This window comes from Vespula vulgaris, chromosome 20 (genome assembly GCF_905475345.1).
Source record: "Vespula vulgaris chromosome 20, iyVesVulg1.1, whole genome shotgun sequence".
Classification (NCBI taxonomy): Eukaryota; Metazoa; Arthropoda; class Insecta; order Hymenoptera; family Vespidae; genus Vespula; species Vespula vulgaris.
This window is the reverse complement of record NC_066605.1, coordinates 3,978,181-4,122,359: the sequence shown is the minus strand read 5'-3', so window position 1 is coordinate 4,122,359 and position 144,179 is coordinate 3,978,181. Positions and strand designations below refer to the sequence as shown.

The following is a 144,179-nucleotide window of genomic DNA, read 5'->3' as shown; positions in this document are numbered from 1 at the left end:
GACGCAACCCAGACGCAACCCAGACGCAACCCAGACGCAACCCAGACGCAACCCAGACGCAACCCAGACGCAACCCAGACGCAACCCAGACGCAACCCAGACGCAACCCAGACGCAACCCAGACGCAACCCAGACGCAACCCAGACGCAACCCAGACGCAACCCAGACGCAACCCAGACGCAACCCAGACGCAACCCAGACGCAACCCAGACGCAACCCAGACGCAACCCAGACGCAACCCAGACGCAACCCAGACGCAACCCAGACGCAACCCAGACGCAACCCAGACGCAACCCAGACGCAACCCAGACGCAACCCAGACGCAACCCAGACGCAACCCAGACGCAACCCAGACGCAACCCAGACGCAACCCAGACGCAACCCAGACGCAACCCAGACGCAACCCAGACGCAACCCAGACGCAACCCAGACGCAACCCAGACGCAACCCAGACGCAACCCAGACGCAACCCAGACGCAACCCAGACGCAACCCAGACGCAACCCAGACGCAACCCAGACGCAACCCAGACGCAACCCAGACGCAACCCAGACGCAACCCAGACGCAACCCAGACGCAACCCAGACGCAACCCAGACGCAACCCAGACGCAACCCAGACGCAACCCAGACGCAACCCAGACGCAACCCAGACGCAACCCAGACGCAACCCAGACGCAACCCAGACGCAACCCAGACGCAACCCAGACGCAACCCAGACGCAACCCAGACGCAACCCAGACGCAACCCAGACGCAACCCAGACGCAACCCAGACGCAACCCAGACGCAACCCAGACGCAACCCAGACGCAACCCAGACGCAACCCAGACGCAACCCAGACGCAACCCAGACGCAACCCAGACGCAACCCAGACGCAACCCAGACGCAACCCAGACGCAACCCAGACGCAACCCAGACGCAACCCAGACGCAACCCAGACGCAACCCAGACGCAACCCAGACGCAACCCAGACGCAACCCAGACGCAACCCAGACGCAACCCAGACGCAACCCAGACGCAACCCAGACGCAACCCAGACGCAACCCAGACGCAACCCAGACGCAACCCAGACGCAACCCAGACGCAACCCAGACGCAACCCAGACGCAACCCAGACGCAACCCAGACGCAACCCAGACGCAACCCAGACGCAACCCAGACGCAACCCAGACGCAACCCAGACGCAACCCAGACGCAACCCAGACGCAACCCAGACGCAACCCAGACGCAACCCAGACGCAACCCAGACGCAACCCAGACGCAACCCAGACGCAACCCAGACGCAACCCAGACGCAACCCAGACGCAACCCAGACGCAACCCAGACGCAACCCAGACGCAACCCAGCCGCAACCCAGACGCAACCCAGACGCAACCCAGACGCAACCCAGACGCAACCCAGACGCAACCCAGACGCAACCCAGACGCAACCCAGACGCAACCCAGACGCAACCCAGACGCAACCCAGACGCAACCCAGACGCAACCCAGACGCAACCCAGACGCAACCCAGACGCAACCCAGACGCAACCCAGACGCAACCCAGACGCAACCCAGACGCAACCCAGACGCAACCCAGACGCAACCCAGACGCAACCCAGACGCAACCCAGACGCAACCCAGACGCAACCCAGACGCAACCCAGACGCAACCCAGACGCAACCCAGACGCAACCCAGACGCAACCCAGACGCAACCCAGACGCAACCCAGACGCAACCCAGACGCAACCCAGACGCAACCCAGACGCAACCCAGACGCAACCCAGACGCAACCCAGACGCAACCCAGACGCAACCCAGACGCAACCCAGACGCAACCCAGACGCAACCCAGACGCAACCCAGACGCAACCCAGACGCAACCCAGACGCAACCCAGACGCAACCCAGACGCAACCCAGACGCAACCCAGACGCAACCCAGACGCAACCCAGACGCAACCCAGACGCAACCCAGACGCAACCCAGACGCAACCCAGACGCAACCCAGACGCAACCCAGACGCAACCCAGACGCAACCCAGACGCAACCCAGACGCAACCCAGACGCAACCCAGACGCAACCCAGACGCAACCCAGACGCAACCCAGACGCAACCCAGACGCAACCCAGACGCAACCCAGACGCAACCCAGACGCAACCCAGACGCAACCCAGACGCAACCCAGACGCAACCCAGACGCAACCCAGACGCAACCCAGACGCAACCCAGACGCAACCCAGACGCAACCCAGACGCAACCCAGACGCAACCCAGACGCAACCCAGACGCAACCCAGACGCAACCCAGACGCAACCCAGACGCAACCCAGACGCAACCCAGACGCAACCCAGACGCAACCCAGACGCAACCCAGACGCAACCCAGACGCAACCCAGACGCAACCCAGACGCAACCCAGACGCAACCCAGACGCAACCCAGACGCAACCCAGACGCAACCCAGACGCAACCCAGACGCAACCCAGACGCAACCCAGACGCAACCCAGACGCAACCCAGACGCAACCCAGACGCAACCCAGACGCAACCCAGACGCAACCCAGACGCAACCCAGACGCAACCCAGACGCAACCCAGACGCAACCCAGACGCAACCCAGACGCAACCCAGACGCAACCCAGACGCAACCCAGACGCAACCCAGACGCAACCCAGACGCAACCCAGACGCAACCCAGACGCAACCCAGACGCAACCCAGACGCAACCCAGACGCAACCCAGACGCAACCCAGACGCAACCCAGACGCAACCCAGACGCAACCCAGACGCAACCCAGACGCAACCCAGACGCAACCCAGACGCAACCCAGACGCAACCCAGACGCAACCCAGACGCAACCCAGACGCAACCCAGACGCAACCCAGACGCAACCCAGACGCAACCCAGACGCAACCCAGACGCAACCCAGACGCAACCCAGACGCAACCCAGACGCAACCCAGACGCAACCCAGACGCAACCCAGACGCAACCCAGACGCAACCCAGACGCAACCCAGACGCAACCCAGACGCAACCCAGACGCAACCCAGACGCAACCCAGACGCAACCCAGACGCAACCCAGACGCAACCCAGACGCAACCCAGACGCAACCCAGACGCAACCCAGACGCAACCCAGACGCAACCCAGACGCAACCCAGACGCAACCCAGACGCAACCCAGACGCAACCCAGACGCAACCCAGACGCAACCCAGACGCAACCCAGACGCAACCCAGACGCAACCCAGACGCAACCCAGACGCAACCCAGACGCAACCCAGACGCAACCCAGACGCAACCCAGACGCAACCCAGACGCAACCCAGACGCAACCCAGACGCAACCCAGACGCAACCCAGACGCAACCCAGACGCAACCCAGACGCAACCCAGACGCAACCCAGACGCAACCCAGACGCAACCCAGACGCAACCCAGACGCAACCCAGACGCAACCCAGACGCAACCCAGACGCAACCCAGACGCAACCCAGACGCAACCCAGACGCAACCCAGACGCAACCCAGACGCAACCCAGACGCAACCCAGACGCAACCCAGACGCAACCCAGACGCAACCCAGACGCAACCCAGACGCAACCCAGACGCAACCCAGACGCAACCCAGACGCAACCCAGACGCAACCCAGACGCAACCCAGACGCAACCCAGACGCAACCCAGACGCAACCCAGACGCAACCCAGACGCAACCCAGACGCAACCCAGACGCAACCCAGACGCAACCCAGACGCAACCCAGACGCAACCCAGACGCAACCCAGACGCAACCCAGACGCAACCCAGACGCAACCCAGACGCAACCCAGACGCAACCCAGACGCAACCCAGACGCAACCCAGACGCAACCCAGACGCAACCCAGACGCAACCCAGACGCAACCCAGACGCAACCCAGACGCAACCCAGACGCAACCCAGACGCAACCCAGACGCAACCCAGACGCAACCCAGACGCAACCCAGACGCAACCCAGACGCAACCCAGACGCAACCCAGACGCAACCCAGACGCAACCCAGACGCAACCCAGACGCAACCCAGACGCAACCCAGACGCAACCCAGACGCAACCCAGACGCAACCCAGACGCAACCCAGACGCAACCCAGACGCAACCCAGACGCAACCCAGACGCAACCCAGACGCAACCCAGACGCAACCCAGACGCAACCCAGACGCAACCCAGACGCAACCCAGACGCAACCCAGACGCAACCCAGACGCAACCCAGACGCAACCCAGACGCAACCCAGACGCAACCCAGACGCAACCCAGACGCAACCCAGACGCAACCCAGACGCAACCCAGACGCAACCCAGACGCAACCCAGACGCAACCCAGACGCAACCCAGACGCAACCCAGACGCAACCCAGACGCAACCCAGACGCAACCCAGACGCAACCCAGACGCAACCCAGACGCAACCCAGACGCAACCCAGACGCAACCCAGACGCAACCCAGACGCAACCCAGACGCAACCCAGACGCAACCCAGACGCAACCCAGACGCAACCCAGACGCAACCCAGACGCAACCCAGACGCAACCCAGACGCAACCCAGACGCAACCCAGACGCAACCCAGACGCAACCCAGACGCAACCCAGACGCAACCCAGACGCAACCCAGACGCAACCCAGACGCAACCCAGACGCAACCCAGACGCAACCCAGACGCAACCCAGACGCAACCCAGACGCAACCCAGACGCAACCCAGACGCAACCCAGACGCAACCCAGACGCAACCCAGACGCAACCCAGACGCAACCCAGACGCAACCTCGGACACAACCTTCAGACACAACCTCGGACACAACCTCGGACACAACCTTCAGACACAACCTCGGACACAACCTTCAGACACAACCTCGGACACAACCTTCAGACACAACCTCGGACACAACCTCGGACACAACGTCGGACACAACGTCGGACACAACCTCGGACACAACCTTCAGACACAACGTCGGACACAACGTCGGACACAACCTCGGACACAACCTCGGACACAACCTTCAGACACAACCTCGGACACAACCTCGGACACAACCTTCAGACACAACGTCGGACACAACGTCGGACACAACCTCGGACACAACCTCGGACACAACCTTCAGACACAACCTCGGACACAACCTCGGACACAACCTTCAGACACAACGTCGGACACAACCTCGGACACAACCTCGGACACAACGTCGGACACAACCTTCAGACACAACCTCGGACACAACCTTCAGACACAACCTCGGACACAACCTCGGACACAACCTTCAGACACAACCTCGGACACAACCTCGGACACAACCTTCAGACACAACCTCGGACACAACCTTCAGACACAACCTCGGACACAACCTCGGACACAACCTTCAGACACAACCTCGGACACAACCTCGGACACAACCTTCAGACACAACGTCGGACACAACCTCGGACACAACCTCGGACACAACGTCGGACACAACCTTCAGACACAACCTCGGACACAACCTTCAGACACAACCTCGGACACAACCTCGGACACAACCTTCAGACACAACCTCGGACACAACCTCGGACACAACCTTCAGACACAACCTCGGACACAACCTTCAGACACAACCTCGGACACAACCTCGGACACAACCTTCAGACACAACCTCGGACACAACCTCGGACACAACCTTCAGACACAACCTCGGACACAACCTCGGACACAACCTTCAGACACAACCTCGGACACAACCTCGGACACAACCTCGGACACAACCTTCAGACACAACGTCGGACACAACCTCGGACACAACCTTCAGACACAACCTCGGACACAACCTTCAGACACAACCTCGGACACAACCTTCGGACTATACTTTTTCTACAACTTCTACAGAATTTTCTCACAAGTTCTACGTATCTTTCACATAAGTCTCGCACAACTTTTACACACATATTGGACTTCTTTCAAACAACGCTTTCACAAACTCTCATACAGTTCTTACACGTCTCTCTTACAATCTTTCCGCAGCTTATGACGCATAATTTAACATGAAACAGAAGAATGTCTGGTAGAGTACTGATCGCAAATCAGACGTAACGCAAGTGGAATGTCATTGCTTCTCAGTCGCTTCTCTTATACAATAAAGATACAGGCTTGACGTAACCTTTTTCTCTTTAGGCGATTATTCGAAGGTGTCGTATAAATGATCAATCACAAGCATTCCTATTCTGATGTCTACTTATAGGTTCTCCTGTGTTTAATATTATATAATAAGATCAGACAAAGATCATGCAAAAAATTAGACAAATATTATATATTAAAATAAGACAAATATTATACAATAAAAACAGCAAATAATATACAATAAAGTCAGACAAATATTATACAGTAGAATCAGACTAACACTGATTACTCGGAAATTACGGAGTCCTACTACCTGTTTTAGTAACGGGCCGGTAGATGTACTCTACGCACTCATTTTTACGTACACACGCTCACGGGCATATGGCGCTGCCCCTAGGATTATGCAAATATGTTGTCATTTTTCGATTCTACGTAATATTAAGAAAAATAAGCTGGGCAATACAGTTAAACAGGAAATTATGCGTGCTTGCTAGGAGATATGAAATACCTATTAATTACCTAAGAGAGAGGAACATAAGAAAAATAATTACGCCACGTCACTGGATGGTTTCGACACCATGAGTGTGGAATTACGTTGATCCACTGTAAACTACCATAATACGAACTACAAATTTTGCAAAATTTGTTAGGGTACATAGAGACAAGCTTTATAGAAATGCTGATGGTTACTCCGATTTTTCCGTAATAACGCAAACGACCCATGGTCCATGCTGTTTATCAAATAATCACGTTAATATCTAGGAATAGTAAGTTGACGGAATAAGATACCCTGGTGTTGTTTCTATCATCTGTGACGTTACGGACCCGTGACAGAAATTACGGTGTTGTTTTTATCATCTGTGACGTCACAGACCTGTCACAGAAGTTACGGCGATATTTATATCATCTGTGACGTCACAGATCTATTAGAGACGTTACGGCGTTGTTTTTCTATCATCTGTGACGTCACGGACCTTTGACAGAAATTACGGCGTTGTTTCTATCATCTGTGACGTCACGGACCTGTGACAGAAATTACGGCGTTGTTTCGACCATCTGTGACGTTACGGACCCGTGACAGAAATTACGGTGTTGTTTTTATCATCTGTGACGTCACGGACCTGTGACAGAAATTACGGCGTTGTTTCTATCATCTGTGACGTCACGGACCTGTGACAGAAATTACGGCGTTGTTTCGACCATCTGTGACGTCACGAACCTGTGACAGAAATTACGGCGTTGTTTCGACCATCTGTGACGTCACGGACCTGTGACAGAAATTACGGCGTTGTTTCGACCATCTGTGACGTCACGGACCTGTGACAGAAATTACGGTGTTGTTTCTATCTTCTGTGACGTCACGGACCTGTGACAGAAGTTACGGCGTTGTTTCTATCATCTGTGACGTCACAGATCTATTAGAGACGTTACGGCGTTGTTTTTCTATCATCTGTGACGTCACGGACCTGTGACAGAAATTACGGCGTTGTTTCGACCATCTGTGACGTCACGGACCTGTGACAGAAATTACGGCGTTGTTTCGACCATCTGTGACGTAACAGATCTATTAGAGACGTTGCGGCATTGTTTATCTGTCATCTGTGACGTCACGAACCTGTGACAGAAATTACGGTGTTGTTTCTATCATCTGTGACGTCACGGACCTGTGACAGAAATTACGGCGTTGTTTCTATCATCTATGACGTCACGGACCTGTGACAGAAGTTACGGCGTTGTTTCTATCATCTGTGACGTCACAGATCTATTAGAGACGTTACGGCGTTGTTTTTCTATCATCTGTGACGTCACGGACCTGTGACAGTAATTACGGTGTTGTTTCGACCATCTGTGACGTCACGAACCTGTGACAGAAATTACGGCGTTGTTTCGACCATCTGTGACGTCACGGACCTGTGACAGAAATTACGGCGTTGTTTCTATCATCTGTGACGGCACGGACCTGTGACAGAAATTACGGCGTTGTTTCTATCATCTGTGACGTCACAGATCTATTAGAGACGTTACGGCGTTGTTTTTCTATCATCTGTGACGTCACGGACCTGTGACAGAAATTACGGCGTTGTTTCGACCATCTGTGACGTCACGAACCTGTGACAGAAATTACGGCGTTGTTTCGACCATCTGTGACGTCACGGACCTGTGACAGAAATTACAGCGTTGTTTCGACCATCTGTGACGTCACGGACCTGTGACAGAAATTACGGTGCTGTTTCTATCATCTGTGACGTCACGGACCTGTGACAGAAGTTACGGCGTTGTTTCTATCATCTGTGACGTCACAGATCTATTAGAGACGTTACGGCGTTGTTTTTCTATCATCTGTGACGTCACGGACCTGTGACAGTAATTACGGTGTTGTTTCTATCATCTGTGACGTCACGGACCTGTGACAGAAGTTACGGCGTTGTTTCTATCATCTGTGACGTCACGGACCTGTGACAGAAATTACGGCGTTGTTTCGACCATCTGTGACGTCACGGACCTGTGACAGAAATTACGGCGTTGTTTCTATCATCTGTGACGTCACGGATCTGTGACAGAAATTACGGTGTTGTTTCTATCATCTGTGACGTCACGGACCGGTGACAGAAGTTACGGCGTTGTTTCTATCATCTGTGACGTCACGGACCTGTGACAGAAATTACGGCGTTGTTTCGACCATCTGTGACGTCACGGACCTGTGACAGAAATTACGGCGTTGTTTCGACCATCTGTGACGTCACGGACCTGTGACAGAAATTACGGCGTTGTTTCTATCATCTGTGACGTCACGGACCTGTGACAGAAATTACGACGTTGTTTCGACCATCTGTGACGTCACGAACCTGTGACAGAAATTACGGCGTTGTTTCGACCATCTGTGACGTCACGGACCTGTGACAGAAATTACGGTGCTGTTTCTATCATCTGTGACGTCACGGACCTGTGACAGAAATTACGGCGTTGTTTCTATCATCTGTGACGTCACGGAACTGTGACAGAAATTACGGCGTTGTTTCGACCATCTGTGACGTCACGGACCTGTGACAGAACTTACGGCGTTGTTTCTATCATCTGTGACGTCACAGATCTATTAGAGCCGTTACGGCGTTGTTTTTCTATCATCTGTGACGTCACGGACCTGTGACAGAAGTTACGGCGTTGTTTCTATCATCTGTGACGTCACAGATCTATTAGAGCCGTTACGGCGTTGTTTTTCTATCATCTGTGACGTCACGGACCTGTAACAGAAATTACGGTGTTGTTTCTATCATCTGTGACGTCACGGACCTGTGACAGAAGTTACGGCGTTGTTTCTATCATCTGTGACGTCACGGACCTGTGACAGAAATTACGGCGTTGTTTCGACCATCTGTGACGTCACGAACCTGTGACAGAAATTACGGCGTTGTTTCGACCATCTGTGACGTCACGGACCTGTGACAGAAATTACGGCGTTGTTTCGACCATCTGTGACGTCACGGACCTGTGACAGAAATTACGGCGTTGTTTCTATCATCTGTGACGTCACAGATCTATTAGAGACGTTACGGCGTTGTTTTTCTATCAACTGTGACGTCACGGACCTGTGACAGTAATTACGGTGTTGTTTCTATCATCTGTGACGTCACGGACCTGTGACAGAAGTTACGGCGTTGTTTCTATCATCTGTGACGTCACGGACCTGTTACAGAAATTACGCCGTTGTTTCGACCATCTGTGACGTCACGAACCTGTGACAGAAATTACGGCGTTGTTTTTCTATCATCTGTGACGTCACGGACCTGTGACAGAAATTACGGCGTTGTTTCTATCATCTGTGACGTCACGGACCTGTGACAGAAATTACGGCGTTGTTTCTATCATCTGTGACGTCACGGACCTGTGACAGAAATTACGGCGTTGTTTCGACCATCTATGACGTCACAGATCTGTGACAGAAATTACGGCGTTGTTTCGACCATCTGTGACGTCACGGACCTGTGACAGAACTTACGGCGTTGTTTCTATCATCTGTGACGTCACAGATCTATTAGAGCCGTTACGGCGTTGTTTTTCTATCATCTGTGACGTCACGGACCTGTGACAGAAGTTACGGCGTTGTTTCTATCATCTGTGACGTCACAGATCTATTAGAGCCGTTACGGCGTTGTTTTTCTATCATCTGTGACGTCACGGACATGTAACAGAAATTACGGTGTTGTTTCGACCATCTGTGACGTCACGGACCTGTGACAGAAATTACGGCGTTGTTTCTATCATCTGTGACGTCACGGACCTGTGACAGAAATTACGGCGTTGTTTCTATCATCTGTGACGTCACGGACCTGTGACAGAAATTACGGCGTTGTTTCGACCATCTATGACCTCACAGATCTATTAGATACGTTACGGCGTTGTTTTTCTGTCATCTGTGACGTCACGGACCTGTGACAGAAATTACGGCGTTGTTTCTATCATCTGTGACGTCACGGACCTGTGACAGAAATTACGGCGTTGTTTCTATCATCTGTGACGTCACGGACCTGTGACAGAAATTACGGCGTTGTTTCTATCATCTGTGACGTCACAGATCTATTAGAGACGTTACGGCGTTGTTTTTCTATCATCTGTGACGTCACAGATCTATTAGAGACGTTACGGCGTTGTTTTTCTATCATCTGTGACGTCACGGACCTGTGACAGAAATTACGGCGTTGTTTCTATCATCTGTGACGTCACCGATCTATTAGAGACGTTACGGCGTTGTTTTTCTATCATCTGTGACGTCACGGACCTGTGACAGAAGTTACGGCGTTGTTTCTATCATCTGTGACGTCACCGATCTATTAGAGACGTTACGGCGTTGTTTTTCTATCCTCTGTGACGTCACGGACCTGTGACAGAAGTTACGGCGTTGTTTCTATCATCTGTGACGTCACGGACCTGTGACAGAAATTACGGCGTTGTTTCTATCATCTGTGACGTCACGGACCTGTGACAGGAGTTACGGCGTTGCTTTTCTATCATCTGTGACGTCACAGATCCATTAGAGCCGTTACGGCGTTGTTTTTCTATCACCTGTGACGTCATGGACCTGTGACAGAAATTACGGCGTTGTTTCGACCATCTGTGACGTCACGGACCTGTGACAGGAATTTCGGCGTTGTTTCTATCATCTGTGACGTCACGGACCTGTGACAGAACTTACGGCGTTGTTTCTATCATCTGTGACGTCACAGATCTATTAGAGCCGTTACGGCGTTGTTTTTCTATCACCTGTGACGTCACGGACCTGTGACAGAAATTACGGCGTTGTTTCTATCATCTGTGACGTCACGGACCTGTGACAGAAGTTACGGCGTTGTTTCTATCATCTGTGACGTCACGGACGCGTGACAGAAATTACGGCGTTGTTTCGACCATCTGTGACGTCACGGACCTGTTACAGAAATTACGGCGTTGTTTCTATCATCTGTGACGTCACAGATCTATTAGAGCCGTTACGGCGTTGTTTTTCTATCACCTGTGACGTCACGGACCTGTGACAGAAATTACGGCGTTGTTTCTATCATCTGTGACGTCACGGACCTGTGACAGAAGTTACGGCGTTGTTTCTATCATCCGTGACGTCACGGACCTGTGACAGAAATTACGGCGTTGTTTCGACCATCTGTGACGTCACGGACCTGTTACAGAAATTACGGCGTTGTTTCTATCATCTGTGACGTCACGGACCTGTGACAGAAATTACGGCGTAGTTTCTATCATCTGTGACGTCACGGATCTATTAGAGACGTGACGGCGTTGTTTTTCTATCACCTGTGACGTCACGGACCTGTGACAGAAATTACGGCGTTGTTTCTATCATCTGTGACGTCACGGACCTGTGACAGAAATTACGGCGTTGTTTCTATCATCTGTGACGTCCCGGACCTGTGACAGAAATTACGGCGTTGTTTCTATCATCTGTGACGTCACCGATCTATTAGAGACGTTACGGCGTTGTCTTTCTATCATCTGTGACGTCACGGACCTGTGACAGAAATTACGGCGTTGTTTCTATCATCTGTGACGTCACCGATCTATTAGAGACGTTACGGCGTTGTTTTTCTATCATCTGTGACGTCACGGACCTGTGACAGAAGTTACGGCGTTGTTTCTATCATCTGTGACGTCACGGACCTGTGACAGAAATTACGGCGTTGTTTCTATCATCTGTGACGTCACCGATCTATTAGAGACGTTACGGCGTTGTTTTTCTATCATCTGTGACGTCACGGACCTGTGACATAAGTTAGGGCGTTGTTTCTATCATCTGTGACGTCACGGACCTGGGACAGAAATTACGGCGTTGTTTCTATCATCTGTGACGTCACAGATCTATTAGAGACGTTACGGCGTTGTTTTTCTATCATCTGTGACGTCACGAAGCTGTGACAGAAGTTACGGCGTTGTTTCTATCATTTGTGACGTCACGGACCTGTGACAGAAGTTACGGCGTTGTTTCTATCATCTGTGACGTCACGGACCCGTGACAGAAATTACGGCGTTGTTTCGACCATCTGTGACGTCACGGACCTGTTACAGAAATTACGGCGTTGTTTCTATCATCTGTGACGTCACAGATCTATTAGAGACGTTACGGCGTTGTTTTTCTATCATCTGTGACGTCACGAAGCTGTGACAGAAGTTACGGCGTTGTTTCTATCATTTGTGACGTCACGGACCTGTGACAGGAATTACGGCGTTGCTTCGACCATCTGTGACGTCACGGACCTGTGACAGAAATTACGGCGTTGTTTCTATCATCTGTGACGTCACAGATCTATTAGAGCCGTTACGGCGTTGTTTTTCTTTCATCTGTGACGTCACAGATCTCTGAGATACGTTACAGCGTTGTTTCGATCATCTATGACGTCACGGACCTGTGTCAGGAGTTACGGCGTTGTTTTTCTATCATCTGTGACGTCACAGATCTCTGAGAGACGTTACGGCCTTGTTTCTATCATCTGTGACGTCACGAACCTGTGACAGAAGTTACGGCGTTGTTTCTATCATCTGTGACGTCACGGACCTGTGACAGAAATTACGGCGTTGTTTCTATCATCTGTGACGTCACAGATCTATTAGAGACGTTACGGCGTTGTTTTTCTGTCATCTGTGACGTCACGGACCTGTGACAGAAATTACGGCGTTGTTTCTATCATCTGTGACGTCACAGATCTATTAGAGCCGTTACGGCGTTGTTTTTCTATCATCTGTGACGTCACGGACCTGTGACAGAAATTACGGCGTTGTTTCTATCATCTGTGACGTCACGGACCTGTGACAGAAATTACGGCGTTGTTTCTATCATCTGTGACGTCACAGATCTATTAGAGACGTTACGGCGTTGTTTTTCTATCATCTGTGACGTCACAGATCTATTAGAGACGTTACGGCGTTGTTTTTCTATCATCTGTGACGTCACGGACCTGTGACAGAAATTACGGCGTTGTTTCTATCATCTGTGACGTCACCGATCTATTAGAGACGTTACGGCGTTGTTTTTCTATCATCTGTGACGTCACGGACCTGTGACAGAAGTTACGGCGTTGTTTCTATCATCTGTGACGTCACCGATCTATTAGAGACGTTACGGCGTTGTTTTTCTATCATCTGTGACGTCACGGACCTGTGACAGAAGTTACGGCGTTGTTTCTATCATCTGTGACGTCACAGATCTATTAGAGCCGTTACGGCGTTGTTTTTCTATCATCTGTGACGTCACGGACCTGTGACAGAAATTACGGCGTTGTTTCTATCATCTGTGACGTCACGGACCTGTGACAGAAATTACGGCGTTGTTTCTATCATCTGTGACGTCACAGATCTATTAGAGACGTTACGGCGTTGTTTTTCTATCATCTGTGACGTCACAGATCTATTAGAGACGTTACGGCGTTGTTTTTCTATCATCTGTGACGTCACGGACCTGTGACAGAAATTACGGCGTTGTTTCTATCATCTGTGACGTCACCGATCTATTAGAGACGTTACGGCGTTGTTTTTCTATCATCTGTGACGTCACGGACCTGTGACAGAAGTTACGGCGTTGTTTCTATCATCTGTGACGTCACCGATCTATTAGAGACGTTACGGCGTTGTTTTTCTATCATCTGTGACGTCACGGACCTGTGACAGAAGTTACGGCGTTGTTTCTATCATCTGTGACGTCACGGACCTGTGACAGAAATTACGGCGTTGTTTCTATCATCTGTGACGTCACAGAACTGTGACAGAAATTACGGCGTTGTTTCGACCATCTGTGACGTCACGGACCTGTGACAGAAATTACGGCTTTGTTTCTATCATCTGTGACGTCACGGACCTGTGACAGAAATTACGGTGTTGTTTCTATCATCTATGACGTCACGGACCTGTGACAGAAATTACTGCGTTGTTTCTATCATCTGTGACGTCACGGACCTGTGACAGAAATTACGGCGTTGTTTCTATCATCTGTGACGTCACGGACCTGTGACAGAAATTACAGCGTTGTTTATAACATCTGTGACGTCACAGATCTATTAGAGACGTTACGGCGTTGTTTTTCTATCATCTGTGACGTCACGGACCTGTGACAGAAATTACGGCGTTGTTTCGACCATCTGTGACGTCACGGACCTGTGACAGAACTTACGGCGTTGTTTCTATCATCTATGACGTCACGGACCTGTGACAGAAGTTACGGCCTTGTTTCGATCATCTGTGACGTCACGGACCTTTGACAGACTTTACGGCGTTGTTTCCATTATCTGTGACGTCACGGACCTGTGACAGACGTTACGGCGTTGTTTCGATCATCTGTGACGTCACGGACCTGTGACAGACGTTACGGCGTTGTTACGGACGTTACGGCGTTGTTTCCATCATCTGTGACGTCACGGACCTGTGACAGACGTTACGGTGTTGTTATGGACGTCAGGAACTTCAGACGGACATTACGGCGTTGTTACGGTCGTCACGGACGTGTGACAGACGTTACGGCGTTGTTTCCATCATCTGTGACGTCACGGATCTGTGACAGACGTTACGGTGTTGTTATGGATGTCAGGGACTTCAGACGGACATTACGGCGTTGTTACGGTCGTCACGGACGTGTGACAGACGTTACGGCGTTATTTCGATCATCTGTGATGTCACGGAGCTGTGACAGACGTTACGGCGATGTTACGGACGTTACGGATGTTCGACAGACGTTTCGGATGTTCGAGTGAGGTTACGGCACTCTTACGGACGTAAGACAGACGTTATGGATGTTCGAGTGATGTTACGGCACTTTTACGGACGTTAGGTAGTTACGGCGATATTACGGACGTTATGGAAGTTCGAGTGAGGTTAGAGCACTCTTACGGACGTTACAGCGGTTTACTGAAACTATAGCACCTAGAAGAACGGGACCGGACTCATGGGTGAGCTCTCGTTGCGCCCTCTAGGCGGATCTTTTATTGTCCAGATCGGACCAATCATGTACGAGTGAAGTCTACAAACGATCTATATATAGTTTGGAAATTCTTCACTCAACGCCATCTATGAGTCAATGGAAAATCTTTCCAATCAACTACTTGTACGCTAATGCCGTAATGTATAATTGGAATTGAATTATTTCTGGATTTACAAAGAAAAACAGCAAGACTTGCCGCAGCCAAAAGTATATCAACCGCTTTTATAGCTTCGCAAAAGAAAGAATCATCATCCTGGACAATCAAGAACCAATGGATCAGATTTTCTTTCACCAAAACATTTTTGTATGCATTGAAAAAGGTCAGTTTTTATTTCACGTTGCATGACACACATAGCTATAACTTTTATTAATTTCTTTTTATTGTAGAAGTAAAAGTTACTTCTATGAAAGAATTACGAAACTTCTTAATTTCTGTTATCGTATTTTGTTGGAGATAGTTCTTGATCGATAAAAAAAGAGGCTATACGCGAAGCGTGTGACGTACAGTATGAAGAAAAGAATTGTGAAGCTGTGACAGATGAATGTCCAAAAAATAATCTTTTATAGGACCAAATCTTTCTGTAATAATTGGAGCATTTAAACCCGCAAAAATTGTCGGTATGTTTCCATCGTATATATTTCCATTTTAAACTATGCATTAACTTTCAAAAACCAGAAATAGCTACGTTACTTATTAGGTATTCCCAGAGGTTTGAAAAAACTTGTTTCCTCAAAAATGAAGAGTCTACGATACACAGAAGTTATATATTATATTATATAGAAATCCTTGGAATGCGCCACTTCTGAGTCTATTAAAAGTCTTTACAATCAATTACTTACCATACATGGCAGTAGTGTAATATAAATTTGAATGGAATTATTTCAGGACTTAGAAAGGTATCATAATCGGATATATGTGTAATCGTCTTTAATATGAATGGGTTTTTGATATAATTGTACTTTGGACGCCTAATGCTTCCTTATCGAATGCCTCTTTGTCAAGAGCTAACAAAGTTTCTTTTCAATTTAATCTCGATATCGTTCTTTGTTTCATTCAAATTCTCGATTCGTTTACCCTTTCTTTCTCTCTCTTTCTCTCTCTCTCTCTCTCTCTCTGTATATATATATACATATTATATATAATATATATATATATATATATCTGTATATATCTCAATCTGTATCAGAAATAAACTCAGGGTTTATAAAAAAACATTATCATATACATATTCACATACGCCTCAATGCAATTACGACTTACATCTTGCATCGAAAAATGACAATAGTCGACTATAATTAGTGAATTTCTTAATCAGTGGTATTACATCTTACGTTGATACATTTGTGAAGAGTTTTGTTATCTACGGCCAGTTGAAAGGCATTTTAACTATTAACCGAAGTATTGAAATCTTTTATCAAAAGTCTTAACGTTAACGACAAACGAATAAAAGATTGTATTAGAGTTTAATACGATATCTTCCATTGTATCTTCCAATATAATAATGTAAAGTTTATTAACGAGAAGTAGAATCATATATCTAATTAAAAATAAACAACTAATAGATTTCGTTCCATTACACAAATGTATATACATACATTTATGCATACACATTAAAAGTATTGCTAATAAAAAATCAATGGAATTATAGAAAACATTTCATTGTAAATTGATGCCGACAATAACAAATACCCTTCAATAATGTGTAATTTTTTCTTTTTCTATTAAGTATTAATTTCTTTGTTAATCAATTTAAACATTTTTAGTTCATAATGAATTCTATCAATAACAATATCAGATATTTAATTTTGGCTCATTGCAGAAGAAAGGTTGCTCATTACTGTCTACACAATATAATAAACCTCAAGCAATACCCAAGGAAAGACTACTATATACTTTGTGTATGTGTGCGTGGGTGTGTATATTATGTATCTAGTTATGTACATATGTATCTATTTACAAACGTATGTTTATATGGGATCTTCCAACATTCCACCTTGGTGGTTGCCGAAAGACTGATCTCATACGATATTCGACAGAAAGTACATAACATAAGGTGTATTTAGATATTTCACCTTATATAGAAACATATAAACATTGTAATAATTTTTGCTTTGTATATGTCAGCTAGTAAATGGTATAAACATTCTCTTTTTCTTTCAGTGTAATAATATTATATATATATATATATATATATTAAAATTTTTATAATTTAATTAGTTAATTAATCAAAATCAAAAAATAAAAGAAAGCAACAGGAATAGAAAAATACGAGACCTCATCGAAAACTCCGTTTGTTAGAAAACAATGTACTTTCATCTCTCTCTCTCTCTCTCTCTCTCTTCCTCGCTCTGTTTTGCTATTTTTTTCTTAATTTTTCTGTATGCACGTGTACGCGTATGTACGTAATACGTATATGCCTTTTAACAAATGTAATATCGTTTGGTATCGATATATTTTATATATAGAAAGATCGTCGACGATCGAACGTGATGCGTGTACCTGATCGTGACACCCTTATTTCAATATTGTAAATTTAATTTGTCAACGAGGTATAAATTCTATATTCATTTAAATACACATACCTTGATATGTGTATGAATAATGCATATTAATCATAATACGCATTAAATGACACGTTTAAATGAAATCCCACATTAAAATTTACATTGTACTAGATACATATACTACATAAGAACAAGAAAGCAAAATTGAATATACCAAGATACTTTATTCTTCTTCTTCTTCTTCTTCTTCTTCTGCATATTATTGTTGTTGTTATTATTGTTATTATTATCCTTATTGTATTTAGAAATCTATCATAATTGAAGATATTGGGAAATAAAGATGAGATTTCTTTCTTATTCTTCTTATCTGTTTTTTTTTTCTTTTTCTTTTCTTTTATATGAATAGTAAAAAATATAAGGTATCATAATCAGATACATATGTAATCTTCTTTAATTTGAATGGGTTTTTGATATAATTGTACTTTGGACGCCTAATGCTTCCTTATCGAATGCCTTTTTGTCAAGAGCTAACAAAGTTTCTTTTCAATTTAATCTCGATATCGTTCTTTGTTTTATTCAAATTCTCGATTCGTTTACCCTTTCTTTCTCTCTCTCTCTCTCTCTCTCTGTATATATATATACATATTATATATAATATATATATATATATATATCTGTATATATCTCAATCTGTATCAGAAATAAACTCAGGGTTTATAAAAAAACATTATCATATACGTATTCATCTGCGTATCAATGCAAATACGACTTACATCTTGCATCGAAAAATGACAATAGTCGACTATAATTAGTGAATTTCTTAATCAGTGGTATTACATCTTACGTTGATACATTTGTGAAGAGCTTTGTTATCTACGGCCAGTTGAAAGGCATTTTAACTATTAACCGAAGTATTGAAATCTTTTATCAAAAGTCTTAACGTTAACGACAAACGAATAAAAGATTGTATTAGAGTTTAATTCGATATCTTCCATTGTATCTTTCAATATAATAATGTAAAGTTTATTAACGAGAAGTAGAATCATATATCTAATTAAAAATAAACAACTAATAGATTTCGTTCCATTACAAAGATATATATACATACATTTATGCGTACACATTAAAAGTATTGCTAATAAAAAATCAATAGGATTATAGAAAACATTTCATTGTAAATTGATGCCGAAAATAACAAATACCCTTCAATAATGTGTAATTTTTTCTTTTTCTATTAAGTATTAATTTCTTTGTTAATCAATTTAAACATTTTTAGTTCATAATGAATTCTATCAATAACAATATCAGATATTTAATTTTGGCTCATTGCAGAAGAAAGGTTGCTCATTACTGTCTACACAATATAATAAACCTCAAGCAATACCCAAGGAAAGACTACTATATACTTTGTGTATGTGTGCGTGGGTGTGTATATTATGTATCTAGTTATGTACATATGTATCTATTTACAAACGTATGTTTATATGGGATCTTCCAACATTCCACCTTGGTGGTTGCCTAAAGACTGATCTCATACGATATTCGACAGAAAGTAAATAACATAAGGTGTATTTAGATATTTCACCTTATATAGAAACATATAAACATTGTAATAATTTTTGCTTTGTATATGTCAGCTAGTAAATGGTATAAACATTCTCTTTTTCTTTCAGTGTAATAATATTATATATATATATATATATATATATATATATATATATTAAAATTTTTATAATTTAATTAGTTAATTAATCAAAATCAAAAAATAAAAGAAAGCAACAGGAATAGAAAAATACGAGACCTCATCGAAAACTCCGTTTGTTAGAAAACAATGTACTTTCATCTCTCTCTCTCTCTCTCTCTCTCTCTTCCTCGCTCTGTTTTGCTATTTTTTTCTTAATTTTTCTGTATGCACGTGTACGCGTATGTACGTAATACGTATATGCCTTTCAACAAATGTAATATCGTTTGGTATCGATATATTTTATATATAGAAAGATCGTCGACGATCGAACCTGATGCGTGTACCTGATCGTGACACCCTTATTTCAATATTGTAAATTTAATTTGTCAACGAGGTAAAAATTCTATATTCATTTAAATACACATACCTTGATATGTGTATGAATAATGCATATTAATCATAATACGCATTAAATGACACGTTTAAATGAAATCCCACATTAAAATTTACATTGTACTAGATACATATACTACATAAGAACAAGAAAGCAAAATTGAATATACCAAGATACTTTATTCTTCTTCTTCTTCTTCTTCTGCATATTATTGTTGTTGTTATTATTGTTATTATTATCCTTATTGTATTTAGAAATCTATCATAATTGAAGATATTGGGAAATAAAGATGAGATTTCTTTCTTATTCTTCTTATCTGTTTTTTTTTTCTTTTTCTTTTCTTTTATATGAATAATAAGAAATATAAGGTATCATAATCAGATACATATGTAATCTTCTTTAATTTGAATGGGTTTTTGATATAATTGTACTTTGGACGCCTAATGCTTCCTTATCGAATGCCTTTTTGTCAAGAGCTAACAAAGTTTCTTTTCAATTTAATCTCGACATCGTTCTTTGTTTTATTCAAATTCTCGATTCGTTTACCCTTTCTTTCTCTCTCTCTCTCTCTCTCTCTCTCTCTCTCTGTATATATATATACATATTATATATAATATATATATATATATATATATATATATATATATATATCTGTATATATCTCAATCTGTATCAGAAATAAACTCAGGGTTTATAAAAAAACATTATCATATACGTATTCATCTGCGTATCAATGCAAATACGACTTACATCTTGCATCGAAAAATGACAATAGTCGACTATAATTAGTGAATTTCTTAATCAGTGGTATTACATCTTACGTTGATACATTTGTGAAGAGTTTTGTTATCTACGGCCAGTTGAAAGGCATTTTAACTATTAACCGAAGTATTGAAATCTTTTATCAAAAGTCTTAACGTTAACGACAAACGAATAAAAGATTGTATTAGAGTTTAATTCGATATCTTCCATTGTATCTTTCAATATAATAATGTAAAGTTTATTAACGAGAAGTAGAATCATATATCTAATTAAAAATAAACAACTAATAGATTTCGTTCCATTACAAAGATATATATACATACATTTATGCGTACACATTAAAAGTATTGCTAATAAAAAATCAATAGGATTATAGAAAACATTTCATTGTAAATTGATGCCGAAAATAACAAATACCCTTCAATAATGTGTAATTTTTTCTTTTTCTATTAAGTATTAATTTCTTTGTTAATCAATTTAAACATTTTTAGTTCATAATGAATTCTATCAATAACAATATCAGATATTTAATTTTGGCTCATTGCAGAAGAAAGGTTGCTCATTACTGTCTACACAATATAATAAACCTCAAGCAATACCCAAGGAAAGACTACTATATACTTTGTGTATGTGTGCGTGGGTGTGTATATTATGTATCTAGTTATGTACATATGTATCTATTTACAAACGTATGTTTATATGGGATCTTCCAACATTCCACCTTGGTGGTTGCCTAAAGACTGATCTCATACGATATTCGACAGAAAGTAAATAACATAAGGTGTATTTAGATATTTCACCTTATATAGAAACATATAAACATTGTAATAATTTTTGCTTTGTATATGTCAGCTAGTAAATGGTATAAACATTCTCTTTTTCTTTCAGTGTAATAATATTATATATATATATATATATATATATATATATATATATATTAAAATTTTTATAATTTAATTAGTTAATTAATCAAAATCAAAAAATAAAAGAAAGCAACAGGAATAGAAAAATACGAGACCTCATCGAAAACTCCGTTTGTTAGAAAACAATGTACTTTCATCTCTCTCTCTCTCTCTCTCTCTCTCTCTTCCTCGCTCTGTTTTGCTATTTTTTTCTTAATTTTTCTGTATGCACGTGTACGCGTATGTACGTAATACGTATATGCCTTTCAACAAATGTAATATCGTTTGGTATCGATATATTTTATATATAGAAAGATCGTCGACGATCGAACCTGATGCGTGTACCTGATCGTGACACCCTTATTTCAATATTGTAAATTTAATTTGTCAACGAGGTAAAAATTCTATATTCATTTAAATACACATACCTTGATATGTGTATGAATAATGCATATTAATCATAATACGCATTAAATGACACGTTTAAATGAAATCCCACATTAAAATTTACATTGTACTAGATACATATACTACATAAGAACAAGAAAGCAAAATTGAATATACCAAGATACTTTATTCTTCTTCTTCTTCTTCTTCTGCATATTATTGTTGTTGTTATTATTGTTATTATTATCCTTATTGTATTTAGAAATCTATCATAATTGAAGATATTGGGAAATAAAGATGAGATTTCTTTCTTATTCTTCTTATCTGTTTTTTTTTTCTTTTTCTTTTCTTTTATATGAATAATAAGAAATATAAGGTATCATAATCAGATACATATGTAATCTTCTTTAATTTGAATGGGTTTTTGATATAATTGTACTTTGGACGCCTAATGCTTCCTTATCGAATGCCTTTTTGTCAAGAGCTAACAAAGTTTCTTTTCAATTTAATCTCGACATCGTTCTTTGTTTTATTCAAATTCTCGATTCGTTTACCCTTTCTTTCTCTCTCTCTCTCTCTCTCTCTCTCTCTCTCTGTATATATATATACATATTATATATAATATATATATATATATATATATATATATATATATATATATATATATATATCTGTATATATCTCAATCTGTATCAGAAATAAACTCAGGGTTTATAAAAAAACATTATCATATACGTATTCATCTGCGTATCAATGCAAATACGACTTACATCTTGCATCGAAAAATGACAATAGTCGACTATAATTAGTGAATTTCTTAATCAGTGGTATTACATCTTACGTTGATACATTTGTGAAGAGTTTTGTTATCTACGGCCAGTTGAAAGGCATTTTAACTATTAACCGAAGTATTGAAATCTTTTATCAAAAGTCTTAACGTTAACGACAAACGAATAAAAGATTGTATTAGAGTTTAATTCGATATCTTCCATTGTATCTTTCAATATAATAATGTAAAGTTTATTAACGAGAAGTAGAATCATATATCTAATTAAAAATAAACAACTAATAGATTTCGTTCCATTACAAAGATATATATACATACATTTATGCGTACACATTAAAAGTATTGCTAATAAAAAATCAATAGGATTATAGAAAACATTTCATTGTAAATTGATGCCGAAAATAACAAATACCCTTCAATAATGTGTAATTTTTTCTTTTTCTATTAAGTATTAATTTCTTTGTTAATCAATTTAAACATTTTTAGTTCATAATGAATTCTATCAATAACAATATCAGATATTTAATTTTGGCTCATTGCAGAAGAAAGGTTGCTCATTACTGTCTACACAATATAATAAACCTCAAGCAATACCCAAGGAAAGACTACTATATACTTTGTGTATGTGTGCGTGGGTGTGTATATTATGTATCTAGTTATGTACATATGTATCTATTTACAAACGTATGTTTATATGGGATCTTCCAACATTCCACCTTGGTGGTTGCCTAAAGACTGATCTCATACGATATTCGACAGAAAGTAAATAACATAAGGTGTATTTAGATATTTCACCTTATATAGAAACATATAAACATTGTAATAATTTTTGCTTTGTATATGTCAGCTAGTAAATGGTATAAACATTCTCTTTTTCTTTCAGTGTAATAATATTATATATATATATATATATATATATATATATATATATATATATATATATATATATTAAAATTTTTATAATTTAATTAGTTAATTAATCAAAATCAAAAAATAAAAGAAAGCAACAGGAATAGAAAAATACGAGACCTCATCGAAAACTCCGTTTGTTAGAAAACAATGTACTTTCATCTCTCTCTCTCTCTCTCTCTCTCTCTTCCTCGCTCTGTTTTGCTATTTTTTTCTTAATTTTTCTGTATGCACGTGTACGCGTATGTACGTAATACGTATATGCCTTTCAACAAATGTAATATCGTTTGGTATCGATATATTTTATATATAGAAAGATCGTCGACGATCGAACCTGATGCGTGTACCTGATCGTGACACCCTTATTTCAATATTGTAAATTTAATTTGTCAACGAGGTAAAAATTCTATATTCATTTAAATACACATACCTTGATATGTGTATGAATAATGCATATTAATCATAATACGCATTAAATGACACGTTTAAATGAAATCCCACATTAAAATTTACATTGTACTAGATACATATACTACATAAGAACAAGAAAGCAAAATTGAATATACCAAGATACTTTATTCTTCTTCTTCTTCTTCTTCTGCATATTATTGTTGTTGTTATTATTGTTATTATTATCCTTATTGTATTTAGAAATCTATCATAATTGAAGATATTGGGAAATAAAGATGAGATTTCTTTCTTATTCTTCTTATCTGTTTTTTTTTTCTTTTTCTTTTCTTTTATATGAATAATAAGAAATATAAGGTATCATAATCAGATACATATGTAATCTTCTTTAATTTGAATGGGTTTTTGATATAATTGTACTTTGGACGCCTAATGCTTCCTTATCGAATGCCTTTTTGTCAAGAGCTAACAAAGTTTCTTTTCAATTTAATCTCGACATCGTTCTTTGTTTTATTCAAATTCTCGATTCGTTTACCCTTTCTTTCTCTCTCTCTCTCTCTCTCTCTCTCTCTCTCTGTATATATATATACATATTATATATAATATATATATATATATATATATATATATATATATATATATATCTGTATATATCTCAATCTGTATCAGAAATAAACTCAGGGTTTATAAAAAAACATTATCATATACGTATTCATCTGCGTATCAATGCAAATACGACTTACATCTTGCATCGAAAAATGACAATAGTCGACTATAATTAGTGAATTTCTTAATCAGTGGTATTACATCTTACGTTGATACATTTGTGAAGAGTTTTGTTATCTACGGCCAGTTGAAAGGCATTTTAACTATTAACCGAAGTATTGAAATCTTTTATCAAAAGTCTTAACGTTAACGACAAACGAATAAAAGATTGTATTAGAGTTTAATTCGATATCTTCCATTGTATCTTTCAATATAATAATGTAAAGTTTATTAACGAGAAGTAGAATCATATATCTAATTAAAAATAAACAACTAATAGATTTCGTTCCATTACAAAGATATATATACATACATTTATGCGTACACATTAAAAGTATTGCTAATAAAAAATCAATAGGATTATAGAAAACATTTCATTGTAAATTGATGCCGAAAATAACAAATACCCTTCAATAATGTGTAATTTTTTCTTTTTCTATCAAGTATTAATTTCTTTTTAATCAATTTAAACATTTTTAGTTCATAATGTATCAATAACAATATCAGATATTTAATTTTGGCTCATTGCAGAAGAAAGGTTGCTCATTACTGTCTACACAATATAATAAACCTCAAGCAATACCCAAGGAAAGACTACTATATACTTTGTGTATGTGTGCGTGGGTGTGTATATTATGTATCTAGTTATGTACATATGTATCTATTTACAAACGTATGTTTATATGGGATCTTCCAACATTCCACCTTGGTGGTTGCCTAAAGACTGATCTCATACGATATTCGACAGAAAGTAAATAACATAAGGTGTATTTAGATATTTCACCTTATATAGAAACATATAAACATTGTAATAATTTTTGCTTTGTATATGTCAGCTAGTAAATGGTATAAACATTCTCTTTTTCTTTCAGTGTAATAATATTATATATATATATATATATATATATATATATTAAAATTTTTATAATTTAATTAGTTAATTAATCAAAATCAAAAAATAAAAGAAAGCAACAGGAATAGAAAAATACGAGACCTCATCGAAAACTCCGTTTGTTAGAAAACAATGTACTTTCATCTCTCTCTCTCTCTCTCTCTTCCTCGCTCTGTTTTGCTATTTTTTTCTTAATTTTTCTGTATGCACGTGTACGCGTATGTACGTAATACGTATATGCCTTTCAACAAATGTAATATCGTTTGGTATCGATATATTTTATATATAGAAAGATCGTCGACGATCGAACCTGATGCGTGTACCTGATCGTGACACCCTTATTTCAATATTGTAAATTTAATTTGTCAACGAGGTATAAATTCTATATTCATTTAAATACACATACCTTGATATGTGTATGAATAATGCATATTAATCATAATACGCATTAAATGACACGTTTAAATGAAATCCCACATTAAAATTTACATTGTACTAGATACATATACTACATAAGAACAAGAAAGCAAAATTGAATATACCAAGATACTTTATTCTTCTTCTTCTTCTTCTTCTGCATATTATTGTTGTTGTTATTATTGTTATTATTATCCTTATTGTATTTAGAAATCTATCATAATTGAAGATATTGGGAAATAAAGATGAGATTCCTTTCTTATTCTTCTTATCTGTTTTTTTTTTCTTTTTCTTTTCTTTTATATGAATAATAAGAAATATAAGGTATCATAATCAGATACATATGTAATCTTCTTTAATTTGAATGGGTTTTTGATATAATTGTACTTTGGACGCCTAATGCTTCCTTATCGAATGCCTTTTTGTCAAGAGCTAACAAAGTTTCTTTTCAATTTAATCTCGATATCGTTCTTTGTTTCATTCAAATTCTCGATTCGTTTACCCTTTCTTTCTCTCTCTCTCTCCCTCTCTCTCTCTCTCTCTGTATATATATATACATATTATATATAATATATAATACATATATATATCTGTATATATCTGAATCTGTATTAGAAATGAGTAACTCAGGGTTTATAAAAAAACATTATCATATACGTATTCAGGTACGTATCAATGCAATTACAACTTACATTTTGCATCGAAAAATGACAATAGTCGACTCTAATTAGTGAATTTCTTAATCACTGGTATTACATCTTACGTTCATACATTTGTGAAGAGCTTTGTTATCTACGGCCAGTTGAAACGCATTTTAACTATTAACCGAAGTATCGAAATCATTTATCAAAACTCGTAACTTTAACGACAAACGAATAAAAGATTGTATTAGAGTTTATTTCAATATCTTCCAATGTATCTTCCAATATAATAATGTAAAGTTTATTAACGAGAAGTAGAATCATATATCTAATTAAAAATAAACAACTAATAGATTTCGTTCCATTACAAAAATATATATACATACATTTATGCGTACACATTAAAAGTATTGCTAATAAAAAATCAATGGAATTATAGAAAACATTTCATTGTAAATTGATGCCGAAAATAACAAATACCCTTCAATAATGTGTAATTTTTTCTTTTTCTATCAAGCATTAATTCCTTTTTTAATCAATATAAGCATTTTTAGTTCATAATGAATTCTATCAATAACAATATCAGATATTTAATTTTGGCTCATTGCAGAACAAAGGTTGCTCGTTACTGTCTATACAATATAATAAAATCTCAAGCAATACCCAAGAGAAAGACTACTATATACTTTGTGTATGAGTGTGTGGGTGTGTATATTGTGTCTAGTTATGTACATATGTACATATATACATATCTATCTATTTACAAACGTATGTTTAAACGGGATCTTTCAAGTTTCCAACTCGGTGGTTGCCGAAAGACTGATCTCATACGATATTCGACCAAAAGTAAATAAGATAAGGTGTATTTAGATACTTCAGCTTATATAGAAACATATAAACATTGTAATAAGATTTGCTTTGTATACGTCCGCTAGTAAATGCTATAAACATTCTCTTTTTCTTTCAGGGTAATAATATTATATATATATATATATATATATATATATATATATTAAAATTTTTATAATTTAATTAGTTAATTAATCAAAATCAAAAAATAAAAGAAAGCAACAGGAATAGAAAAATACGAGACCTCATCGAAAACTCCGTTTGTTAGGACAGACGTCCTTCCTCGAAAACAATGAACTTTCATCTCTCTCTCTCTCTTTCTCGCTGTATTTTGCTATTTTATTCTTAATTTTTCTGTATGCACGTGTACGCGTATGTACGTAATACGTATATGCATTTTAACAAATGTAATATCGTTTGGTATCGATATATTTTATATATAGAAAGATCGTCGACGATCGATCGTGATGCGTGTACCTGATCGTGACACCCTTATTTCAATATTGTAAATTTAATTTGTCATAGAGGTATAAATTCGATATTCATTTAAATACACATACATTCATATGTGTATGAATAATGCATATTAATCATAATACGCATTAAATGACACGTTTATATGAAATCCCACATTAAAATTTACATTGTACTAGATACATATACTACATAAGAACAAGAAAGCAAAATTGAATATACCAAGATACTTTATTCTTCTTCTTCTTCTTCTTCATATTATTGTTGTTGTTATTATTGTTATTATTATCCTTATTGTTTTTAGAAATCAATCATAATTGAAGATATTGGGAAATAAAGATGAGATTTCTTTCTTATTTTTCTTAACTGTTTTTTTTTCTTTTCCTTTTCTTTTATATGAATAATAAGAAATATAAGGTATCATAATCAGATACATATGTAATCTTCTTTAGTTTGAATGGGTTTTTGATATAATTGTACTTTGGACGGCTAATGCTTCCTTATCGAATGCCTTTTTGTCAAGAGCTAACAAAGTTTCTTTTCAATTTAATCTCGATATCGTTCTTTGTTTTATTCAAATTCTCGATTCCTTTACCCTTTTTCTTTCTCTCTCTCTCTCTTTCTCTCTCTGTATATATATTTATATATATATAATATATAATATATAATATATATAGATATCTGTATATATCTCAATCTGTATAAGAAATGAGTAACTCAGGGTTAATAAAAAAACATTATCATATACGATTCATCTGCCTATCAATGCAAATACGACCCACATCTTGCATCGAAAAATGACAATAGTCGACTATAATCAGTGAATTTCTTAATCAGTGGTATTCCATCTTACGTTGATACAGTTGTGAAGAGCTTTGTTATCTACGGCCAGCTGAAAGGCATTTTAACTAATAACCGAAGTATTGAAATCTTTTATCAAAAGTCTTAACGTTAACGACAAACGAATAAAAGATTGTGTTAGAGTTTAATTCGATATCTTCCATTCTATCTTCCAATATAATAATGTAAAGTTTATTAACGAGAAGTAGAATCATATATCTAATTAAAAATAAACAACTAATAGATTTCGTTCCATTACAAAAATATATATACATACATTTATGCGTACACATTAAAAGTATTGCTAATAAAAAATCAATAGGATTATAGAAAACATTTCATTGTAAATTGATGCCGAAAATAACAAATACCCTTCAATAATGTGTAATTTTTTCTTTTTCTACCAAGTATTAATTTCTTTTTAATCAATTTAAACATTTTTACTTCATAATGTATCAATAACAATATCAGATATTTAATTTTGGCTCATTGCAGAACAAAGGTTGTTCGTTACTGTCCATACAATATAAGAAAATCTCAAGCAATACCCAAGAGAAAGCCTACTATATACTTTGTGTATGTGTGTGTGGGTGTGTATATTATGTATCTAGTTATGTACATATGTACATATATACATATGTATCTATTTACAAATGTATGTTTATATGGGATCTTCCAACATTCCACCTCGGTGGTTGCCGAAAGACTGATCTCATACGATATTCGATAGAAAGTAAATAACATAAGTTGTATTTAGATATTTCAGCTTATATAGAAACATATAAACATTGTAATAAGATTTGCTTTGTATACGTCAGCTAGTAAATGGTATAAACATTCTCTTTTTCTTTCAGTGTGATAATATTATATATATATATATATATATATATATATATATTAAAATTTTTATAATTTAATTAGTCAATTAATCAAAATCAAAAAATAAAAGAAAGCAACAGGAATAGAAAAATACGAGACCTCATCGAAAACTTCGTTCGTTAGGACAGACGTCCTTCCTCGAAAACAATGAACTTTCATCTCTCTCTCTCTCTCTCTCGCTGTATTTTGCTATTTTATTCTTAATTTTTCTGTATGCACGTGTACGCGTATGTACGTAATACGTATATGCATTTTAACAAATGTAATATCGTTTGGTATCGATATATTTTATATATAGAAAGATCGTCGACGATCGAACGTGATGCGTGTACCTGATCGTGACACCCTTATTTCAATATTGTAAATTTAATTTTTCAACGAGGTATAAATTCGATATTCATTTAAATACACATACATTCATATGTGTATGAATAATGCATATTAATCATAATACGCATTAAATGACACGTTTAATTGAAATCCCACATTAAAATTTACATTGTACTAGATACATATACTACATAAGAACAAGAAAGCAAAATTGAATATACCAAGATACTTTATTCTTCTTCTTCTTCTTCTTCTTCATATTTTTGTTGTTATTATTATTGTTATTATTATCCTTATTGTATTTAGAAATCTATCATAATTGAAGATATTGGGAAATAAAGATGAGATTTCTTTCTTATTCTTCTTAACTGTTTTTTTTTTCTTTTTCTTTTCTTTTATATGAATAATAAGAAATATAAGGTAGCATAATCAGATACATATGTAATCTTCTTTAATTTGAATGGGTTTTTGATATAATTGTACTTTGGACGCCTAATGCTTCCTTATCGAATGCCTTTTTGTCAAGAGCTAACAAAGTTTCTTTTCAATTTAATCTCGATATCGTTCTTTGTTTCATTCAAATTCTCGATTCGTTTACCCTTTCTTTCTCTCTCTCTCTCCCTCTCTCTCTCTCTCTCTCTGTATATATATATACATATTATATATAATATATAATACATATATATATCTGTATATATCTGAATCTGTATTAGAAATGAGTAACTCAGGGTTTATAAAAAAACATTATCATATACGTATTCAGGTACGTATCAATGCAATTACAACTTACATTTTGCATCGAAAAATGACAATAGTCGACTCTAATTAGTGAATTTCTTAATCACTGGTATTACATCTTACGTTCATACATTTGTGAAGAGCTTTGTTATCTACGGCCAGTTGAAACGCATTTTAACTATTAACCGAAGTATCGAAATCATTTATCAAAACTCGTAACTTTAACGACAAACAACGAATAAAAGATTGTATTAGAGTTTATTTCAATATCTTCCAATGTATCTTCCAATATAATAATGTAAAGTTTATTAACGAGAAGTAGAATCATATATCTAATTAAAAATAAACAACTAATAGATTTCGTTCCATTACAAAAATATATATACATACATTTATGCGTACACATTAAAAGTATTGCTAATAAAAAATCAATGGAATTATAGAAAACATTTCATTGTAAATTGATGCCGAAAATAACAAATACCCTTCAATAATGTGTAATTTTTTCTTTTTCTATCAAGCATTAATTCCTTTTTTAAACAATATAAGCATTTTTAGTTCATAATGAATTCTATCAATAACAATATCAGATATTTAATTTTGGCTCATTGCAGAACAAAGGTTGCTCGTTACTGTCTATACAATATAATAAAATCTCAAGCAATACCCAAGAGAAAGACTACTATATACTTTGTGTATGAGTGTGTGGGTGTGTATATTGTGTCTAGTTATGTACATATGTACATATATATATATCTATCTATTTACAAACGTATGTTTAAACGGGATCTTTCAAGTTTCCAACTGGGTGGTTGCCGAAAGACTGATATCATACGATATTCGACCAAAAGTAAATAAGATAAGGTGTATTTAGATACTTCAGCTTATATAGAAACATATAAACATTGTAATAAGATTTGCTTTGTATACGTCCGCTAGTAAATGCTATAAACATTCTCTTTTTCTTTCAGGGTAATAATATTATATATATATATATATATATATATATATATATATTAAAATTTTTATAATTTAATTAGTTAATTAATCAAAATCAAAAAATAAAAGAAAGCAACAGGAATAGAAAAATACGAGACCTCATCGAAAACTCCGTTTGTTAGGACAGACGTCCTTCCTCGAAAACAATGAACTTTCATCTCTCTCTCTCTCTTTCTCGCTGTATTTTGCTATTTTATTCTTAATTTTTCTGTATGCACGTGTACGCGTATGTACGTAATACGTATATGCATTTTAACAAATGTAATATCGTTTGGTATCGATATATTTTATATATAGAAAGATCGTCGACGATCGATCGTGATGCGTGTACCTGATCGTGACACCCTTATTTCAATATTGTAAATTTAATTTGTCATAGAGGTATAAATTCGATATTCATTTAAATACACATACATTCATATGTGTATGAATAATGCATATTAATCATAATACGCATTAAATGACACGTTTAAATGAAATCCCACATTAAAATTTACATTGTACTAGATACATATACTACATAAGAACAAGAAAGCAAAATTGAATATACCAAGATACTTTATTCTTCTTCTTCTTCTTCTTCATATTATTGTTGTTGTTATTATTGTTATTATTATCCTTATTGTTTTTAGAAATCAATCATAATTGAAAATATTGGGAAATAAAGATGAGATTTCTTTCTTATTTTTCTTAACTGTTTTTTTTTCTTTTTCTTTTCTTTTATATGAATAATAAGAAATATAAGGTATCATAATCAGATACATATGTAATCTTCTTTAGTTTGAATGGGTTTTTGATATAATTGTACTTTGGACGGCTAATGCTTCCTTATCGAATGCCTTTTTGTCAAGAGCTAACAAAGTTTCTTTTCAATTTAATCTCGATATCGTTCTTTGTTTTATTCAAATTCTCGATTCCTTTACCCTTTTTCTTTCTCTCTCTCTCTCTTTCTCTCTCTGTATATATATTTATATATATATAATATATAATATATAATATATATAGATATCTGTATATATCTCAATCTGTATCAGAAATGAGTAACTCAGGGTTAATAAAAAAACATTATCATATACGTATTCATCTGCCTATCAATGCAAATACGACCCACATCTTGCATCGAAAAATGACAATAGTCGACTATAATCAGTGAATTTCTTAATCAGTGGTATTCCATCTTACGTTGATACAGTTGTGAAGAGCTTTGTTATCTACGGCCAGCTGAAAGGCATTTTAACTAATAACCGAAGTATTGAAATCTTTTATCAAAAGTCTTAACGTTAACGACAAACGAATAAAAGATTGTGTTAGAGTTTAATTCGATATCTTCCATTCTATCTTCCAATATAATAATGTAAAGTTTATTAACGAGAAGTAGAATCATATATCTAATTAAAAATAAACAACTAATAGATTTCGGTCCATTACAAAAATATATATACATACATTTATGCGTACACATTAAAAGTATTGCTAATAAAAAATCAATAGGATTATAGAAAACATTTCATTGTAAATTGATGCCGAAAATAACAAATACCCTTCAATAATGTGTAATTTTTTCTTTTTCTACCAAGTATTAATTTCTTTTTAATCAATTTAAACATTTTTACTTCATAATGTATCAATAACAATATCAGATATTTAATTTTGGCTCATTGCAGAACAAAGGTTGTTCGTTACTGTCCATACAATATAAGAAAATCTCAAGCAATACCCAAGAGAAAGCCTACTATATACTTTGTGTATGTGTGTGTGGGTGTGTATATTATGTATCTAGTTATGTACATATGTACATATATACATATGTATCTATTTACAAATGTATGTTTATATGGGATCCTCCAACATTCCACCTCGGTGGTTGCCGAAAGACTGATCTCATACGATATTCGATAGAAAGTAAATAACATAAGTTGTATTTAGATATTTCAGCTTATATAGAAACATATAAACATTGTAATAAGATTTGCTTTGTATACGTCAGCTAGTAAATGGTATAAACATTCTCTTTTTCTTTCAGTGTGATAATATTATATATATATATATATATATATATATATATATATTAAAATTTTTATAATTTAATTAGTCAATTAATCAAAATCAAAAAATAAAAGAAAGCAACAGGAATAGAAAAATACGAGACCTCATCGAAAACTTCGTTCGTTAGGACAGACGTCCTTCCTCGAAAACAATGAACTTTCATCTCTCTCTCTCTCTTTCTCGCTGTATTTTGCTATTTTATTCTTAATTTTTCTGTATGCACGTGTACGCGTATGTACGTAATACGTATATGCATTTTAACAAATGTAATATCGTTTGGTATCGATATATTTTATATATAGAAAGATCGTCGACGATCGAACGTGATGCGTGTACCTGATCGTGACACCCTTATTTCAATATTGTAAATTTAATTTTTCAACGAGGTATAAATTCGATATTCATTTAAATACACATACATTCATATGTGTATGAATAATGCATATTAATCATAATACGCATTAAATGACACGTTTAATTGAAATCCCACATTAAAATTTACATTGTACTAGATACATATACTACATAAGAACAAGAAAGCAAAATTGAATATACCAAGATACTTTATTCTTCTTCTTCTTCTTCTTCTTCATATTTTTGTTGTTGTTATTATTGTTATTATTATCCTTATTGTATTTAGAAATCTATCATAATTGAAGATATTGGGAAATAAAGATGAGATTCCTTTCTTATTCTTCTTATCTGTTTTTTTTTTCTTTTTCTTTTCTTTTATATGAATAATAAGAAATATAAGGTATCATAATCAGATACATATGTAATCTTCTTTAATTTGAATGGGTTTTTGATATAATTGTACTTTGGACGCCTAATGCTTCCTTATCGAATGCCTTTTTGTCAAGAGCTAACAAAGTTTCTTTTCAATTTAATCTCGATATCGTTCTTTGTTTCATTCAAATTCTCGATTCGTTTACCCTTTCTTTCTCTCTCTCTCTCCCTCTCTCTCTCTCTCTCTCTGTATATATATATACATATTATATATAATATATAATACATATATATATCTGTATATATCTGAATCTGTATTAGAAATGAGTAACTCAGGGTTTATAAAAAAACATTATCATATACGTATTCAGGTACGTATCAATGCAATTACAACTTACATTTTGCATCGAAAAATGACAATAGTCGACTCTAATTAGTGAATTTCTTAATCACTGGTATTACATCTTACGTTCATACATTTGTGAAGAGCTTTGTTATCTACGGCCAGTTGAAACGCATTTTAACTATTAACCGAAGTATCGAAATCATTTATCAAAACTCGTAACTTTAACGACAAACGAATAAAAGATTGTATTAGAGTTTATTTCAATATCTTCCAATGTATCTTCCAATATAATAATGTAAAGTTTATTAACGAGAAGTAGAATCATATATCTAATTAAAAATAAACAACTAATAGATTTCGTTCCATTACAAAAATATATATACATACATTTATGCGTACACATTAAAAGTATTGCTAATAAAAAATCAATGGAATTATAGAAAACATTTCATTGTAAATTGATGCCGAAAATAACAAATACCCTTCAATAATGTGTAATTTTTTCTTTTTCTATCAAGCATTAATTCCTTTTTTAAACAATATAAGCATTTTTAGTTCATAATGAATTCTATCAATAACAATATCAGATATTTAATTTTGGCTCATTGCAGAACAAAGGTTGCTCGTTACTGTCTATACAATATAATAAAATCTCAAGCAATACCCAAGAGAAAGACACTACTATATACTTTGTGTATGAGTGTGTGGGTGTGTATATTGTGTCTAGTTATGTACATATGTACATATATACATATCTATCTATTTACAAACGTATGTTTAAACGGGATCTTTCAAGTTTCCAACTCGGTGGTTGCCGAAAGACTGATATCATACGATATTCGACCAAAAGTAAATAAGATAAGGTGTATTTAGATACTTCAGCTTATATAGAAACATATAAACATTGTAATAAGATTTGCTTTGTATACGTCCGCTAGTAAATGCTATAAACATTCTCTTTTTCTTTCAGGGTAATAATATTATATATATATATATATATATATATATATATATATTAAAATTTTTATAATTTAATTAGTTAAATAATCAAAATCAAAAAATAAAAGAAAGCAACAGGAATAGAAAAATACGAGACCTCATCGAAAACTCCGTTTGTTAGGACAGACGTCCTTCCTCGAAAACAATGAACTTTCATCTCTCTCTCTCTCTTTCTCGCTGTATTTTGCTATTTTATTCTTAATTTTTCTGTATGCACGTGTACGCGTATGTACGTAATACGTATATGCATTTTAACAAATGTAATATCGTTTGGTATCGATATATTTTATATATAGAAAGATCGTCGACGATCGATCGTGATGCGTGTACCTGATCGTGACACCCTTATTTCAATATTGTAAATTTAATTTGTCATAGAGGTATAAATTCGATATTCATTTAAATACACATACATTCATATGTGTATGAATAATGCATATTAATCATAATACGCATTAAATGACACGTTTAAATGAAATCCCACATTAAAATTTACATTGTACTAGATACATATACTACATAAGAACAAGAAAGCAAAATTGAATATACCAAGATACTTTATTCTTCTTCTTCTTCTTCTTCATATTATTGTTGTTGTTATTATTGTTATTATTATCCTTATTGTATTTAGAAATCAATCATAATTGAAGATATTGGGAAATAAAGATGAGATTTCTTTCTTATTTTTCTTAACTGTTTTTTTTTCTTTTCCTTTTCTTTTATATGAATAATAAGAAATATAAGGTATCATAATCAGATACATATGTAATCTTCTTTAGTTTGAATGGGTTTTTGATATAATTGTACTTTGGACGGCTAATGCTTCCTTATCGAATGCCTTTTTGTCAAGAGCTAACAAAGTTTCTTTTCAATTTAATCTCGATATCGTTCTTTGTTTTATTCAAATTCTCGATTCCTTTACCCTTTTTCTTTCTCTCTCTCTCTCTTTCTCTCTCTGTATATATATTTATATATATATAATATATAATATATAATATATATAGATATCTGTATATATCTCAATCTGTATAAGAAATGAGTAACTCAGGGTTAATAAAAAAACATTATCATATACGTATTCATCTGCCTATCAATGCAAATACGACCCACATCTTGCATCGAAAAATGACAATAGTCGACTATAATCAGTGAATTTCTTAATCAGTGGTATTACATCTTACGTTGATACAGTTGTGAAGAGCTTTGTTATCTACGGCCAGCTGAAAGGCATTTTAACTAATAACCGAAGTATTGAAATCTTTTATCAAAAGTCTTAACGTTAACGACAAACGAATAAAAGATTGTGTTAGAGTTTAATTCGATATCTTCCATTCTATCTTCCAATATAATAATGTAAAGTTTATTAACGAGAAGTAGAATCATATATCTAATTAAAAATAAACAACTAATAGATTTCGTTCCATTACAAAAATATATATACATACATTTATGCGTACACATTAAAAGTATTGCTAATAAAAAATCAATAGGATTATAGAAAACATTTCATTGTAAATTGATGCCGAAAATAACAAATACCCTTCAATAATGTGTAATTTTTTCTTTTTCTACCAAGTATTAATTTCTTTTTAATCAATTTAAACATTTTTACTTCATAATGTATCAATAACAATATCAGATATTTAATTTTGGCTCATTGCAGAACAAAGGTTGTTCGTTACTGTCCATACAATATAAGAAAATCTCAAGCAATACCCAAGAGAAAGCCTACTATATACTTTGTGTATGTGTGTGTGGGTGTGTATATTATGTATCTAGTTATGTACATATGTACATATATACATATGTATCTATTTACAAATGTATGTTTATATGGGATCCTCCAACATTCCACCTCGGTGGTTGCCGAAAGACTGATCTCATACGATATTCGATAGAAAGTAAATAACATAAGTTGTATTTAGATATTTCAGCTTATATAGAAACATATAAACATTGTAATAAGATTTGCTTTGTATACGTCAGCTAGTAAATGGTATAAACATTCTCTTTTTCTTTCAGTGTGATAATATTATATATATATATATATATATATATATATATATATTAAAATTTTTATAATTTAATTAGTCAAATAATCAAAATCAAAAAATAAAAGAAAGCAACAGGAATAGAAAAATACGAGACCTCATCGAAAACTTCGTTCGTTAGGACAGACGTCCTTCCTCGAAAACAATGAACTTTCATCTCTCTCTCTCTCTTTCTCGCTGTATTTTGCTATTTTATTCTTAATTTTTCTGTATGCACGTGTACGCGTATGTACGTAATACGTATATGCATTTTAACAAATGTAATATCGTTTGGTATCGATATATTTTATATATAGAAAGATCGTCGACGATCGAACGTGATGCGTGTACCTGATCGTGACACCCTTATTTCAATATTGTAAATTTAATTTTTCAACGAGGTATAAATTCGATATTCATTTAAATACACATACATTCATATGTGTATGAATAATGCATATTAATCATAATACGCATTAAATGACACGTTTAATTGAAATCCCACATTAAAATTTACATTGTACTAGATACATATACTACATAAGAACAAGAAAGCAAAATTGAATATACCAAGATACTTTATTCTTCTTCTTCTTCTTCTTCTTCATATTTTTGTTGTTGTTATTATTGTTATTATTATCCTTATTGTATTTAGAAATCTATCATAATTGAAGATATTGGGAAATAAAGATGAGATTCCTTTCTTATTCTTCTTATCTGTTTTTTTTTTCTTTTTCTTTTCTTTTATATGAATAATAAGAAATATAAGGTATCATAATCAGATACATATGTAATCTTCTTTAATTTGAATGGGTTTTTGATATAATTGTACTTTGGACGCCTAATGCTTCCTTATCGAATGCCTTTTTGTCAAGAGCTAACAAAGTTTCTTTTCAATTTAATCTCGATATCGTTCTTTGTTTCATTCAAATTCTCGATTCGTTTACCCTTTCTTTCTCTCTCTCTCTCCCTCTCTCTCTCTCTCTCTCTGTATATATATATACATATTATATATAATATATAATACATATATATATCTGTATATATCTGAATCTGTATTAGAAATGAGTAACTCAGGGTTTATAAAAAAACATTATCATATACGTATTCAGGTACGTATCAATGCAATTACAACTTACATTTTGCATCGAAAAATGACAATAGTCGACTCTAATTAGTGAATTTCTTAATCACTGGTATTACATCTTACGTTCATACATTTGTGAAGAGCTTTGTTATCTACGGCCAGTTGAAACGCATTTTAACTATTAACCGAAGTATCGAAATCATTTATCAAAACTCGTAACTTTAACGACAAACGAATAAAAGATTGTATTAGAGTTTATTTCAATATCTTCCAATGTATCTTCCAATATAATAATGTAAAGTTTATTAACGAGAAGTAGAATCATATATCTAATTAAAAATAAACAACTAATAGATTTCGTTCCATTACAAAAATATATATACATACATTTATGCGTACACATTAAAAGTATTGCTAATAAAAAATCAATGGAATTATAGAAAACATTTCATTGTAAATTGATGCCGAAAATAACAAATACCCTTCAATAATGTGTAATTTTTTCTTTTTCTATCAAGCATTAATTCCTTTTTTAAACAATATAAGCATTTTTAGTTCATAATGAATTCTATCAATAACAATATCAGATATTTAATTTTGGCTCATTGCAGAACAAAGGTTGCTCGTTACTGTCTATACAATATAATAAAATCTCAAGCAATACCCAAGAGAAAGACTACTATATACTTTGTGTATGAGTGTGTGGGTGTGTATATTGTGTCTAGTATGTACATATGTACATATATACATATCTATCTATTTACAAACGTATGTTTAAACGGGATCTTTCAAGTTTCCAACTCGGTGGTTGCCGAAAGACTGATATCATACGATATTCGACCAAAAGTAAATAAGATAAGGTGTATTTAGATACTTCAGCTTATATAGAAACATATAAACATTGTAATAAGATTTGCTTTGTATACGTCCGCTAGTAAATGCTATAAACATTCTCTTTTTCTTTCAGGGTAATAATATTATATATATATATATATATATATATATATATATATATAAATTTTTATAATTTAATTAGTTAATTAATCAAAATCAAAAAATAAAAGAAAGCAACAGGAATAGAAAAATACGAGACCTCATCGAAAACTCCGTTTGTTAGGACAGACGTCCTTCCTCGAAAACAATGAACTTTCATCTCTCTCTCTCTCTTTCTCGCTGTATTTTGCTATTTTATTCTTAATTTTTCTGTATGCACGTGTACGCGTATGTACGTAATACGTATATGCATTTTAACAAATGTAATATCGTTTGGTATCGATATATTTTATATATAGAAAGATCGTCGACGATCGATCGTGATGCGTGTACCTGATCGTGACACCCTTATTTCAATATTGTAAATTTAATTTGTCATAGAGGTATAAATTCGATATTCATTTAAATACACATACATTCATATGTGTATGAATAATGCATATTAATCATAATACGCATTAAATGACACGTTCAAATGAAATCCCACATTAAAATTTACATTGTACTAGATACATATACTACATAAGAACAAGAAAGCAAAATTGAATATACCAAGATACTTTATTCTTCTTCTTCTTCTTCTTCATATTATTGTTGTTGTTATTATTGTTATTATTATCCTTATTGTATTTAGAAATCAATCATATTTGAAAATATTGGGAAATAAAGATGAGATTTCTTTCTTATTTTTCTTAACTGTTTTTTTTTCTTTTTCTTTTCTTTTATATGAATAATAAGAAATATAAGGTATCATAATCAGATACATATGTAATCTTCTTTAGTTTGAATGGGTTTTTGATATAATTGTACTTTGGACGGCTAATGCTTCCTTATCGAATGCCTTTTTGTCAAGAGCTAACAAAGTTTCTTTTCAATTTAATCTCGATATCGTTCTTTGTTTTATTCAAATTCTCGATTCCTTTACCCTTTTTCTTTCTCTCTCTCTCTCTTTCTCTCTCTGTATATATATTTATATATATATAATATATAATATATAATATATATAGATATCTGTATATATCTCAATCTGTATAAGAAATGAGTAACTCAGGGTTAATAAAAAAACATTATCATATACGTATTCATCTGCCTATCAATGCAAATACGACCCACATCTTGCATCGAAAAATGACAATAGTCGACTATAATCAGTGAATTTCTTAATCAGTGGTATTCCATCTTACGTTGATACAGTTGTGAAGAGCTTTGTTATCTACGGCCAGCTGAAAGGCATTTTAACTAATAACCGAAGTATTGAAATCTTTTATCAAAAGTCTTAACGTTAACGACAAACGAATAAAAGATTGTGTTAGAGTTTAATTCGATATCTTCCATTCTATCTTCCAATATAATAATGTAAAGTTTATTAACGAGAAGTAGAATCATATATCTAATTAAAAATAAACAACTAATAGATTTCGTTCCATTACAAAAATATATATACATACATTTATGCGTACACATTAAAAGTATTGCTAATAAAAAATCAATAGGATTATAGAAAACATTTCATTGTAAATTGATGCCGAAAATAACAAATACCCTTCAATAATGTGTAATTTTTTCTTTTTCTACCAAGTATTAATTTCTTTTTAATCAATTTAAACATTTTTACTTCATAATGTATCAATAACAATATCAGATATTTAATTTTGGCTCATTGCAGAACAAAGGTTGTTCGTTACTGTCCATACAATATAAGAAAATCTCAAGCAATACCCAAGAGAAAGCCTACTATATACTTTGTGTATGTGTGTGTGGGTGTGTATATTATGTATCTAGTTATGTACATATGTACATATATACATATGTATCTATTTACAAATGTATGTTTATATGGGATCCTCCAACATTCCACCTCGGTGGTTGCCGAAAGACTGATCTCATACGATATTCGATAGAAAGTAAATAACATAAGTTGTATTTAGATATTTCAGCTTATATAGAAACATATAAACATTGTAATAAGATTTGCTTTGTATACGTCAGCTAGTAAATGGTATAAACATTCTCTTTTTCTTTCAGTGTGATAATATATATATATATATATATATATATATATATATATATATTAAAATTTTTATAATTTAATTAGTCAATTAATCAAAATCAAAAAATAAAAGAAAGCAACAGGAATAGAAAAATACGAGACCTCATCGAAAACTTCGTTCGTTAGGACAGACGTCCTTCCTCGAAAACAATGAACTTTCATCTCTCTCTCTCTCTTTCTCGCTGTATTTTGCTATTTTATTCTTAATTTTTCTGTATGCACGTGTACGCGTATGTACGTAATACGTATATGCATTTTAACAAATGTAATATCGTTTGGTATCGATATATTTTATATATAGAAAGATCGTCGACGATCGAACGTGATGCGTGTACCTGATCGTGACACCCTTATTTCAATATTGTAAATTTAATTTTTCAACGAGGTATAAATTCGATATTCATTTAAATACACATACATTCATATGTGTATGAATAATGCATATTAATCATAATACGCATTAAATGACACGTTTAATTGAAATCCCACATTAAAATTTACATTGTACTAGATACATATACTACATAAGAACAAGAAAGCAAAATTGAATATACCAAGATACTTTATTCTTCTTCTTCTTCTTCTTCTTCATATTTTTGTTGTTGTTATTATTGTTATTATTATCCTTATTGTATTTAGAAATCTATCATAATTGAAGATATTGGGAAATAAAGATGAGATTTCTTTCTTATTCTTCTTATCTGTTTTTTTTTTCTTTTTCTTTTCTTTTATATGAATAATAAGAAATATAAGGTATCATAATCAGATACATATGTAATCTTCTTTAATTTGAATGGGTTTTTGATATAATTGTACTTTGGACGCCTAATGCTTCCTTATCGAATGCCTTTTTGTCAAGAGCTAACAAAGTTTCTTTTCAATTTAATCTCGATATCGTTCTTTGTTTCATTCAAATTCTCGATTCGTTTACCCTTTCTTTCTCTCTCTCTCTCCCTCTCTCTCTCTCTCTCTCTGTATATATATATACATATTATATATAATATATAATACATATATATATCTGTATATATCTGAATCTGTATTAGAAATGAGTAACTCAGGGTTTATAAAAAAACATTATCATATACGTATTCAGGTACGTATCAATGCAATTACAACTTACATTTTGCATCGAAAAATGACAATAGTCGACTCTAATTAGTGAATTTCTTAATCACTGGTATTACATCTTACGTTCATACATTTGTGAAGAGCTTTGTTATCTACGGCCAGTTGAAACGCATTTTAACTATTAACCGAAGTATCGAAATCATTTATCAAAACTCGTAACTTTAACGACAAACGAATAAAAGATTGTATTAGAGTTTATTTCAATATCTTCCAATGTATCTTCCAATATAATAATGTAAAGTTTATTAACGAGAAGTAGAATCATATATCTAATTAAAAATAAACAACTAATAGATTTCGTTCCATTACAAAAATATATATACATACATTTATGCGTACACATTAAAAGTATTGCTAATAAAAAATCAATGGAATTATAGAAAACATTTCATTGTAAATTGATGCCGAAAATAACAAATACCCTTCAATAATGTGTAATTTTTTCTTTTTCTATCAAGCATTAATTCCTTTTTTAAACAATATAAGCATTTTTAGTTCATTATGAATTCTATCAATAACAATATCAGATATTTAATTTTGGCTCATTGCAGAACAAAGGTTGCTCGTTACTGTCTATACAATATAATAAAATCTCAAGCAATACCCAAGAGAAAGACTACTATATACTTTGTGTATGAGTGTGTGGGTGTGTATATTGTGACTAGTTATGTACATATGTACATATATACATATCTATCTATTTACAAACGTATGTTTATACGGGATCTTTCAAGTTTCCAACTCGGTGGTTGCCGAAAGACTGATATCATACGATATTCGATCAAAAGTAAATAAGATAAGGTGTATTTAGATATTTCAGCTTATATAGAAACATATAACCATTGTAATAAGATTTGCTTTGTATACGTCCGCTAGTAAATGCTATAAACATTCTCTTTTTCTTTCAGTGTGATAATATTATATATATATATATATATATATATATATATATATATATTAAAATTTTTATAATTTAATTAGTTAAATAATCAAAATCAAAAAATAAAAGAAAGCAACAGGAATAGAAAAATACGAGACCTCATCGAAAACTCCGTTTGTTAGGACAGACGTCCTTCCTCGTAAACAATGAACTTTCATCTCTCTCTCTCTCTCTTCCTCGCTCTATTTTGCTATTTTTTTCTTAATTTTTCTGTATGCACGTGTACGCGTATGTACGTAATACGTATATGCCTTTTAACAAATGTAATATCGTTTGGTATCGATATATTTTATATATAGAAAGATCGTCGACGATCGAACGTGATGCGTGTACCTGATCGTGACACCCTTATTTCAATATTGTAAATTTAATTTGTCATAGAGGTATAAATTCTATATTCATTTAAATATACATACATTCATGTGTGTATGAATAATACATATTAATCATAATACGCATTAAATGACACGTTTATATGAAATCCCACATTAAAATTTACATTGTACTAGATACATATACTACATAAGAACAAGAAAGCAAAATTGAATATACCAAGATACTTTATTCTTCTTCTTCTTCTTCTTCATATTATTGTTGTTGTTATTATTGTTATTATTATCCTTATTGTATTTAGAAATCAATCATAATTGAAGATATTGGGAAATAAAGATGAGATTTCTTTCTTATTTTTCTTAACTGTTTTTTTTTCTTTTTCTTTTCTTTTATATGAATAATAAGAAATATAAGGTATCATAATCAGATACATATGTAATCTTCTTTAGTTTGAATGGGTTTTTGATATAATTGTACTTTGGACGGCTAATGCTTCCTTATCGAATGCCTTTTTGTCAAGAGCTAACAAAGTTTCTTTTCAATTTAATCTCGTTATCGTTCTTTGTTTTATTCAAATTCTCGATTCCTTTACCCTTTTTCTTTCTCTCTCTCTCTCTTTCTCTCTCTGTATATATATTTATATATATATAATATATAATATATAATATATATAGATATCTGTATATATCTCAATATGTATAAGAAATGAGTAACTCAGGGTTAATAAAAAAACATTATCATATACGTATTCATCTGCCTATCAATGCAAATACGACCCACATCTTGCATCGAAAAATGACAATAGTCGACTATAATCAGTGAATTTCTTAATCAGTGGTATTACATCTTACGTTGATAGATTTGTGAAGAGCTTTGTTATCTACGGCCAGTTGAAAGGCATTTTAACTAATAACCGAAGTATTGAAATCTTTTATCAAAAGTCTTAACGTTAACGACAAACGAATAAAAGATTGTGTTAGAGTTTAATTCGATATCTTCCATTCTATCTTCCAATATAATAATGTAAAGTTTATTAACGAGAAGTAGAATCATATATCTAATTAAAAATAAACAACTAATAGATTTCGTTCCATTACAAAAATATATATACATACATTTATGCGTACACATTAAAAGTATTGCTAATAAAAAATCAATAGGATTATAGAAAACATTTCATTGTAAATTGATGCCGAAAATAACAAATACCCTTCAATAATGTGTAATTTTTTCTTTTTCTATCAAGTATTAATTTCTTTTTAATCAATTTAAACATTTTTACTTCATAATGTATCAATAACAATATCAGATATTTAATTTTGGCTCATTGCAGAACAAAGGTTGTTCGTTACTGTCCATACAATATAAGAAAATCTCAAGCAATACCCAAGAGAAAGCCTACTATATACTTTGTGTATGTGTGTGTGGGTGTGTATATTATGTATCTAGTTATGTACATATGTACATATATACATATGTATCTATTTACAAATGTATGTTTATATGGGATCCTCCAACATTCCACCTCGGTGGTTGCCGAAAGACTGATCTCATACGATATTCGATAGAAAGTAAATAACATAAGTTGTATTTAGATATTTCAGCTTATATAGAAACATATAAACATTGTAATAAGATTTGCTTTGTATACGTCAGCTAGTAAATGGTATAAACATTCTCTTTTTCTTTCAGTGTGATAATATTATATATATATATATATATATATATATATATATTAAAATTTTTATAATTTAATTAGTCAATTAATCAAAATCAAAAAATAAAAGAAAGCAACAGGAATAGAAAAATACGAGACCTCATCGAAAACTTCGTTCGTTAGGACAGACGTCCTTCCTCGAAAACAATGAACTTTCATCTCTCTCTCTCTCTTTCTCGCTGTATTTTGCTATTTTATTCTTAATTTTTCTGTATGCACGTGTACGCGTATGTACGTAATACGTATATGCATTTTAACAAATGTAATATCGTTTGGTATCGATATATTTTATATATAGAAAGATCGTCGACGATCGAACGTGATGCGTGTACCTGATCGTGACACCCTTATTTCAATATTGTAAATTTAATTTTTCAACGAGGTATAAATTCGATATTCATTTAAATACACATACATTCATATGTGTATGAATAATGCATATTAATCATAATACGCATTAAATGACACGTTTAATTGAAATCCCACATTAAAATTTACATTGTACTAGATACATATACTACATAAGAACAAGAAAGCAAAATTGAATATACCAAGATACTTTATTCTTCTTCTTCTTCTTCTTCTTCATATTTTTGTTGTTGTTATTATTGTTATTATTATCCTTATTGTATTTAGAAATCTATCATAATTGAAGATATTGGGAAATAAAGATGAGATTCCTTTCTTATTCTTCTTATCTGTTTTTTTTTTCTTTTTCTTTTCTTTTATATGAATAATAAGAAATATAAGGTATCATAATCAGATACATATGTAATCTTCTTTAATTTGAATGGGTTTTTGATATAATTGTACTTTGGACGCCTAATGCTTCCTTATCGAATGCCTTTTTGTCAAGAGCTAACAAAGTTTCTTTTCAATTTAATCTCGATATCGTTCTTTGTTTCATTCAAATTCTCGATTCGTTTACCCTTTCTTTCTCTCTCTCTCTCCCTCTCTCTCTCTCTCTCTCTGTATATATATATACATATTATATATAATATATAATACATATATATATCTGTATATATCTGAATCTGTATTAGAAATGAGTAACTCAGGGTTTATAAAAAAACATTATCATATACGTATTCAGGTACGTATCAATGCAATTACAACTTACATTTTGCATCGAAAAATGACAATAGTCGACTCTAATTAGTGAATTTCTTAATCACTGGTATTACATCTTACGTTCATACATTTGTGAAGAGCTTTGTTATCTACGGCCAGTTGAAACGCATTTTAACTATTAACCGAAGTATCGAAATCATTTATCAAAACTCGTAACTTTAACGACAAACGAATAAAAGATTGTATTAGAGTTTATTTCAATATCTTCCAATGTATCTTCCAATATAATAATGTAAAGTTTATTAACGAGAAGTAGAATCATATATCTAATTAAAAATAAACAACTAATAGATTTCGTTCCATTACAAAAATATATATACATACATTTATGCGTACACATTAAAAGTATTGCTAATAAAAAATCAATGGAATTATAGAAAACATTTCATTGTAAATTGATGCCGAAAATAACAAATACCCTTCAATAATGTGTAATTTTTTCTTTTTCTATCAAGCATTAATTCCTTTTTTAAACAATATAAGCATTTTTAGTTCATAATGAATTCTATCAATAACAATATCAGATATTTAATTTTGGCTCATTGCAGAACAAAGGTTGCTCGTTACTGTCTATACAATATAATAAAATCTCAAGCAATACCCAAGAGAAAGACTACTATATACTTTGTGTATGAGTGTGTGGGTGTGTATATTGTGTCTAGTTATGTACATATGTACATATATACATATCTATCTATTTACAAACGTATGTTTAAACGGGATCTTTCAAGTTTCCAACTCGGTGGTTGCCGAAAGACTGATATAATACGATATTCGACCAAAAGTAAATAAGATAAGGTGTATTTAGATACTTCAGCTTATATAGAAACATATAAACATTGTAATAAGATTTGCTTTGTATACGTCCGCTAGTAAATGCTATAAACATTCTCTTTTTCTTTCAGGGTAATAATATTATATATATATATATATATATATATATATATATATATATATATATATTAAATTTTTATAATTTAATTAGTTAATTAATCAAAATCAAAAAATAAAAGAAAGCAACAGGAATAGAAAAATACGAGACCTCATCGAAAACTCCGTTTGTTAGGACAGACGTCCTTCCTCGAAAACAATGAACTTTCATCTCTCTCTCTCTCTTTCTCGCTGTATTTTGCTATTTTATTCTTAATTTTTCTGTATGCACGTGTACGCGTATGTACGTAATACGTATATGCATTTTAACAAATGTAATATCGTTTGGTATCGATATATTTTATATATAGAAAGATCGTCGACGATCGATCGTGATGCGTGTACCTGATCGTGACACCCTTATTTCAATATTGTAAATTTAATTTGTCATAGAGGTATAAATTCGATATTCATTTAAATACACATACATTCATATGTGTATGAATAATGCATATTAATCATAATACGCATAAAATGACACGTTCAAATGAAATCCCACATTAAAATTTACATTGTACTAGATACATATACTACATAAGAACAAGAAAGCAAAATTGAATATACCAAGATACTTTATTCTTCTTCTTCTTCTTCTTCATATTATTGTTGTTGTTATTATTGTTATTATTATCCTTATTGTATTTAGAAATCAATCATATTTGAAAATATTGGGAAATAAAGATGAGATTTCTTTCTTATTTTTCTTAACTGTTTTTTTTTCTTTTCCTTTTCTTTTATATGAATAATAAGAAATATAAGGTATCATAATCAGATACATATGTAATCTTCTTTAGTTTGAATGGGTTTTTGATATAATTGTACTTTGGACGGCTAATGCTTCCTTATCGAATGCCTTTTTGTCAAGAGCTAACAAAGTTTCTTTTCAATTTAATCTCGATATCGTTCTTTGTTTTATTCAAATTCTCGATTCCTTTACCCTTTTTCTTTCTCTCTCTCTCTCTTTCTCTCTCTGTATATATATTTATATATATATAATATATAATATATAATATATATAGATATCTGTATATATCTCAATCTGTATAAGAAATGAGTAACTCAGGGTTAATAAAAAAACATTATCATATACGTATTCATCTGCCTATCAATGCAAATACGACCCACATCTTGCATCGAAAAATGACAATAGTCGACTATAATCAGTGAATTTCTTAATCAGTGGTATTCCATCTTACGTTGATACAGTTGTGAAGAGCTTTGTTATCTACGGCCAGCTGAAAGGCATTTTAACTAATAACCGAAGTATTGAAATCTTTTATCAAAAGTCTTAACGTTAACGACAAACGAATAAAAGATTGTGTTAGAGTTTAATTCGATATCTTCCATTCTATCTTCCAATATAATAATGTAAAGTTTATTAACGAGAAGTAGAATCATATATCTAATTAAAAATAAACAACTAATAGATTTCGGTCCATTCCAAAAATATATATACATACATTTATGCGTACACATTAAAAGTATTGCTAATAAAAAATCAATAGGATTATAGAAAACATTTCATTGTAAATTGATGCCGAAAATAACAAATACCCTTCAATAATGTGTAATTTTTTCTTTTTCTACCAAGTATTAATTTCTTTTTAATCAATTTAAACATTTTTACTTCATAATGTATCAATAACAATATCAGATATTTAATTTTGGCTCATTGCAGAACAAAGGTTGTTCGTTACTGTCCATACAATATAAGAAAATCTCAAGCAATACCCAAGAGAAAGCCTACTATATACTTTGTGTATGTGTGTGTGGGTGTGTATATTATGTATCTAGTTATGTACATATGTACATATATACATATGTATCTATTTACAAATGTATGTTTATATGGGATCTTCCAACATTCCACCTCGGTGGTTGCCGAAAGACTGATCTCATACGATATTCGATAGAAAGTAAATAACATAAGTTGTATTTAGATATTTCAGCTTATATAGAAACATATAAACATTGTAATAAGATTTGCTTTGTATACGTCAGCTAGTAAATGGTATAAACATTCTCTTTTTCTTTCAGTGTGATAATATTATATATATATATATATATATATATATATATATATTAAAATTTTTATAATTTAATTAGTCAATTAATCAAAATCAAAAAATAAAAGAAAGCAACAGGAATAGAAAAATACGAGACCTCATCGAAAACTTCGTTCGTTAGGACAGACGTCCTTCCTCGAAAACAATGAACTTTCATCTCTCTCTCTCTCTTTCTCGCTGTATTTTGCTATTTTATTCTTAATTTTTCTGTATGCACGTGTACGCGTATGTACGTAATACGTATATGCATTTTAACAAATGTAATATCGTTTGGTATCGATATATTTTATATATAGAAAGATCGTCGACGATCGAACGTGATGCGTGTACCTGATCGTGACACCCTTATTTCAATATTGTAAATTTAATTTTTCAACGAGGTATAAATTCGATATTCATTTAAATACACATACATTCATATGTGTATGAATAATGCATATTAATCATAATACGCATTAAATGACACGTTTAATTGAAATCCCACATTAAAATTTACATTGTACTAGATACATATACTACATAAGAACAAGAAAGCAAAATTGAATATACCAAGATACTTTATTCTTCTTCTTCTTCTTCTTCTTCATATTTTTGTTGTTGTTATTATTGTTATTATTATCCTTATTGTATTTAGAAATCTATCATAATTGAAGATATTGGGAAATAAAGATGAGATTCCTTTCTTATTCTTCTTATCTGTTTTTTTTTTCTTTTTCTTTTCTTTTATATGAATAATAAGAAATATAAGGTACCATAATCAGATACATATGTAATCTTCTTTAATTTGAATGGGTTTTTGATATAATTGTACTTTGGACGCCTAATGCTTCCTTATCGAATGCCTTTTTGTCAAGAGCTAACAAAGTTTCTTTTCAATTTAATCTCGATATCGTTCTTTGTTTCATTCAAATTCTCGATTCGTTTACCCTTTCTTTCTCTCTCTCTCTCCCTCTCTCTCTCTCTCTCTGTATATATATATACATATTATATATAATATATAATACATATATATATCTGTATATATCTGAATCTGTATTAGAAATGAGTAACTCAGGGTTTATAAAAAAACATTATCATATACGTATTCAGGTACGTATCAATGCAATTACAACTTACATTTTGCATCGAAAAATGACAATAGTCGACTCTAATTAGTGAATTTCTTAATCACTGGTATTACATCTTACGTTCATACATTTGTGAAGAGCTTTGTTATCTACGGCCAGTTGAAACGCATTTTAACTATTAACCGAAGTATCGAAATCATTTATCAAAACTCGTAACTTTAACGACAAACGAATAAAAGATTGTATTAGAGTTTATTTCAATATCTTCCAATGTATCTTCCAATATAATAATGTAAAGTTTATTAACGAGAAGTAGAATCATATATCTAATTAAAAATAAACAACTAATAGATTTCGTTCCATTACAAAAATATATATACATACATTTATGCGTACACATTAAAAGTATTGCTAATAAAAAATCAATGGAATTATAGAAAACATTTCATTGTAAATTGATGCCGAAAATAACAAATACCCTTCAATAATGTGTAATTTTTTCTTTTTCTATCAAGCATTAATTCCTTTTTTAAACAATATAAGCATTTTTAGTTCATAATGAATTCTATCAATAACAATATCAGATATTTAATTTTGGCTCATTGCAGAACAAAGGTTGCTCGTTACTGTCTATACAATATAATAAAATCTCAAGCAATACCCAAGAGAAAGACTACTATATACTTTGTGTATGAGTGTGTGGGTGTGTATATTGTGTCTAGTTATGTACATATGTACATATATACATATCTATCTATTTACAAACGTATGTTTAAACGGGATCTTTCAAGTTTCCAACTCGGTGGTTGCCGAAAGACTGATATAATACGATATTCGACCAAAAGTAAATAAGATAAGGTGTATTTAGATACTTCAGCTTATATAGAAACATATAAACATTGTAATAAGATTTGCTTTGTATACGTCCGCTAGTAAATGCTATAAACATTCTCTTTTTCTTTCAGTGTGATAATATTATATATATATATATATATATATATATATATATATATATATTAAAATTTTTATAATTTAATTAGTTAAATAATCAAAATCAAAAAATAAAAGAAAGCAACAGGAATAGAAAAATACGAGACCTCATCGAAAACTCCGTTTGTTAGGACAGACGTCCTTCCTCGTAAACAATGAACTTTCATCTCTCTCTCTCTCTCTTCCTCGCTATATTTTGCTATTCTTTTCTTAATTTTTCTGTATGCACGTGTACGCGTATGTACGTAATACGTATATGCCTTTTAACAAATGTAATATCGTTTGGTATCGATATATTTTATATATAGAAAGATCGTCGACGATCGATCGTGATGCGTGTACCTGATCGTGACACCCTTATTTCAATATTGTAAATTTAATTTGTCATAGAGGTATAAATTCTATATTCATTTAAATATACATACATTCATGTGTGTATGAATAATACATATTAATCATAATACGCATTAAATGACACGTTCAAATGAAATCCCACATTAAAATTTACATTGTACTAGATACATATACTACATAAGAACAAGAAAGCAAAATTGAATATACCAAGATACTTTATTCTTCTTCTTCTTCTTCTTCATATTATTGTTGTTGTTATTATTGTTATTATTATCCTTATTGTATTTAGAAATCAATCATAATTGAAGATATTGGGAAATAAAGATGAGATTTCTTTCTTATTTTTCTTAACTGTTTTTTTTTCTTTTTCTTTTCTTTTATATGAATAATAAGAAATATAAGGTATCATAATCAGATACATATGTAATCTTCTTTAGTTTGAATGGGTTTTTGATATAATTGTACTTTGGACGGCTAATGCTTCCTTATCGAATGCCTTTTTGTCAAGAGCTAACAAAGTTTCTTTTCAATTTAATCTCGTTATCGTTCTTTGTTTTATTCAAATTCTCGATTCCTTTACCCTTTTTCTTTCTCTCTCTCTCTCTTTCTCTCTCTGTATATATATTTATATATATATAATATATAATATATAATATATATAGATATCTGTATATATCTCAATATGTATAAGAAATGAGTAACTCAGGGTTAATAAAAAAACATTATCATATACGTATTCATCTGCCTATCAATGCAAATACGACCCACATCTTGCATCGAAAAATGACAATAGTCGACTATAATCAGTGAATTTCTTAATCAGTGGTATTCCATCTTACGTTGATACAGTTGTGAAGAGCTTTGTTATCTACGGCCAGTTGAAAGGCATTTTAACTAATAACCGAAGTATTGAAATCTTTTATCAAAAGTCTTAACGTTAACGACAAACGAATAAAAGATTGTGTTAGAGTTTAATTCGATATCTTCCATTCTATCTTCCAATATAATAATGTAAAGTTTATTAACGAGAAGTAGAATCATATATCTAATTAAAAATAAACAACTAATAGATTTCGTTCCATTACAAAAATATATATACATACATTTATGCGTACACATTAAAAGTATTGCTAATAAAAAATCAATAGGATTATAGAAAACATTTCATTGTAAATTGATGCCGAAAATAACAAATACCCTTCAATAATGTGTAATTTTTTCTTTTTCTACCAAGTATTAATTTCTTTTTAATCAATTTAAACATTTTTACTTCATAATGTATCAATAACAATATCAGATATTTAATTTTGGCTCATTGCAGAACAAAGGTTGTTCGTTACTGTCCATACAATATAAGAAAATCTCAAGCAATACCCAAGAGAAAGACTACTATATACTTTGTGTATGTGTGTGTGGGTGTGTATATTATGTATCTAGTTATGTACATATGTACATATATACATATGTATCTATTTACAAATGTATGTTTATATGGGATCCTCCAACATTCCACCTCGGTGGTTGCCGAAAGACTGATCTCATACGATATTCGATAGAAAGTAAATAACATAAGTTGTATTTAGATATTTCAGCTTATATAGAAACATATAAACATTGTAATAAGATTTGCTTTGTATACGTCAGCTAGTAAATGGTATAAACATTCTCTTTTTCTTTCAGTGTGATATATATATATATATATATATATATATATATATATATATATATATTAAAATTTTTATAATTTAATTAGTCAATTAATCAAAATCAAAAAATAAAAGAAAGCAACAGGAATAGAAAAATACGAGACCTCATCGAAAACTTCGTTCGTTAGGACAGACGTCCTTCCTCGAAAACAATGAACTTTCATCTCTCTCTCTCTCTTTCTCGCTGTATTTTGCTATTTTATTCTTAATTTTTCTGTATGCACGTGTACGCGTATGTACGTAATACGCATATGCATTTTAACAAATGTAATATCGTTTGGTATCGATATATTTTATATATAGAAAGATCGTCGACGATCGAACGTGATGCGTGTACCTGATCATGACACCCTTATTTCAATATTGTAAATTTAATTTTTCAACGAGGTATAAATTCGATATTCATTTAAATACACATACATTCATATGTGTATGAATAATGCATATTAATCATAATACGCATTAAATGACACGTTTAAATGAAATCCCACATTAAAATTTACATTGTACTAGATACATATACTACATAAGAACAAGAAAGCAAAATTGAATATACCAAGATACTTTATTCTTCTTCTTCTTCTTCTTCTTCATATTTTTGTTGTTGTTATTATTGTTATTATTATCCTTATTGTATTTAGAAATCTATCATAATTGAAGATATTGGGAAATAAAGATGAGATTTCTTTCTTATTCTTCATAACTGTTTTTTTTTCTTTTTCTTTTCTTTTATATGAATAATAAGAAGTATAAGGTATCATAATAGGATACCTATGTAATCGTCTTTCATTTGAATAGGTCTTTGATATAATTGTACTTTGGACGGCTAATGCTTCCTTATCGAATGCCTCTTTGTCAAGAGCTAACAAAGTTTCTTTTCAATTTAATCTCGATATCGTTCTTTGTTTCATTCAAATTCTCGATTCGTTTACCCTTTCTTTCTCTCTCTCTCTCCCTCTCTCTCTCTCTCTCTGTATATATATATACATATTATATATAATATATAATACATATATATATCTGTATATATCTGAATCTGTATTAGAAATGAGTAACTCAGGGTTTATAAAAAAACATTATCATATACGTATTCAGGTACGTATCAATGCAATTACAACTTACATTTTGCATCGAAAAATGACAATAGTCGACTCTAATTAGTGAATTTCTTAATCACTGGTATTACATCTTACGTTCATACATTTGTGAAGAGCTTTGTTATCTACGGCCAGTTGAAACGCATTTTAACTATTAACCGAAGTATCGAAATCATTTATCAAAACTCGTAACTTTAACGACAAACGAATAAAAGATTGTATTAGAGTTTATTTCAATATCTTCCAATGTATCTTCCAATATAATAATGTAAAGTTTATTAACGAGAAGTAGAATCATATATCTAATTAAAAATAAACAACTAATAGATTTCGTTCCATTACAAAAATATATATACATACATTTATGCGTACACATTAAAAGTATTGCTAATAAAAAATCAATGGAATTATAGAAAACATTTCATTGTAAATTGATGCCGAAAATAACAAATACCCTTCAATAATGTGTAATTTTTTCTTTTTCTATCAAGCATTAATTCCTTTTTTAAACAATATAAGCATTTTTAGTTCATAATGAATTCTATCAATAACAATATCAGATATTTAATTTTGGCTCATTGCAGAACAAAGGTTGCTCGTTACTGTCTATACAATATAATAAAATCTCAAGCAATACCCAAGAGAAAGACTACTATATACTTTGTGTATGAGTGTGTGGGTGTGTATATTGTGTCTAGTTATGTACATATGTACATATATACATATCTATCTATTTACAAACGTATGTTTAAACGGGATCTTTCAAGTTTCCAACTCGGTGGTTGCCGAAAGACTGATATCATACGATATTCGACCAAAAGTAAATAAGATAAGGTGTATTTAGATACTTCAGCTTATATAGAAACATATAAACATTGTAATAAGATTTGCTTTGTATACGTCCGCTAGTAAATGCTATAAACATTCTCTTTTTCTTTCAGGGTAATAATATTATATATATATATATATATATATATTAAAATTTTTATAATTTAATTAGTTAATTAATCAAAATCAAAAAATAAAAGAAAGCAACAGGAATAGAAAAATACGAGACCTCATCGAAAACTCCGTTTGTTAGGACAGACGTCCTTCCTCGAAAACAATGAACTTTCATCTCTCTCTCTCTCTTTCTCGCTGTATTTTGCTATTTTATTCTTAATTTTTCTGTATGCACGTGTACGCGTATGTACGTAATACGTATATGCATTTTAACAAATGTAATATCGTTTGGTATCGATATATTTTATATATAGAAAGATCGTCGACGATCGAACGTGATGCGTGTACCTGATCGTGACACCCTTATTTCAATATTGTAAATTTAATTTTTCAACGAGGTATAAATTCGATATTCATTTAAATACACATACATTCATATGTGTATGAATAATGCATATTAATCATAATACGCATTAAATGACACGTTTAATTGAAATCCCACATTAAAATTTACATTGTACTAGATACATATACTACATAAGAACAAGAAAGCAAAATTGAATATACCAAGATACTTTATTCTTCTTCTTCTTCTTCTTCTTCATATTTTTGTTGTTGTTATTATTGTTATTATTATCCTTATTGTATTTAGAAATCTATCATAATTGAAGATATTGGGAAATAAAGATGAGATTCCTTTCTTATTCTTCTTATCTGTTTTTTTTTTCTTTTTCTTTTCTTTTATATGAATAATAAGAAATATAAGGTATCATAATCAGATACATATGTAATCTTCTTTAATTTGAATGGGTTTTTGATATAATTGTACTTTGGACGCCTAATGCTTCCTTATCGAATGCCTTTTTGTCAAGAGCTAACAAAGTTTCTTTTCAATTTAATCTCGATATCGTTCTTTGTTTTATTCAAATTCTCGATTCCTTTACCCTTTTTCTTTCTCTCTCTCTCTCTTTCTCTCTCTGTATATATATTTATATATATATAATATATAATATATAATATATATAGATATCTGTATATATCTCAATCTGTATAAGAAATGAGTAACTCAGGGTTAATAAAAAAACATTATCATATACGTATTCATCTGCCTATCAATGCAAATACGACCCACATCTTGCATCGAAAAATGACAATAGTCGACTATAATCAGTGAATTTCTTAATCAGTGGTATTCCATCTTACGTTGATACAGTTGTGAAGAGCTTTGTTATCTACGGCCAGCTGAAAGGCATTTTAACTAATAACCGAAGTATTGAAATCTTTTATCAAAAGTCTTAACGTTAACGACAAACGAATAAAAGATTGTGTTAGAGTTTAATTCGATATCTTCCATTCTATCTTCCAATATAATAATGTAAAGTTTATTAACGAGAAGTAGAATCATATATCTAATTAAAAATAAACAACTAATAGATTTCGTTCCATTACAAAAATATATATACATACATTTATGCGTACACATTAAAAGTATTGCTAATAAAAAATCAATAGGATTATAGAAAACATTTCATTGTAAATTGATGCCGAAAATAACAAATACCCTTCAATAATGTGTAATTTTTTCTTTTTCTACCAAGTATTAATTTCTTTTTAATCAATTTAAACATTTTTACTTCATAATGTATCAATAACAATATCAGATATTTAATTTTGGCTCATTGCAGAACAAAGGTTGTTCGTTACTGTCCATACAATATAAGAAAATCTCAAGCAATACCCAAGAGAAAGCCTACTATATACTTTGTGTATGTGTGTGTGGGTGTGTATATTATGTATCTAGTTATGTACATATGTACATATATACATATGTATCTATTTACAAATGTATGTTTATATGGGATCCTCCAACATTCCACCTCGGTGGTTGCCGAAAGACTGATCTCATACGATATTCGATAGAAAGTAAATAACATAAGTTGTATTTAGATATTTCAGCTTATATAGAAACATATAAACATTGTAATAAGATTTGCTTTGTATACGTCAGCTAGTAAATGGTATAAACATTCTCTTTTTCTTTCAGTGTGATAATATTATATATATATATATATATATATATATATATTAAAATTTTTATAATTTAATTAGTCAATTAATCAAAATCAAAAAATAAAAGAAAGCAACAGGAATAGAAAAATACGAGACCTCATCGAAAACTTCGTTCGTTAGGACAGACGTCCTTCCTCGAAAACAATGAACTTTCATCTCTCTCTCTCTCTTTCTCGCTGTATTTTGCTATTTTATTCTTAATTTTTCTGTATGCACGTGTACGCGTATGTACGTAATACGTATATGCATTTTAACAAATGTAATATCGTTTGGTATCGATATATTTTATATATAGAAAGATCGTCGACGATCGAACGTGATGCGTGTACCTGATCGTGACACCCTTATTTCAATATTGTAAATTTAATTTTTCAACGAGGTATAAATTCGATATTCATTTAAATACACATACATTCATATGTGTATGAATAATGCATATTAATCATAATACGCATTAAATGACACGTTTAATTGAAATCCCACATTAAAATTTACATTGTACTAGATACATATACTACATAAGAACAAGAAAGCAAAATTGAATATACCAAGATACTTTATTCTTCTTCTTCTTCTTCTTCTTCATATTTTTGTTGTTGTTATTATTGTTATTATTATCCTTATTGTATTTAGAAATCTATCATAATTGAAGATATTGGGAAATAAAGATGAGATTTCTTTCTTATTCTTCATAACTGTTTTTTTTTTCTTTTTCTTTTATTTTATATGAATAATAAGAAGTATAAGGTATCATAATAGGATACCTATGTAATCGTCTTTCATTTGAATAGGTCTTTGATATAATTGTACTTTGGACGGCTAATGCTTCCTTATCGAATGCCTCTTTGTCAAGAGCTAACAAAGTTTCTTTTCAATTTAATCTCGATATCGTTCTTTGTTTCATTCAAATTCTCGATTCGTTTACCCTTTCTTTCTCTCTCTCTCTCCCTCTCTCTCTCTCTCTCTGTATATATATATACATATTATATATAATATATAATACATATATATATCTGTATATATCTGAATCTGTATTAGAAATGAGTAACTCAGGGTTTATAAAAAAACATTATCATATACGTATTCAGGTACGTATCAATGCAATTACAACTTACATTTTGCATCGAAAAATGACAATAGTCGACTCTAATTAGTGAATTTCTTAATCACTGGTATTACATCTTACGTTCATACATTTGTGAAGAGCTTTGTTATCTACGGCCAGTTGAAACGCATTTTAACTATTAACCGAAGTATCGAAATCATTTATCAAAACTCGTAACTTTAACGACAAACGAATAAAAGATTGTATTAGAGTTTATTTCAATATCTTCCAATGTATCTTCCAATATAATAATGTAAAGTTTATTAACGAGAAGTAGAATCATATATCTAATTAAAAATAAACAACTAGATTTCGTTCCATTACAAAAATATATATACATACATTTATGCGTACACATTAAAAGTATTGCTAATAAAAAATCAATGGAATTATAGAAAACATTTCATTGTAAATTGATGCCGAAAATAACAAATACCCTTCAATAATGTGTAATTTTTTCTTTTTCTATCAAGCATTAATTCCTTTTTTAATCAATATAAGCATTTTTAGTTCATAATGAATTCTATCAATAACAATATCAGATATTTAATTTTGGCTCATTGCAGAACAAAGGTTGCTCGTTACTGTCTATACAATATAATAAAATCTCAAGCAATACCCAAGAGAAAGACTACTATATACTTTGTGTATGAGTGTGTGGGTGTGTATATTGTGTCTAGTTATGTACATATGTACATATATACATATCTATCTATTTACAAACGTATGTTTAAACGGGATCTTTCAAGTTTCCAACTCGGTGGTTGCCGAAAGACTGATATCATACGATATTCGACCAAAAGTAAATAAGATAAGGTGTATTTAGATACTTCAGCTTATATAGAAACATATAACCATTGTAATAAGATTTGCTTTGTATACGTCCGCTAGTAAATGCTATAAACATTCTCTTTTTCTTTCAGTGTGATAATATTATATATATATATATATATATATATATATATATATATATATAAAATTTTTATAATTTAATTAGTTAAATAATCAAAATCAAAAAATAAAAGAAAGCAACAGGAATAGAAAAATACGAGACCTCATCGAAAACTCCGTTTGTTAGGACAGACGTCCTTCCTCGTAAACAATGAACTTTCATCTCTCTCTCTCTCTCTTCCTCGCTATATTTTGCTATTCTTTTCTTAATTTTTCTGTATGCACGTGTACGCGTATGTACGTAATACGTATATGCCTTTTAACAAATGTAATATCGTTTGGTATCGATATATTTTATATATAGAAAGATCGTCGACGATCGATCGTGATGCGTGTACCTGATCGTGACACCCTTATTTCAATATTGTAAATTTAATTTGTCATAGAGGTATAAATTCTATATTCATTTAAATATACATACATTCATGTGTGTATGAATAATACATATTAATCATAATACGCATTAAATGACACGTTCAAATGAAATCCCACATTAAAATTTACATTGTACTAGATACATATACTACATAAGAACAAGAAAGCAAAATTGAATATACCAAGATACTTTATTCTTCTTCTTCTTCTTCTTCATATTATTGTTGTTGTTATTATTGTTATTATTATCCTTATTGTATTTAGAAATCAATCATAATTGAAGATATTGGGAAATAAAGATGAGATTTCTTTCTTATTTTTCTTAACTGTTTTTTTTTCTTTTTCTTTTCTTTTATATGAATAATAAGAAATATAAGGTATCATAATCAGATACATATGTAATCTTCTTTAGTTTGAATGGGTTTTTGATATAATTGTACTTTGGACGGCTAATGCTTCCTTATCGAATGCCTTTTTGTCAAGAGCTAACAAAGTTTCTTTTCAATTTAATCTCGTTATCGTTCTTTGTTTTATTCAAATTCTCGATTCCTTTACCCTTTTTCTTTCTCTCTCTCTCTCTTTCTCTCTCTGTATATATATTTATATATATATAATATATAATATATAATATATATAGATATCTGTATATATCTCAATATGTATAAGAAATGAGTAACTCAGGGTTAATAAAAAAACATTATCATATACGTATTCATCTGCCTATCAATGCAAATACGACCCACATCTTGCATCGAAAAATGACAATAGTCGACTATAATCAGTGAATTTCTTAATCAGTGGTATTCCATCTTACGTTGATACAGTTGTGAAGAGCTTTGTTATCTACGGCCAGTTGAAAGGCATTTTAACTAATAACCGAAGTATTGAAATCTTTTATCAAAAGTCTTAACGTTAACGACAAACGAATAAAAGATTGTGTTAGAGTTTAATTCGATATCTTCCATTCTATCTTCCAATATAATAATGTAAAGTTTATTAACGAGAAGTAGAATCATATATCTAATTAAAAATAAACAACTAATAGATTTCGTTCCATTACAAAAATATATATACATACATTTATGCGTACACATTAAAAGTATTGCTAATAAAAAATCAATAGGATTATAGAAAACATTTCATTGTAAATTGATGCCGAAAATAACAAATACCCTTCAATAATGTGTAATTTTTTCTTTTTCTACCAAGTATTAATTTCTTTTTAATCAATTTAAACATTTTTAGTTCATAATGTATCAATAACAATATCAGATATTTAATTTTGGCTCATTGCAGAACAAAGGTTGTTCGTTACTGTCCATACAATATAAGAAAATCTCAAGCAATACCCAAGAGAAAGACTACTATATACTTTGTGTATGTGTGTGTGGGTGTGTATATTATGTATCTAGTTATGTACATATGTACATATATACATATGTATCTATTTACAAATGTATGTTTATATGGGATCCTCCAACATTCCACCTCGGTGGTTGCCGAAAGACTGATCTCATACGATATTCGATAGAAAGTAAATAACATAAGTTGTATTTAGATATTTCAGCTTATATAGAAACATATAAACATTGTAATAAGATTTGCTTTGTATACGTCAGCTAGTAAATGGTATAAACATTCTCTTTTTCTTTCAGTGTGATAATATTATATATATATATATATATATATATATATATATATTAAAATTTTTATAATTTAATTAGTCAATTAATCAAAATCAAAAAATAAAAGAAAGCAACAGGAATAGAAAAATACGAGACCTCATCGAAAACTTCGTTCGTTAGGACAGACGTCCTTCCTCGAAAACAATGAACTTTCATCTCTCTCTCTCTCTTTCTCGCTGTATTTTGCTATTTTATTCTTAATTTTTCTGTATGCACGTGTACGCGTATGTACGTAATACGCATATGCATTTTAACAAATGTAATATCGTTTGGTATCGATATATTTTATATATAGAAAGATCGTCGACGATCGAACGTGATGCGTGTACCTGATCATGACACCCTTATTTCAATATTGTAAATTTAATTTTTCAACGAGGTATAAATTCGATATTCATTTAAATACACATACATTCATATGTGTATGAATAATGCATATTAATCATAATACGCATTAAATGACACGTTTAATTGAAATCCCACATTAAAATTTACATTGTACTAGATACATATACTACATAAGAACAAGAAAGCAAAATTGAATATACCAAGATACTTTATTCTTCTTCTTCTTCTTCTTCTTCATATTTTTGTTGTTGTTATTATTGTTATTATTATCCTTATTGTATTTAGAAATCTATCATAATTGAAGATATTGGGAAATAAAGATGAGATTTCTTTCTTATTCTTCATAACTGTTTTTTTTTTCTTTTTCTTTTATTTTATATGAATAATAAGAAGTATAAGGTATCATAATAGGATACCTATGTAATCGTCTTTCATTTGAATAGGTCTTTGATATAATTGTACTTTGGACGGCTAATGCTTCCTTATCGAATGCCTCTTTGTCAAGAGCTAACAAAGTTTCTTTTCAATTTAATCTCGATATCGTTCTTTGTTTCATTCAAATTCTCGATTCGTTTACCCTTTCTTTCTCTCTCTCTCTCCCTCTCTCTCTCTCTCTCTGTATATATATATACATATTATATATAATATATAATACATATATATATCTGTATATATCTGAATCTGTATTAGAAATGAGTAACTCAGGGTTTATAAAAAAACATTATCATATACGTATTCAGGTACGTATCAATGCAATTACAACTTACATTTTGCATCGAAAAATGACAATAGTCGACTCTAATTAGTGAATTTCTTAATCACTGGTATTACATCTTACGTTCATACATTTGTGAAGAGCTTTGTTATCTACGGCCAGTTGAAACGCATTTTAACTATTAACCGAAGTATCGAAATCATTTATCAAAACTCGTAACTTTAACGACAAACGAATAAAAGATTGTATTAGAGTTTATTTCAATATCTTCCAATGTATCTTCCAATATAATAATGTAAAGTTTATTAACGAGAAGTAGAATCATATATCTAATTAAAAATAAACAACTAATAGATTTCGTTCCATTACAAAAATATATATACATACATTTATGCGTACACATTAAAAGTATTGCTAATAAAAAATCAATGGAATTATAGAAAACATTTCATTGTAAATTGATGCCGAAAATAACAAATACCCTTCAATAATGTGTAATTTTTTCTTTTTCTATCAAGCATTAATTCCTTTTTTAAACAATATAAGCATTTTTAGTTCATAATGAATTCTATCAATAACAATATCAGATATTTAATTTTGGCTCATTGCAGAACAAAGGTTGCTCGTTACTGTCTATACAATATAATAAAATCTCAAGCAATACCCAAGAGAAAGACTACTATATACTTTGTGTATGAGTGTGTGGGTGTGTATATTGTGTCTAGTTATGTACATATGTACATATATACATATCTATCTATTTACAAACGTATGTTTAAACGGGATCTTTCAAGTTTCCAACTCGGTGGTTGCCGAAAGACTGATATAATACGATATTCGACCAAAAGTAAATAAGATAAGGTGTATTTAGATACTTCAGCTTATATAGAAACATATAAACATTGTAATAAGATTTGCTTTGTATACGTCCGCTAGTAAATGCTATAAACATTCTCTTTTTCTTTCAGGGTAATAATATTATATATATATATATATATATATATTAAAATTTTTATAATTTAATTAGTTAATTAATCAAAATCAAAAAATAAAAGAAAGCAACAGGAATAGAAAAATACGAGACCTCATCGAAAACTCCGTTTGTTAGGACAGACGTCCTTCCTCGAAAACAATGAACTTTCATCTCTCTCTCTCTCTTTCTCGCTGTATTTTGCTATTTTATTCTTAATTTTTCTGTATGCACGTGTACGCGTATGTACGTAATACGTATATGCATTTTAACAAATGTAATATCGTTTGGTATCGATATATTTTATATATAGAAAGATCGTCGACGATCGAACGTGATGCGTGTACCTGATCGTGACACCCTTATTTCAATATTGTAAATTTAATTTTTCAACGAGGTATAAATTCGATATTCATTTAAATACACATACATTCATATGTGTATGAATAATGCATATTAATCATAATACGCATTAAATGACACGTTTAATTGAAATCCCACATTAAAATTTACATTGTACTAGATACATATACTACATAAGAACAAGAAAGCAAAATTGAATATACCAAGATACTTTATTCTTCTTCTTCTTCTTCTTCTTCATATTTTTGTTGTTGTTATTATTGTTATTATTATCCTTATTGTATTTAGAAATCTATCATAATTGAAGATATTGGGAAATAAAGATGAGATTCCTTTCTTATTCTTCTTATCTGTTTTTTTTTTCTTTTTCTTTTCTTTTATATGAATAATAAGAAATATAAGGTATCATAATCAGATACATATGTAATCTTCTTTAATTTGAATGGGTTTTTGATATAATTGTACTTTGGACGCCTAATGCTTCCTTATCGAATGCCTTTTTGTCAAGAGCTAACAAAGTTTCTTTTCAATTTAATCTCGATATCGTTCTTTGTTTTATTCAAATTCTCGATTCCTTTACCCTTTTTCTTTCTCTCTCTCTCTCTTTCTCTCTCTGTATATATATTTATATATATATAATATATAATATATAATATATATAGATATCTGTATATATCTCAATCTGTATAAGAAATGAGTAACTCAGGGTTAATAAAAAAACATTATCATATACGTATTCATCTGCCTATCAATGCAAATACGACCCACATCTTGCATCGAAAAATGACAATAGTCGACTATAATCAGTGAATTTCTTAATCAGTGGTATTCCATCTTACGTTGATACAGTTGTGAAGAGCTTTGTTATCTACGGCCAGCTGAAAGGCATTTTAACTAATAACCGAAGTATTGAAATCTTTTATCAAAAGTCTTAACGTTAACGACAAACGAATAAAAGATTGTGTTAGAGTTTAATTCGATATCTTCCATTCTATCTTCCAATATAATAATGTAAAGTTTATTAACGAGAAGTAGAATCATATATCTAATTAAAAATAAACAACTAATAGATTTCGTTCCATTACAAAAATATATATACATACATTTATGCGTACACATTAAAAGTATTGCTAATAAAAAATCAATAGGATTATAGAAAACATTTCATTGTAAATTGATGCCGAAAATAACAAATACCCTTCAATAATGTGTAATTTTTTCTTTTTCTACCAAGTATTAATTTCTTTTTAATCAATTTAAACATTTTTAGTTCATAATGTATCAATAACAATATCAGATATTTAATTTTGGCTCATTGCAGAACAAAGGTTGTTCGTTACTGTCCATACAATATAAGAAAATCTCAAGCAATACCCAAGAGAAAGCCTACTATATACTTTGTGTATGTGTGTGTGGGTGTGTATATTATGTATCTAGTTATGTACATATGTACATATATACATATGTATCTATTTACAAATGTATGTTTATATGGGATCCTCCAACATTCCACCTCGGTGGTTGCCGAAAGACTGATCTCATACGATATTCGATAGAAAGTAAATAACATAAGTTGTATTTAGATATTTCAGCTTATATAGAAACATATAAACATTGTAATAAGATTTGCTTTGTATACGTCAGCTAGTAAATGGTATAAACATTCTCTTTTTCTTTCAGTGTGATAATATTATATATATATATATATATATATATATATATATTAAAATTTTTATAATTTAATTAGTCAATTAATCAAAATCAAAAAATAAAAGAAAGCAACAGGAATAGAAAAATACGAGACCTCATCGAAAACTTCGTTCGTTAGGACAGACGTCCTTCCTCGAAAACAATGAACTTTCATCTCTCTCTCTCTCTTTCTCGCTGTATTTTGCTATTTTATTCTTAATTTTTCTGTATGCACGTGTACGCGTATGTACGTAATACGCATATGCATTTTAACAAATGTAATATCGTTTGGTATCGATATATTTTATATATAGAAAGATTGTCGACGATCGAACGTGATGCGTGTACCTGATCATGACACCCTTATTTCAATATTGTACATTTAATTTTTCAACGAGGTATAAATTCGATATTCATTTAAATACACATACATTCATATGTGTATGAATAATGCATATTAATCATAATACGCATTAAATGACACGTTTAATTGAAATCCCACATTAAAATTTACATTGTACTAGATACATATACTACATAAGAACAAGAAAGCAAAATTGAATATACCAAGATACTTTATTCTTCTTCTTCTTCTTCTTCTTCATATTTTTGTTGTTGTTATTATTGTTATTATTATCCTTATTGTATTTAGAAATCTATCATAATTGAAGATATTGGGAAATAAAGATGAGATTTCTTTCTTATTCTTCATAACTGTTTTTTTTTTCTTTTTCTTTTATTTTATATGAATAATAAGAAGTATAAGGTATCATAATAGGATACCTATGTAATCGTCTTTCATTTGAATAGGTCTTTGATATAATTGTACTTTGGACGGCTAATGCTTCCTTATCGAATGCCTCTTTGTCAAGAGCTAACAAAGTTTCTTTTCAATTTAATCTCGATATCGTTCTTTGTTTCATTCAAATTCTCGATTCGTTTACCCTTTCTTTCTCTCTCTCTCTCCCTCTCTCTCTCTCTCTCTGTATATATATATACATATTATATATAATATATAATACATATATATATCTGTATATATCTGAATCTGTATTAGAAATGAGTAACTCAGGGTTTATAAAAAAACATTATCATATACGTATTCAGGTACGTATCAATGCAATTACAACTTACATTTTGCATCGAAAAATGACAATAGTCGACTCTAATTAGTGAATTTCTTAATCACTGGTATTACATCTTACGTTCATACATTTGTGAAGAGCTTTGTTATCTACGGCCAGTTGAAACGCATTTTAACTATTAACCGAAGTATCGAAATCATTTATCAAAACTCGTAACTTTAACGACAAACGAATAAAAGATTGTATTAGAGTTTATTTCAATATCTTCCAATGTATCTTCCAATATAATAATGTAAAGTTTATTAACGAGAAGTAGAATCATATATCTAATTAAAAATAAACAACTAATAGATTTCGTTCCATTACAAAAATATATATACATACATTTATGCGTACACATTAAAAGTATTGCTAATAAAAAATCAATGGAATTATAGAAAACATTTCATTGTAAATTGATGCCGAAAATAACAAATACCCTTCAATAATGTGTAATTTTTTCTTTTTCTATCAAGCATTAATTCCTTTTTTAAACAATATAAGCATTTTTAGTTCATAATGAATTCTATCAATAACAATATCAGATATTTAATTTTGGCTCATTGCAGAACAAAGGTTGCTCGTTACTGTCTATACAATATAATAAAATCTCAAGCAATACCCAAGAGAAAGACTACTATATACTTTGTGTATGAGTGTGTGGGTGTGTATATTGTGTCTAGTTATGTACATATGTACATATATACATATCTATCTATTTACAAACGTATGTTTAAACGGGATCTTTCAAGTTTCCAACTCGGTGGTTGCCGAAAGACTGATATAATACGATATTCGACCAAAAGTAAATAAGATAAGGTGTATTTAGATACTTCAGCTTATATAGAAACATATAAACATTGTAATAAGATTTGCTTTGTATACGTCCGCTAGTAAATGCTATAAACATTCTCTTTTTCTTTCAGTGTGATAATATTATATATATATATATATATATATATATATATATATTAAAATTTTTATAATTTAATTAGTTAAATAATCAAAATCAAAAAATAAAAGAAAGCAACAGGAATAGAAAAATACGAGACCTCATCGAAAACTCCGTTTGTTAGGACAGACGTCCTTCCTCGTAAACAATGAACTTTCATCTCTCTCTCTCTCTCTTCCTCGCTATATTTTGCTATTCTTTTCTTAATTTTTCTGTATGCACGTGTACGCGTATGTACGTAATACGTATATGCATTTTAACAAATGTAATATCGTTTGGTATCGATATATTTTATATATAGAAAGATCGTCGACGATCGATCGTGATGCGTGTACCTGATCGTGACACCCTTATTTCAATATTGTAAATTTAATTTGTCATAGAGGTATAAATTCGATATTCATTTAAATACACATACATTCATATGTGTATGAATAATGCATATTAATCATAATACGCATTAAATGACACGTTCAAATGAAATCCCACATTAAAATTTACATTGTACTAGATACATATACTACATAAGAACAAGAAAGCAAAATTGAATATACCAAGATACTTTATTCTTCTTCTTCTTCTTCTTCATATTATTGTTGTTGTTATTATTGTTATTATTATCCTTATTGTATTTAGAAATCAATCATATTTGAAAATATTGGGAAATAAAGATGAGATTTCTTTCTTATTTTTCTTAACTGTTTTTTTTTCTTTTCCTTTTCTTTTATATGAATAATAAGAAATATAAGGTATCATAATCAGATACATATGTAATCTTCTTTAGTTTGAATGGGTTTTTGATATAATTGTACTTTGGACGGCTAATGCTTCCTTATCGAATGCCTTTTTGTCAAGAGCTAACAAAGTTTCTTTTCAATTTAATCTCGATATCGTTCTTTGTTTTATTCAAATTCTCGATTCCTTTACCCTTTTTCTTTCTCTCTCTCTCTCTTTCTCTCTCTGTATATATATTTATATATATATAATATATAATATATAATATATATAGATATCTGTATATATCTCAATCTGTATAAGAAATGAGTAACTCAGGGTTAATAAAAAAACATTATCATATACGTATTCATCTGCCTATCAATGCAAATACGACCCACATCTTGCATCGAAAAATGACAATAGTCGACTATAATCAGTGAATTTCTTAATCAGTGGTATTCCATCTTACGTTGATACAGTTGTGAAGAGCTTTGTTATCTACGGCCAGCTGAAAGGCATTTTAACTAATAACCGAAGTATTGAAATCTTTTATCAAAAGTCTTAACGTTAACGACAAACGAATAAAAGATTGTGTTAGAGTTTAATTCGATATCTTCCATTCTATCTTCCAATATAATAATGTAAAGTTTATTAACGAGAAGTAGAATCATATATCTAATTAAAAATAAACAACTAATAGATTTCGTTCCATTACAAAAATATATATACATACATTTATGCGTACACATTAAAAGTATTGCTAATAAAAAATCAATAGGATTATAGAAAACATTTCATTGTAAATTGATGCCGAAAATAACAAATACCCTTCAATAATGTGTAATTTTTTCTTTTTCTACCAAGTATTAATTTCTTTTTAATCAATTTAAACATTTTTACTTCATAATGTATCAATAACAATATCAGATATTTAATTTTGGCTCATTGCAGAACAAAGGTTGTTCGTTACTGTCCATACAATATAAGAAAATCTCAAGCAATACCCAAGAGAAAGCCTACTATATACTTTGTGTATGTGTGTGTGGGTGTGTATATTATGTATCTAGTTATGTACATATGTACATATATACATATGTATCTATTTACAAATGTATGTTTATATGGGATCCTCCAACATTCCACCTCGGTGGTTGCCGAAAGACTGATCTCATACGATATTCGATAGAAAGTAAATAACATAAGTTGTATTTAGATATTTCAGCTTATATAGAAACATATAAACATTGTAATAAGATTTGCTTTGTATACGTCAGCTAGTAAATGGTATAAACATTCTCTTTTTCTTTCAGTGTGATAATATTATATATATATATATATATATATATATATATATTAAAATTTTTATAATTTAATTAGTCAATTAATCAAAATCAAAAAATAAAAGAAAGCAACAGGAATAGAAAAATACGAGACCTCATCGAAAACTTCGTTCGTTAGGACAGACGTCCTTCCTCGAAAACAATGAACTTTCATCTCTCTCTCTCTCTTTCTCGCTGTATTTTGCTATTTTATTCTTAATTTTTCTGTATGCACGTGTACGCGTATGTACGTAATACGTATATGCATTTTAACAAATGTAATATCGTTTGGTATCGATATATTTTATATATAGAAAGATCGTCGACGATCGAACGTGATGCGTGTACCTGATCGTGACACCCTTATTTCAATATTGTAAATTTAATTTTTCAACGAGGTATAAATTCGATATTCATTTAAATACACATACATTCATATGTGTATGAATAATGCATATTAATCATAATACGCATTAAATGACACGTTTAATTGAAATCCCACATTAAAATTTACATTGTACTAGATACATATACTACATAAGAACAAGAAAGCAAAATTGAATATACCAAGATACTTTATTCTTCTTCTTCTTCTTCTTCTTCATATTTTTGTTGTTGTTATTATTGTTATTATTATCCTTATTGTATTTAGAAATCTATCATAATTGAAGATATTGGGAAATAAAGATGAGATTCCTTTCTTATTCTTCTTATCTGTTTTTTTTTTCTTTTTCTTTTCTTTTATATGAATAATAAGAAATATAAGGTATCATAATCAGATACATATGTAATCTTCTTTAATTTGAATGGGTTTTTGATATAATTGTACTTTGGACGCCTAATGCTTCCTTATCGAATGCCTTTTTGTCAAGAGCTAACAAAGTTTCTTTTCAATTTAATCTCGATATCGTTCTTTGTTTCATTCAAATTCTCGATTCGTTTACCCTTTCTTTCTCTCTCTCTCTCCCTCTCTCTCTCTCTCTCTGTATATATATATACATATTATATATAATATATAATACATATATATATCTGTATATATCTGAATCTGTATTAGAAATGAGTAACTCAGGGTTTATAAAAAAACATTATCATATACGTATTCAGGTACGTATCAATGCAATTACAACTTACATTTTGCATCGAAAAATGACAATAGTCGACTCTAATTAGTGAATTTCTTAATCACTGGTATTACATCTTACGTTCATACATTTGTGAAGAGCTTTGTTATCTACGGCCAGTTGAAACGCATTTTAACTATTAACCGAAGTATCGAAATCATTTATCAAAACTCGTAACTTTAACGACAAACGAATAAAAGATTGTATTAGAGTTTATTTCAATATCTTCCAATGTATCTTCCAATATAATAATGTAAAGTTTATTAACGAGAAGTAGAATCATATATCTAATTAAAAATAAACAACTAATAGATTTCGTTCCATTACAAAAATATATATACATACATTTATGCGTACACATTAAAAGTATTGCTAATAAAAAATCAATGGAATTATAGAAAACATTTCATTGTAAATTGATGCCGAAAATAACAAATACCCTTCAATAATGTGTAATTTTTTCTTTTTCTATCAAGCATTAATTCCTTTTTTAAACAATATAAGCATTTTTAGTTCATAATGAATTCTATCAATAACAATATCAGATATTTAATTTCGGCTCATTGCAGAACAAAGGTTGCTCGTTACTGTCTATACAATATAATAAAATCTCAAGCAATACCCAAGAGAAAGACTACTATATACTTTGTGTATGAGTGTGTGGGTGTGTATATTGTGTCTAGTTATGTACATATGTACATATATACATATCTATCTATTTACAAACGTATGTTTAAACGGGATCTTTCAAGTTTCCAACTCGGTGGTTGCCGAAAGACTGATATAATACGATATTCGACCAAAAGTAAATAAGATAAGGTGTATTTAGATACTTCAGCTTATATAGAAACATATAAACATTGTAATAAGATTTGCTTTGTATACGTCCGCTAGTAAATGCTATAAACATTCTCTTTTTCTTTCAGTGTGATAATATATATATATATATATATATATATATATATATATATATTAAAATTTTTATAATTTAATTAGTTAAATAATCAAAATCAAAAAATAAAAGAAAGCAACAGGAATAGAAAAATACGAGACCTCATCGAAAACTCCGTTTGTTAGGACAGACGTCCTTCCTCGTAAACAATGAACTTTCATCTCTCTCTCTCTCTCTTCCTCGCTATATTTTGCTATTCTTTTCTTAATTTTTCTGTATGCACGTGTACGCGTATGTACGTAATACGTATATGCCTTTTAACAAATGTAATATCGTTTGGTATCGATATATTTTATATATAGAAAGATCGTCGACGATCGATCGTGATGCGTGTACCTGATCGTGACACCCTTATTTCAATATTGTAAATTTAATTTGTCATAGAGGTATAAATTCTATATTCATTTAAATATACATACATTCATGTGTGTATGAATAATACATATTAATCATAATACGCATTAAATGACACGTTTATATGAAATCCCACATTAAAATTTACATTGTACTAGATACATATACTACATAAGAACAAGAAAGCAAAATTGAATATACCAAGATACTTTATTCTTCTTCTTCTTCTTCTTCATATTATTGTTGTTGTTATTATTGTTATTATTATCCTTATTGTATTTAGAAATCAATCATAATTGAAGATATTGGGAAATAAAGATGAGATTTCTTTCTTATTTTTCTTAACTGTTTTTTTTTCTTTTTCTTTTCTTTTATATGAATAATAAGAAATATAAGGTATCATAATCAGATACATATGTAATCTTCTTTAGTTTGAATGGGTTTTTGATATAATTGTACTTTGGACGGCTAATGCTTCCTTATCGAATGCCTTTTTGTCAAGAGCTAACAAAGTTTCTTTTCAATTTAATCTCGTTATCGTTCTTTGTTTTATTCAAATTCTCGATTCCTTTACCCTTTTTCTTTCTCTCTCTCTCTCTTTCTCTCTCTGTATATATATTTATATATATATAATATATAATATATAATATATATAGATATCTGTATATATCTCAATATGTATAAGAAATGAGTAACTCAGGGTTAATAAAAAAACATTATCATATACGTATTCATCTGCCTATCAATGCAAATACGACCCACATCTTGCATCGAAAAATGACAATAGTCGACTATAATCAGTGAATTTCTTAATCAGTGGTATTCCATCTTACGTTGATACAGTTGTGAAGAGCTTTGTTATCTACGGCCAGTTGAAAGGCATTTTAACTAATAACCGAAGTATTGAAATCTTTTATCAAAAGTCTTAACGTTAACGACAAACGAATAAAAGATTGTGTTAGAGTTTAATTCGATATCTTCCATTCTATCTTCCAATATAATAATGTAAAGTTTATTAACGAGAAGTAGAATCATATATCTAATTAAAAATAAACAACTAATAGATTTCGTTCCATTACAAAAATATATATACATACATTTATGCGTACACATTAAAAGTATTGCTAATAAAAAATCAATAGGATTATAGAAAACATTTCATTGTAAATTGATGCCGAAAATAACAAATACCCTTCAATAATGTGTAATTTTTTCTTTTTCTACCAAGTATTAATTTCTTTTTAATCAATTTAAACATTTTTAGTTCATAATGTATCAATAACAATATCAGATATTTAATTTTGGCTCATTGCAGAACAAAGGTTGTTCGTTACTGTCCATACAATATAAGAAAATCTCAAGCAATACCCAAGAGAAAGACTACTATATACTTTGTGTATGTGTGTGTGGGTGTGTATATTATGTATCTAGTTATGTACATATGTACATATATACATATGTATCTATTTACAAATGTATGTTTATATGGGATCCTCCAACATTCCACCTCGGTGGTTGCCGAAAGACTGATCTCATACGATATTCGATAGAAAGTAAATAACATAAGTTGTATTTAGATATTTCAGCTTATATAGAAACATATAAACATTGTAATAAGATTTGCTTTGTATACGTCAGCTAGTAAATGGTATAAACATTCTCTTTTTCTTTCAGTGTGATAATATTATATATATATATATATATATATATATATATATATTAAAATTTTTATAATTTAATTAGTCAATTAATCAAAATCAAAAAATAAAAGAAAGCAACAGGAATAGAAAAATACGAGACCTCATCGAAAACTTCGTTCGTTAGGACAGACGTCCTTCCTCGAAAACAATGAACTTTCATCTCTCTCTCTCTCTTTCTCGCTGTATTTTGCTATTTTATTCTTAATTTTTCTGTATGCACGTGTACGCGTATGTACGTAATACGCATATGCATTTTAACAAATGTAATATCGTTTGGTATCGATATATTTTATATATAGAAAGATCGTCGACGATCGAACGTGATGCGTGTACCTGATCATGACACCCTTATTTCAATATTGTACATTTAATTTTTCAACGAGGTATAAATTCGATATTCATTTAAATACACATACATTCATATGTGTATGAATAATGCATATTAATCATAATACGCATTAAATGACACGTTTAATTGAAATCCCACATTAAAATTTACATTGTACTAGATACATATACTACATAAGAACAAGAAAGCAAAATTGAATATACCAAGATACTTTATTCTTCTTCTTCTTCTTCTTCTTCATATTTTTGTTGTTGTTATTATTGTTATTATTATCCTTATTGTATTTAGAAATCTATCATAATTGAAGATATTGGGAAATAAAGATGAGATTTCTTTCTTATTCTTCATAACTGTTTTTTTTTTTTTTTTCTTTTTTTTTATATGAATAATAAGAAGTATAAGGTATCATAATAGGATACCTATGTAATCGTCTTTCATTTGAATAGGTCTTTGATATAATTGTACTTTGGACGCCTAATGCTTCCTTATCGAATGCCTCTTTGTCAAGAGCTAACAAAGTTTCTTTTCAATTTAATCTCGATATCGTTCTTTGTTTCATTCAAATTCTCGATTCGTTTACCCTTTCTTTCTCTCTCTCTCTCCCTCTCTCTCTCTCTCTCTGTATATATATATACATATTATATATAATATATAATACATATATATATCTGTATATATCTGAATCTGTATTAGAAATGAGTAACTCAGGGTTTATAAAAAAACATTATCATATACGTATTCATGTACGTATCAATGCAATTACAACTTACATTTTGCATCGAAAAATGACAATAGTCGACTCTAATTAGTGAATTTCTTAATCACTGGTATTACATCTTACGTTCATACATTTGTGAAGAGCTTTGTTATCTACGGCCAGTTGAAACGCATTTTAACTATTAACCGAAGTATCGAAATCATTTATCAAAACTCGTAACTTTAACGACAAACGAATAAAAGATTGTATTAGAGTTTATTTCAATATCTTCCAATGTATCTTCCAATATAATAATGTAAAGTTTATTAACGAGAAGTAGAATCATATATCTAATTAAAAATAAACAACTAATAGATTTCGTTCCATTACAAAAATATATATACATACATTTATGCGTACACATTAAAAGTATTGCTAATAAAAAATCAATGGAATTATAGAAAACATTTCATTGTAAATTGATGCCGAAAATAACAAATACCCTTCAATAATGTGTAATTTTTTCTTTTTCTATCAAGCATTAATTCCTTTTTTAAACAATATAAGCATTTTTAGTTCATAATGAATTCTATCAATAACAATATCAGATATTTAATTTTGGCTCATTGCAGAACAAAGGTTGCTCGTTACTGTCTATACAATATAATAAAATCTCAAGCAATACCCAAGAGAAAGACTACTATATACTTTGTGTATGAGTGTGTGGGTGTGTATATTGTGTCTAGTTATGTACATATGTACATATATACATATCTATCTATTTACAAACGTATGTTTAAACGGGATCTTTCAAGTTTCCAACTCGGTGGTTGCCGAAAGACTGATATAATACGATATTCGACCAAAAGTAAATAAGATAAGGTGTATTTAGATACTTCAGCTTATATAGAAACATATAAACATTGTAATAAGATTTGCTTTGTATACGTCCGCTAGTAAATGCTATAAACATTCTCTTTTTCTTTCAGGGTAATAATATTATATATATATATATATATATATATATTAAAATTTTTATAATTTAATTAGTTAATTAATCAAAATCAAAAAATAAAAGAAAGCAACAGGAATAGAAAAATACGAGACCTCATCGAAAACTCCGTTTGTTAGGACAGACGTCCTTCCTCGTAAACAATGAACTTTCATCTCTCTCTCTCTCTCTTCTTCGCTATATTTTGCTATTCTTTTCTTAATTTTTCTGTATGCACGTGTACGCGTATGTACGTAATACGTATATGCCTTTTAACAAATGTAATATCGTTTGGTATCGATATATTTTATATATAGAAAGATCGTCGACGATCGATCGTGATGCGTGTACCTGATCGTGACACCCTTATTTCAATATTGTAAATTTAATTTGTCATAGAGGTATAAATTCTATATTCATTTAAATATACATACATTCATGTGTGTATGAATAATACATATTAATCATAATACGCATTAAATGACACGTTCAAATGAAATCCCACATTAAAATTTACATTGTACTAGATACATATACTACATAAGAACAAGAAAGCAAAATTGAATATACCAAGATACTTTATTCTTCTTCTTCTTCTTCTTCATATTATTGTTGTTGTTATTATTGTTATTATTATCCTTATTGTATTTAGAAATCAATCATATTTGAAAATATTGGGAAATAAAGATGAGATTTCTTTCTTATTTTTCTTAACTGTTTTTTTTTCTTTTTCTTTTCTTTTATATGAATAATAAGAAATATAAGGTATCATAATCAGATACATATGTAATCTTCTTTAGTTTGAATGGGTTTTTGATATAATTGTACTTTGGACGGCTAATGCTTCCTTATCGAATGCCTTTTTGTCAAGAGCTAACAAAGTTTCTTTTCAATTTAATCTCGTTATCGTTCTTTGTTTTATTCAAATTCTCGATTCCTTTACCCTTTTTCTTTCTCTCTCTCTCTCTTTCTCTCTCTGTATATATATTTATATATATATAATATATAATATATAATATATATAGATATCTGTATATATCTCAATATGTATAAGAAATGAGTAACTCAGGGTTAATAAAAAAACATTATCATATACGTATTCATCTGCCTATCAATGCAAATACGACCCACATCTTGCATCGAAAAATGACAATAGTCGACTATAATCAGTGAATTTCTTAATCAGTGGTATTCCATCTTACGTTGATACAGTTGTGAAGAGCTTTGTTATCTACGGCCAGTTGAAAGGCATTTTAACTAATAACCGAAGTATTGAAATCTTTTATCAAAAGTCTTAACGTTAACGACAAACGAATAAAAGATTGTGTTAGAGTTTAATTCGATATCTTCCATTCTATCTTCCAATATAATAATGTAAAGTTTATTAACGAGAAGTAGAATCATATATCTAATTAAAAATAAACAACTAATAGATTTCGTTCCATTCCAAAAATATATATACATACATTTATGCGTACACATTAAAAGTATTGCTAATAAAAAATCAATAGGATTATAGAAAACATTTCATTGTAAATTGATGCCGAAAATAACAAATACCCTTCAATAATGTGTAATTTTTTCTTTTTCTACCAAGTATTAATTTCTTTTTAATCAATTTAAACATTTTTACTTCATAATGTATCAATAACAATATCAGATATTTAATTTTGGCTCATTGCAGAACAAAGGTTGTTCGTTACTGTCCATACAATATAAGAAAATCTCAAGCAATACCCAAGAGAAAGACTACTATATACTTTGTGTATGTGTGTGTGGGTGTGTATATTATGTATCTAGTTATGTACATATGTACATATATACATATGTATCTATTTACAAATGTATGTTTATATGGGATCCTCCAACATTCCACCTCGGTGGTTGCCGAAAGACTGATCTCATACGATATTCGATAGAAAGTAAATAACATAAGTTGTATTTAGATATTTCAGCTTATATAGAAACATATAAACATTGTAATAAGATTTGCTTTGTATACGTCAGCTAGTAAATGGTATAAACATTCTCTTTTTCTTTCAGTGTGATAATATTATATATATATATATATATATATATATATATATATATATATTAAAATTTTTATAATTTAATTAGTCAATTAATCAAAATCAAAAAATAAAAGAAAGCAACAGGAATAGAAAAATACGAGACCTCATCGAAAACTTCGTTCGTTAGGACAGACGTCCTTCCTCGAAAACAATGAACTTTCATCTCTCTCTCTCTCTTTCTCGCTGTATTTTGCTATTTTATTCTTAATTTTTCTGTATGCACGTGTACGCGTATGTACGTAATACGCATATGCATTTTAACAAATGTAATATCGTTTGGTATCGATATATTTTATATATAGAAAGATCGTCGACGATCGAACGTGATGCGTGTACCTGATCATGACACCCTTATTTCAATATTGTAAATTTAATTTTTCAACGAGGTATAAATTCGATATTCATTTAAATACACATACATTCATATGTGTATGAATAATGCATATTAATCATAATACGCATTAAATGACACGTTTAATTGAAATCCCACATTAAAATTTACATTGTACTAGATACATATACTACATAAGAACAAGAAAGCAAAATTGAATATACCAAGATACTTTATTCTTCTTCTTCTTCTTCTTCTTCATATTTTTGTTGTTGTTATTATTGTTATTATTATCCTTATTGTATTTAGAAATCTATCATAATTGAAGATATTGGGAAATAAAGATGAGATTTCTTTCTTATTCTTCATAACTGTTTTTTTTTTTTTTTTCTTTTATTTTATATGAATAATAAGAAGTATAAGGTATCATAATAGGATACCTATGTAATCGTCTTTCATTTGAATAGGTCTTTGATATAATTGTACTTTGGACGCCTAATGCTTCCTTATCGAATGCCTCTTTGTCAAGAGCTAACAAAGTTTCTTTTCAATTTAATCTCGATATCGTTCTTTGTTTCATTCAAATTCTCGATTCGTTTACCCTTTCTTTCTCTCTCTCTCTCCCTCTCTCTCTCTCTCTCTGTATATATATATACATATTATATATAATATATAATACATATATATATCTGTATATATCTGAATCTGTATTAGAAATGAGTAACTCAGGGTTTATAAAAAAACATTATCATATACGTATTCAGGTACGTATCAATGCAATTACAACTTACATTTTGCATCGAAAAATGACAATAGTCGACTCTAATTAGTGAATTTCTTAATCACTGGTATTACATCTTACGTTCATACATTTGTGAAGAGCTTTGTTATCTACGGCCAGTTGAAACGCATTTTAACTATTAACCGAAGTATCGAAATCATTTATCAAAACTCGTAACTTTAACGACAAACGAATAAAAGATTGTATTAGAGTTTATTTCAATATCTTCCAATGTATCTTCCAATATAATAATGTAAAGTTTATTAACGAGAAGTAGAATCATATATCTAATTAAAAATAAACAACTAATAGATTTCGTTCCATTACAAAAATATATATACATACATTTATGCGTACACATTAAAAGTATTGCTAATAAAAAATCAATGGAATTATAGAAAACATTTCATTGTAAATTGATGCCGAAAATAACAAATACCCTTCAATAATGTGTAATTTTTTCTTTTTCTATCAAGCATTAATTCCTTTTTTAAACAATATAAGCATTTTTAGTTCATAATGAATTCTATCAATAACAATATCAGATATTTAATTTTGGCTCATTGCAGAACAAAGGTTGCTCGTTACTGTCTATACAATATAATAAAATCTCAAGCAATACCCAAGAGAAAGACTACTATATACTTTGTGTATGAGTGTGTGGGTGTGTATATTGTGTCTAGTTATGTACATATGTACATATATACATATCTATCTATTTACAAACGTATGTTTAAACGGGATCTTTCAAGTTTCCAACTCGGTGGTTGCCGAAAGACTGATATAATACGATATTCGACCAAAAGTAAATAAGATAAGGTGTATTTAGATACTTCAGCTTATATAGAAACATATAAACATTGTAATAAGATTTGCTTTGTATACGTCCGCTAGTAAATGCTATAAACATTCTCTTTTTCTTTCAGGGTAATAATATTATATATATATATATATATATATATATATATATTAAAATTTTTATAATTTAATTAGTTAATTAATCAAAATCAAAAAATAAAAGAAAGCAACAGGAATAGAAAAATACGAGACCTCATCGAAAACTCCGTTTGTTAGGACAGACGTCCTTCCTCGAAAACAATGAACTTTCATCTCTCTCTCTCTCTTTCTCGCTGTATTTTGCTATTTTATTCTTAATTTTTCTGTATGCATGTGTACGCGTATGTACGTAATACGTATATGCATTTTAACAAATGTAATATCGTTTGGTATCGATATATTTTATATATAGAAAGATCGTCGACGATCGATCGTGATGCGTGTACCTGATCGTGACACCCTTATTTCAATATTGTAAATTTAATTTGTCATAGAGGTATAAATTCGATATTCATTTAAATACACATACATTCATATGTGTATGAATAATGCATATTAATCATAATACGCATTAAATGACACGTTCAAATGAAATCCCACATTAAAATTTACATTGTACTAGATACATATACTACATAAGAACAAGAAAGCAAAATTGAATATACCAAGATACTTTATTCTTCTTCTTCTTCTTCTTCATATTATTGTTGTTGTTATTATTGTTATTATTATCCTTATTGTATTTAGAAATCAATCATATTTGAAAATATTGGGAAATAAAGATGAGATTTCTTTCTTATTTTTCTTAACTGTTTTTTTTTCTTTTCCTTTTCTTTTATATGAATAATAAGAAATATAAGGTATCATAATCAGATACATATGTAATCTTCTTTAGTTTGAATGGGTTTTTGATATAATTGTACTTTGGACGGCTAATGCTTCCTTATCGAATGCCTTTTTGTCAAGAGCTAACAAAGTTTCTTTTCAATTTAATCTCGATATCGTTCTTTGTTTTATTCAAATTCTCGATTCCTTTACCCTTTTTCTTTCTCTCTCTCTCTCTTTCTCTCTCTGTATATATATTTATATATATATAATATATAATATATAATATATATAGATATCTGTATATATCTCAATCTGTATCAGAAATGAGTAACTCAGGGTTAATAAAAAAACATTATCATATACGTATTCATCTGCCTATCAATGCAAATACGACCCACATCTTGCATCGAAAAATGACAATAGTCGACTATAATCAGTGAATTTCTTAATCAGTGGTATTCCATCTTACGTTGATACAGTTGTGAAGAGCTTTGTTATCTACGGCCAGCTGAAAGGCATTTTAACTAATAACCGAAGTATTGAAATCTTTTATCAAAAGTCTTAACGTTAACGACAAACGAATAAAAGATTGTGTTAGAGTTTAATTCGATATCTTCCATTCTATCTTCCAATATAATAATGTAAAGTTTATTAACGAGAAGTAGAATCATATATCTAATTAAAAATAAACAACTAATAGATTTCGTTCCATTCCAAAAATATATATACATACATTTATGCGTACACATTAAAAGTATTGCTAATAAAAAATCAATAGGATTATAGAAAACATTTCATTGTAAATTGATGCCGAAAATAACAAATACCCTTCAATAATGTGTAATTTTTTCTTTTTCTACCAAGTATTAATTTCTTTTTAATCAATTTAAACATTTTTAGTTCATAATGTATCAATAACAATATCAGATATTTAATTTTGGCTCATTGCAGAACAAAGGTTGTTCGTTACTGTCCATACAATATAAGAAAATCTCAAGCAATACCCAAGAGAAAGCCTACTATATACTTTGTGTATGTGTGTGTGGGTGTGTATATTATGTATCTAGTTATGTACATATGTACATATATACATATGTATCTATTTACAAATGTATGTTTATATGGGATCCTCCAACATTCCACCTCGGTGGTTGCCGAAAGACTGATCTCATACGATATTCGATAGAAAGTAAATAACATAAGTTGTATTTAGATATTTCAGCTTATATAGAAACATATAAACATTGTAATAAGATTTGCTTTGTATACGTCAGCTAGTAAATGGTATAAACATTCTCTTTTTCTTTCAGTGTGATAATATTATATATATATATATATATATATATATATATATATTAAAATTTTTATAATTTAATTAGTCAATTAATCAAAATCAAAAAATAAAAGAAAGCAACAGGAATAGAAAAATACGAGACCTCATCGAAAACTTCGTTCGTTAGGACAGACGTCCTTCCTCGAAAACAATGAACTTTCATCTCTCTCTCTCTCTTTCTCGCTGTATTTTGCTATTTTATTCTTAATTTTTCTGTATGCACGTGTACGCGTATGTACGTAATACGTATATGCATTTTAACAAATGTAATATCGTTTGGTATCGATATATTTTATATATAGAAAGATCGTCGACGATCGAACGTGATGCGTGTACCTGATCATGACACCCTTATTTCAATATTGTAAATTTAATTTTTCAACGAGGTATAAATTCGATATTCATTTAAATACACATACATTCATATGTGTATGAATAATGCATATTAATCATAATACGCATTAAATGACACGTTTAATTGAAATCCCACATTAAAATTTACATTGTACTAGATACATATACTACATAAGAACAAGAAAGCAAAATTGAATATACCAAGATACTTTATTCTTCTTCTTCTTCTTCTTCTTCATATTTTTGTTGTTGTTATTATTGTTATTATTATCCTTATTGTATTTAGAAATCTATCATAATTGAAGATATTGGGAAATAAAGATGAGATTTCTTTCTTATTCTTCATAACTGTTTTTTTTTTTCTTTTTCTTTTATTTTATATGAATAATAAGAAGTATAAGGTATCATAATAGGATACCTATGTAATCGTCTTTCATTTGAATAGGTCTTTGATATAATTGTACTTTGGACGGCTAATGCTTCCTTATCGAATGCCTCTTTGTCAAGAGCTAACAAAGTTTCTTTTCAATTTAATCTCGATATCGTTCTTTGTTTCATTCAAATTCTCGATTCGTTTACCCTTTCTTTCTCTCTCTCTCTCCCTCTCTCTCTCTCTCTCTGTATATATATATACATATTATATATAATATATAATACATATATATATCTGTATATATCTGAATCTGTATTAGAAATGAGTAACTCAGGGTTTATAAAAAAACATTATCATATACGTATTCAGGTACGTATCAATGCAATTACAACTTACATTTTGCATCGAAAAATGACAATAGTCGACTCTAATTAGTGAATTTCTTAATCACTGGTATTACATCTTACGTTCATACATTTGTGAAGAGCTTTGTTATCTACGGCCAGTTGAAACGCATTTTAACTATTAACCGAAGTATCGAAATCATTTATCAAAACTCGTAACTTTAACGACAAACGAATAAAAGATTGTATTAGAGTTTATTTCAATATCTTCCAATGTATCTTCCAATATAATAATGTAAAGTTTATTAACGAGAAGTAGAATCATATATCTAATTAAAAATAAACAACTAATAGATTTCGTTCCATTACAAAAATATATATACATACATTTATGCATACACATTAAAAGTATTGCTAATAAAAAATCAATGGAATTATAGAAAACATTTCATTGTAAATTGATGCCGAAAATAACAAATACCCTTCAATAATGTGTAATTTTTTCTTTTTCTATCAAGCATTAATTCCTTTTTTAATCAATATAAGCATTTTTAGTTCATAATGAATTCTATCAATAACAATATCAGATATTTAATTTTGGCTCATTGCAGAACAAAGGTTGCTCGTTACTGTCTATACAATATAATAAAATCTCAAGCAATACCCAAGAGAAAGACTACTATATACTTTGTGTATGAGTGTGTGGGTGTGTATATTGTGACTAGTTATGTACATATGTACATATATACATATCTATCTATTTACAAACGTATGTTTATACGGGATCTTTCAAGTTTCCAACTCGGTGGTTGCCGAAAGACTGATATCATACGATATTCGACCAAAAGTAAATAAGATAAGGTGTATTTAGATATTTCAGCTTATATAGAAACATATAACCATTGTAATAAGATTTGCTTTGTATACGTCCGCTAGTAAATGCTATAAACATTCTCTTTTTCTTTCAGTGTGATAATATTATATATATATATATATATATATATATATATATATATATTAAAATTTTTATAATTTAATTAGTTAAATAATCAAAATCAAAAAATAAAAGAAAGCAACAGGAATAGAAAAATACGAGACCTCATCGAAAACTCCGTTTGTTAGGACAGACGTCCTTCCTCGTAAACAATGAACTTTCATCTCTCTCTCTCTCTCTTCCTCGCTCTATTTTGCTATTCTTTTCTTAATTTTTCTGTATGCACGTGTACGCGTATGTACGTAATACGTATATACCTTTTAACAAATGTAATATCGTTTGGTATCGATATATTTTATATATAGAAAGATCGTCGACGATCGAACGTGATGCGTGTACCTGATCGTGACACCCTTATTTCAATATTGTAAATTTAATTTGTCATAGAGGTATAAATTCTATATTCATTTAAATATACATACATTCATGTGTGTATGAATAATACATATTAATCATAATACGCATTAAATGACACGTTCAAATGAAATCCCACATTAAAATTTACATTGTACTAGATACATATACTACATAAGAACAAGAAAGCAAAATTGAATATACCAAGATACTTTATTCTTCTTCTTCTTCTTCTTCATATTATTGTTGTTGTTATTATTGTTATTATTATCCTTATTGTTTTTAGAAATCAATCATAATTGAAGATATTGGGAAATAAAGATGAGATTTCTTTCTTATTTTTCTTAACTGTTTTTTTTTCTTTTTCTTTTCTTTTATATGAATAATAAGAAATATAAGGTATCATAATCAGATACATATGTAATCTTCTTTAGTTTGAATGGGTTTTTGATATAATTGTACTTTGGACGGCTAATGCTTCCTTATCGAATGCCTTTTTGTCAAGAGCTAACAAAGTTTCTTTTCAATTTAATCTCGTTATCGTTCTTTGTTTTATTCAAATTCTCGATTCCTTTACCCTTTTTCTTTCTCTCTCTCTCTCTTTCTCTCTCTGTATATATATTTATATATATATAATATATAATATATAATATATATAGATATCTGTATATATCTCAATATGTATAAGAAATGAGTAACTCAGGGTTAATAAAAAAACATTATCATATACGTATTCATCTGCCTATCAATGCAAATACGACCCACATCTTGCATCGAAAAATGACAATAGTCGACTATAATCAGTGAATTTCTTAATCAGTGGTATTCCATCTTACGTTGATACAGTTGTGAAGAGCTTTGTTATCTACGGCCAGTTGAAAGGCATTTTAACTAATAACCGAAGTATTGAAATCTTTTATCAAAAGTCTTAACGTTAACGACAAACGAATAAAAGATTGTGTTAGAGTTTAATTCGATATCTTCCATTCTATCTTCCAATATAATAATGTAAAGTTTATTAACGAGAAGTAGAATCATATATCTAATTAAAAATAAACAACTAATAGATTTCGTTCCATTACAAAAATATATATACATACATTTATGCGTACACATTAAAAGTATTGCTAATAAAAAATCAATAGGATTATAGAAAACATTTCATTGTAAATTGATGCCGAAAATAACAAATACCCTTCAATAATGTGTAATTTTTTCTTTTTCTACAAAGTATTAATTTCTTTTTAATCAATTTAAACATTTTTACTTCATAATGTATCAATAACAATATCAGATATTTAATTTTGGCTCATTGCAGAACAAAGGTTGTTCGTTACTGTCCATACAATATAAGAAAATCTCAAGCAATACCCAAGAGAAAGACTACTATATACTTTGTGTATGTGTGTGTGGGTGTGTATATTATGTATCTAGTTATGTACATATGTACATATATACATATGTATCTATTTACAAATGTATGTTTATATGGGATCCTCCAACATTCCACCTCGGTGGTTGCCGAAAGACTGATCTCATACGATATTCGATAGAAAGTAAATAACATAAGTTGTATTTAGATATTTCAGCTTATATAGAAACATATAAACATTGTAATAAGATTTGCTTTGTATACGTCAGCTAGTAAATGGTATAAACATTCTCTTTTTCTTTCAGTGTGATAATATTATATATATATATATATATATATATATATATATTAAAATTTTTATAATTTAATTAGTCAATTAATCAAAATCAAAAAATAAAAGAAAGCAACAGGAATAGAAAAATACGAGACCTCATCGAAAACTTCGTTCGTTAGGACAGACGTCCTTCCTCGAAAACAATGAACTTTCATCTCTCTCTCTCTCTTTCTCGCTGTATTTTGCTATTTTATTCTTAATTTTTCTGTATGCACGTGTACGCGTATGTACGTAATACGCATATGCATTTTAACAAATGTAATATCGTTTGGTATCGATATATTTTATATATAGAAAGATCGTCGACGATCGAACGTGATGCGTGTACCTGATCATGACACCCTTATTTCAATATTGTAAATTTAATTTTTCAACGAGGTATAAATTCGATATTCATTTAAATACACATACATTCATATGTGTATGAATAATGCATATTAATCATAATACGCATTAAATGACACGTTTAATTGAAATCCCACATTAAAATTTACATTGTACTAGATACATATACTACATAAGAACAAGAAAGCAAAATTGAATATACCAAGATACTTTATTCTTCTTCTTCTTCTTCTTCTTCATATTTTTGTTGTTGTTATTATTGTTATTATTATCCTTATTGTATTTAGAAATCTATCATAATTGAAGATATTGGGAAATAAAGATGAGATTTCTTTCTTATTCTTCATAACTGTTTTTTTTTCTTTTTCTTTTCTTTTATATGAATAATAAGAAATATAAGGTATCATAATCAGATACATATGTAATCTTCTTTAGTTTGAATGGGTTTTTGATATAATTGTACTTTGGACGGCTAATGCTTCCTTATCGAATGCCTTTTTGTCAAGAGCTAACAAAGTTTCTTTTCAATTTAATCTCGATATCGTTCTTTGTTTTATTCAAATTCTCGATTCCTTTACCCTTTTTCTTTCTCTCTCTCTCTCTTTCTCTCTCTGTATATATATTTATATATATATAATATATAATATATAATATATATAGATATCTGTATATATCTCAATCTGTATAAGAAATGAGTAACTCAGGGTTAATAAAAAAACATTATCATATACGTATTCATCTGCCTATCAATGCAAGTACGACTTACATCTTGCATCGAAAAATGACAATAGTCGACTATGATTAGTGAATTTCTTAGTCAGTGGTATTACATCTTACGTTGATACATTTGTTAAGAGCTTTGTTATCTACGGCCAGTTGAAAGGCATTTTAACTATTATCCGAAGTATTGAAATCTTTTATCAAAAGTCGTAACGTTAACGACAAACGAATAAAAGATTGTATTAGAGTTTATTTCCAATTTTCCAGCTCGGTGGTTGCCGAAAGACTGATCTTATACGATATTCGACAGAAAGTAAATAACGTAAAGTGTATTTAGATATTTCAGCTTATATAGAAACAAATAAACATTGTAATAAGATTTGCTTTGTATACGTCAGCTAATAAATGGTATAAACATTCTCTTTTTCTTTCAGTGTAATATATATATATATATATATATATATATATATATATATTAAAATTTTTATAATTTAATTAGTTAAATAATCAAAATCAAAAAATAAAAGAAAGCAACAGGAATAGAAAAATACGAGACCTCATCGAAAACTCCGTTTGTTAGGACAGACGTCCTTCCTCGTAAACAATGAACTTTCATCTCTCTCTCTCTCTCTTCCTCGCTATATTTTGCTATTCTTTTCTTAATTTTTCTGTATGCACGTGTACGCGTATGTACGTAATACGTATATGCCTTTTAACAAATGTAATATCGTTTGGTATCGATATATTTTATATATAGAAAGATCGTCGACGATCGATCGTGATGCGTGTACCTGATCGTGACACCCTTATTTCAATATTGTAAATTTAATTTGTCATAGAGGTATAAATTCTATATTCATTTAAATATACATACATTCATATGTGTATGAATAATACATATTAATCATAATACGCATTAAATAACACGTTCAAATGAAATCCCACATTAAAATTTACATTGTAATAGATACATATACTACATAAGAACAAGAAAGCAAAATTGAATATACCAAGATACTTTATTCTTCTTCTTCTTCTTCTTCATATTATTGTTGTTGTTATTATTGTTATTATTATCCTTATTGTATTTAGAAATCAATCATATTTGAAGATATTGGGAAATAAAAATGAGATTTCTTTCTTATTTTTCTTAACTGTTTTTTTTTCTTTTTCTTTTCTTTTATATGAATAATAAGAAATATAAGGTATCATAATCAGATATATATGTAATCTTCTTTAGTTTGAATGGGTTTTTGATATAATTGTACTTTGGACGGCTAATGCTTCCTTATCGAATGCCTTTTTGTCAAGAGCTAACAAAGTTTCTTTTCAATTTAATCTCGATATCGTTCTTTGTTTGATTCAAATTCTCGATTCCTTTACCCTTTTTCTTTCTCTCTCTCTCTGTTTCTCTCTCTGTATATATATTTATATATATATAATATATAATATATAATATATATAGATATCTGTATATATCTCCATCTGTATCAGAAATGAGTAACTCAGGGTTTATAAAAAAACATTATCATATACGTATTCATCTGCCTATCAATGCAAATACGACTTACATCTTGCATTGAAAAATGACAATAGTCGACTATAATTAGTGAATTTCTTTGTCAGTGGTATTACATCTTACGTTGATACATTTGTGAAGAGCTTTGTTATCTACGGCCAGTTGAAAGGCATTTTAACTATTATCCGAAGTATTGAAATCTTTTATCAAAAGTCGTAACGTTAACGACAAACGAATAAAAGATTGTATTAGAGTTTATTTCCAATTTTCCAGCTCGGTGGTTGCCGAAAGTCTGCTCTCATACGATATTCGACAGAAAGTAGATAACATAAGGTGTATTTAGATATTTCAGCTTATATAGGAACATATAAACATTGTAATAAGATTTGCTTTGTATACGTCAGCTAGTAAATGGTATAAACATTCTCTTCTTCTTTCAGTGTAATAATATTATATATATATTAAAATTTTTATAATTTAATTAGTTAATTAATCAAAATCAAAAAATAAAAGAAAGCAACAGGAATAGAAAAATACGAGACCTCATCGAAAACTACGTTCGTTAGGACAGACGTCCTTCCTCGAAAACAATGAACTCTCATCTCTCTCTCTCTCTCTCTCTCTTCCTCGCTGTGTTTTGCTATTTTTTTCTTCATTTTTCTATATGCACGTCTTCGAGTACGTACGTAATACGTATATGCATTTTAACGAATGTAATATCGTTTGGTATCGATATATTTTATATATAGAAAGATCGTCGACGATCGAACGTGATGCGTGTAGCTGATCGTGACACGCTTATTTCAATATTGTAAATTTAATTTGTCGACGAGGTATAAATACTATATTCATTTACATATACATACATTCATATGTGTATGAATAATGCATATTAATCAAAATAAGCATTAAATGACACGTTTAATTGAAATCCCACATTAAAATTTACATTGTACTAGATACATATACCACATCAGAACAAGAAAGCAAAATTGAATACACCAAGATACTTTATTCTTCTTCTTCTTCTTCATATTATTGTTGTTATTGTTGCTGTTATTATTGTTATTATTATTCTTATTGTCTTTAGAAATCAATCATAATTAAAGATATTGGGAAATAAAGATGAGTTTTCTTTCTTATTCTTCTTAACTGTTTTTTTTTCTTTTTCTTTTCCTTTATATGAATAATAAGATGTATAAGGTATCATAATCGGATACCTATGTAAACGTCTTTCATTTGAATGGGTCTTTCATATAATTGTACTTTGGACCGCTGATGCTTCCTAATCGAGTGCCTCTTTGTCAAGATCTAACAAAGTTTCTTTTCAATTTAATCTCGATATCGTTCTTTGTTTTATTCAAATTCTCGTTTCGTTTACCCTTTCTCTTTCTCTCTCTCTCTCACTCACTGTATATATATATATATATATATATATATATATATAATATATAATATATAATATATATATATGTGTATATATATATATATATATATATATATATATATATATATATCTGTATATATCTCAATCTGTATCAGAAATGAGTAACTCAGGGTTTATAAAAAAACATTATCATATACGTATTCATGTACGTATCAATGCAATTACGACTTACTTTTTGCATCGAGAAATGACTATAATCAACTCTAATTAGTGAATTTCTTAATCAGTGGTATTACATCTTACGTTGATACATTTGTGAAGAGCTTTGTTATCTACGTCCAGTTGAAAGGCATTTTAACTTTTAACCGAAGTATTGAAATCTTTTATCAAAAGTCTTAACGTTAACGACAAACGAATAAAAGATTGTATTAGAGTTTAATTCGATATCTTCCATTGTATCTTCCAATATAATAATGTAAAGTTTATTAACGAGAGGTAGAATCATATATCTAATTCAAAATAAACAACTAATAGATTTCGTTCCATTACAAAAATGTATATACATACATTTATGCGTACACATTAAAAGTATTGCTAATAAAAAATCAATGGAATTATAGAAAACATTTCATTGTAAATTGATGCCGAAAATAACAAATACCCTTCAATAATGTGTAATTTTTTCTTTTTCTATTAAGTATTACTTTCTTTGTTAATCAATTTAAACATTTTTAGTTCATAATGAATTCTATCAATAACAATATCAGATATTTAATTTTGGCTCATTGCAGAAGAAAGGTTGCTCGTTACTGTCTACACAATATAATAAATCTCAAGCAATACCCAAGGAAAGACTACTATATACTTTGTGTATGTGTGCGTGGGTGTGTATATTATGTATCTAGGTATGTACATATGTATCTATTTACAAACGTATGTTTGTATGGTATCTTCCAACATTCCACCTCGGTGGTTGCCGAAAGACTGATCTCATACGATATTCGACAGAAAGTAAATAACATAAGTTGTATTTAGATATTTCAGCTTATATAGAAACATATAAACATTGTAATAAGATTTGCTTTGTATACGTCAGCTAGTAAATGCTATAAACATTCTCTTTTTCTTTCAGTGTAATAATATTATATATATATATATATATATATATATATTAAAATTTTTATAATTTAATTAGTTAATTAATCAAAATCAAAAAATAAAAGAAAGCAACAGGAATAGAAAAATACGAGACCTCATCGAAAACTCCGTTTGTTAGAAAACAATGTACTTTCATCTCTCTCTCTCTCTCTCTCTCTCTCTCTCTCTCTCTCTCTCTCTTCCTCGCTCTGTTTTGCTATTTTTTTCTTAATTTTTCTGTATGCACGAGTACGCGTATGTACGTAATACGTATATGCCTTTTAACAAATGTAATATCGTTTGGTATCGATATATTTTATATATAGAAAGATCGTCGACGATCGAACGTGATGCGTGTACCTGATCGTGACACCCTTATTTCAATATTGTAAATTTAATTTTTCAACGAGGTATAAATTCGATATTCATTTAAATACACATACATTCATATGTGTATGAATAATGCATATTAATCATAATACGCATTAAATGACACGTTTAATTGAAATCCCACATTAAAATTTACATTGTACTAGCTACATATACCACATAAGAACAAGAAAGCAAAATTGAATATACCAAGATACTTTGTTCTTCTTCTTCTTCTTCTTCATATTATTGTTGTTGTTATTATTGTTATTATTATCCTTATTGTATTTAGAAATCAATCATATTTGAAAATATTGGGAAATAAAGATGAGATTTCTTTCTTATTTTTCTTAACTGTTTTTTTTTCTTTTTCTTTTCTTTTATATGAATAATAAGAAATATAAGGTATCATAATCAGATACATATGTAATCTTCTTTAGTTTGAATGGGTTTTTGATATAATTGTACTTTGGACGGCTAATGCTTCCTTATCGAATGCCTTTTTGTCAAGAGCTAACAAAGTTTCTTTTCAATTTAATCTCGATATCGTTCTTTGTTTTATTCAAATTCTCGATTCCTTTACCCTTTTTCTTTCTCTCTCTCTCTCTTTCTCTCTCTGTATATATATTTATATATATATAATATATAATATATAATATATATAGATATCTGTATATATCTCAATCTGTATAAGAAATGAGTAACTCAGGGTTAATAAAAAAACATTATCATATACGTATTCATCTGCCTATCAATGCAAATACGACCCACATCTTGCATCGAAAAATGACAATAGTCGACTATAATCAGTGAATTTCTTAATCAGTGGTATTCCATCTTACGTTGATACAGTTGTGAAGAGCTTTGTTATCTACGGCCAGTTGAAAGGCATTTTAACTAATAACCGAAGTATTGAAATCTTTTATCAAAAGTCTTAACGTTAACGACAAACGAATAAAAGATTGTGTTAGAGTTTAATTCGATATCTTCCATTCTATCTTCCAATATAATAATGTAAAGTTTATTAACGAGAAGTAGAATCATATATCTAATTAAAAATAAACAACTAATAGATTTCGTTCCATTACAAAAATATATATACATACATTTATGCGTACACATTAAAAGTATTGCTAATAAAAAATCAATAGGATTATAGAAAACATTTCATTGTAAATTGATGCCGAAAATAACAAATACCCTTCAATAATGTGTAATTTTTTCTTTTTCTATCAAGCATTAATTCCTTTTTTAAACAATATAAGCATTTTTAGTTCATAATGAATTCTATCAATAACAATATCAGATATTTAATTTTGGCTCATTGCAGAACAAAGGTTGCTCGTTACTGTCTATACAATATAATAAAATCTCAAGCAATACCCAAGAGAAAGACTGCTATATACTTTGTGTATGAGTGTGTGGGTGTGTATATTGTGTCTAGTTATGTACATATGTACATATATACATATCTATCTATTTACAAACGTATGTTTAAACGGGATCTTTCAAGTTTCCAACTCGGTGGTTGCCGAAAGACTGATATAATACGATATTCGACCAAAAGTAAATAAGATAAGGTGTATTTAGATACTTCAGCTTATATAGAAACATATAAACATTGTAATAAGATTTGCTTTGTATACGTCCGCTAGTAAATGCTATAAACATTCTCTTTTTCTTTCAGTGTGATAATATTATATATATATATATATATATATATATATACATATATATATATATTAAAATTTTTATAATTTAATTAGTTAAATAATCAAAATCAAAAAATAAAAGAAAGCAACAGGAATAGAAAAATACGAGACCTCATCGAAAACTCCGTTTGTTAGGACAGACGTCCTTCCTCGTAAACAATGAACTTTCATCTCTCTCTCTCTCTCTTCCTCGCTATATTTTGCTATTCTTTTCTTAATTTTTCTGTATGCACGTGTACGCGTATGTACGTAATACGTATATGCCTTTTAACAAATGTAATATCGTTTGGTATCGATATATTTTATATATAGAAAGATCGTCGACGATCGATCGTGATGCGTGTACCTGATCGTGACACCCTTATTTCAATATTGTAAATTTAATTTGTCATAGAGGTATAAATTCTATATTCATTTAAATATACATACATTCATATGTGTATGAATAATACATATTAATCATAATACGCATTAAATGACACGTTCAAATGAAATCCCACATTAAAATTTACATTGTACTAGATACATATACTACATAAGAACAAGAAAGCAAAATTGAATATACCAAGATACTTTATTCTTCTTCTTCTTCTTCTTCATATTATTGTTGTTGTTATTATTGTTATTATTATCCTTATTGTATTTAGAAATCAATCATATTTGAAAATATTGGGAAATAAAGATGAGATTTCTTTCTTATTTTTCTTAACTGTTTTTTTTTCTTTTTCTTTTCTTTTATATGAATAATAAGAAATATAAGGTATCATAATCAGATACATATGTAATCTTCTTTAGTTTGAATGGGTTTTTGATATAATTGTACTTTGGACGGCTAATGGTTCCTTATCGAATGCCTTTTTGTCAAGAGCTAACAAAGTTTCTTTTCAATTTAATCTCGATATCGTTCTTTGTTTTATTCAAATTCTCGATTCCTTTACCCTTTTTCTTTCTCTCTCTCTCTCTTTCTCTCTCTGTATATATATTTATATATATATAATATATAATATATAATATATATAGATATCTGTATATATCTCAATATGTATAAGAAATGAGTAACTCAGGGTTAATAAAAAAACATTATCATATACGTATTCATCTGCCTATCAATGCAAATACGACCCACATCTTGCATCGAAAAATGACAATAGTCGACTATAATCAGTGAATTTCTTAATCAGTGGTATTCCATCTTACGTTGATACAGTTGTGAAGAGCTTTGTTATCTACGGCCAGTTGAAAGGCATTTTAACTAATAACCGAAGTATTGAAATCTTTTATCAAAAGTCTTAACGTTAACGACAAACGAATAAAAGATTGTGTTAGAGTTTAATTCGATATCTTCCATTCTATCTTCCAATATAATAATGTAAAGTTTATTAACGAGAAGTAGAATCATATATCTAATTAAAAATAAACAACTAATAGATTTCGTTCCATTACAAAAATATATATACATACATTTATGCGTACACATTAAAAGTATTGCTAATAAAAAATCAATAGGATTATAGAAAACATTTCATTGTAAATTGATGCCGAAAATAACAAATACCCTTCAATAATGTGTAATTTTTTCTTTTTCTACCAAGTATTAATTTCTTTTTAATCAATTTAAACATTTTTACTTCATAATGTATCAATAACAATATCAGATATTTAATTTTGGCTCATTGCAGAACAAAGGTTGTTCGTTACTGTCCATACAATATAAGAAAATCTCAAGCAATACCCAAGAGAAAGACTACTATATACTTTGTGTATGTGTGTGTGGGTGTGTATATTATGTATCTAGTTATGTACATATGTACATATATACATATGTATCTATTTACAAATGTATGTTTATATGGGATCCTCCAACATTCCACCTCGGTGGTTGCCGAAAGACTGATCTCATACGATATTCGATAGAAAGTAAATAACATAAGTTGTATTTAGATATTTCAGCTTATATAGAAACATATAAACATTGTAATAAGATTTGCTTTGTATACGTCAGCTAGTAAATGGTATAAACATTCTCTTTTTCTTTCAGTGTGATAATATTATATATATATATATATATATATATATATATATATATATATATTAAAATTTTTATAATTTAATTAGTCAATTAATCAAAATCAAAAAATAAAAGAAAGCAACAGGAATAGAAAAATACGAGACCTCATCGAAAACTTCGTTCGTTAGGACAGACGTCCTTCCTCGAAAACAATGAACTTTCATCTCTCTCTCTCTCTTTCTCGCTGTATTTTGCTATTTTATTCTTAATTTTTCTGTATGCACGTGTACGCGTATGTACGTAATACGCATATGCATTTTAACAAATGTAATATCGTTTGGTATCGATATATTTTATATATAGAAAGATCGTCGACGATCGAACGTGATGCGTGTACCTGATCATGACACCCTTATTTCAATATTGTAAATTTAATTTTTCAACGAGGTATAAATTCGATATTCATTTAAATACACATACATTCATATGTGTATGAATAATGCATATTAATCATAATACGCATTAAATGACACGTTTAATTGAAATCCCACATTAAAATTTACATTGTACTAGATACATATACTACATAAGAACAAGAAAGCAAAATTGAATATACCAAGATACTTTATTCTTCTTCTTCTTCTTCTTCTTCATATTTTTGTTGTTGTTATTATTGTTATTATTATCCTTATTGTATTTAGAAATCTATCATAATTGAAGATATTGGGAAATAAAGATGAGATTTCTTTCTTATTCTTCATAACTGTTTTTTTTTTCTTTTTCTTTTATTTTATATGAATAATAAGAAGTATAAGGTATCATAATAGGATACCTATGTAATCGTCTTTCATTTGAATAGGTCTTTGATATAATTGTACTTTGGACGGCTAATGCTTCCTTATCGAATGCCTCTTTGTCAAGAGCTAACAAAGTTTCTTTTCAATTTAATCTCGATATCGTTCTTTGTTTCATTCAAATTCTCGATTCGTTTACCCTTTCTTTCTCTCTCTCTCTCCCTCTCTCTCCCTCTCACTCTGTATATATATATACATATTATATATAATATATAATACATATATATATCTGTATATATCTGAATCTGTATTAGAAATGAGTAACTCAGGGTTTATAAAAAAACATTATCATATACGTATTCAGGTACGTATCAATGCAATTACAACTTACATTTTGCATCGAAAAATGACAATAGTCGACTCTAATTAGTGAATTTCTTAATCACTGGTATTACATCTTACGTTCATACATTTGTGAAGAGCTTTGTTATCTACGGCCAGTTGAAACGCATTTTAACTATTAACCGAAGTATCGAAATCATTTATCAAAACTCGTAACTTTAACGACAAACGAATAAAAGATTGTATTAGAGTTTATTTCAATATCTTCCAATGTATCTTCCAATATAATAATGTAAAGTTTATTAACGAGAAGTAGAATCATATATCTAATTAAAAATAAACAACTAATAGATTTCGTTCCATTACAAAAATATATATACATACATTTATGCATACACATTAAAAGTATTGCTAATAAAAAATCAATGGAATTATAGAAAACATTTCATTGTAAATAGATGCCGAAAATAACAAATACCCTTCAATAATGTGTAATTTTTTCTTTTTCTATCAAGCATTAATTCCTTTTTTAAACAATATAAGCATTTTTAGTTCATAATGAATTCTATCAATAACAATATCAGATATTTAATTTTGGCTCATTGCAGAACAAAGGTTGCTCGTTACTGTCTATACAATATAATAAAATCTCAAGCAATACCCAAGAGAAAGACTACTATATACTTTGTGTATGAGTGTGTGGGTGTGTATATTGTGTCTAGTTATGTACATATGTACATATATACATATCTATCTATTTACAAACGTATGTTTAAACGGGATCTTTCAAGTTTCCAACTCGGTGGTTGCCGAAAGACTGATATAATACGATATTCGACCAAAAGTAAATAAGATAAGGTGTATTTAGATACTTCAGCTTATATAGAAACATATAAACATTGTAATAAGATTTGCTTTGTATACGTCCGCTAGTAAATGCTATAAACATTCTCTTTTTCTTTCAGGGTAATAATATTATATATATATATATATATATATATATATATATATATATATATATTAAAATTTTTATAATTTAATTAGTTAATTAATCAAAATCAAAAAATAAAAGAAAGCAACAGGAATAGAAAAATACGAGACCTCATCGAAAACTCCGTTTGTTAGGACAGACGTCCTTCCTCGAAAACAATGAACTTTCATCTCTCTCTCTCTCTTTCTCGCTGTATTTTGCTATTTTATTCTTAATTTTTCTGTATGCACGTGTACGCGTATGTACGTAATACGTATATGCATTTTAACAAATGTAATATCGTTTGGTATCGATATATTTTATATATAGAAAGATCGTCGACGATCGATCGTGATGCGTGTACCTGATCGTGACACCCTTATTTCAATATTGTAAATTTAATTTGTCATAGAGGTATAAATTCGATATTCATTTAAATACACATACATTCATATGTGTATGAATAATGCATATTAATCATAATACGCATTAAATGACACGTTCAAATGAAATCCCACATTAAAATTTACATTGTACTATATACATATACTACATAAGAACAAGAAAGCAAAATTGAATATACCAAGATACTTTATTCTTCTTCTTCTTCTTCTTCATATTATTGTTGTTGTTATTATTGTTATTATTATCCTTATTGTATTTAGAAATCAATCATATTTGAAAATATTGGGAAATAAAGATGAGATTTCTTTCTTATTTTTCTTAACTGTTTTTTTTTCTTTTCCTTTTCTTTTATATGAATAATAAGAAATATAAGGTATCATAATCAGATACATATGTAATCTTCTTTAGTTTGAATGGGTTTTTGATATAATTGTACTTTGGACGGCTAATGCTTCCTTATCGAATGCCTTTTTGTCAAGAGCTAACAAAGTTTCTTTTCAATTTAATCTCGATATCGTTCTTTGTTTTATTCAAATTCTCGATTCCTTTACCCTTTTTCTTTCTCTCTCTCTCTCTTTCTCTCTCTGTATATATATTTATATATATATAATATATAATATATAATATATATAGATATCTGTATATATCTCAATCTGTATAAGAAATGAGTAACTCAGGGTTAATAAAAAAACATTATCATATACGTATTCATCTGCCTATCAATGCAAATACGACCCACATCTTGCATCGAAAAATGACAATAGTCGACTATAATCAGTGAATTTCTTAATCAGTGGTATTCCATCTTACGTTGATACAGTTGTGAAGAGCTTTGTTATCTACGGCCAGCTGAAAGGCATTTTAACTAATAACCGAAGTATTGAAATCTTTTATCAAAAGTCTTAACGTTAACGACAAACGAATAAAAGATTGTGTTAGAGTTTAATTCGATATCTTCCATTCTATCTTCCAATATAATAATGTAAAGTTTATTAACGAGAAGTAGAATCATATATCTAATTAAAAATAAACAACTAATAGATTTCGTTCCATTACAAAAATATATATACATACATTTATGCGTACACATTAAAAGTATTGCTAATAAAAAATCAATAGGATTATAGAAAACATTTCATTGTAAATTGATGCCGAAAATAACAAATACCCTTCAATAATGTGTAATTTTTTCTTTTTCTACCAAGTATTAATTTCTTTTTAATCAATTTAAACATTTTTACTTCATAATGTATCAATAACAATATCAGATATTTAATTTTGGCTCATTGCAGAACAAAGGTTGTTCGTTACTGTCCATACAATATAAGAAAATCTCAAGCAATACCCAAGAGAAAGCCTACTATATACTTTGTGTATGTGTGTGTGGGTGTGTATATTATGTATCTAGTTATGTACATATGTACATATATACATATGTATCTATTTACAAATGTATGTTTATATGGGATCCTCCAACATTCCACCTCGGTGGTTGCCGAAAGACTGATCTCATACGATATTCGATAGAAAGTAAATAACATAAGTTGTATTTAGATATTTCAGCTTATATAGAAACATATAAACATTGTAATAAGATTTGCTTTGTATACGTCAGCTAGTAAATGGTATAAACATTCTCTTTTTCTTTCAGTGTGATAATATTATATATATATATATATATATATATATATATATATATATTAAAATTTTTATAATTTAATTAGTCAATTAATCAAAATCAAAAAATAAAAGAAAGCAACAGGAATAGAAAAATACGAGACCTCATCGAAAACTTCGTTCGTTAGGACAGACGTCCTTCCTCGAAAACAATGAACTTTCATCTCTCTCTCTCTCTTTCTCGCTGTATTTTGCTATTTTATTCTTAATTTTTCTGTATGCACGTGTACGCGTATGTACGTAATACGCATATGCATTTTAACAAATGTAATATCGTTTGGTATCGATATATTTTATATATAGAAAGATCGTCGACGATCGAACGTGATGCGTGTACCTGATCATGACACCCTTATTTCAATATTGTAAATTTAATTTTTCAACGAGGTATAAATTCGATATTCATTTAAATACACATACATTCATATGTGTATGAATAATGCATATTAATCATAATACGCATTAAATGACACGTTTAATTGAAATCCCACATTAAAATTTACATTGTACTAGATACATATACTACATAAGAACAAGAAAGCAAAATTGAATATACCAAGATACTTTATTCTTCTTCTTCTTCTTCTTCTTCATATTTTTGTTGTTGTTATTATTGTTATTATTATCCTTATTGTATTTAGAAATCTATCATAATTGAAGATATTGGGAAATAAAGATGAGATTTCTTTCTTATTCTTCATAACTGTTTTTTTTTTCTTTTTCTTTTATTTTATATGAATAATAAGAAGTATAAGGTATCATAATAGGATACCTATGTAATCGTCTTTCATTTGAATAGGTCTTTGATATAATTGTACTTTGGACGGCTAATGCTTCCTTATCGAATGCCTCTTTGTCAAGAGCTAACAAAGTTTCTTTTCAATTTAATCTCGATATCGTTCTTTGTTTCATTCAAATTCTCGATTCGTTTACCCTTTCTTTCTCTCTCTCTCTCCCTCTCTCTCTCTCTCTCTGTATAAATATATACATATTATATATAATATATAATACATATATATATCTGTATATATCTGAATCTGTATTAGAAATGAGTAACTCAGGGTTTATAAAAAAACATTATCATATACGTATTCAGGTACTTATCAATGCAATTACAACTTACATTTTGCATCGAAAAATGACCATAGTCGACTCTAATTAGTGAATTTCTTAATCACTGGTATTACATCTTACGTTCATACATTTGTGAAGAGCTTTGTTATCTACGGCCAGTTGAAACGCATTTTAACTATTAACCGAAGTATCGAAATCATTTATCAAAACTCGTAACTTTAACGACAAACGAATAAAAGATTGTATTAGAGTTTATTTCAATATCTTCCAATGTATCTTCCAATATAATAATGTAAAGTTTGTTAACGAGAAGTAGAATCATATATCTAATTAAAAATAAACAACTAATAGATTTCGTTCCATTACAAAAATATATATACATACATTTATGCGTACACATTAAAAGTATTGCTAATAAAAAATCAATGGAATTATAGAAAACATTTCATTGTAAATTGATGCCGAAAATAACAAATACCCTTCAATAATGTGTAATTTTTTCTTTTTCTATCAAGCATTAATTCCTTTTTTAAACAATATAAGCATTTTTAGTTCATAATGAATTCTATCAATAACAATATCAGATATTTAATTTTGGCTCATTGCAGAACAAAGGTTGCTCGTTACTGTCTATACAATATAATAAAATCTCAAGCAATACACAAGAGAAAGACTACTATATACTTTGTGTATGAGTGTGTGGGTGTGTATATTGTGTCTAGTTATGTACATATGTACATATATACATATCTATCTATTTACAAACGTATGTTTAAACGGGATCTTTCAAGTTTCCAACTCGGTGGTTGCGAAAAGACTGATATAATACGATATTCGACCAAAAGTAAATAAGATAAGGTGTATTTAGATACTTCAGCTTATATAGAAACATATAAACATTATAATAAGATTTGCTTTGTATACGTCCGCTAGTAAATGCTATAAACATTCTCTTTTTTTTTCAGGGTAATAATATTATATATATATATATATATATATATATATATATATATATATATTTAAATTTTTATAATTTAATTAGTTAATTAATCAAAATCAAAAAAAGAAAAGAAAGCAACAGGAATAGAAAAACACGAGACCTCATCGAAAACTTCGTTCGTTAGGACAGACGTCCTTCCTCGAAAACAATGAACTTTCATCTCTCTCTCTCTCTTTCTCGCTGTATTTTGCTATTTTATTCTTAATTTTTCTGTATGCACGTGTACGCGTATGTACGTAATACGCATATGCATTTTAACAAATGTAATATCGTTTGGTATCGATATATTTTATATACAGAAAGATCGTCGACGATCGAACGTGATGCGTGTACCTGATCGTGACACCCTTATTTCAATATTGTAAATTTAATTTTTCAACGAGGTATAAATTCGATATTCATTTAAATACACATACATTCATATGTGTATGAATAATGCATATTAATCATAATACGCATTAAATGACACGTTTAATTGAAATCCCACATTAAAATTTACATGGTACTAGCTACATATACCACATAAGAACAAGAAAGCAAAATTGAATATACCAAGATACTTTGTTCTTCTTCTTCTTTTTCATATTACTGTTGTTATTATTATTGTTATTATTATTCTTATTGTCTTTATAAATCAATCATAATTGAAGATATTGGGAAATAAACATGAAATTTCTTTCTTAATCTTCTTAACTGTTTTTTTTTCTTCTTCTTTTCTTTTATATGAATAATAAGAAGTATAAGGTATCATAATAGGATACCTATGTAATCGTCTTTCATTTGAATAGGTCTTTGATATAATTGTACTTTGGACGGCTAATGCTTCCTTATCGAATGCCTCTTTGTCAAGAGCTAACAAAGTTTCTTTTCAATTTAATCTCGATATCGTTCTTTGTTTCATTCAAATTCTCGATTCGTTTACCCTTTCTTTCTCTCTCTCTCTCCCTCTCTCTCTCTCTCTCTGTATAAATATATACATATTATATATAATATATAATACATATATATATCTGTATATATCTGAATCTGTATTAGAAATGAGTAACTCAGGGTTTATAAAAAAACATTATCATATACGTATTCAAGTACGTATCAATGCAATTACAACTTACATTTTGCATCGAAAAATGACATTAGTCGACTCTAATTAGTGAATTTCTTAATCACTGGTATTACATCTTACGTTGATACATTTGTGAAGAGCTTTGTTATCTACGGCCAGTTGAAACGCATTTTAACTATTAACCGAAGTATCGAAATCATTTATCAAAACTCGTAACTTTAACGAGAAACGAATAAAAGATTGTATTAGAGTTTATTTCAATATCTTCCAATGTATCTTCCAATATAATAATGTAAAGTTTATTAACGAGAAGTAGAATTATATATCTAATTAAAAATAAACAACTAATAGATTTCGTTCCATTACAAAAATATATATACATACATTTATGCGTACACATTAAAAGTATTGCTAATAAAAAATCAATGGAATTATAGAAAACATTTCATTGCAAATTGATGCCGAAAATAACAAATACCCTTCAATAATGTGTAATTTTTTCTATTTCTATCAAGCATTAATTCCTTTTTTAATCAATATAAGCATTTTTAGTTCATAATGAATTCTATCAATAACAATATCAGATATTTAATTTTGGCTCATTGCAGAACAAAGGTTGCTCGTTACTGTCTATACAATATAATAAAATCTCAAGCAATACCCAAGAGAAAGACTACTATATACTTTGTGTATGAGTGTGTGGGTGTGTATATTGTGTCTAGTTATGTACATATGTACATATATACATATCTATCTATTTACAAACGTATGTTTAAACGGGATCTTTCAAGTTTCCAACTCGGTGGTTGCGAAAAGACTGATATAATACGATATTCGACCAAAAGTAAATTAGATAAGTTGTATTTAGATATTTCAGCTTATATAGAAACTTATAAACATTGTAATAAGATTTGCTTTGTATACGTCAGCTAGTAAATGGTATAAACATTCTCTTTTTCTTTCAGTGTAATAATATTATATATATATATATATATATATATATATATATATATATTAAAATTTTTATAATTTAATTAGTTAATTAATCAAAATCAAAAAATAAAAGAAAGCAACAGGAATAGAAAAATACGAGACCTCATCGAAAACTCCGTTTGTTAGGACAGACGTCCTTCCTCGTAAACAATGAACTTTCATCTCTCTCTCTCTCTCTCTTCCTCGCTCTATTTTGCTATTTTTTTCTTAATTTTTCTGTATGCACGTGTACGCGTATGTACGTAATACGTATATGCCTTTCAACAAATGTAATATCGTTTGGTATCGATATATTTTATATATAGAAAGATCGTCGACGATCGAACGTGATGCGTGTACCTGATCGTGACACCCTTATTTCAATATTGTAAATTTAATTTGTCAACGAGGTATGAATTCTATATTCATTTAAATACACATACATTGATATGTGTATGAATAATGCATATTAATCATAATACGCATTAAATGACACATTTAAATAAAATCCCACATTAAAATTTACATTGTACTAGATACATATACTACATAAGAACAAGAAAGCAAAATTGAATATACCAAGATACTTTATTCTTCTTCTTCTTCTTCATATTATTGTTGTTGTCATTATTGTAATTATTATCCTTATTGTATTTAGAAATCAATCATAATTGAAGATATTGGGAAATAAAGATGAGATTTCTTTCTTATTCTTCTTAACTGTTGTTTTTTTCTTTTTCTTTTCTTTTATATGAGTAATAAGAAATATAAGGTATCATAACCAGATATATATGTAATCTTCTTTAATTTGAATGGGTTTTTGATATAATTGTACTTTGGATGGCTGATGTTTCTCTTATAGAGTGCCTTTTTGTCAAGAAGCTAACAAAGTTTCCTTTCAATTTAATCTCGATATCGTTCTATGTTTTATTCAAAATTCTCGATTCGTTTACCCTTCCTCTTTCTCTCTCACTCTCTCTCTCTCTGTATTTATATATACATAATATATAATATATAATATATAATATATATATATATATATCTGTACATATCTCAATCTGTATCAGAAATGAGTAACTCAGGGTTTATAAAAAAAACATTATAATATACGTATTCATCTGCGTATCAATGCAAATACGACTTACACCTTGCATCGAAGAATGACAATAGTCGACTATAATTAGTGAATTTCTTAATCAGTGGTATTACATCTTACGTTGATACATTTGTGAAGAGCTTTGTTATCTACGGCCAGTTGAAAGGCATTTTAACTATTAACCGAAGTACTGAAATCTTTTATCAAAAGTCTTAACATTAACAACAAACGAATAAAAGATTGCATTAGAGTTTAATTCAATATCTTCCATTGTGTCTTCCAATATAATAATGAAAAGTTTATTATCGAAAAGTAGAATCATATATCTAATTAAAAATATACAACTAATAGATTTCGGTCCATTACAAAAATATATATACATACATTTTATGCGTACACATTAAAAGTATTGCTAATAAAAAATCAATGGTATTATAGAAAACATTTCATTGTAAATTGATGCCGAAAATAACAAATACCCTTCAATAATGTGTAATTTTTTCTTTTTCTACCAAGTATTAATTTCTTTTTAATCAATTTAAACATTTTTAGTTCATAATGTATCAATAACAATATCAGATATTTAATTTCGGCTCGTTGCAGAACAAAGGTTGCTCGTTACTGTCCATACAATATAAGAAAATCTCAAGCAATACCCAAGAGAAAGACTACTATATACTTTGTGTATGTGTGTGTGGGTGTGTATATTATGTATCTAGTTATGTACATATGTACATATATACATATCTATCTATTTACAAACGTATGTTTAAAGGGGATCTTTCAAGTTTCCAACTCGGTGGTTGCGAAAAGACTGATCTCATACGATATTCGACCAAAAGTAAATAAGATAAGGTGTATTTAGATACTTCAGCATATATAGAAACATATAAACATTGTAATAAGATTTGCTTTGTATACGTCCGCTAGTAAATGCTATAAACATTCTCTTTTTCTTTCAGGGTAATAATATTATATATATATATACATATATATATATATATTTAAATTTTTATAATTTAATTAGTTAATTAATCGAAATCAAAAAAAGAAAAGAAAGCAACAGGAATAGAAAAACACGAGACCTCATCGAAAACTTCGTTCGTTAGGACAGACGTCCTTCCTCGAAAACAATGAACTTTCATCTCTCTCTCTCTCTTTCTCGCTATATTTTGCTATTTTATTCTTAATTTTTCTGTATGCACGTGTACGCGTATGTACGTAATACGCATATGCATTTTAACAAATGTAATATCGTTTGGTATCGATATATTTTATATATAGAAAGATCGTCGACGATCGAACGTGATGCGTGTACCTGATCATGACACCCTTATTTCAATATTGTAAATTTAATTTTTCAACGAGGTATAAATTCGATATTCATTTAAATACACATACATTCATATGTGTATGAATAATGCATATTAATCATAATACGCATTAAATGACACGTTTAATTGAAATCCCACATTAAAATTTACATGGTACTAGCTACATATACCACATAAGAACAAGAAAGCAAAATTGAATATACCAAGATACTTTGTTCTTCTTCTTCTTTTTCATATTACTGTTGTTATTATTATTGTTATTATTATTCTTATTGTCTTTATAAATCAATCATAATTGAAGATATTGGGAAATAAACATGAAATTTCCTTCTTAATCTTCTTAACTGTTTTTTTTTTCTTCTTTTCTTTTATATGAATAATAAGAAGTATAAGGTATCATAATAGGATACCTATGTAATCGTCTTTCATTTGAATAGGTCTTTGATATAATTGTACTTTGGAGGGCTAATGCTTCCTTATGGAATGCCTTTTTGTCAAGAGCTAACAAAGTTTCTTTTCAATTTAATCTCGATATCGTTCTTTGTTTTATTCAAATTCTCGATTCCTTTACCCTTTTTCTTTCTCTCTCTCTCTCTTTCTCTCTCTGTATATATATTTATATATATATAATATATAATATATAATATATATAGATATCTGTATATATCTAAATCTGTATCAGAAATGAGTAACTCAGGGTTTATAAAAAAACATTATCATATACGTATTCATCTGCCTATCAATGCAAATACGACCCACATCTTGCATCGAAAAATGACAATAGTCGACTATAATCAGTGAATTTCTTAATCAGTGGTATTCCATCTTACGTTGATACAGTTGTGAAGAGCTTTGTTATCTACGGCCAGTTGAAAGGCATTTTAACTAATAACCGAAGTATTGAAATCTTTTATCAAAAGTCGTAACGTTAACGACAAACGAATAAAAGATTGTATTAGAGTTTATTTCCAATTTTCCAGCTCGGTGGTTGCCGAAAGACTGATCTCATACGATATTCGACAGAAAGTAAATAACGTAAAGTGTATTTAGATATTTCAGCTTATATAGAAACAAATAAACATTGTAATAAGATTTGCTTTGTATACGTCAGCTAATAAATGGTATAAACATTCTCTTTTTCTTTCAGTGTAATATATATATATATATATTAAAATTTTTATAATTTAATTAGTCAATTAATCAAAATCAAAAAATAAAAGAAAGCAACAGGAATAGAAAAATACGAGACCTCATCGAAAACTTCGTTCGTTAGGACAGACGTCCTTCCTCGAAAACAATGAACTTTCATCTCTCTCTCTCTCTTTCTCGCTGTATTTTGCTATTTTATTCTTAATTTTTCTGTATGCACGTGTACGCGTATGTACGTAATACGTATATGCATTTTAACAAATGTAATATCGTTTGGTATCGATATATTTTATATATAGAAAGATCGTCGACGATCGAACGTGATGCGTGTACCTGATCGTGACACCCTTATTTCAATATTGTAAATATAATTTTTCAACGAGGTATAAATTCGATATTCATTTAAATACACATACATTCATATGTGTATGAATAATGCATATTAATCATAATACGCATTAAATGACACGTTTAATTGAAATCCCACATTAAAATTTACATTGTACTAGATACATATACTACATAAGAACAAGAAAGCAAAATTGAATATACCAAGATACTTCATTCTTCTTCTTCTTCTTCTTCTTCATATTTTTGTTGTTGTTATTATTGTTATTATTATCCTTATTGTATTTAGAAATCTATCATAATTGAAGATATTGGGAAATAAAGATGAGATTTCTTTCTTATTCTTCATAACTGTTTTTTTTTCTTTTTCTTTTCTTTTATATGAATAATAAGAAATATAAGGTATCATAATCAGATACATATGTAATCTTCTTTAGTTTGAATGGGTTTTTGATATAATTGTACTTTGGACGGCTAATGCTTCCTTATCGAATGCCTTTTTGTCAAGAGCTAACAAAGTTTCTTTTCAATTTAATCTCGATATCGTTCTTTGTTTGATTCAAATTCTCGATTCCTTTACCCTTTTTCTTTCTCTCTCTCTCTGTTTCTCTCTCTGTATATATATTTATATATATATAATATATAATATATAATATGTATAGATATCTGTATATATCTCCATCTGTATCAGAAATGAGTAACTCAGGGTTTATAAAAAAACATTATCATATACGTATTCATCTGCCTATCAATGCAAATACGACTTACATCTTGCATTGAAAAATGACAATAGTCGACTATAATTAGTGAATTTCTTTGTCAGTGGTATTACATCTTACGTTGATACATTTGTGAAGAGCTTTGTTATCTACGGCCAGTTGAAAGGCATTTTAACTATTATCCGAAGTATTGAAATCTTTTATCAAAAGTCGTAACGTTAACGACAAACGAATAAAAGATTGTATTTGAGTTTATTTCCAATTTTCCAGCTCGGTGGTTGCCGAAAGTCTGCTCTCATACGATATTCGACAGAAAGTAGATAACATAAGGTGTATTTAGATATTTCAGCTTATATAGAAACATATAAACATTGTAATAAGATTTGCTTTGTATACGTCAGCTAGTAAATGGTATAAACATTCTCTTCTTCTTTCAGTGTAATAATATTATATATATATTAAAATTTTTATAATTTAATTAGTTAATTAATCAAAATCAAAAAATAAAAGAAAGCAACAGGAATAGAAAAATACGAGACCTCATCGAAAACTACGTTCGTTAGGACAGACGTCCTTCCTCGAAAACAATGAACTTTCATCTCTCTCTCTCTCTCTCTCTCTTCCTCGCTGTGTTTTGCTATTTTTTTCTTAATTTTTCTGTATGCACGTCTTCGAGTACGTACGTAATACGTATATGCATTTTAACGAATGTAATATCGTTTGGTATCGATATATTTTATATATAGAAAGATCGTCGACGATCGAACGTGATGCGTGTAGCTGATCGTGACACGCTTATTTCAATATTGTAAATTTAATTTGTCGACGAGGTATAAATACTATATTCATTTACATATACATACATTCATATGTGTATGAATAATGCATATTAATCAAAATAAGCATTAAATGACACGTTTAATTGAAATCCCACATTAAAATTTACATTGTACTAGATACATATACCACATAAGAACAAGAAAGCAAAATTGAATACACCAAGATACTTTATTCTTCTTCTTCTTCTTCATATTATTGTTGTTATTGTTGCTGTTATTATTGTTATTATTATTCTTATTGTCTTTAGAAATCAATCATAATTAAAGATATTGGGAAATAAAGATGAGTTTTCTTTCTTATTCTTCTTAACTGTTTTTTTTTCTTTTTCTTTTCCTTTATATGAATAATAAGATGTATAAGGTATCATAATCGGATACCTATGTAAACGTCTTTCATTTGAATGGGTCTTTCATATAATTGTACTTTGGACGCCTAATGCTTCCTTATCGAATGCCTTTTTGTCAAGAGCTAACAAAGTTTCTTTTCAATTTAATCTTGATACCGTTCTTTGTTTTATTCAAATTCTCGTTTCGTTTACCCTTTCTCTTTCTCTCTCTCTCTCTCTCTCTCTCTCTCTCTGTATATATATATATACATATTATATATAATATATAATATATATATATATATATATATATATATATATATATATATATATCTGTATATATCTCAATCTGTATCAGAAATGAGTAACTCAGGGTTTATAAAAAAACATTATCATATACGTATTCATCTGCGTATCAATGCAAATACGACTTACATCTTGCATCGAAAAATGACAATAGTCGACTATAATTAGTGAATTTGTTAATCAGTGGTATTACATCTTACGTTGATACATTTGTGAAGAGCTTTGTTATCTACGTCCAGTTGAAAGGCATTTTAACTTTTAACCGAAGTATTGAAATCTTTTATCAAAAGTCTTAACGTTAACGACAAACGAATAAAAGATTGTAGTAGAGTTTAATTCGATATCTTCCATTGTATCTTCCAATATAATAATGTAAAGTTTATTAACGAGAGGTAGAATCATATATCTAATTAAAAATAAACAACTAATAGATTTCGTTCCATTACAAAAATGTATATACATACATTTATGCGTACACATTAAAAGTATTGCTAATAAAAAATCAATGGAATTATAGAAAACATTTCATTGTAAATTGATGCCGAAAATAACAAATACCCTTCAATAATGTGTAATTTTTTCTTTTTCTATTAAGTATTACTTTCTTTGTTAATCAATTTAAACATTTTTAGTTCATAATGAATTCTATCAATAACAATATCAGATATTTAATTTTGGCTCATTGCAGAAGAAAGGTTGCTCGTTACTGTCTACACAATATAATAAATCTCAAGCAATACCCAAGGAAAGACTACTATATACTTTGTGTATGTGTGCGTGGGTGTGTATATCATGTATCTAGTTATGTACATATGTATCAATTTACAAACGTATGTTTATATGGGATCTTCCAACATTCCACCTTGGTGGTTGCCGAAAGACTGATCTCATACGATATTCGACAGAAAGTAAATAACATAAGGTGTATTTAGATATTTCAGCTTATATAGAAACATATAAACATTGTAATAAGATTTGCTTTTTATACGTCAGCTAGTAAATGGTATAAACATTCTCTTTTTCTTTCAGTGTAATAATATTATATATATATATATATATATATATATGTATTAAAATTTTTATAATTTAATTAGTTAATTAATCAAAATCAAAAAATAAAAGAAAGCAACAGGAATAGAAAAATACGAGACCTCATCGAAAACTACGTTCGTTAGGACAGACGTCCTTCCTCGAAAACAATGAACTTTCATCTCTCTCTCTCTCTCCCTCTCTTCCTCGCTCTGTTTTGCTATTTTTTTCTTAATTTTTCTGTATGCACGTCTTCGAGTACGTACGTAATACGTATATGCATTTTAACGAATGTAATATCGTTTGGTATCGATATATTTTATATATAGAAAGATCGTCGACGATCGAACGTGATGCGTATAGCTGATCGTGACACGCTTATTTCAATATTGTAAATTTAATTTGTCAACGAGGTATAAATTCTATATTCATTTAAATATACATACATTCATATGTGTATGAATAATGCATATTAATCAAAATAAGCATTAAATGACACGTTTAATTGAAATCCCACATTAAAATTTACATTGTACTAGATACATATACCACATAAGAACAAGAAAGCAAAATTGAATACACCAAGATACTTTATTCTTCTTCTTCTTCTTCATATTATTGTTGTTATTGTTGCTGTTATTATTGTTATTATTATTCTTATTGTCTTTAGAAATCAATCATAATTAAAGATATTGGGAAATAAAGATGAGATTTCTTTCTTATTCTTCTTAACTGTTTTTTTTTCTTTTTCTTTTCCTTTATATGAATAATAAGATGTATAAGGTATCATAATCGGATACCTATGTAAACGTCTTTCGTTTGAATGGGTCTTTCATATAATTGTACTTTGGACGGCTGATGCTTCCTAATCGAGTGCCTCTTTGTTAAGATCTAACAAAGTTTCTTTTCAATTTAATCTCGATATCGTTCTTTGTTTTATTCAAATTCTCGTTTCGTTTACCCTTTCTCTTTCTCTCTCTCTCTCACTCACTGTATATATATATATATATATATACATATATATATATATAATATATAATATATAATATATATATATATGTGTATATATATATATATATATATATATATATATATATATATATCTGTATATATCTCAATCTGTATCAGAAATGAGTAACTCAGGGTTTATAAAAAAACATTATCATATACGTATTCATGTACGTATCAATGCAATTACGACTTACTTTTTGCATCGAAAAATGACAATAGTCGACTATAATTAGTGAATTTCTTAATCAGTGGTATTACATCTTACGTTGATACATTTGTGAAGAGCTTTGTTATCTACGTCCAGTTGAAAGGCATTTTAACTTTTAACCGAAGTATCGAATTCATTTATCAAAAGTCGTAACGTTAACGACAAACGAATAAAACATTGTATTAGAGTTTAATTCGATATCTTCCATTGTATCTTCCAATATAATAATGTAAAGTTTATTAACGAGAAGTAGAATCATATATCTAATTAAAAATAAACAACTAATAGATTTCGTTCCATTACAAAAATATATATACATACATTTATGCGTACACATTAAAAGTATTGCTAATAAAAAATCAATGGAATTATAGAAAACATTGCATTGTAAATTGATGCCGAAAATAAATACACTTCAATAATGTGTAATTTTTTCTTTTTCTATCAAGCATTAATTCCTTTTTTAATCAATATAAGCATTTTTAGTTCATAATGAATTCTATCAATAACAATATCAGATATTTAATTTTGGCTCATTGCAGAAGAAAGGTTGCTCGTTACTGTCTATACAATATAATAAAATCTCAAGCAATACCCAAGAGAAAGACTACTATATACTTTGTGTATGAGTGTGTGGGTGTGTATATTGTGTCTAGTTATGTACATATGTACATATATACATATCTATCTGTTTACAAACGTATGTTTATATGGGATCTTTGAAGTTTCCAACTCGGTGGTTGCGGAAAGACTGATCTCATACGATATTCGACAAAAAGTAAATAACATAAGGTGTATTTAGATACTTCAGCTTATATAGAAACATATAAACATTGTAATAAGATTTGCTTTGTATACGTCCGCTAGTAAATGCTAGAAACATTCTCTTTTTCTTTCAGGGTAATAATATTATATATATATATTTAAATTTTTTTAATTTAATTAGTTAATTAATTATTTTAATAATGATTGATTTTATAACGAATATTTTTAAGGTAATCTTGGCATTGTTTGTATATGTATATTATGTACTAATATATATACATATATTTATGTTAATGAATAGGTAATATAGAATATTTATATTTAAATAAATATGTATCTTTTTTTAGTTTTAAGTATTATAAAATCATTAGAAAATATTGTCATTAATTATGTTAAAATATCCCTTATCTATACCGTATTGGCTAATAAGTAATATCGGTAAAGTATCTTCCTTTCTTTATATTTAAATAAATAATATCGTGTATTTTCATCGATTGGAAAATTTGTAACTATGTCTACAACTTAATGATAAAACATTTAGATATATCTTGAAGAACAATACTTCACAAAAATAGCGAAAACAGATAATTCAATTGTGATTGATCGTACAAGAAGAATTATTATCAATTGTATCAAAATTTGACTAAATGAAGTTTCGAACATTTCTACTCGTTGTTAATTTTGAAAATCTTTATGGAAAATTCGCATGATTCATACGATTCAACTTTATAATAACGATAGTTATCATCCATAAAATTTAGCTAAGTTTAATACTGCACAAGCCGATTTATATTGATCGTATAACACAGAGGAAAATTATACCGTTGCAATTACCACAAATTGAAATTCCAAGGAAATGCATTCCTATAGCGGGTTACTGAAACTATAGCACCAAGAAGAACGGGTCCGGGGTCATTGGTGAGCTCTCGTTGCGCCCTCTACGCGCATTTTTTTTCGTCCAGATCGGACCAATCGTTCGACAGACGTTACGGATGTCGAGTGAGGTTACGGCACTCTTACGGACGTTACGGCGTGTCACGGTCATTACGGCACCCGTATAGACCTTACGGTTTGTTACGGTCGTTACGGCGATGTTACGAACGTTACGGACGTTCGACAGACGTTACGGATGTTCGAGTGAGGTTAGGGCACTCTTACGGACGTTGCGGCGTGTTACGGTCGTTACGGCACCCTTATGGACCTTATGGCTTGTTACGGTCATTACGGCGATGTTACGGACGTTACGGACGTTCGACAGACGTTACGGATGTTCGAGTGAGGTTACGGCACTCTTACGGACGTTACGACGATGTTACGGACGTTACGGATGTCGAGTGAGGTTACGACACTCTTACGGACGTTACAGCAGGTTACTGAAACTATAGCACCTAGAAGAACCGGACTGGGGTCATTGGAAAGGGCTCGTTGCGCCCTCTACGCCCATATTTTTTCGTCCAGATCGGACCAATAGGAGCCGATATATTACGGTTTAATGGGAACAAAGGAAAAAAAAATTTTTCTTTAACAATGTTTTTCTCCGAAACTATAGCATCTAGTAGAACCGGACCTGGGTCATTTGAAAGCTCTCGTTGCGTTTGTTTATTGATGATTGTTTATCTATAGGCGCATATGTATTCCTTTGATGAGCCAATTAAACAATTTATATTAAAAATTGCTATCCTATAATTTTTATCTGATATTTCGAAATAATATAATTGACATTTTTATAATCGTTCCAATTAACCCTTATTTTTTATCTGGGTAATAAAATTGACTTTTTTGTAATATCTATTTCGTTCTAATTCATTCTCGCCTTACAAGTATTTTTATAATTATAGATTTATTGATCGCTTGTAATATATTTCTTAAATTATATAATTGCAGTTCATTTTTATAAAGATTTAACTACTGTATATATGTCTTTATATTGCATTATTTTATGTGGTTTTTTGTTCTATGGTATTTTATCATACACATTTTATTAGTTTTTTGAAGTTATAATAAATTATTCGATATATCAATGTCTATATTCAAGTCAAAGTATTAGATTCAATATTAAATAATGATTCATTGATAAACGATACATAATAATGAAAAAGTTATACCTTTGTAAATATGTCTCATATTATTTTTCTTTAATTAGTTAATTGCTAATCATAAATAAATCTTTCTTTATCCTTCATTTTCAATGCAACATCGTTATTACTTTTTTTAATCTAATTTTAATTATAATATATGTTTTTTTACCGACTGCTACAATAACTATGATGAAAGTACTGGAACAAAATGAAAGAGTTTAAAATGATCGAACAGAAATGGGCTAATCATAAAGAACAATGTAAGTAAATTATTTTTATTTTATTAAAAGTATTTTTTAAGTTAATAAATTAAGCTAATAAATTTTAAACTAATAAAAGTTATCACCTTTAGGAAAATTATAATACTGCGATACAATTACATTGAAATTTATGATAATTATGTGGGAAAATATAAATAGCATATTGTTTCAGATCGTCAAGGTTAAATCTTTTAATATGTAAAACTGGAATGTCATATCTGCATGTGTGATAATTTTGTAAATTAATAAATATTAATGTTTGAAGTTTCACACCATTAAATAACAATGCCAATTTTTTATAGGTTCTTGGATTGTTATTTAATAAATTGTTAAACAATTTTCTTGTACAAAAGTTCCATTCATTAAGTTTATGTAGATTTGAAACGATTAATTAAAAAGGATTTCAAAGTACAAATTATTTTATATAATCTTATGGAACTTCGACTACTTAACAGTTTTGATAAAGAAATTGTATATTATGTTTTTATATGAAGTGAAAGAAAATAATGTGTTTCACGTAGCAAGTGTACTTTGTATACTATCATACATAATTATGTGTCAGAACAAATTAACAATATTTCCTTTTTTATGTTTATTTCTATAACTTAGAAAGTCCTTCAATATCTAAAAATAATTTTGTTTCTCATCTAGGTCGAAAGGTAGACAGCATATTATAAGTACATAAAGATGTTTCTTATTCAACTTGAAGCTAATAATCATATTAATTTAAAAAATTAATTTAAGAATTTTCATGATATTTAATGTATTGTAGAATTTATTTATAAAAGAAAAAAAAACATAAAAAGAAAAATAAATAAGGGCAAAAGAAGTTTCCTGGGTGAAAGCTGTATTGAACTAGACAATAATCATCCTAAACAAGATTGATAATTTGTCTCAAATACATTTTTAAAAAGCTTCACTTTGACAAATATACATTTGCATAATCTCAAAAGATCAGCCGCAAACTTTCTTCATCTTAAATCAAGAAATACAAGAGAAGATTTATTTTTTAAGTAAGCAACGAACATATTCTTCTGTTAGAAATCCAGCGATTTATCTCAAAACGAGTTAAGAATTATTGATTAATTTTCCTTAGTGACTCCGATATGACGCAAAAGTGAATTGTATTACTAGTACTTTCGGAAATTTATTATATAGGAATAGTAACTCAAGCAAGCACTTTCAAGAACGTAACAATGACTCAATTCTTACTGATGTTACGTTCGATCTGAATAAGTGAATGTATTCTCAATGAATACAATACGATTTATATTTTAATATTTTTTTTTATTATGAATTATTTTCTAATTTACATATATTTTATAAAATTTTATAAAAAATATTTTTCTAATATATATATATTTTGTAAAATTTTATGTAATAATTTACAAATGGTAAGAAGATCGCTATTCTATTTCTATATTTTATTACGAAATTACGATTTTTCTAAATTGCTTAATCAACAAATGTATAAGAAAATAAAGTAGTATAAAAGTGATAAAATTTTTTTGAAATTATTTACGTCGAAATGTATGTATACAGAAAAAATACGAGTTGAATATATATTCATTTAATTTCGATCGATAAATTAGTATGAAATATACTATAAAATACTATACTTGACACGCGATTAATTATAAGTTTATGAAAATGTTTCTATGCCTAACTTTTCAATAATACAATTATATCCGAAGATATATATATATATATATATATATATATATATATATATATATAATATGTAATTATAATTGTGTAATTAGAACTAAAATCAAACTCTGTAACGTATCAATGAGTTTAGAATCAACATAATCCTTTACTGTTGAATGTTTATCGAAGTTGTTTACAAATTTCACAACTTTGTCAACATCGAAAGCAGAGTATTAAATTAATTTGTTATAAAGTTCTCTCCGAACATGTGTGTATACCAATAAAGATAAACTGTTTTCTACAAAGAAAAATGTAAGAAGAAAATAATGTATAAATGTAAGTAATTGATTTTAATTTATTTTAGAAAAATGCATACACTTACTTCGATAGATATGAGTTTAAAATATCTTCCGGAATATTGTTTAATAATCTAATAAATGTTAATGTGATAGGAGCACTTATTAAATCTTATTTTTCTATATCTATACAGCACTTTTCTCTTGTTGATTAATCGTGGAACTTGATGATTCCTTGTGGCAATATAACTGTGATAGTTATCTTTTTGATAAATTAGATATTACTTTGTTTGGTATATGTTATGAAAGTTCAATTTGTCTCTGCATGTCAAATAAATATGTTTATTATTTAATTTCATATCAATTATCTTGAATATGAAATAGAAAATGATGATAAATTTTTATGTTTATTATCATTAGTCCATCTTCATTGTTGCTAGAGATAAACTTATTTTCACTTATAGATCACTCCAATTATTTCCATATAGTTTGTTCCTGAAATTGAATATTTCTTTTCAATTTGTAAAAATAATATTTACCAGTGATATAATAGTTATATATAGTGATATAATATATAATAGTTATATATAGTGATATAATAGTTATATATAAGTATATAGTAGTTAATAGATTAGTTATATATGAGTACATAGTAGATCTTGATTTACAAATTCAATTTTTAAAGTATTAGTCTCTGATTTGCAAAAGGATTAAGTTGATATAGTATATTAGATCTTCAAACAGAGTAGATCTCGAACCTTCTAAAGTTCAATAACTTCATGTTAACTATTTTATAATATCATCAACAGAAATCATAGTAACTCTTATTTAATTTTATAGCCAATGAAAGCAAATTTTCTCTAACAGAATTGTTAATATAACATGGTTGAGTGTCGGATAAAAATGCAATAGCAAGTTTCAAACTATCTTTACATTCTAAAATTAATATCATCACAGATATTGGAACTAGTTGGTAAAAGTTATGAATACATATCCTATTTCTTATGTATTTTTTAGTCCTAATGCCCATTTCAGTTTTTAAAAATTGATAAAAATATCTTTAAAAGATTCCTTTGTAGATCTATTGTTATTTATCTAAAACTTATGTTTAATATTGTTACACAAATATAGATAAAATAGATATGCTAAGTGTGTCAAATAAAATATTTCAGAACTACTGTAGAAATAGAATATCTGGTTTCTCTACATACTTTAAAAACAAATCAATGACAGTATTTTTTATTGAGCAATTTCTCTTATTTTTCAAATATTAATAACTCTCTATTAGATTTAGAAGATTCCATTTTTGAAACATTTCAGATTTCAACTTCTTTATTATTGTCTTCACTTCTGTAAGCTACATAATAAAAGCATTAGTATCTATTCTATTTACTCTTTCAGAAAATCATTTAACATATATTATAAAAGATCACATTAATTTTGAATATCTGAAATGTACCTCTCTCTTTTTGATGTGTTAGCTTGTTCTTTATTCTGATATAGTATGTAAAAATTGCATTTAGTGATTCTATTTTCAATTATGTTCTGTGATATTTATCATTTTACCAATTAATTGATATGTATTAATAGTTTATATGTATATTCTACAATGATCAATAGATATGGAGCTTAAGAGGTTAGGAAAAAATCATTTGAATAAATCCATATTTACTTGAGTCCTTAAAACACTTATAATAATGAGATAATGCATTGATGATTTTAAACTATTTTCTTCATTGTACTTAGATATACAGTCATATTACACGTACTCTGTTTTCTTGTCCTTCACTAAGAAATTAAGAAGATGAAGAAAAGAAAGAATAAAACAACTGATTTGAGCGATATTATCTTAATAACTCGTATTTCTACTATGGCAGTACTACAGCATTACTGTAGTTATTGCGGGACGTCTGATTCATTATTGCTTTTCATAATCCGATTTCATATTCTTTCATAATCTTTCAAGAAATAAAATTTCTTGACTTATTAACATTGTTGCATGAGCTACATTTACATGCCGAATCGACAATTTCTGTCATATTGATGCACAATATAGAACGCGTAACGACGTCTCTGAAATTATAACTATATAAACAACAATATATAATCGACTTTAAAGCTACTTGACTTTATGAAAAATCAACTTTTTGGCATGAAATACAATTTAAGAGGTTACATTCATTTCCTACGATTATAAATTAACTCGTATATCGAGATTGTTTTTAGGGAGATAGTAAAACAAATTAAAAAATTAATAATTTCATGTTGTTATTTGATTTATCTAAAAAAACTCTTTCCATCCAATTTGGTTACTTACAGGATTTGTAATCTGTAGTCGTATCGATCTCTTCATTGATCTTAATTGCTTAAAATAATTATCAAGTTAATCTTCATAGTTAAGAAAAGTTTATAATAACACTTTGATGTCAGATGACGTCTATTATAATTATCTTTAAATCTTTCTGTCAATTTGAAATATTTTCATGTAAAATTTAGAAATGAAAAATTATTATAGAGTTCACTATATTTGTTTATTTTTCTATTATTTAAAAAATTCAAAAAAGTTAGTACGTGAAAAGCTAGAAAGAAGTCCCGCTGAAGAAATGCAGGTCTAATTGGTCAGAATTTCCCATTCGAAAGACGCTTTCTCTTATACTTCAGATACTTTCTAATTAAATCGTGTGACAATAATGACGTAGATCATGAATAAGATGCATCGAAGACAAATGAGACAAAATGAGATTATTTATTAAATTAATTTTTTTATTTTATTAGATAAAGTAAATTAGCGAATATTTTTTAAAGGTTCAATACATTGTAAATTTAACTAATATGTAAATCAAAAAGATATATTTGTAGAAGTAGATACATGCGAAATTGTAATATCAAGATAAACTAAAAAGTAATTCTAAATTTTTATAAAAAAAAAAAAAAAAAGAAAGAAAGAAATTATTTCCCATGTACAAAGCCATCTCATTTGGATCGAGAGAGATGAGCCGTGTAGGGTCAGGATGTCATGGCCCAAGTAAAAAAAATATTTTGAAAAAAAAAAAAAAAGAAAAATTATTTTTTCTGCTTACATAAAACTTTCCTACAAAGATCACATAAAATCAAAAATGTTAAACATCCTTCGTAAAACCACTTATCACATTTCACACATCGATTCTAATCATTTTGTTTAGATGTATATCTATAGTCCCCATACTCAACGTATTCCAGATTATTTTTTTCTTTAAAACTTTCTTCAGACTCTTCTTCAAACTACAAAATCAGAAAAATTTTTATTCGTAGATGAATTTTTAAAAATCTTTTTACATTTGATTTTTAAATATGTGTTATTTTTGTCACTTAACAAATCTTCTACATTTTCTAATTCGTTGAATTACATCTGAGACGTATTGTAGATTAAATTAATTTTATTTAGAATAGCGTTTCTCTTATGTGAAACAGGTTCTGATTCTCTATTTTTCATGATATCTTCTTCTATATAAGATAGATGTTGTTTTGGTTGTTATTTTTCATTTAAGGAAACGCATAATAGACCTTCGTCATAAAAAATTATTGATACAAAGAATAAAAATCTACCATCTCCGTGAACAGCCGGATTTGCATCATAGAAACCTAAGAATGTATAATTTTATGAAAGATTGAATTATTTGCAAAAAAATCGAGCTATTTAACCAGAAGGTCAGGGAGTAATGATCCATTTGTTTTTTCAATAATGTTACGATAATATTTTTTTGTACAAATATAAACGTAACATTTAAATAATATATTAATGCGGTGTATTCAGAAAAAGTAATCATTTTTTTATAAATTGTTGGCAAATTGTGATTTTAAATACAAAGAAAAGGTTTCTTGAGAATCTTTACTTTCCATATTATAAATAATTTACTTAATTTTTTAATTGAAAACAAACAAAAAATACTGTTCCTGAAGATTTGTTAATAATTGTTAGTTCTATTACTAAAAGCATCTTAAAATCTGACTATATCTATAACAAATGAGAGTTATCTAATCTGTGGGGCTATTTTATCTGGAATTATCCATATCCTTTATATAGTAACGTACATTTTCCGAAGACATTCATTTTTCGGATCAGAGCTTCGACCCTTCGAAAACAACACCATGTATCTTAAAAGAGACGCGTAAAAATGGAGAAGATATAACTCAGTGACGTTGCATTTGACGAGAAGAACTAGTAAGATATTTGATTAGATGGAAATAAAATAAAGCTACACGAAAGCGAAAATTTAATTATTTTTTAGATTTCGAAGAAAATCTTGCAACTGAACTTATCTAAAAGTGTATATGCTTTTCAATTCATAGAGCTCTATTCTATTAGCAAGAAAGAAAAGAGAATTTACTGAGCTGCTACATAACAAAAAGCACTACATTGACGTGACGAGAGTGAACAACATTTGAAGAAGATAATATTAGTTGTAGACAATGATCCTATAATATATTCAACGAAATGATAGGACCAACTATTATATAAAAAGTTATTATATAAAAAAGTTATTATTAGAAAATATTAGCGTATCGCATTTAGATTAATAATTAATAAACACACAAAGAAGCGTATAAACACCTATATTAAGATGTTTTTAAGCGTATATATACAAGGAAACACAAATACGTCGGATTCTGAAAAAAATAAAATCTCTATAACAATAACATTTTATATATTCGAGGTATATACGAAACTACAAATTACAGATTATCTTATTCATTATCAAAGAAATGAGAAATCTCTATTTTTCAAGATGTAATGAGGAAGAATAGATTTACGGAGTACGTTTTAAATTTATTTTGTATTGATTACTACAATAAAAATGGAACGAATATGCTATTGTATTCAATGTAAAAAAAAAAAAAAAACAAATAATATCCTAATTATTTTTATTGTAACAAGTAGAAAAGAAATATGAAATATGAAAAACCTTGTGAAACTGAAAATAAAAAACGAGTAATAGACATGTTCCGGACGATAGTCAACGATCAACTAAATGGCTCATTTAAATGCAATTTTAATAAGGCTCAAGAACCTGTTTCTTCCATAAAAATACTTACAAACTTATGCCGATGCGGTTTCTTTCTTAGAGGTGGAGCAAGATAAGGTAAAATGAGATTTTATAATAAGAAGAGGCTGTAACTATTTATATAAGTAATATAATTTTAACGGTAATACGAAGATATAAAAAATAATATTACAGCTAACTACGTATTTTTTTATACCTGCCATATTCACCTGATTGTAATCATTTTTTTATAGGCTTAGGTGTTTACATAAAAAATAAATTAATAAATGTGTTTATATAACTAAGTATATAATAATAATATTAGATAAATATTTATAATATTATTATTAATATCATATAAATATATCTTTTTATATTATATAAACATTTCGTCATCCGTATGAATACACATACACATACACATAAAACAGAATTAAAAAAATGAAATTAAAAAAACTTCGAACACAGAGATCTTTTATGAATTATTATATATTTTTTTTTGATAATAATAACAATACTGAGTGGAAAAGAAATACAACAGAGTGAGATCGAACATGCGAGCACTAGCTTCCTATGCTTAAATTGATGAGAGAAAGAGAGAGAGAGATTGCTAGTACATTATCCTTATTGAATTGGCTAAAGATCAATTAGTAGCAGGAATAGTATAGTATTCGTTGCTTTCAAAACGGCCGTACTTTTATAAATTAAAAGATTCTTAATAGATTTCGAATATAGAACAAATATGAGAAAAAATATAAGAAAAAATATTTTTAAAAATATACACTAAGGTAATAAACATTCGTAATATTAAGTAATACCGTCGGTTTAAGATTAATTACATAAATATATATTTAAGTAAAGATAATTTATATACAAAACAAAAGTTTACAATTCGAATAAAATGCTAGTTGTTGACGTACACGTACACTTAGCAATTCGCAATATTTTCTCCTAAGAATAATATATTATTATTAGAAATATCTGCCCTTGGGAATTCGTTAGATATTCGCTAAGAAAACGCATAGATAAAAAACATATTGCCACCTTTGTCTGAGCTTAAGCATTTTTAGTCAAGCACATAGTCTTCAATAATGCATTAAGCCGGCAAATAAATGAACAGTGAAAGTAGACAAAACGAGCCATGGGTTTGTTTGCGTCTAGCCTTCAAATATAAATACAACACTCGTATAATAGAACACTCATTCATCAGGTCATCAGGACAAAGGATCACACATGAGATTATTTAAACATTTCGAACGAACTATCTTGGCATGTCCATGACTTTATACTTATACTCCTTCTTTTCCATTTCCCTTTCCTAATTTATTATTGCCTTCACGAATAGTTTGAAAGACATCAAAAGTCGATAATAAGCGTTCACATTCACCAGCAAGACAACTTAATCTTCCCAACATCATTGGCTATGCCTCAATTTTATCCAGCACGATTTAAGTCATCCATACTCAACAATAAAACATAGACTTATCAACATCACTGGTCATCCCTTATTTCGAGATAGCCAACACAACTAACTATACGTAACGAAACAAGCATATTACAACAATTGTATCTCATATCATCAAAATATATTTTTATAATTTCAATTCGCAAAGTATTCTTTATTGTGCACCTATCTCGTCAACTTTACGAGATATTTCAAAGAAGTCGCGTTCTCTCAGTAGTATTTTGCTGAAGGCCACTAACAGTTTCTGAGCTTTGTGCAGCTGCTCTTATTTATCACGATCAGTGGGTTTATGACTTCAATTAGGAAAAAACGGAAGAGGGGGAGGGCCAAATTGCTGGCTCAGTGCGAGAAACGCAACTAAACGCGCTCTCGTAATTACGTTCTTACATATGTGTGTGTAGACACAACACTAGTTAAATAAACTGCACTATGACTTTAATTCCTCTAACGACTCTGGCAGAGCTAACTAAAAAGTAAAAAAACACAACAGGCACATTGTTGTCATAGTATAGCACATTTCATCACTTATCACTCATACTAGTTCATTTTGTTTTTTGTATCTTTCTTTTATCTCCTCTGTATTTAGGAACATTCAAAATATTATGAGTTATGAGAATGATATTTTATTTGTTATTAAAACCACTGAATAATATACATACATTGTTAGAATTAAATAATTAGAAATCAGATGTTTTTATATCACGGTGATCGTAAGAATCAACGTGAAAATGATATAGGTAATAGCTATTAATATTCGAAATATGAAGGATACGAAACTAATCCAAAGAAATGCCGGAATTGAAGGGGAAAACATTTTGTGCTACGTATACTTATTTATGACTACTAAAATATTTCAGTGAAAGATTTGATTTCAACGAATGTTCGTTTTCTTTGATATCTCAGAGTTTTATTCATATAATCACGACTTTTGCTAATTATCTGCATAATTTAATCGAGGAAAAGTTTTATAATCAACGATATTTAATTGGAGTACGTTTGTCTTTTCCAGAGTCGATCGGGTCGTTTATATTAATATCATATTTATTTCTTAAAAGTATATTAAAAGAATGTTGATTATATCCATTAATTAATAATATATTCATACACTTTTCCTATTTTAGATTACATACTTGGAATACGCCCAAATATTTACGTTTATACAAAATGAGTCATCGAGAATGTGATAAAAAAACAGATTGGTTAGATACCGATTGGAATATTTCAATCAGGACTTGGTTGGTATTAACGTAATCCTTATAGAACAAGACAATAATGTTAATCAATGTAATAATATCTTCCTATTGAGAATCTCTTCGAGGATAGATCGATAATATCTACAAATCTACAGAAATATCCGGTTGATACTGGAATGAAATTTTAAAAATCAATGGGATTTTTTAAGATGTATATTCTTATCCGTAAAACGATTTTTATCTGATATCATAACAATTTCACGATCTGTAGACGTCAGTTTTCTTATAATTTGGTTCCATCTTTTATTCATATACTTTCATTCGATTGTAGATAAATGACCGAATGCGTCCGAGAATTTATGAATTTTATTATATATTTTGAGTAATCTTGAACAGAAGCGCAATGTTTTGTGCGTACTTAACTACTTGATTAATAAAATAAACAGAACTAAGATGGATATAAAATGTAGAATAATCTTAGCAAAAAAAAGTATCTCTGCTCATTTCAAACATAGATTTACATATTGATAGATTGTTTTTATAAATTTTTATCTAGAGTGGAATCGTATGAAAGTGAAATGTATAAATGAAAGAAAGAAAATAGAAATCTTTGAAATATGATGTTACAGAAGAATGCTGAAGGTGGATCGAATCACAAATGAAGAGATGTAGAATCAATTTGGTGCGAAGACAATAGTTTTTCGATATTTAGTTAGAAGAAAAGATAGGTGAGTAGGACACATTTTGTGACAAATTTGTTAACTGAGATTTGAAGGAAGGATATGAAATAAGAATGACACGGAAAAATATGAATATGATAGATAAATTAGAGTAAATGAAGACTGTCGTACTTATTTAATTTATGAATTGGCAAGAATAGTACTATATTTATATCAAACTTGAACGAAAAAAATATCATTCGGGTAAATTTATTTTTTTTTTTCGATTTTTAATACTTTTTCTCTAGAAAATAAAATAAAAAAAAAACATTTACTTTGGCTGTTCACCCATACAAAATTAATTATAAGAACTGGTAGTAAATATGGAAAGTATATATAGAAGAGATGACCAATATCTTGTATTCTTAAATCTATAGTACCAACTGGTTCTTTAGTCAGTACTAATAATCCGTACTTGACCATCATGTATTTGAATTCATCGTAAGTAATTGATTATCCTTAGGTACGTAATTATAAATGAGAGTACATTCGTTGGATCTAAATGATTATGTATATCAGTACGCATTAATTTAATTGTTTCTAATTTTTATTTGTCTTGATAATCAAAATATTATCTCTGAGTATATGAAATAATCCGATTATTTGCAATGTTTCAGGTACTGGAGATTAGTTATGATGTATCATTATAGTCCATTTTTGTGATCCATCGGAATAGACTGATCGTATTAATTCCACTGTAACAATTGTTATAATCTCTACTGGTCTGTACATGTTATAAATTCAGTCTGGAATAGATTCACGATACGTGAATATCACTAAGAATATTACATTAATTAATAAGCATTATTTATTGCTTTATTGTATAAGGATTGTGTTATTACTAACCAATTCCTAGACGAAACATTTCAAACAGGATCGTGCCAGCATGCTTTTTTACATCATTCTCGGCAACTGATTTCGTATATATGTACATAAGTGTTCGAGTAATATAATATATTCGAATAATACATAATATTTCAAGTAATCTATGTATTTTCTTATGTATTTTCTTATCCCTACAAAATATGTCGGAAAATAAGTATCCTAAACGAAATCTTTCATATCACAAAAAAACAATTCAAGATTTTCATGTGTTAACTTTCTCGTCATTCCATTTTTTATTCAGTAAAGTTACATTCGATCTAAAGTAGAAAAATGACTAAGTAGAGCCGACATTTTGTGAATTTTATTATATATTTGGAGTAACATAAAAGGAAAAAGAATGTCGCTTGCATGAAATTTTTTTCTCCTTCTACATCCATAATAGTTTCCCTCCAAAAAATAAGATAAGAGAAATTTACCTTGTCTGTTTACCTACGTACACTGCGATCGTATAGATTATAAAAACTGGTAGTAAACGTAAAAAGAATACGTAGAAAAGATGAACCAGCCAATATTTGATTATTTTAAAGCTATGACACCAAATTACCTTTTCAGACGATATCAAGTCTCTATACCTAAGTATCATTTCTACATATCCGCCATAACTGATTAGATTATCTTTAGATACGTAATTGTATATGCAAAAGTCTTCCTTAAATCTGAAAGACTAAATATTCGATTAAAAATAAACTAATTTTATTTTTTGTAAAATCTTTATTTGATTTGATCGCAAAAATATTATTTTGACTACACGAGGTCATTTGATGCTACCTTCAATTATTTGCAATGTGCTATGCGCTAACGATTATCCCATTGGTAGTCAGATCTCCAGTTATTAAATTCATTTTTATCGATTCATCGCAATGATAAATTCACATTAATCCCATTAGAACACTTGCTGTAATTCCTACTGGTCCATACTCCTTGTCGATCCATTCCAGAACAGGTTCTTGATACGTTGATATTACTAGAAGTATCACATTAATTAATATACATTATTTATTGTTTTGTTATTACTTACTCAGAATTATGTTGCTACTAACAATTCCTGGACGAAATATTCCAGTCGGTATCGAATCACCGTGCTCTTTTATAAGCCGCAACTGATTTCGTATAAATATAAGTATTTGGCCATAATCCAAGTAATCTATAATCAAATAAATATGTAAATGTAATTAAGGTGAATAATTACTTATTCATTTGATATTTTTTACAAATGAAAATAAAAGATCGGTACTCAGAGATATAAACGTACTGTGGTGTAACATCGTCGAATAATTTCTCTTTCATACAGTTCATCAAATTTATCAGTTTGTCCGCATCTATCAGTGGGTCATAAAATTTTTCCTCGATAGGATTTTGCAAATAATTGGAATAAATCGTTAATACATATACAAAACTCTGAAATATCAAAAATAACAAACATTTGCTTTCATTAGAACATCTTGATAATCATTAATGAATGACTAAGACGGTATCTTCAGTTTTGGCATTTCCTTAGATAAATTTATTGCATCCTTCAGACTTCGAACGTTAATAATTATCGCTAATTTAATTGTCTCATTGAACTTCACCGTTGCGGCAACATTACAAACAATTAAGACCTTGCGTATAAGTATAGCTCTATCGATCATAGAGATACTAAAATTCGGCAAACTACAATCATCTTCTATCGCGACTATTCGATTTTGGAATATTGATTGCTTCTTCCTTAACGTAGAAAATAACTGAAGATTGTACATTGACAGAGTTATAAATATTTTATTTTTCATATTTGTTATTGTAAATCGGGAAAAACGATTTTTTGCATGTTAAATATATATTAGACCATATAATTTATTTCTTGATTTTCTTTATCTTATATCCCGATTATACTATTTAGTAGAAACAGATTATTTTAAAATTGAATCAACTGTGAAACAATAATACTAGCTATAGTAGGTATCTTAATTGATTAGAAATAAACATCTCACTGAATTTTCGAATAGTCCTTTCGTGTGTTGAAATATGCTTTTTCTTTTTTTTGTACGTATCAGAAGATAAATGCAAGTGATACCATGACATTCTCTTAATAATTTCTCGACTATTAATTTTCCTAGACATCCTGTTCCGCCAGTTATGAAAATACTTTGTCCATTATAGAATTTTTGTACGGGAGTGACCTCTTTCATGCTCTCGATGGACGATTGCACGTGTACAGATATATATTCAGTTTTCGTGTTTACCTATCATTTCTTGTTTACCTCCTTTTGTTTGCTTCTTTATTATATTTACTTTTCCAAATCGATCTGTAAACATAAGCATAAACGTAAACGTAGAAATCTTTTCTATTTTTGAATCATACTCATTGATTTCAATCGTTTAAACGTTAACGCAAAGAAGCTGAAGTTTCAAATGTTCGATTATTATTCACTCATTTCTTATTTGGTTATATATGTCTTATTTATTTCATGTACATATGGTTTGTTTTTTCTATCTTATATTTAATTAATGTTTAAGTAATGATACGATCACGATTGATTTCGATTCTTAAAAGGTATTCATGTTATCTTATTACGTTTGTTAATTATACATCTAAAGTACCGTAAGATAGAAAGTTTCGTTATCAGAAAATAATGTATGAATGGTGCATTTAATTCGAGAGGAAGAAATAAAAAGAAAGAAGTAAAAACAATATTCTTGTATATAATATCCGATATGCAAACGTTGAACGTCTTTGAAACGTACTTTCATTTTTATGCCATTCACCTTAATTGTTTAACATATATTTTTCTACTTATCTATTACAAGATAAAAGAAATAATTTTCCATGACAAGTTTGCTGTTTGTTTCGTCACATAATAATTGAAAATAAACTGATACGATACGTCTTAACGAGCCGAGTGAAAGTCAACGGTGAACTTGGTTCGTTTCGTTCGTTGAAATCTGTTTATAATATGTACCTTACTTTATACCTAATCATAAAAGGATAAAACGAATATGTAGAGGAAAGTAATTGAAGTCGAACCTCATCTATTTCGGACTTTTAACTTATTTTTTTAAATTAATGTTGCGGACTATTGGTAACTGGGATGCTACTTCAAATTAACACCTATAAAATTATGCGATCACGATCATTTATTTGTTATTGAACATTATTAAGGAACGCGTTAATTTCTATTTTTGTGATTTGTAAAATTGTTTTAACGTGTTTTATCTTCGATATAATTTCGATTTACTTCGATTCATTTTTAAATTAATAATTATTCTAAAATAGAATGGAAGTAATTATCTATAAATTTATTAAAGGTAATAATAATAGCGTATTAAAGATAATAATAAACAACAACATGTTTCGAAAACAATTCTCTTTTACAAAGTCGGACTCCTAGGTGTTACAAAATCGGACGCTTTTCACCGAATATTTTGATACCATCAAACTGTCGAGTTTATTTTAATATTTACTTAAAGATAAGTATAAAAAAAATTAAAAGCTTATCTATAAGAAACTAAAGGAGACCTTGAAAATTTCGAAAAAAAAATTGACGAAAATTTACTATAATCGTCTTAAAACTCTTTTTTAATTATGTTATTTATTGTTTATATTATTTATTATTTATAATTATGTATAAAAAGATAAAAAAGTTTTCCATTATCAACAGAATAATCTAAACTGATCACGTTCTTACAGCTTAATATTTCAACAATTCCAAAAATTTTTTGTGCCCTATTTATGATTTTAATTACATTAGTAATTTTTATTAATTTTGTTAAATTATAGTATTAACTGAGTGTCTTAATTGTTTTTTCTTAGCATAACTCAATCAACAAATTCCTTCATCGACTATGTAAAGATCTTTTTTTTTTCATCGTATCACTAATCCGTCGAAATTTCACAAGTTCTTTCGTAAGGATGTTTCTGAGAAGATTTTTATTGAGTAAACAGAAGCAGCATGTTGGAGAAATTCTCCTAGATTAAATAGGAAGGCGTATAAGAGTAATTAGTAGAAATTGGGAGCATTCTGTGAGATTTCACTAATCTTTCCTTTTCTTCGTAACAATTCATTTTCTTAACATCAAACTCAGAATTTATTATTCTACTATATCCTTTATAATCTAATTTTGTTCGGGCTGAAAATGAAAAAATATCTTAGAAGAAGTTTCTTATTTTGGTTTGTTATGTAATATATTTGGCCATTGTAAAAAATATAAATTTCTATAAAAAAAAAAAATGAAAACAGACTTGATTCTGAAAGATCTTAATCTTTCACTAACTAAAAAGACTAATATTTTATCCTTGAAATATGATACAGAATTTCTTTTTTGTATTCATAATTCTGATTTAATGTCTGTGATTTTCTGTAAGCAATCTTATCGTATATTTGAACATTCATTAATAAATTAATTCGTTTATGTAAATCAGACCAATTCGGTATTCATCCGTCGGTAAATCCATTTTATTCCTCATTTGTTAAATCTCATCTTTTCGTGTATTTGAGATTCTATTCTTTGAAGTTGACTAAGAAAAGGCATAGTCATCATAAATCCACTAAGAACACATTTCGGTAGACGCAAGTTCCTTTATTTGTCTTTTTTTTTTATGTAATCTCGTGAACGTATCAATTATAAGAACTGAAATGTGAATGGACAGACCGATATTTCGTTATTCTGAAACTGAAATACCAAATTGCGTTTTTACTAATATATTTCAATTTATCAAAAGTGGATTATCTTTAGATAGATAAAAGCAAATGAAACTATCTCCGTTATTATTAGATCTAAAAAATAATTTAATTCGAATAAGCACATAATGATTAAACTTTTTCTATAAATTTTTATTTTATTTGAACACGAAATTTGACACTACCTTTGATTATTTGTAATGTCCAGGCATTAGTTAATAAAGCATTGTTATTGTTAGTCAGATTTAGGCTTTCCATGTTCATTTATTGATCCATCATGATGATAAGTTCATATGACTTCGTAACAATGCATATTTATTGTTTTGTTCTACGAGCATTACATTACGTTACAACTAATTTCTAAACGAAATATTCCATTCGATAGCAAGGTTTACAGTGACTGATTTCGTATTCATATTGCAAGTATTCTAAAATGTTTTTCTAATTAAAGAGAACATTATTTTTTTAAATATATTTTTAAGTAGTAAATCAATAAAGATAATAAAAACTCGATACTGGAAGATAAATTTATAATCTCAGAAGGTACAATCTTAAAAAACTCATCGAGTAATTTGTTGTTCATAGAGTCCTTCAAATGTAAGAACTTGTTGATGTCCATTGCTGGTTTATGCCATCAAATTGTAGCGAAAATTAACAAAAACCGCGGATACATGGACTAAATTTTGAAATATCAAAGATAAAGAACATTTACTAAAGTCAGATATTTTATTGAAAAATTCTGGCAGTCATTAATACATATAGGGTATCTGAATAAATCTGTTAAAAAATGATATCTCCTTTAAGTTTACTGATAACAGAAAATGTGGAAGGAAAGAATTATTTGATTATGGTATAAATATGGAGTTCTCTCGAGGTCATTCCTTTAGAGATTTAAAAATATTTGGGATTTTTATTATAAATGGGGGTATATATTTTCACAATACAATATAATAGTTGAGATCACTTGAACGATTTATAACGTTATAACTTTCAAATAACTTCGAATAAAAAAAATCATAAAATTTAAGCATTTCATGCAAATAATTATATAACAATGATAGAAAAATTCGTGATTCAAAATTTATTTCTCAATATGGTATCCATAAATTTCAACATATTTCTGTAATGAATAAAACAAAAATTCATGGATCTCCTTATAACTTGCTCACAGATATTACATGAACTTCAAATATATTTTTATATGTTTTCCAGTTTTGTGAGAATATTATCATAAACTACTGATTTAATCAAATAACTTGATATTAAATCAATATTCAATATTAAACTATTAATTATTGATAGTAAATTATAGGTAATAAATCAAAGTCCCTTGAAGATTTTGAAAACCTAAACTAATTACCAGGTATTTATTATTTTTGTTAATAGAGTACTTCTCACCAAAAATATTGTACTTTTTATCGAAAATAAATAATTTCTATATATGAATGTATTTGAAGTAAATAGAAATTTTTTCAAAGTGAAAAACCTCGAATGAGCATAGAATTTTTATTAATTTTGAAAAGTACAAGCAAAACAAACACAAGTATGGTAGCTTATTCATATTATATGAACATAGATTCAAAAATTTGCTTTATTAAAACATTATAATAAAAATACGAATAACAACAGTCTGTGTTTGATATAGTACAAAAACAAATTCATAATCTTCATCGATCCAGGAGCTGGAGCAGTTTCGTCAGTAAAACCGTATCTAATATATATATATATATATATATATGTTCTCCATTTTCCTCTCTGCCATCTGGATCATTTACTCCTTCAATTTGATTTAATTGTAGATTGACAACAGTATTTTGATTATTCATGATTTGATTCGCCGAGTTTCTTTCGTTGAATTTGATATCCCTGAAATCGACAATTTTCTTCTTCGCGAAATTGAATATTTTATGATTTAAGAACGTTTTTGCTAAGCAGCCATCACCATTTTTCGGCATTTTTTTCCAGATTTTGTCTGAACAGAACAGCGAAATGGACGTAAGCTTTCGAACCGACACTCTCATATGTGACATTTGGGGTTTCTTCTTTGTTCTAGCGCTATACAGTGTCATTTTCTTAGTTCGTCGAGTTCCAGTTAGTATTCAATTGTTTTTGAGATTTTCAGTACATTTTGCACGTAGTATTTGCCATAAACAACATTCTACGAAGTTCGTTAGTCTGTTCGGGAACAATAGTCACTATCTTCGCAAGGCTCCGATGACATTTTTTTCGAAACTAATTATAAAACATTTTAATATACACGTGCCAACTGAAAATAAGTTTCTGTTAAATTTTCAGGCTAAGGAGACATTATTTATTCCATCTTCCCTTATTTATTAATTTCTTCCTTGTACTTCTTAATTTTAACTGTCCACAAATCACGTGAGGTAATATCATCGCTAAACCAAGCATCTACATTACTTGTTTATTTTATCTTTGATATCATGTTGCCATCTGTCGACTATTTTTGTACCCTTTCTTTCGTTGGTTGATGCTGTCGGTGACGACGAAAGCGTTAATCCGCTCATCTTCTTTCTGTTTAAGTTCTTTCTTTTTCTTCATTGTTTCCCAAAATGGTGGTTTTTCACTCATACGTGATATCGTTAGATTCACAGATATGATTCGCGTATCAGGAAAGATATTCAAATAATATCCAATCTTTGACTGTGCGCTTTTCAGTTATTGAAAGACATTCATGAAACGCAATCAGAATTCCTAAATTGCATAATCATAAACCAGAGTAATTGTATATTACCGATTCTCGGGGTCTCGATAATCGATAGAACGACACATATACGTGAAATCTTTATTGCTTTTCCATTCTCCGTGACTACGAAATTCTACGAGAAAACAAAATCGACGACAGCAATTATTGCTCGAGATCTGAAGGATGCAACGTTTGTTTGTAATTTTGTAAATTTGAAAGTGTCATCTTTGTCTTATGTTTACGTATTGATTATTATCAAAGCCTTTTAATAAATGGCCTGACTTTAGCAAAAGTTTGCTATTTATGACGTAGAAGAGTTTCTTCCATGTATCCACAACTCATGGCAGTTTTCTTCACAATCCGATCCAGAAATTTTACGATTTATCAACAGATACCAACAAATTGATAAATTTGATGGACTGCATGAATGAGAAATTGCATGACGATATTACAACGTGGTACGTTTATATCATCGAGTATCGATCGTCCGTGGGTGAATCATTTAACATTCGAAGATCGTGAATATAGAAGACCTTGTTTGAGATATTTACTTTCAAACATATCTTCTGTGAATAAGAATATATATCTTAAAGTACCCTATTAAAACGCTTCCATAATAAAGTATAAAATGGCAAAGGTGTCTTCTTTTCTGCAGTTTTTCTCTATTATTCGTCTATCATTGGGAATCATTTTCGAGTGATACCTATTTCTTTTTTGAACTTCTAAAACTCTATTGGATATATCATACATTAATACTTGTTACTCCAACAATTACTTATGGTACGTACATTACCTTTACAGCATACAATATCTCTAATAAAATATTCGAGCTCGCTCAAAATAAATTATTAGAATGTCGAAAAAGGCCATCTTTCTATTATATGCTCGAAGAAAAACCTTTTTTAAACCTATCGGCAGCACAAGTTCTTCATTTGCAATTTTTTCCACCAGAATTGACAAATATAGCGTTTAAAGTTTAAAACGTCAGTTTTTAAGAATATTAAGGGAATTTTTTTTACATATACAATTAATCTATGATTGCAGAACAGGATCTGTTTGGAAATTAATTCTTTTCTCAACAAGTATTTTTTCTTTTTCTTAGGCAATTCACATTTCTTTTAAATTTCCCACCAATTGTAAACGGTTACGAGCATAGTAGGAAGAAAAAAACTTTATTCTAAAATATCAAAAATTTTGCGTAACCCGTTAGTATGTTCTGCGTACGTTTATTTCATTCTATACTCACGCTCGAAATTTTTTTAATTGAAGGTTGAGAATACGTATACTAAGGACCTACTTGGAACAGGAACTAAATTGATGCCTTTTAGCCTTTTGAAATCAAATTCTTGCAAACTCTGTCATTGTGTGAGACTCAAATATTCTGTTGTCTTTTCACACATATAATTTGTTTTTATTTCACTCGTTTACTATCATATTTTGTGCCATTTATTTCTGCGTAGAGAAAAAACGATTCTTTTAACGAATTATATGTTCTTTACATGATGTCTACTACTTTAAGAATTAAAAAGGAACCAAAGTGTCTCGTGTTTTTTTTTCGTACAAGAGATCGGGGAAGATTGATACGTTTTTTAATTTTTGTTTGACTTAATTATGTAGTGAAAAATACGTGGAAATATATTTTGGTCTTTTCTCTTCATATATCGTAAGGGAAATCTTTCAAAAAAATACATATAAAATAAATTATAAAATATTTTTTGAAATTAAAATATAGTAAAATTATTTAGCTTGCTGTGGGGCAAATTGATAAACGTGTAAAATATCCTGGTATGGCTCTTAATAATTATTTTTATTACTGATAATATGTTACTTCTGTCGTTTCTAATGCAATCGTAATTTAAGAGTGCGCGCGCATACACATATTATACATATACACGTGCGCGCACGCACACATACACGAAAGTATAAATATACACATAAATGAAATAAATATACGTAAAATAATTTTACTTGAATGTAATCGTCAAAATGAATAGCAAAACATTGATCCTTTTCTCTGTAACAATTAGTTTATGTATGATTACAATATTTTTGCTGTATTTTATATTAGGCTATTACATACATGATATGCATTGCACTCACACATTGAGAATGAATCATCGTCTTCCTGCGCTTTTCATAATTGATTTACTCATGTGATTTTCTCTTTATATTTCTCTTATTTCTAACTGTGGCCTTTACTTTTACAAATTGATAAGCTGTATTTATCAATTAACCTAACAGAAAGTGATTATATGAAAATATCTGAATAAAAAATGTGAAGCATGTAAATAAAGGTAACCAAGCGTAAATACTTTATCTTAAAATATTTCAATAAGAAATTAGACTAATGCAGAGTACAAAATTTTCTATAGCGTTTTCGGATTATGAAATCGACACGAATATTTATTTATTCTTCATAAGAATGAAAATGATTGAATAATAATTGCTATTATCAGAATATACATATGTACGTTTTATCGTAGTAAATAATAATCGAGCTATATATATATATATATATATATATATATATATATATACATATATTATATATATTATCTGAATATATATATATATATATTCAGATAATTTCAATTTATCAACCTGCTCCCATATCTACTTACTCTGTTCTCCTCTAATTGTAAGATTACAACCTCAAAGAGAACAAAATAAATAATATAAACAAAATTCAAATATAAAAGATCAAGAAACATTAAAGTATCATTTATATCAGGTACCATGAAAAGTATTTTATTCCATCGAAAAAGATTGAAATAACTACATCACCTCTATGTTTATAACCCATTTTAAAACATATCTCCGTAAAACACAGTTTGTGATATTATTAAAAATAACGGAAATAGTACATTAGAAAATATTAATGTTCCACCATCTTATAATATCATAATATTGGTCGGAAATAGAAGGAAATGGGGATTATAGGCGTGGCCAAATGGCGGCGAACAAGCGAAACCTATCTTTTGCTCATTCATCAATGTTACTGACCATTCTTACGCGTCCAGCCAATGAAGCACGGAATTGTCTTTCACTTTGAAGAAGGTACTTTGAAATATTCCCCTCAAAGAATCGACACTCTGTTATGAAACAAGTATAGGTCCTCGAATAATGAACGTTAATATATAAAAAACGAGTGCGGATGAAGTGAGATACGGTCGCATATTTTGTAGATATAAACTTATATTTAAATGTTTTTAGCTGGTAGGATTAACAATTATTAACAAATTTTCAAGAACAGTATTTTTTGTTTGTTTTCAATTAAAAAATTAAGTGAATAAATTATTTGTAATATGGAAATTAAAGAGACCCAAAAAATATTTTCCTTGTACTTTAAATCACATTTTATTAATTACTTATCAAAAAATAATTACTTTTTCCGAATGCAGCACTCCGAATATAGCATTTAAAGGTTATATTTATATTCGTGCGATGAGATATACTCGTAGCATTATTGAAAAAACAAATAAATTATTACCGTGTGGTTAAATATCTCGATCTTTTTGAGGATAGTTGAACTTTTCGTAAAATTATACATTCTTATCTTCCTACGACACAAACCTAGCTGCTTATAGAAATGGTGGATTTTTATTCTTTGTGTTATTAATTTTTTATGAGGAAGGTCTATTATCCGCTTTCTTAAATGAAAAATGACAATCAGTACAATATGTGCTTTATATAATTGAAGAATGGAATACAATGGAACATAGAGAATCAGAACTTGTCTTACTATAGTGTTCGCAAGCAATTGATAAAAGTAATATAACTCTAGTGAGAGAAATGGCAGAAACGTTGCTAAATAAAATTAATCTAATTCACAATACGCCATCAGGTGTAATTCAATGAATCAGAAAACGTAGATGTTTTAAGTGTTAAAAATAACAAAACATAAGCTAAAAAATTAGGTAAAAAGGTTTCGGAAGATTCATCATCGAATGAAAATTTTTCTGATTTAGTAATCAAAAAGTTTGAAAAAAATTTGGAGGGAAAAGATAATGTTGAATGCATCGAGTATGGGCTCGAAGTCAACTGCACATCGAGAAAGGACGATTAGAACGGATGTGTGAGATGTGATAAGTGATTTTATGAAGAATATTTAACATTTTTAGATTTGTAAGATTTTTGTAAAGAAGATTTATCCGAACAGAAGAAATTATTTTTCTTTCTGTTATCTTCCAAACCTTTCTTTCGTTTGAACCATGAAATCCTGAAACGTGGATCATCGCTTTCAATACGAGTGATATGGCTTTATACTTGGGAAAGGATTTCTTTTTTCCTTTTACAAAAATCTAGAATTATTTATTAATCTCATTTCGTTATTATAATTTTTCATCTTTATACTTTTACATATCTATCTTCCTGTTTTAAATCTTAATGAAATTAAGAGTTTTATTGAAGATTGAAAAAATACTCTCCAACTAACATTCTTATAATATAAAAAATTTAATTTAATAAATATTAATTGTACGGAAGTGTATTGATATTAAATTATTATCACATTAGATCATTATATATAATTATAAAATATTTTTATCATTTAATATCTTTATCTTCTTTATTTCATCTCGCATAGCTTCAAATGCCGGTTTAACAGCATACGAACTTCTTTAGAATGAGATATTGGCATCTAATAGCAGCTAATATTTTGTCGATTTTGTTAAATTTTAGTATAGACCAAATCTTTGCATTGATTTTTTAGCATAACGTGGAACTTTTTTATAACTTTTAAATTAAAAAATGTATTCACAATTATTTAACTGAATTTTCATGAAAGGATATTAACAAGTTTTTATATCACACTCTATAATTAAGTATGATTCTTTCTTAATTCATAAATAAAATCTACTCATTTTTTTTTTATGTTTTTTGGATGATTTTACAGAATTAAGATTATAAATGAAAAAAGTACAACATTGGAACTCAGCGTTCCTTCTTTGTTACTCGAACGACACTCACTTTTATACTAAACTATAAAATCTGATAGTGATAGTATATCATTCAGTGTAGCTAACCGAGTGTAAAGATCAACAATTTCAAGGATAAAACTTCAAAACAAATTTTTAACCTTTTGAAATTTAGGACAAATATGATGGCTTAACACCACAAAAAGTGCGAGGGTAATCGATTTACCATAATCAAACGAAATTTACAAGTAATTCAACAGCAGAACTTATCAGTGATAATTTTGATGTATATATGTGCTGATCCAACGCTGAATTATTGTATTCTTAAAGCTAGTTCATCCTAGCAAACATCCAGGAATGCAAATCCCGTAATAGTTATACATTATCTTCCAAAAATATAGCTTTACTAATATTTAGGATTTTAATATGTGAAAAAGTTTTCATTCACAATAAAAAAACAAAAATTAGAAAACAAAAATTGGAAATTAGAAAATATTTTTCATATGTAATAAGTAATTTAGTAAATGATTTAGTAATGATAAGGCCATAGAGAGATAATAAAATTTCTTCTGTATCGGATTGTGGAGGCAATCGGCGTAAACTGTATATTCATGCTCGAAACTCTGAAATATCGAAGATAACAAACATTTATAAAAGTTAACCCTTTCGTTAAAAGATTTTTATAGTCATTAATGCCTACACGTGGCATCGAGAATTTTAGTAGATGCTTTGTGCATGAAATGAGAGCGAGTCACATGCAAAGTGTATCGTCCCACATATCGCTCCACTTAGAAATGTTGAGATTATTTCAATGTTAAGAGAGACTTTATTTCAATGTTAATGAATGTGTATGTGCTTATGGGTGCGCACGAGAGTGTGTATTGGGTTTTCGAAGAAAAGGACAATGGCGAAGGTGAACGTGAGGATCGCAAGAGGACAGTTCCAAAAAGACACGAAGCAATTAAGACACAACCATTTAAGACGCAAACGATTAAGACGCTCTTCATTTTTCTCTATAGTTTTTGTTAATTTTCTTCAATAGATCTTTTGATTAGTTAAAATCACCGGTACCACAGAAATTTTAGGGGTCCAGTTGGGATTGAGATTGAAATCAAGATTTTGATAACGATCGTGATACTTGCTTAGTGTAAAGTGTAAAGGTGAACGATAAAGACTTTACTACGATGAGACTTTATTACCTTCTTCAGATGTTTTTACCGCAATTTGTCAGAAAAACTATTGTACTATTGTTAAAAATAACCAGACGTAAAATAACTACAGAGAATGATTCCAAAACTCAAAGACGAACTTAAACGACGAAAATTAAAGACATAATCATCAAGGGGATAAATGATAAGCCGGTAAACAAAACGATTCTCTATTACGTTCTAACTTAACGAAGTACTTAAACGAAGATTTTTACAGTATGAGTGCATGAAGAAGGAAAGGCAGAACAAAGCGAGACACGACGATATACGTAAGAAGAAGCAACCTGCATCTGCTGCAGGATCAAACAAATCGGGAGGTGTTTTAATTGCTTCCCTGCACATAAATCGTTGACTAGTCCATCGAAATTCAAGGAGACAAAGTGTTTCGGACATATCTCGAGGAAATCTTCCACGGGTGGTGCATCAAAGGAAATCTACAACGTTGCAGAAACAACCTGTAAAGAAGTCGTAATAATGGACATTAAAGTTACCGCTCTCATTGATACCGACAGCGGCATAAATTTTATACGTGCGGATCACTATTAAAATTGGCGCAACTAAGCCAGGTAAGTTTACTCGTTTCAATCATACAGGATCGGAATAAAATTCTATGTTAGGTGAGTTAGGTGAGAGTATAATCGTCGTAAATGATGGTACATATCCAATTACACTCCACATAATTTCGGATACTGATTATGATGTTGGATCTTCTTATTAGAATTGATTTCTTGAACGATAAAGAAATATATATAAAAGACGGAAATATTTTAATATCTAAGATTAACGTAAAGAAAATTGTCCGAAGTTATTCATATAAATATTATCCAAGAGACTGATAAAATCGTCCTGACTCATGTCAAGTATTCGAAACATGAACAATTTATTAAAAATATTATGGACAGTTATAACTCGTCTAACGTACGCGAGGTAGGCATACAAATGGATTTAATTTCAAGGAACATACAACCGATATAGTAACGACCGACGCGACTGTCACCACGTGATAAAGTTGAAGCAAATAAACAAAACAAATTAAGAAATGATTCGATAAGAATATAATTAGTTAAATTAAAATAATTCAGATTATATTAGTCCGATAATATCAGTAAGAAAGAAGGATGACTCTATTACATTATACATAGACTGCGGAGAACTAAACAAGAAAATCATGAAGGAACGTCACTTCTTTTAATAGAGGATCAGATAGATGTCTTGCAAGGCGTGAAAGTTCTCGACACTTTAGATTTCAAAAATGAATTTTTTCACAATTTTCACGAAGCAAGCAGAAAGTTTACCACCTTCGTAGTTCCCGATTTTCCTACTTTCCTGACGAATTCCGCAAAATACCCTTCTATATAATTCGCCATCTGTTTTTCAAAAGTATTTCAAATGTACATCGACGTAGTTTTTCGGGAGTTAGTAGCTTCCAAAATAGTTCGAATCTACATGGACGACTTAATTATGCTGGAAAGTCAATGCAGTAAGTCAATTAATTATACAGCAAGTCAATACAGTTTACACATTAATTGGAAGAAGAATGGGTCTTTAGAAACGAGAATAGAGTGTCTCGGATATATCATCCAAAAAAAAGGAAGGTGTATCAGAGTATAAGATTGCAGCTATAAATAAATTTCCAAGGCTTGTGAACTCTCAGGTCGTACAAAGTTTTCTTGGTTTTACGGACTATTTTAGAAAATTTATATATATATGTGAGTGTATTTTTTTCTGAATGTTAATTCATAAATTATACTTTGCGATTTTAGATTGTTGGAATCATTGGAGGATAAATTTAATTCAATGATATTGCAATAATTATTTGGCAATACTTTTCAGCTTCGTTTATTAGGATACAACGCGCTTGCTATAGGTTTAATTTATTTTTTTATTTTTTATTTATTTGTTCGATTGATAATGGTACATGCATTCTTATGTGATCGATCGAGGGATCGATATATATGCGAAGTATCGTGGAAAATTGAAATAATTTACGTATATATCATTAGAAATATGAAGAATTTAATTATTTATTAATATTACCATAGATATTATTATTAAGATATTGAGAAAGAATATTTAATAATAGTTAACCTTCTTCGTCGTTATGGTGGTCTTACAATAAATATATAAATAAATAAATAAATAGATTAAGCTACTCGTTGCTTGATTATATCAAAAAAAGACTTAACGGTAGCAAACAAACACATACAATGTTGTTTTAATAACATATTATTGTATACAGATATATATTTAATCAGGGAGATATGAAAAATTTAATTATTATTTTTTATACAGCAAAACATTGAGAAAAATATGATATTTAATAATCATTTTAATACATATATAATGACATTTTATGATTTATTAACAATATTAAAATTGAAACAATTTACATCAACTTAATCAGAGAAATACGAAAAATATAAATATTGTCATTTATGTAGATATTATTATCAAAATAGATAAAAAGAAAGATAGATAGATAGATAGAAAAAAAAAGATAGTTACTAATTATTGAAATGAATATATAAATAATTTTATGATCTAATAAAAATATTGAAATTAAATCAATTTAGTTATATTTAATCAAAAGGATATGAAATCTTTTATTATTAACATAGATATTATTATTATGATATTGAAGAAAAATATATATATATATATATAGTATACATACATACATACATATATATATATATATATATATATATATATATATATATATACACATATATATATATATGTATGTATATATATTATCCATATACATATTATATATATATAATGTATTGTTGATATACATCTGCGTACCTTCAGTAATTCCCAGTACTTTCTCCTAAGGGCCATATTTAATTATCTAGGAT

The 144,179-nt window shown here is 29.8% G+C and overlaps 3 long non-coding RNA genes across 9 annotated transcripts; 1 reads left to right on the top strand and 2 right to left on the bottom strand.

Annotated features, from left to right (window-relative positions):
- Positions 1–4,628: 4,628 nt before the first annotated feature.
- On the bottom strand, positions 4,629–5,816 carry LOC127070961 (uncharacterized). 6 transcript variants are annotated; one of them, XR_007784758.1, is made up of 5 exons: positions 5,784–5,816; positions 5,438–5,697; positions 5,192–5,364; positions 5,106–5,154; positions 4,894–4,921 (listed from the first exon to the last, which is right to left on the bottom strand). It is a non-coding gene; the product is annotated as an uncharacterized LOC127070961 (long non-coding RNA). The 6 variants fall into 6 exon arrangements; XR_007784754.1 differs by lacking the exons at positions 4,894–4,921; positions 5,106–5,154 and adding an exon at positions 4,629–4,848; XR_007784759.1 differs by lacking the exons at positions 4,894–4,921; positions 5,106–5,154 and adding an exon at positions 4,629–4,848 and having other exon boundaries at positions 5,463–5,697.
- A 9,841-nt stretch (positions 5,817–15,657) lies between these two features.
- Positions 15,658–16,437, top strand: LOC127071158 (uncharacterized). The gene is made up of 3 exons (XR_007784916.1): positions 15,658–15,861; positions 15,929–16,159; positions 16,240–16,437. It is a non-coding gene; the product is annotated as an uncharacterized LOC127071158 (long non-coding RNA).
- Positions 16,438–24,268: 7,831 nt separating this feature from the next.
- Positions 24,269–109,643, bottom strand: LOC127071159 (uncharacterized). Of its 2 annotated transcripts, XR_007784918.1 has the most exons (4): positions 107,317–109,643; positions 92,578–92,864; positions 85,839–88,973; positions 24,269–26,177 (listed from the first exon to the last, which is right to left on the bottom strand). It is a non-coding gene; the product is annotated as an uncharacterized LOC127071159 (long non-coding RNA). The 2 variants fall into 2 exon arrangements; XR_007784917.1 differs by lacking the exons at positions 92,578–92,864; positions 107,317–109,643 and adding an exon at positions 96,702–98,326.
- Between the last annotated feature and the right edge of the window lie 34,536 nt (positions 109,644–144,179).